Source organism: Bacillus rossius, chromosome 2 (genome assembly GCF_032445375.1).
Source record: "Bacillus rossius redtenbacheri isolate Brsri chromosome 2, Brsri_v3, whole genome shotgun sequence".
NCBI classification, from domain to species: Eukaryota; Metazoa; Arthropoda; class Insecta; order Phasmatodea; family Bacillidae; genus Bacillus; species Bacillus rossius.
Genome location: NC_086331.1, coordinates 114,781,778 through 114,901,071, shown reverse-complemented (window position 1 = coordinate 114,901,071; position 119,294 = coordinate 114,781,778). Strand labels below are relative to the sequence as shown.

Sequence of the window (119,294 nt, the reverse complement as noted above, 5' to 3'; positions counted from 1 at the left end):
GAGCTCAGCTTAGGCTAGCAGCTCCAGACATGACCCATTTTAATGTTCTAGTGCTGTAGGGCACGTATCGGCGCCAGCCCAAACACATTTCTCACGAGCTAGCAGATCCCCCATCCCCTTCATCTTTTCCGAACTTCACCGAGAGCACTGACTGGGCCTTAACCTTGGTGAGCCGAAATGAAAGACATCTCATTGGCAGGCGAAAGGTCTGCCTTCACCATCTCGTGGCAAAGATGCCAACTACAGTGAAACCCCGTATTTACGTTAACGGTATTTACGTTTTCCCGTTATTTACCTCCTTTGTTTTTGGCCCAATTTATTTTCCATAAGGCGGTATATGTCGTTTTCACGCTTGTTACATTGGAAAAGTTTCTTCATTCCCGTTATTAACGTCTCGTTCAGTGTTTACAAACATCGAAACATGGCCGCCATAGAAGAAAGATACATCAAAAGCTGCGTATGTGAATTCGTTCGCATCGTGAACAGTGCAAGTAACCTTGCACTATTAAAAAATACTTCTATTTCCACAGCTTTCCGCTACGAGCGCTGGTAGTATCATTGGCTTTAGCGGTAAATGTATTTGACACATCTTTAACTCTTTGTCGTTATTAATATCTGTGAGAAAATGGAGAAAGTGAAACAACGAAAAACTATTACAGTTGCCGATAAAATTTAAATAATTGCCAAATTCGATGAATATGTTGGATCACGTGTGGACCTTGCGAAAGAACTTTCAATCCCTGTGAGTACACTTAACACCATCATCAAAAGCCGAGAAACCATCACTGCAAATGCCGCGCAATGTGGGCCAAGTGCTAAAAAACGTAAATATGTGAAGGACTCGAAATTCAAACAGCTGGAAGATATTCTTCTTGAGTGGTTTTCTGGTGCACGTGCCACAAATTTACCAATAAATGGTACAATACTGAGAGAAAAAGCACGTGTTATTGCCTCTAGGCTGGGAATTCAAGATTTCTCAGCTTCCAATGGATGGATTGATCGGTTTAAGCAGCGTCACAATATTGTTTACAAGGTGGTTTGTGGCGAAAGCAAAGTGTGGATGTAGAGTCTGTGGAACATTGGAAGGAAAAGCTACAGGAAAAAATTGCTGGGTTCGACCCGAAAAATGTTTTCAATGCTGACAAAACAGGGTTGTTTTTCAATGTTCTACCAGACAAAACCTTTAGTTTTAAAGGGGAAACGTGTCACGGAGGTAAGCTCAGCAAGCAACGGATTACTGTGTTATTGCTTACCAATGCAGATGGAAGTGAAAAATTCCCCCTTTATGTCATTGGCAAAGTGAGGATACCTCGGTGTTTTAAAAACATCAAGTCACTCCTAACAAAGTACGAAGCAAACGCCAAAGCCTGGATGACCAATGCTTTGTTTCAGAGCCAGTTGCATGCATTTGATTCAAAAATGGCTTTGCAAAATAGGAAAGTTCTTCTTTTCATAGATCAGTGCTCTGCTCACAAAGCAACCATCCAGCTTCGCAACACTGATATTGTCTTCTTCCCAGCAAACTGCACGAGTGAGCTACAGCTCCTTGACTTGGGTATCATTCAGGCATTCAAGTTTTTGTACCGCAGATACCTATATTCAAGGGCAGTAACAATGCTTGATGTTGGAAAAGACCCTTCTTTGATGAAGATAAATCTGCTGACTGCATTGCATTTTAGTGCAAGAGCCTGGAAAGAAGTGAAAACATCAACAATTCAAAACTGCTTTGCAAAAGCTGGATTTGTGTTCCCAGAAAAGGCTTACAATTTCAGTGAAGATGATTACAGTGACATTGAAGATGTTGAAGGACATGAGAGGGTGTTGCAGGAGAAATTATTTCAAAATTATGTGGATGTGGACAGTCAGGTGATCACTTCGGAAGTGCAATGTATAGAAGATATTGTAGAAAGCCATGTCAGTACTTCTTAACAGGATACTGAAGAAGATGATGATGATGATGATGAAGAAGTGACAACAGCCACGAGTAAAGATGATCTTGCTGCTCTTCAAACTCTGCGAGACTACATTGGAGTATCTGCTGGTGAAAACTGTGATGGTGTTTTTGATAATTTTTATACTTTAGAGAAGCAGATCATGTGCATGAACACTCAAAGATGCAAGCAAACCAAGATTTCTGATTATTTTACAAAGAAATAGACCTAAGTTAGGCTTGAAAGTTTTTGCACATAAGCCTACAAAACTTTTTTTATGCTAACATTTTATCATGGCACACATTGCTTCAATGTTGTATTCACACAATTTTATAAGTTATATGTTGTAAATTTATTTTTGTTCACATAGGCCTAATGAAGGATTTTTTTAAAGATATTTCGTTTACTGTGTCTTTTTTTGATGTCTCTGACTACTGAAGTAAAAGGAGTGCATTAAACCAGGTATGTTACATTTTAAAAATATGTTTCCCTCAATTTACACTTTCCTGGTATTTACACTTTTTGTCTCTGTTCCCCTGAAAAGTGTAAATAAGGGGTTTCACTGTACTTTACTTTAGTTCGGCGAGTAACTAGGCCTCTAGTGGCTGCCACCACATCTCTCTCTATTTTCCTTTTAGCCCGACAGAGCGCAAAACAGTTGGTCCCATAAGGGCCAGGCTTACGCTAGTCCCTCTTGCGGCACTTTTTTGAACTAACCCCAAGTATGTTTCGCCTAGGTCCCGACTGAGCGCGCTGCTTTCGGAGCGCAACAAGTGAGCTCCGATGCCCCTGAAGTTAGGCTACCAGCCACCTTTGTTATTTTTTCTTTTGGTCGGCAGAGTGAGCTTTCGACCGCAACCTCCAGACAATCAGAGGCCAGTTACCCCACTTCCTAGGCCTCCGGGCCCCTAGTGCGAGTTTTAACTACATGCAGCCCAAAGGGATGATTGATTCGTCCTTCTGTCATCACTGTGATCATTTATTTCTGGTGCTTCTCACCCTTGACCCTTTCACGCAGCAGTCTCACAGTGACTAGCTAAAGGGATGTGATCCCAGGGTGTCTGGGAGTGATCCCTACTTTATTTATTTTCTTGATTCATATTCACATTAGTTCTGATTACTATGTAATCTTGAAGTACGACTCACGTGTGGCTCCCATGAGCAATAGTGCATCTCCAGAGAGAGTGATTTTCATCATTCTACCCCCAGAATGGTACGTAGGAAATTCTACTCCTTTTCACCTATAGGTGACTTTCTACTTAACTTTTGCCCTGATTTCATGATCCCTGTTTCTTGTCACCTTTATTTCTATACTTGACCATTGGATCTCCTTTTTCGTTTGATTCCAGTGGGGTCCAAGAGATGGTCCCAAAAATGGTCCAAGAGTTCTGGTTTTTTCTCTGGCTCAAGTCCATCGCTAAATTAAAACTAAATTTACATCCTCTTCCTTTTTGAATGAACATGAATTCCACACGTCTCTCCAGCCGGCCAACCTTTGAGCTGTCACATCTTCTCCTCTCTTCTAGTCACTGCCAGTGAGCAGTCAAGACACCAGATATGTTAAATCAGAAATAGTTACCTAAATCATTCATAGTCCCACACTGGTTGGGCTAACAACTTAAACTTTCCTGGTTAAATTATTTATGTTAGTTTTTTTGTGAAAGCTTGATTATGACATCTTAGTTTGTCAAAGGAAAATGTTAAATTTGTATTTCAGGTACAATTATTAATCTTTGTAATCAATAAGTTTTGACGGCCGGGGCCCAAGTAACTTTGCTCTGTTTAATTTTGTAATTCTTTAAACTATCAAAAGCAATTTAATGAAAACTATAATTAACAATAAAAAGGGTAAGTTTTTTTTTTAATCATTTTTCCCTTGTGTACCTCTGAGTATACTGTAGTGTAATTCACCCACTCAAAGCAGCTTCCAGGGCTTTTATAACCAAATAAAAATTAAGCTCTCTTTAACTACACAAGGGCAGTAAAAAGTGGTAGGTTTTTTATTTCAAGTATTTTTTAACAATGGGAACAAATGCATCAAAAAAACCATTCTTTAACCAATTACCATTCATCAAAAAATGTTTTTGAGCTCTGTAATAAACAGGAAGTGCTGACATGTTTATGTTTTTACAGGCTCTTGTTCCATAGAAATGCTGATTACAAACAACTGCAATTTATGGTCACCACTTACGTTGTTGCACGTTGCAATGATCAGCCTGTCCTTCGTTAGCTTTGTGCCTGTGAGTGTTTCATTCTTTGAGGTAAGGTATTTTTGAGGGAGCATTTAATAGTTTAGCCCCATCTTGTCAATGTTGTATAATTGATCAGCTACCAGTTTATTTTCTCAGACTATTTTTTTCAAATTTTTCGACAAACTACCTCCCTGCATCATCATCAGAAGAAAGTTTTTCACTTGAAAAACCAACTTGCCTAATGCTGTGACGATTTTTCCACTGGTGAAGCCAACCTTCACTTGCATGGAATTGGTTTTCTTCACTGCCCAGTCTTGGGTGCAACTGCAAGCCTTTTCTTTTAAGATAGGGCCTGAAAGTGGGGTCTTATGTCTTTCCTGGCAAAACCAAACACACACAGAGTCATCTAAGAGCTCAAGTTTTGGTTTTTTCAATATCAACTGAGCATGCGTAAGGAGTGTGACTCAGAAAACCAATGGTCAGACCCATGTTCGGATAATCTGAGGAGTCGGTTAATTGAAGGTCGGATAATCGAGGTTCTAATGTACTGTTTTTTTTCCTAACGAAATCCATGTCATTAGAGAATTTTAAAGATAAATTCTGGAAAAAAGCACAAATCTATTTAACAGTAAAAATCAATGGAAACTAAAAATAACTCAAATCACTTTATTCTTTCATATTTCTAATTTTTATGTTTTATTTGCTCTGTATCTTTAATGCTTAACAGCAGAATGTATCAATTGTCTTGACCCTCAGTCCTGTTGTTTGATATGTTTATATATTGGTGTCTATTTGTACAATTGTCAGCTGGCACTCAAATTATATAGGTAACTAAGTAAATAAATAAATATCAACTTTTTTGTAGGCACACTTAACTAATGAGATATTTTATTAATAGTTATGTATTAAATGGAAATATTTTCAGGAATATATGCTGGTGTAAATAAGAATTTACACTTAAAATATTTTCATAATTTAAGCAAAAAAACTTTGGCAAATTATGTTATGATTGCAAAATAATCCTAATTGTGTGAAAGTAGTGTGAGGTAGTTAAAGACATGTGACACATTAAAGGTTTTAAATTAACAGAGATGAACAAGAATAAATTACAAAAATATTTTGTATAAGTAATTTTTATTCTCTAAATAAAAAAAATATTTTGGTAGAAATACTACTATAACAGATAAAAATGGTAGTGAATAGTACGGTCAGTATTACTGAAATATATAGTAACATCTTATTGTCAACACTATGGTCAAACAAAGCTAAAACAGACATTATTATTGCAAGCATAACCTAGCATATTTAGTTATTTGCAACAGTAGTGTACAATATCTACAGTGTTTTATCGCATAAATGTCGCACATTTTATACTAAAATAAAGTTTGTAAGGAAGAGGTGAAATATGCAAAAAAAGTAATTTTTGTTAGGTAAAGTTATTCATAAAAACAAAACCTATTCATGGAAAGTACGTTTATTGAAAAAGTAGAGTATACAAAAAGCACGCCAAACAATTTAAATTAATAAGTCATGCAACAAAAACATTTTGTTCAACTTTAAACAGAAAAACGAAAACTGTGACCCGAACATATCTATCACGTAGTGCACACACTATGAAAAAGTGCGGCCTATCAAATGTAGTTAACTTGGAACTAGACAGAGCGCGTGCATTGCATGCAATCGGCGAGCTATCGATATTCAACTACGTGTGTGAGTACTATAAGGGAATCAACATAACCAAACATGAATGATGTCAACCAGCGGAGGCTACATTTTTAAAAGTGGTACACAGTGGCGACGACGATGAACAGATAAATGTTATAACGTTTGAAATATCTTTAAAAGAAAATTTACACATCAGAAATCTTTGTATTTCTTATAATTAAATAAGTCAGCGGTAATATCCAAATGAATATTAGACTTAAACTTTAAAATACACAATTTTATACGGGAAAACTACCTACACAAAACACTTGGAATCTACCAGCGAGACCAAAAACATCACGCTATGTTTATGCGTGTGCGACGATCATGTGATAAAACACGGTATTTTGACAAAAATACAGTTTGCATAAAGTTACAATGAACATGCTCAAACTTGGGAAATTATTTAAGTCATTTGCAAATATAGCATTGTGTTCTTGTAAGTTTATCTCAAAATATTTTTTTACACAGAAAGTAGCTTTTCAAATGAAAACATTTTTCACTCAAACTCTCATCTGTTTGTTGGGAAACTATCATTAAATTGCAAAAAAATTGATATAAACTTTGAACTTATATGACTTTACTTCTTCTATCATCTTTAAAACACGTTCTTATTGCATATAAAATTATTCTTGAGAAACTTCTTGGAAATGTAAAAAAAATGTATGCGTGGAGTCCATGTGCAACAGAAGTGAAACTTCTTGCTTATTAGGTATGGATAGAGATAGATTAATAGTAATTTTTTATCAAACAAGAGATAAGAATCAAGAAAAGTAAGGATGTGGGTATGATCTCACATGAAAAAATGCCTTTTTATGCACCCTGAACTCTCACATTCATTCACTGGCTCTTTTTGGCGCCTCTTTTGGCGATATATTCCCACATTGCCTTTGATAAATACCCCTTATCTGATTCTGCCGTTTTTATTATTTTTAAGAATGATGTTAAAAATGATCTCCAGCTGAATTAAATGAAAGAACAAAAAAATCCAATAGAACATAAATTAAACCTATAAAGTCTATCTCACAAGTCTATAAGTTCTTTTGACATTTCAAATCACAGCGTTCCCATATAAAAAATAAATTACACTTATAAACCGAACCTTTTAAGTCTAAATACCTTTTTTACATTTTCAACCACAATATTCACATAAAAATGAATGATACTAATAAAGTTAATTGCACAAATCAATAACTCTTTTCCACATAAATAAATAAATAGTAGATACTGTAAATACATTAAAAGAAATATGATAGCGTCAATCGTAAGCCATTACAAAAACTGAGGAGTAGACAAACACAAGCAACGTTATGAGAATTCTGTAGCATCACTGCTGCGTCATTTCTACCTCTCCCCTGCCGTCCCCTCATTCAACAGCTTCAACTAGCATACAGCATGCTATGCTACGTACCTATCCCCCCCCCCCCCCCTTGCAGACTTCCCATTCGACCACTAGTGGATGCATTGGAGTGGCATCGCAGCTGATGCACTCTCCTCCTCTACCGGTTCCCCCACCACATACATAACTATTCCCCTCGCGCGATCAGAATTTTTGTAACGCTCGAAAATTGTAGCTCCCTCAGCAAAGAAGTTTGAAGTAAAAAATTCATCAGGTAAACCACTACAGTACGATAAAAAAAAACTAAATAGTTTCAACATATGCAGTGAGACTATCCTATTAATAAGAATGTAATGCTACTATTTGCAAATGACTACTGAATGCTAGTAATTTATACAGGAAACAAATGGATATCTTAGAGCTAATATTTATATCTCTTATATGTACAGAAATATCATACGCGATGCAGCATTTTAAAAAAAATTGAGTTTTGTAAAATATCAAAATACTTTTGAATGTACAACATATAAATATAAATTAAACAATAAATAATTATTTTATTATTTTATATACAGGAAAAAAATTGCACAATCAAACTGAATGCACCATCTTCCTGAAATATCTTAATAACTAAATTTAGAGAGCAAGTTATTTAAAAAAAAAAAAAAATTCAGCATATAAATATTAAAAAAACCATAAATTATTTAATTTAAAACACATAGAGAGCACTTTAATATCCTTAAAGAAGTCACTTCATAAATATACTTAAGGGTCATTCCATATCAAATCAACACAGGGTATAAACCTGACCACTTCAGAATTTGATGAAATTTGGTATGAAGGTTGTCCTCATAGAGATTAAGAAAAATTACAATGTTTTTTCCTTCTTCTAAATATCTCAAAACAGTTTCAAAATCACGGCTATGTAAAGTTTCCCAAAATCTGCCCAAAAAAAAAAGTAACCGACATAATTTGAGATTACCATAGTTTTTCTCCTAATTGAGCTAGAGAGATGGGAGTGGTGTCATTTTACTCAGTTTTAAACGCTCTTTCGTTTGATGTACAGCACAACATACTTTGTTATAAAAAGTGTTTTTGAGAAATCAAGTTCAAAAAATTGATTTTGATTTCCTCAAAAAAACCATTTTTGAAAATTTAAAAAAAAAATTCCCATAAATAGTTTATACTTTTGGTAAGTGATTCTCAAAATTTTAAAGTGGGAGTTATATAATAATTAAAAAAAAAGGGTGTTTTAAAATAAGTTTCTGTTGCAGTTTAATACTATGTACCCTAACTTTACTTCATTTATTTACGATGGTGATTATTACCATAGTAAATTATGTACTTAAGACTAAGACAACAATTTAGTTATTTACAAAATGATACTTTTTTTAGTTAAGTTGGAAATGGTTTTTATAACTTACTTTATAATGCATTTTATTTGAAAATGTAAGGAGATACTCATAGATAACAATCAGCAGAGTTTGTTCTAGATGATTCTTCAATTTGTGACATGAAAGGTGACTAATAGTGGGTAGGTCTGTTGATTGTTTCAAGAGCTGACAAGAGCCTCACAGTAAAGTTGAGACAGACTCACTCTCAGTTCTCTCTTCTGTCTATGTTATATTGTTTAGTCTGCATCTGCAGTTGGTATCAGTAGGATGTCAGTACATAATGTAGGTGCTTAAAAGTGAACAATCTTGACGTCGTCCGGGCCTGCGGCCCCTTTGAGCCCGATATGACACCGCCCAACCACCGTTTCAGTTCAAACCTCCCGCTCGTGCGTGCGTGTGTGCGTGTGTGTCTAGCCCGGCAAGAGGGCGCTTAGCTGCAGTGCGCCGCACCCCTAATTTGCTACGTTTTAATATTATTTGTAAACCCTTTTTGTTTTCATTCGTCTTTGCCCCAGTGTTGTGCAATTTACTTGTGTTTTCTGTAATTTAAATAGGTTACCTTAAATAACTATAGACGTTGCCCGGGCGGACCCGAACAGGCACGGACTTGGACGAGGATAGGAATGCTTTTATATGAATTATCATTAAATAAGTAAATAGTAACAAACTTTCCATTGTCAGTAATTTTTATATATTTTTAATGTTTATCTGTAATTTACTCAACTTTCGCCGGGGCACGGAGTCGTAGAATATAGTAACGGTAATTGCGTTGGCGCGAAGGGCGCCATGTTGCCACCTGCGAGCGATGAGCTCAGCCCAGTCCATCTTCATCACTGACCGAGAGCAGACGCGCCAGCACCCCGGGGACTTCAACCTTTGTTCTGCACTGACCAAGTAATTCTGTCTCGTTAAGTATTTCTGAATCTCTTTCGCTCGTCATCCTCGGGGCAGCTCTCGGCCAGCGGGCTGTTTAATTAATTAATTGTCTCAGTCGTTTTTTTTCATCACCGTGTAATAAGTATACTTTGCAGCATGGCCACGTGCGTGGACCATGCCCTCACCTAAACCGATTCGTGCCTCAGGCTTTTTAACCGTGTAATGTGTAACGTGTAACGGGCGTGTAGAGAGACGTGTTAGTGAAATTAAATCTGGAGAATAAATATAAAGTGAGTACTTATTTAATCACGTGGTGAGTGAGTCTAGGAGTGTGGCGTGCCCGACGCCTAGAGCGGGCCAGGTCTGGGTAGCTAGGATAGAAAGGGCTGGTAACTCGTCCCCACTTGGGCTACGTCACGCCCTGAGTGAGAGACTCCGCCGGGTCCACGTGCCCTTCCACGTGGTGGCGCCCATAGTTAACATCTCGAAATCACCGGCAATGCGCGATCAGCCCTCAAATGGCGCCCAAGAGCGTGGGGCGAGTTACATCTTCCGCGAAAACCAGACCTGTACGAGCGTGTGAGATAGGCGGTTGTTACGCGGAGCGCGCGGAACTAAAGTTCGCGCCGGAACTATTGTTCGCGCGGAGCGCATAGCGGGACTCTGGCGCGCCGGCCACGTGATCAGCCAAGCGCACGCTTCCAGGAATCCGCGCACAAACAACGGACTCCGAGCGCAGTAAGTAACACAGTGCTGATGTGTTCGTGAGGACTGTTCGTGTGCAGAGTACCACGTGCGTAGACATGTATCCGTATCCGGACGAGTGTATCGGGTGTTACTTTCCCCGCCCGAGTTGGGACTTGCATGGCAGGACCGCCGCCGGATACGAGTGTGGCTACTGTACGGAGTACCGCATACACGGCGTGACGAAATGTGGAGCTAGGTCGTGTCCCGGAGGTAGTAGCGAGGGATACCGCTGCCAGGAATGTGCCGGCCTGTGGCATCGTGGCTGTATCGGCGAACGTGAATGGACCGTACTGCGCAAGTTTTTTACCTTCACGTGCGCACGGTGCACTGCCTACCTAGCCACCCAGGCGCAGTACGAGGCAGAGACGCTGGAAAATCCTCCACGACACGCCTCGACGCTTCCCGAAACGCCGACGCCGCTCACGCCGACACCGACTCCGATCACGCCGACACCACTCACGCCGAAAAAGACGCCGCTCACGCCGACGCCAACCACGCCGAAAACGACTCCGCTCACGCCGACGCCAACCACGCCGGAAAAGACGCTGCTCGACTCGCCGACGCAGCCCGTGCCAAGGACGCCGCCCGTTGCCGGAACGTCACCGCCGCACCAAGCCGACTCCTCACGCACGACGCCGACCCCAGCACCACGAAGGTACGTCCTGACGTCACCCGCACCGCCACGTGTTACGTTACCGACGCCTACCGCTCTGACAAAGACGCCCGTCGTCCTGACGCCCACGCCCGTCGTCCCGACGCCGACGGCCGCCGTCCCGACGCCCGCCGTGCCGACGCTCATCGACTTGACGTCTCCCGACACAAGTCCGATCCCGCCGCCGCCTGCCACACTGCGTTTCGTCGACCCGACGCCACTTATCCCGACGCCGACGCTCGCCGTCCCGACGCCGACAATTCCGCTTCCGCCACCTCCTGTCCTGGAGCCGCCAACCTCGGCACCTCTCGTCGACCTGACGTCTCCCGACGCTGGTCCAAACGCATCATCGCCAGCAAGACCTCGTTTCGCCGACCTGACGCCACTCATCCCGACTATGATGACGCTTGACTCGCCGAAGCCAACCGAGCGACGCCCGACAACGACCGTCCCACCGCAGTCTGCCACGCCGTCCAGCACCCGCCTCGTGTCGGAGACACCTCCCGACGCCGGAATGACCTCGCCACCGCACCGAACCGCCGTCCCGACGCCACCAAGGTCATTTCCGGCGAAACCCGCATCGTCTCCGCCACACGACTCGCCACGGACGCCACCAGATTCGACGCCGACGCTTCGTGTCACCTTGTCGCCACCACCTGGCTTCGACGTCATCCGGCCGTCGTCACCGCTACCAGAGTGCGCAGTCGCAAACAGGACGCTTTGCGACACGATGTCCAGGGCCATGACGCCGAGACGCCTGAGCGCCGCCCCGCCGCCTGGATTTGCTCCTCTGTGCCCGCCTGGTTTCGAGGCACAGACGGATGAACCGGACCGAAAGAGAAGGACGCGCGCGACGCCGACGCGGACGCCGCCTACAGGCCCACCTGACGCGACGCCAGGAACGACCGAGACGCCACGACGCCCGATTCCGACGCCGAATGCCGCAGTACCGGAACACCGGTCAAGTGCCCTGCCGCCCGAGACGCCACAAAAATGTCGCAAGTTGGCAACATTGGGACGCCGCACCGTGAAGAGTCGCCTGAGCTCCCTACATCCGCCTGTCGCGATGCAGGTCGACGCCACGACGCCGGGACGCCCGACCGTCCCACCACCGAACGTGACCACCACCCGGACTTCGACACCTGTCACCCGTCTGTCACGACGGGCCGCGAAGCGCCCGCCTGTCGGCGAGGCTGAGCCGGGCCGTGCCGAGCGCCGCCCGCGCTTGCTGCCCGCCTGCCACGAGCCGCCTGACCTTGGCCGCCGCCGTCCCTGCCGGCCGGCGCCCTGGCCACCGCCACGCTATCACACGCAGCAGCCGCCGCAGCCGCAGCTGACGCAGATTTGGGGCTCGGGACAACTGGTGGGTCACCACCCACAAGGTTAGTCAGCCAGCGCCCATTCTGTCCGTGTGTATCGTCCTCCATAGTGTAAATATTGCTCAACTGTCATTTTGTAAACATTGCTCGCCGCCATCATGTAAACATTGCTCGCCCTTCCATCGTGTAAACATTGCTTGTCCGTCCGTCATGTCAACATTGCCACCTGCCCGCACAAACATAAACATCAACATTGCCACGTGGGAGTGCGCGACGTAAACACCACAGGCAACGCCCCCCAACCATCTGTCAAACGGCGCTGTCATATCGGCCTACTTTCGGAGGGGGCAATTGACGTCGTCCGGGCCTGCGGCCCCTTTGAGCCCGATATGACACCGCCCAACCACCGTTTCAGTTCAAACCTCCCGCTCGTGCGTGCGTGTGTGCGTGTGTGTCTAGCCCGGCAAGAGGGCGCTTAGCTGCAGTGCGCCGCACCCCTAATTTGCTACGTTTTAATATTATTTGTAAACCCTTTTTGTTTTCATTCGTCTTTGCCCCAGTGTTGTGCAATTTACTTGTGTTTTCTGTAATTTAAATAGGTTACCTTAAATAACTATAGACGTTGCCCGGGCGGACCCGAACAGGCACGGACTTGGACGAGGATAGGAATGCTTTTATATGAATTATCATTAAATAAGTAAATAGTAACAAACTTTCCATTGTCAGTAATTTTTATATATTTTTAATGTTTATCTGTAATTTACTCAACTTTCGCCGGGGCACGGAGTCGTAGAATATAGTAACGGTAATTGCGTTGGCGCGAAGGGCGCCATGTTGCCACCTGCGAGCGATGAGCTCAGCCCAGTCCATCTTCATCACTGACCGAGAGCAGACGCGCCAGCACCCCGGGGACTTCAACCTTTGTTCTGCACTGACCAAGTAATTCTGTCTCGTTAAGTATTTCTGAATCTCTTTCGCTCGTCATCCTCGGGGCAGCTCTCGGCCAGCGGGCTGTTTAATTAATTAATTGTCTCAGTCGTTTTTTTTCATCACCGTGTAATAAGTATACTTTGCAGCATGGCCACGTGCGTGGACCATGCCCTCACCTAAACCGATTCGTGCCTCAGGCTTTTTAACCGTGTAATGTGTAACGTGTAACGGGCGTGTAGAGAGACGTGTTAGTGAAATTAAATCTGGAGAATAAATATAAAGTGAGTACTTATTTAATCACGTGGTGAGTGAGTCTAGGAGTGTGGCGTGCCCGACGCCTAGAGCGGGCCAGGTCTGGGTAGCTAGGATAGAAAGGGCTGGTAACTCGTCCCCACTTGGGCTACGTCACGCCCTGAGTGAGAGACTCCGCCGGGTCCACGTGCCCTTCCACGTGGTGGCGCCCATAGTTAACATCTCGAAATCACCGGCAATGCGCGATCAGCCCTCAATCTTTTGTGCTCAAATAAGTTAAACTATAAGTTCTTTTAATTCCTTAGAAGTATTTTTATATTTAGTGAGTGTTTACAAGAATATTATTTTGTATGTACTACATGATAAACATTTATTGAAGCTCTTTGAAAAACACAATGAAAATACAATAAGCTACGCTGATATGATGTTAGTGAGATGGTCTTTTTCTAAAGTTTAAAAAATTGTTTAAAACAGTAAATGGAAAGCAAAACCAAATTCATTAAATTACAATGTTTTAACCCGCTGAGCAAAACTAATCACACAATTAGGGATAAAAAGAGACTGAGAAATGTAACATCTTAGATGTTAAGTTTATATCCTGAAATACCTAAAGAAGCCAAAATTTGTGATTTTTGTAGGAAAGAAATTGGAAATTTAAAGGTAGACAATACTAATCAACCTGGCTCCTCTAGCCTGTCTTGTTCTCCAATCAAACCTAGTGACGAATACAGTTCTCAGCCACATGACCCATCCTTTTCTTTAAATGCAAAAATTGTAATTGAACAATTGAATACTTCAATAGTTGAACTAAAAGAGTCTTCTATTAACATTAAGAAAATTCACTCTAGGAATTATTCTACAGAGAAAATAATAAAAAAAACTGTGAATTGAAGCATAAACTCTTTTTAGCAACTGAAGATTCATCTAGTGATGATGAGAATCTAGATGAGTCAGTTTTACAAAACCTCAAAGAAAAAATTTCTACATCAACAAACAGAGTTAAGAAGTTAATGATACTTACGTGTCTCCCAGAGTAATGGGGCATTAGAAAAATAATGCGGGAATTTAATGCACCAAATTATATGGTGAGTCAGGCAAAAAAAAAATATTAAAAGAAAAGGGTATTTTAGAAAGCCCTAACCCAAAGCCTGGAAAGGCTCTTTCAAAAGCTATTGTCGATACCATTAAGTTATGTTATGAAAGTGATGATATAAGCAGAATAATGCCCGGTATTAAGGACTGTTTCACTGTAGTCGATTTGAATGAAGTTAAAACAAAAATGTCAAAATGACTAATATTATGGAAACTTACTTATTGTTTAAGGAAAGATTCTCAGATATTACAATAGGTTTTGCAAAATTTGCCGAGCTGAGACCAAAACATTGCATACTGGCAGGCCAAAGTGGTACACACTCAGTCTGTGTATGCACAATCCACCAGAACTTGAAGTTAATGATAGAAAATACAAAATTAGGAGCTTTGACAAATGGACAACTAAATACTTATAAACACTTTGGCAAAAATTCTGTGTAATCCACCAAACATTAATTGCTATACAAGTGAATGTAAAGAATGCCCAAGTGTTTCCCCAATTCGCAAAATCATTGAAGAGGCTTTTGAAGAAAATCTTATAGAAAATGTCACTTATCGTCAATGGGTGTCTGTTGATTGTTGCAGTCTCAAAACTTTACAGAAAACTAATGAGGATTTTATAAATATTTTCTGTGACAAACTGACCATTTTAAAAAAGCATGATTTTAATGCAAAGCAGCAGTCATCATTCATTAATGACAAAAAAGAAAATATTAAAGAGTCCGAGTTTGTAGTAAATCTAGATTTCTCTGAAAACTATAATATTGTCGTTCAGGACGAAGCTCAAAGTTTCCACTGGGCAAGTGATCATGTGACAATACACCCGTTTGTGATTTATTACAGAGAGAATAATAAACTTAAGCATTTAAGTTTTGTTGTAATTTCACTAGTTTGGAGCATAACACTGTTTCAGTGTACACATTCCAGAAAAAACTTGTCAAATTCATGACAACAAAGTTTCAATCAGTGCCAAAAAAGATTTTTTATTACTCAGATGGATGTGCTGCACAATATAAAAATAAGAAAAACTTTATCAACTTATTATAAGCAAGACTTTGGTGTAGAGGCAGAATGGCATTTTTCCGTTACTGCCGATGGAAAAGGACATGTGATGGAGTTGGGGGCTCAGTGAAGAGACTTGCTGCAAGAGCTAGCCTACAACGTCCATATGATGACCAAATTTTAACACCTATCCAACTTTATGAAGAGGGCAGTTGAAAATTTATCTGGAATTAATTTCACCTTCTCCACACAAAATCAGTATGTTGAGTATGAGAAATTTCTGAATAATCATTTCAGCCAAGCAGTAACTATTCAGGGAACACAGTAATATCATTCTTATATGCCTGTAAATTCAAGTGTATCAAAGATATGTGTAAAAATATTCTCTGAAGATACAAACAGAGAAAACAGTGACCATCCAAAAATGTCCTTAAAAACTACAAATGACAGAAGTTAGTAGATATATAACTGCTGTATATGACCAAAAGTGGTGGCTGGCATATGTGTTGGAGAAGAATGAAGGAAAAAAAAAAGATGAACTAAAAGTGATCCTATTGGTCCTTCATCACTTTCATATCCAAGAACACCGGACATATTGTGGATACCACTTGACAGATGTACTTTGTAAAGTTGATCCCACCACTCCTACAGGAAGGATTTATGTAATAACATCTGAAGAAGCTATAAAAACTTCATAAATCATGAAGTTCTGAATAACATTTGCCAAGATGTGTTAAAAATTTAATTTTAAGTTCATGATTAATGTAATATAGTAAAAAATGTTTAGTAGGTAGGCTGACTAACAGTTTCATAAAACACCCTTTTTCTAAAATTATTATTTAACTATGAACCCATTAGCTTTCCAATTTGAAATTTTGAGAATCACTTACCAAGAGTATAAACTATTTATAGGAATTTTTAAATTTTTTTCAAAAAAGCACTTCTTGAGAAAATCAAAATCAAAATTTTGAATTTGATATCTCAAAAACACTTTTTATAACAAAGTATGTTGTGTTGTACATCAAAAGAAACATAATTTAAAACTGAGTAAAATGACACCACTTCCATCTCTAGATCACTTAGGAGAAAATCTATAGTGATCTAAAAATATGTTGGTTACTTTTTTTGCAGATTTTGGAAAACTTTACATAGTCGTAATTTTGAAACCGTTCCAGATAGTTTTTTTTGAGGGGGGGGGGGGGGGGGGGGAAGGAATTTTTCTTAATCTCTATGATGACGACCTTCATACCAAATTTCATCAAATTTTGAGGTGTTCAAGTAATTTTTTTTTATTTTACTGTGTTTATTTCGTACGGAATGACCCTTAAGTTCTTTGCAATATTTTAGCATATTAGATCTGTACAGAAAAATTTCTATATCACACATTTCAGCATATCTGAACTGATTAACAGCCACAAATTCACATCAGCAGGTAATCAACATGCTTCAGTAAGTGATGATATTTGTCATAGCAAATAAAGTGCAATGGATAACAAATACTTACACAAATTGAATTCCAGAATGGTTAATAAGTTACTGCCAATGGTATTAGTAAATGCACTAATAAGTTTACTATTACTAAAGCAAAATAAACTACTTCATTGAAATGCTTTCTTAATATTGCTTTAGACTAATTGCACTGTCAGTTAAAGAAAATATATAAAAAAATTGTTCTTAATAGTAAATTTTTTTAAAACATGCAGATGTAGAATGAGGAAATTGTATATAACGAATAGTATTCATAATCTTTGAAATGCTTTATTGCTGGTGTCATGTCATGTTTTAGCCAAGTTAAACAGTACAAGCTAGCAGCATATAGTTTAGTTTGATAAAACTTTTACAGTTGTCATTCAAAAGAAAGAACTTGACATCCATGTCATGAGTTTTTATAGCTGTTAGTGATGTAATTATCACATTAATTAACACAAGTCACTCTGAGACATTCCACTGTGGCTGATTAAGTTTAAATTAGATAACTTGCCAATGGAAATGTATCAAAAATGATTTCTCTAATAAACAAAAAAGAATAAATTTTCATGTTGGGATATTGACAAAGCTAGATATTTTTAGAAGCCTAAAAAGTAAAACTTACAAAGCCAAAAGTTTCCAAACACATGAAGTTGGAAAATAAATATATATTATGGAAATTGTACAGCAATAAGTATCTAATGCGATTAAAAGAAAAAAAAAATCCTACTGTAAGTCATTTAATACCAACGTTAAAATTTGTGATCATGTTTCCAGCCCAGATAATTTGAACTTTTTGTCATTGAGATTCTGATACAATTTCTGATCTTTGAAGTTCCAGAAACTTAGAAAAGTATGGCCAAATTTTATTTTGTAGGCATTAAAAGGTAATGTGTAATTGGTGTTGTTGCTAATTAGAAAAAAAAAAAAACTCATTTCCAGTAACTTTCTAAATTAATAAAATTAAAAAAAAAAAATAGTTACAAATGTTTGAAGAGGCATGCCAATAACAGATTGAGACAATTCTAAATGTGCATGTCTACTTCTGTCGGCTATTGCGCGCAACTGTCCGTTTGTTATTCCCTCACGCTGCCGTACACTTAAATCAAGGACCCTGTATTGTTTCTTATTCATTTACTGAAACATGCTTACTACTTAAAATATTCATTTAATTATTAAACTTATTTCATAAACAGTAAAACATTTGTGTTGGGCACAGCACACTAGACAAAATAGTAATTATGTTACAGCTCATTTGTATATGAATCTGCAATTAGAGGTGCCCTTTGTATTAAAGTTTCATTGCTCAAACAACAAATTTTTTCCATTTAAGGTAAAAAAAAAAGAGAGCTGTATAACACACAAAGTGTTTAAAGTTAATATTTACTTATCTTTGTAAATCTTGTGCAAAATTATAACCGGGGCACACCTAACTGTACAAAATTAACAATTTGCTTTCTTGCCAAATTGCAATCTTGTTTAAGTTTCTCTTAAAAGTTAAAACAGGCTTATAACTACAAATCTCACTTATCATACTAGCAGTGACTATGCTGTTAAAAAATTACAGTTTAGCTACGAACCAATGCCTTATTTCCTCGAAAACTGTAAAAACACCAGGACATAACGTGCACATGTACATATAGGCTTACAGAGAGGCATTGCAAAGGCCCAGTCTTTAGCTAACTGTGAGGTATTTGTTTACTCACATCTGCTCACAATGTATATCATTTTTAGCAGAAACAAGCCTGTTTGGAAAAATACTGATACTTCACAAGAAAACATCTTACTTTCTTGTAAACAGTATACTTCCTTGTCAGGTATGACACATTTAGCTGAACAGTAAACATGCTTTTGAGCGAACCTCAACAATTTCACTATGAATCAGCAGAATACTCTAAAAACAGTATAAAAACAGCTACCTTAGGCACCGATATTTGACCAAGTTTGGTAAATTTGACTTACTCAAAGGCTGCACCTGCATAGTTAGTTATATTTTACTGAGAACATGTCAATACATTAATTAAAATAGTATTTCATCTATAGAACTTTTTTTTTTGCACAGAAGGCTTGTAAAACATTATGTTTGCACAAACTGTAAGATAAAATGAGAAACCTCAATTCAATTTTCGTATTTGGTTTCAATTCTGGACCTAGTTCAAATTCATAATTTTGGTTGAAATTTTTGAATGAAAACAACTATTAGTTTATTTCAATTGACGACTATTAGCCTCCTGAATGTGTACAGTATTGACTGGATACATATACACACAACAGCGCATGTCTCTCTCTGCAACATACTTCATAGAAATGAAGTCTCATGCTTCCAGCTTCTCATAAATAAATCTTTTTTTCCTTCTAAATTGCAGAGTTTGAAAAGTCATATCTGTAAGGCACTAGCATGTCTTCATGCATGTAAGTGGGTAATACACTAAATTACTTCTGGTACTCTATATGCAACTTAAATTTAATTTAGACTATCTCCTAGATAATAAATTAGGCCACTGAATATACAAATTATTCTAAGGACACACCTAACAAAGTCTGTCGCCTGTATGACCACATCTTGGTGATACCATCAGCTCACTAGTTTCTTAACATCTCAACTTAACAAAAGCAGAGGCCATAACGCTGTGTAACTTGAGGAGTGTGTGTCGACGCCACAGCTAACAGCAATGGCACATCGTTTGCTTCAAGGTCAAGGGTTACTGTAAGCTTCTCCATATCACAGAAATCTGTTTTCAGCAGTAATTCTGCCAGTGCTTGACTTCTCAGGCACACTTCACGTAGTTTGGACTCCAAGTAAAGAAGGCACTGAAAAACAATTTATAATTAGTAATTTCCATCATTCACATGGAGATATTTAACAAAACAGTATAAACGTGTTACTATCCATCTCCCAGAAAATAGAAACAGTAGTACATAATAAATTTGGCACAGTAATTGCTTGAAAACATAATTTTGTAACATTCTCAACTTTTACCTACATTTTAGTTTAAATAAATCATTATATTAATCCTGCAAACTTAATGTATTAATTTTTGCAGTTTGATGACAATGGTAATTTATTACATTACTGGCCATTTAAATAACAGTACCACGAAAGATGAACCTGTATTATTCCAATGTGGAGGAATGCATAGAGCAGTACGACAATGATGTGATTACTCGTTCAACAGAGTGGGTGCAGCACACATGCCACTGGCGACACTGATAAGTGGTGTATAGCAGAGTTCACTGAGTGTTAGTAGCATCGGGTTTCCCCACCGTTCAGATGCACAGATGGAGTGAGCATGCCGCGTTGAAGAACAAGACAACCACTCAAACAGGTTACAGCATTTGACAGATGGAGAATGTTGGCCTATCGGGTTAGTGGATTATCGTAATCCAAATTTTTCTAGCGTTAGAAGAAATGCAAACACAGTGAAGCACATATACGATCAGAAAATCGAGGAGAAACCGTGAAGGACGTGCAGAAGCCAAAAGACCCGGCACACCAACAATGCCGAGGATAGACATATGGTGTGCATGGCGATTACGGATCTAAACAGGGTGATTAGCAAACTTGAGATGAAGAATTCCCTGACTCTTCCAGGGTTGAAAAAAATGTTTTCCCTGACTACTGATATTAGTTAGGCATACCACACCACTATTGCAACAGGCAACTATTGATTACTTTATCATACTACAGTCGATAGTATTGACGTCAATGCGTGTGGTCAAAGTGCTGATATACGTAGGTACTACCAAAAATTAAAAGAAAAACTTTTTGTAACACTTAGATATGAGTTGGAAAAGGGGAAGACAGGATCTGTGTATATAACCAGTATATATCAAAATTAATCTGTGCTAAAATATTAAGTTTTTCAGTAATCTTACAATTAAAAAATTCTCTAGTTACCTAAGAAATTCCCTGACTTGTCCCCATTGATAAAAATTCCCTGACTTTTCCAGGTTTTCCATTTATGATACAGCCACATCAAAAACCTCTATTCATGAGTTACGGCATGTGGCACAACAATCTGTAGTACAGTAAAACCTGTGTATAACAAAACTGAGGGGACTTGATTTTGTTATGTTTGTAATAGAGAGGTTTCTTTATAAAGAGGTAAAACCCAAAATTATAAAAAAGCATGTCATAAAATAACAAATGCATATTTAACGTTGCACCGAATCAAAAGTCATGATTTAACACTATTCGCATTACATTGCAAATTAAGACATGTTTTACGTGTATTTAAGGAAATAAATAGTATATAATGCACATACTACATACCTAGATGAAAATAACTGGGCAGGAAATCATACTGTATGTACAGGCAGTCGTTGCAGCCAATTGCACATTAACTTAAAAATACCTAAACTACAGCATGGACAGAATAAAAACACGTAAACAATTAATATTACTGCTTTGAAAAATAGTCTTTAATAGATATTTGCTTGCTATTGTTGCTTAACTAATTAGTCACACCACACTCAAGTTCTCGCAACATTTTAAGATTTGATGCAGAGCTACTTGTATCAGACGTCAGAAATAATCTCTCCAAAACATCCAAGGCCGAATTCACGTCTTTATCTCTTTTTCTTTTCCATAGTTTCTAAAAAAATTCTGTGTATGTACTGATGATTGGACTTAACCCTCGTATGTGGTTAGAACCGAACGCAATCGAATGTCCAATTGTTTCTTACAAACAATTGTGTACAATTGTATACAGTAAAAAATTGATTAGGATGCCTAATACAATAAAATCCAACATACATATACTTATTGCTTGAGAACACGACGGAAATACACTCGGAACACAAAGCCAAAAATTTCACGAAAGAAGATTATTCATACAAGCACGGACTAAACCCATAGACTAAACCAACTGCCGATATCGAATTCATACACAACTTTCGTACTTTCGAGAGATTGACACGCAGCACTGGCGACTAATTTATCGCGCGCAGTCGACCAACTGTACCATGTCATCTTTGTTTCGGCTGCTTCTTTGGTGACGTACTGCTCTCTTCTGTGTAGTGTGGATAGTTCTATGATGCAGAGCAAGATGGCAGTCCACAATTGTTTATGTTACGTTAATATTTGAGACGAACTCAAATATTTCACCGTAAATTTGTGTGTATTTTGTACAGTTCCATTTATTTTGTTAATTCGTAATAGAGGAGTTCTGTAAAATCACACGTTATAATTATTTCGTTACAAGAGGGTAAAAACACATGTATTTGTATAGGATTTTGGCGGGACCAAGACGTGATTTCGTTGTAAACAGGATTTTGATGTACAGGTGTTCGTAAGGAACAGGTTTTACTGTAGTAGTAATGGTAGTAGTTGTAATGGTGGTAGTAGTAGTAATAGTAGTTCCTCAAAAATGACTAAAAATTCCTAAAAATTTCCTTATTTTGAGGGGAACATTCCTGTTTTGAGGTAACATTTCCCATTTTATTCCCCAAAATTGCCAGATGTTTGAAATATTCCCATTGAGGCTTAAATTCCCCATGAGCAAGCGTCCAATGAACCTTTTGTGGGGAGCTTGGACCTTGACTGCCATAGTTTCACTTTTTGTTATGGCCTCCATATTGAAAATATGTAAACATCAGTAAATATCGCAGGCTTTCACGGCCATTGTCTGCATTTGTCCATCTGAAGATGGCAGCTGCAATAACTGCTGAAATGTCGCCTACACCCAGAAGCCAAGAATATGCATGTAAACATCAGATTTTAACGGATTTTTTAAATTTATTAAAATTTTTAATTAAAAACCTTTTAATAATAACTTCCGCCATTTTGACAACCGTCCGTCACATCAAAATTTAGTCGTTTTTAAGCTAGAAATTCGGGAAAAGTTTTTAATTAAAAAAAAAAACTTAATCAAATTTTAATTAAAAAATACACTTACATCGTAGAGTCCTCGGTTCTGTAGCAGCAAACCACGGTCTGATTACCATTTTTGTTTTGCTGGGTGGATCTATAGATTTCACAATGTTATTAGTAATGAACAGAAACAAGGTATGATTCCGTCTGAATATAATCACGTCAAATTTATGAAAGGAAAATTTATAACAGATAGAAGAAAATATTAACGTACAATATTAATTACATTCTTAAACAGCTCTCAGGTATATTCAGAAAAAAAATTATGGGCCGGCCGTTCATGAAATTATCAAAAGATTCATTTACTAAAAATACATAAACCAATAAAAAAAACACATATATTTAAACTATCCCAGTTGAAGTATGTACTTAAAGTCCAGAAATTATGTTTGTATGATTAACTTTGTTTGACGGCATAATTTAGGAAAGTTCAAAAAAAGGTTGAACAATACAGTAGCGCCGGAGGTCGGGGCTTCGTTTCCCGGAGATCACGCGGGAAAATGATGCCAGGGCGCTTGTGTCCTGTTGAGGAAGGGAGATGAAAATGCCAATTCGGCGTCCGGCTCTCGGACCCTGTCTGGAACAGTACGAATCAAAACTGATCAGAACTTGTACACAGACAGTATACGGGGCAGAAAATGCCCGGAAAAGTTAGGGGGGGGGGGGGGGGGGGGGGTTTGGGGAAAGTCGCGGATCGTACTCACCAGACAGGGGAGTTGGCTTCTATTAACAGATGCGTCGCCCACCAGGAACTGGATCCAGCGAATGCGCCGATGGACGCGGATGTTTTCTTCATTTCAAAAGAAATAATTTAAAAGAAAAATAACTATTACACTTTGTACTACGCAGACGGACTAAACTACTTGAAAAAGATTATAGGGATAGCATCCCTTATTTAGGCGACTACATAGTCTGTTGCGGCCGGATGGAAGTCTTGCAGTGTCTCGTCGACTCGCCGATAATCGCAAAATGGTCCGTCTGCAGTCGCGACGCAAAGTGTCACTCGAAGAACCGCGTCTCGTAATTAAAAGTAACTGTTCTATCAAAAGTGGAGGGGAAGGGGGGGGGGGGGACTGGGAGTCCGGACCGAAAGGTTCCGGAGTTCCCCAAGTGGGCGTCATAAAAAAACTCTGACTGATGTCTCAAAGTTGGTAGCACTGGCCGACTTTAGTGCTACCTGTTGAGGGGTGTCTGAAATAAAAAAAGAATCGACTCGCCCAAGGCGTCTGCTTAAACCAAGGGTTAAAGGGAAAGTCAGGTACTACACTCTGGCGGCCTACAGGGTAAGTTGGCTGGGCGGTTAGCGAGTTTGCCGCTAGATATCGTGTGCGGTCCATCTTGGCACACACATTTTTTATGCAAGGCGTCCTTGGAGACGGTCGCTGTCTGCTGGGGTTTCTGACCGGTCATTGGTCTTAGGCGAATTCTTAGAACCGAGAGGAGGGAAGGGGGGTGGACAAAAAGTGCAACGACGCTGAGAACGAGCGTCCATGACGTGCTTTTCGAGGAGAGAACCTAATACGTATTTGTGACGGTAAAGGCTATGGTCTGCTCGTCTCTGAGAAATGGTAACAGATCGTCCAGAGCTGCTGTATGCAGTTTTAGTCATGAAGTGAAGTAACGTTACAGGCCCTTGGACGTGCCTGTAAGCAAGGGAAATGTCAAACTGGCTGCCAGCAAAGTACTAGATCTGCAAAAGATCCTATAGGTCTCTGGGAAAGGTGCTTCAGACTACTGGCACAAAGTTTAACTTAGGGGAGTACACCAGCCTAACAAAGTGTAAATCGCCCTTTAGTAACCAAATTATAGAGCAAATAAAATTTCCAAAAATAATTTAAAATTATAGTAAAATTTAAAAAAAAACGTGTCGAAATACCAAATTTCCGGCACAGTTCAAACCAGGCAAGGTCAATCAATTAAAAATGGCGACAGATCCTTCCTCCACGGAAGCCACTGGCAGACTGACCTCCGACCACTAATGCCAAGGTGCATATTATGTCAGTCAGAATGACGCCATGGTGGCCATCTTGTTTCAATCTGCTGGAGGCCACTGCCGACATTTTAGTTTAATTTTTGCTCACTAGAGTGCAGTATTAATTTATTAATGTAGCTTCCACCATCTTGGCATTTGGCCGTCATCTTAAATATCTGTAATTTTTAGCTAGGAATTAAAAAAAATTCTAAAATTCATAAAAAAAAGCTTGTTAGAATAATGATTGATTCAATCACCTAGGTTCGAACCCTAACTGATGCAAAAAGTTAATTTTAGTTAAAATTACCAAAAAAAGACAGGTTTGAGAAATAAAACAACACAATTTTTACAAATTTAAAATTTATTACATAATTTCTACTCTACTACAGAAAAACTTGTAAAAGATAGCAGTATAATAAACATTTAGTTCTGCATTAGCTTGAACTGACTCATTCTAAGCTCCAATCAGTTTACTAGAGACAGAGACCAGCCAGATCCTTTACTGACATCGTCTTCCTCTTCCTGACAGAGTTTCTCGGAACCGTGTTTAACTGACTGCTTTACATTGTCAGAAGTGTCAATTGTAGCAGCTGATGTCTTGAAAGCACACTTCTTACTCTTGGTCCTCGAAGAGATAAGGTTTGCCATATAAACAGTCCAGCCACAAGTTATATTATAAAGGTCTGTATGTTGCTACTTCATCAGTAAGCTGATTCATAACGTTCTGCTTGATATTGTCAGGAAAAGTACAAATAAATGTCTTTCGACTTACTAAGTGTATTTAGATAATAATAGTCTTTCAACATCCCCTCAAATTCATATTTCACCAAGTGGAATCCATTAACATTTACCTGTAATACACCAAGTACAGTGTTGGGTTGGCTGGTCTCTGACTTCAGTAAACTGACAATGAGTCAGTTCAAACTAATGCAGAATTAAATGTTTATTATACTGCTATATTTACAAGTTTTCCTGTAGTAGAGTAGAAATTATGTAATAAGTTTTTTATTTGTAAAAATTGTGTTGTTCAATTTCTCAAAACCTGTAATTTTTTTATGGTAGTTTTACATAAAATTAACTTTCTGCATCAGTCGGGGATGGAACCAAGGTGATTGAATCAATCATTATTCTAAGAAGCTATTTTTTTTTGATAAATTTAGGAATTTTTTTTACAAATTCCTAGTAAAGAATTTACAGATTTTTAAGATGGCGGCCAAATGCCAAGATAGTGAATGAATACTGCACTCCAGTGGGCGAAAATGAAACTAATATGGCGGCAGCATCCTCTAGCAGATGAAAACAATATGTCGCACCGGCCTCCAGCAGATGCAAACAAGATGACCGCCATGATGTCATACTGACTGACATAATATTTACCTTGGCATTAGTGGTTGGAGGTCAGTCTGATGGTGGCTTCTGTGGAGGTAGTATTAGTCACCATTTTTAATCGATTGACCACACCGGGTTCAAACCGAGGATGCCATGATGTAAGTGCATTTACAATTAAAATTTTCTGAATAATTTTTTTTGTGAATTTTGAAATTTTTCCCGAATTTTTAGCTTGAAATTTCAATATGGCGGACGATTTTCAAAATGGCGTAAGTTCTTTTTATTCAAATTTTATTAATTTAACTTTTTAATAAATTTTAAAATTTTTCCATTAAAATCGGATAATGTTTACGTATTTACAATATGGCAACCGAAACGAAAAGTGTCACGATGGCAGTCGAGGTCAAGGTCAACGCTCCCCACCAGTGGTTTATTGGAGGCTTGCCCATGGGTAATTTAAGCCTCAATGGGGTCATTTCACACATCTGGCATTTTTGGGGAATAAAAATGGAAAATTTAACCTCAAAACAGGAATGTTTCCCTCAAAATAGGGAAATTTCTAGGAATTTTGAGTCATTTTTGAGGAATTTTGAGGAAATTTGACACCAAAAGTGGGGCCAACATGACGTCATAATCCAAAATGGTGGACACAATCCTCAATCCTCGACCCAAAGCCAGGAGCCCCATTCCTATATTACTCCCACTGATGAAAATTCTGTCTTTTCCAGGTTATCCCTGTGAACTGGAGCAGTCTGTTGATGTGTCACCATTAGAAGGGGATAGTGATTTGAATATCTCTGTTCCTGATACAGCCACATCAAACACCCTTGTTCATGAGTTGAGGCATGTGGCACATCAATCTGTGTCTGCATGCAGGGTTCATTGCCCTCTGCCACTTTAGGATATTTTTCTAAGAGCCTATTACTGTAGATGCCACTGACTGCTCACCATAGTTTTCTCAGTCTGTAACGGTACATGGAACATTGTGCCCGGAGGGACGAATATTGTACAATCATAATTCTCAGATGAATCTCTATGTCGGATCGGCTTAGGACCCAACTGATTTGACTTAAAAGAGGTACTACTGTACTTCTATGAAAATCAAGCAAATGACTCTCACGTGCTCAGGCGGTGTGTGCATCTTCCACAGGTTCAGCAGTGACTCCAGCATGTTGGCCACAATCTGGGACATGCCGACCCTCACGCCCAACGTCTCTGGCTTGTCGACAACGTACGTGTGACTAGACACCAGCTGCACTTCCCTGGAACCAAATTTATGTTTTACATATGAAAATTATCATCAGTGTTTTCATACCATAATATTTGATTAGAAAATGAGCAGGTAACTAACAATAAACACTGATTAATCCAGGGCTCTTTTAACCTTTTCCCAGGTTTTCTACACAGATCGGGGAATACTAAGCTGCTTTGGGGAACATTATGCCTCTTTGAGTAATTTTGAATTTTAAGATTTTTTTGTTGGGAGTGTGAGATCTTTCAAAATCAGAATTTTTCCCTTAACTCGTCATTGGTCGCGCTATGAGCATTTTGCTCACCCTCAGAAATATTGTTTTACTGTTATTGTTTTTATTGCTGCGTGGAGGTGTCCTTTTTTCTAGCTGTTTTGAACCTTCCTCATCTAGTCACTAGGTGGCTGATAGGATGTAACTGATACTTGGCCTTGAGATAAGATATCGCTTACAGACATGCATGCCGCATGAGCAGTTTGCTCACAATGCGACCAGTCGCGTTGCTACACTTGTGACGACTGTTCGGTTTGCAAAGTGCTGTGTTTAGTCGTGGAATATATTCTCGTGAGACTTATTTTGTTTAATATAAATCTAATGATTCGTGGTATTACTTATTGAAATGAATCGGGGGAAGAAAATTGTGGCTTTGGCTCTTCAACAAATCGCTGAATGCTCTAGAACAGGTAAGTTGTTATAATTATCAATATTTTAATTGAAAATACAAAAAAAAAAATAAAAACATATATTACATAAAACATCAATTATAGTAAACATTAACATTTTGTCACAAAATTGTTGATTTTCGTATAAAATAAGAAATTACTTTTGAATACGGAAGCTGAAAAGCTGAATTTGGATAGAAGTGAGACAAGATTTTATAATTATTTTATTTTATAATTATTTATAATTATTATGGAAAATCACTAAGGAATTCCAGAGGAAGATATGTAATTGTAGTCTTTCCATAGTTTTATGTTCCTTATTTTATTTTTGACTAGAATTTTCAGTAATGTAATATATATTCTGTGCTTTGTATTTACAGAAGTTCCACCATGGTTTCTGGAGAGTTTACCACCTGAAAACCAAGCAGCTGCCAATGATCAAAATTTTGACCAAGATAATGTTGAAAAATCCTAATAAACTTAGGTATTATAAAATGTAAATTTCCATGAAAGCAGTTAATTTTGATTTAGAAATTCTCTATTGCATAGTGTGTGTTCTATTAGTCATAGTCTCTAACTTATAACATAAATTAATGTGCCCTCAAAAGACTCATTAGATTTAATAATTTTTGTGCTAGAAAATGATGAAGTTGTGAATAATGTGTGATTTTCTGTTGCTTCCAACAATACTGCATTTATTGTTGATGTATTCGTAGGCCGGACATAGGAAACTCAGTATACAGCCAAATAGTTTATTGTGATGTTTTATGTAAAAAAAAAATTAAAAATTATGTGATAATAATATTAAATATTATTTAAACAAGCATAGTTGTTTCATTTGCAATAAGTAAAAATATTTGGCCTTTTAAAGGTGGTTAAGCATGACTCTAATCGTAAAATTAAGTCTGTGAGCAAAATGCTCATGCGCGACCACTGGTGTAACATTTTACAATGCAACCAATGACAAGTTAACAATAAGAAATTTTTTATTATTTTGGGGAGCTCTGAGTAATTTTGGGGATTTTTAGTCACTTTTGAGGAGTTTGAGGTAAAGTTCACAAAAATTCAAGCTAGCGCCGGTCGTTGACCTGCTCCACACCCTGAATCCTGTGCCAGAACTGCCACAGGCACACTAGTATTGAACTCTGCATCCAGTGGCATAGCAAGGGGCGCCGAAATAGGGGGGGGGGGGGTGCCGCGATGGTTTCGCGTTACTGAACCCTCTCCCCTCCTCTCTTTTAATCCAAGAGGGGGTGCCATTTTCAATTCTGGCCAGGGGCACCAGTCACCTTAGCTATGCCACTGTCTGCATCTTGTTAACAACTAGGACATTAGCGATGAATACCGGCATTCAAAAGATTATGGGACAAAGTGGTTAAGCCTTGTGATAAGGAATCATTCAAGTATTTGCCTAGTGTTTTTTTAAGAATACCTGAAATATTTAAATTAAAAGGCAGTATTGGTGTTCTACAATTTTTTTAATTGTGACAGCTGGCTCGGTTTGGTGGTGTGATACATCTACGAAAACATTTCAAAATTAAAATAATTTTATTTCTGTAGTTAATTGTTGTTTAGCTTATGTTGTACAATCTTGGTCGAGATTTCTCATATATGGGTGTGTGGGTGTGTGGGTGTGTGTGTGTGTGTGTGTGTGTGTGTGTGTGTGTGTGTGTGTGTGTGTGTGTGTGTGTGTGTGTGTGTGTGGTGTGTGATGGGATTGGCTGGGAAGGGGAGGAATGGGAAGGGGTGGGCATGACCTTGAAAATGGCTCAGAACACTTGCGTACTCCTACTCTTGTAATGTTTCAAAATTGAACAAAGTAAAAACGGCATTAAAACTAGCTTTATAGTATGGAACAGTAAAATGTTTTCTGGATTTAAAAAAAAACAAAAACATAAAATAATAACAATTTATTATACAGATAGCGGTGTAGGCCGGTTTCATTACTTTTTTTAGTGTTTTTACATGAATCTGGTCAAGGGTGTTCATGTGTCTTGTACAAATAAAGAAACCATGCTTATTTCATATTTACTAGAAATTTTCGGCCAAGCCTTGCTACTTCAGCTTTACAAAACTAACCAAAAATCCAGTCTAATGAGAACCGACAATAACGCCACTAATATTTGGCCAAAAATAGCAGTTATGTTTCTGTAAATCATTATTAAGCCGAAAACTGGATGGGACAGTTTTACTTTAATGAAAATTTAGAGATAACACCATTCAATATTCAAAATGTTCATGTATTAAATCTACGAGTATATAGGCCTAGGTTTATTACCAAGGAGATATATTCACCGATGATAATACTAAAACATTATAAAAACTGTACCGAATCAACAACATAAATAAACCATGAGAAGAGAGATATTTTGAAATGTTTCATGTATAAAAGGTATTGTATTAAACAAATGTAAATCTACTTTAGTTGGTATTAATTTGAACATTAAAATGCACTAAAATTTGACTAGCTTAGAACAACAATGCCAAGTATCCAAGGTGTTCTTAAGATTGTGGAAAAATTTTAGTGACTTTTACTCAACCTTTTTGGTGACATTCAATAGTAAAAATACTATGCTAAACTGTTAATGGTGGTGGTAGGTTACAGCTTAACATATTTTTGACATAAAAAAAAAGTAGTGACGAGCTAATTAAATACAATTTTTATACTATACAAAAACAAACATTATAAATTTAAAACATAATATTAAATCCACTAAAAAACATACAAAATAAAATTAAATGAATTTGTCAGCAAGACATAGCATCAGAATATTAGTTTTATTTTCTAAACTACACAAAAGAACTTAAAAATTGGTAATTTTGTGATTTGGTAGTTTATTAGGCCCATCTTCGAAATGCCTCAAACTGTATTATAAAATTAAAAAATATACATGATACATTCCAGTATTACAGAAAATGAAATCATAAATTTGTTTTTATAAAAAAAATTTAAGTGTTGAAGATTAAAACCAATATGGTGATTAAAAAATTTATTATTATAATATTATAATTTTTTTCCAATACAAAATTGAAAATCATGAAATACAACCAATTTTTAATACCAATATAGTCTTCTGACATTTCTGTCTTCGAATCTTTCAATTCACTCACACATTTTCTCAAACCACAAATAGGGTGCATAACGGTGTTAGGTTATGTTCATTTTCATGAAAATATGTGACAAAAGTTCCCTAAATTCAATATAGTTTTAAAACCTTTGAAGGACTCAGTTATTAAAAAACTTTATACCACAATCAAAGGGGAATATCAATAATTGTTTACAATTGCGAGGTCTATGGTACAGAAAAATTGGTTAAAATTATTTTTAAGCTATGGTCACATGAGATATAAATTATGATGGAGAGAACTATCAGCCTTTCAAAACTTACCTTAAATAATACTTGTTAAAAAAAATTATCTGATTTTGCTATCTATAATATGTATATTAAAGTTTTTAAAGACAGATATAAAAATTAATCTATTACTTGTATAAAAATAATAGTGAAAGTTACAAAAATACTGTAATTAAAAAAACTTCAAATTAAAATGAAATCTTTGCTAGTAGCAGACTTTTAAAACCCAAGCACCCTAAAATCTTGCAGTATTTCTGCCTCAGCTCAAAACTGAAATGACTGACCTACCTTAAAAGAGTTAAGTACGCCTATCTCTCACTTAGCACGTCTTCAGATTGCACAGATTCATTTAGAGCTATGTTAATTTTACTGCTCCAGTCTTGAATAGCACGTCTGTAAATTTCAGTTAGCACGAAATCTCGACAGGCAAAAAAAAAGTCGAGCACGATGCCACGAAGTCTGTTTCAACTTCGGTAAACAACAGACGTGCCGTGGGATACAGTTACCCAAACAAGGGGGGAAGAGATGCGTGCGCAGGTCTGTCTACGCTATCGGCTGTTGTACAAACATCAGCTATGGCAAGTTAAATTGCGGCTATGGAGTGTAAAGTACCAAATTTTTTTACGTCAGCGCGTATGCCGCCGTGCTGTATCATTGTCGCCTGGCCACAGACCGGGCCATGAACTCAGTCTAGCCAGTGGCAAGGAATTCACATAAACAAAAGTAACGTCTGCCTATTCAGCTGCCGGTAACTGTACATGCTTGATCACTCATAATGCATTGTGTTCAAGTATTTGAGACAAAACTAGAAGTATTATGGCGCGCAGATTGACATGAATGCCACGCTTATGTTGGTCGCACTTTAGTTTTTAGCAAGTCAACTGTGCGCACAATTTTCTTTTAAAGACGTTTTTAAACGTTATAACCTTTATCTGTTAGTCTGTGTCGCAGCGGTGTACCGTTTATAAAAATGTAGCCAGCGCTAGTTGGCATCATTCATGTTTGGCTATGTTGCTTCCTGTATAGAGCGCGCACACGTAGTCGAATATCGATATTGATATCTCTCCGATTGCATGCAACGCGAGCTCTCTGTCTTGTGACGAGTTAACTACATTTGATAGCCCGCACTATATCGTGGTGTATACTACGACGAGTTATGCGTTAGTTCAGGCTCGCATTTGTGTCACAGATTTTGTTTTTCTATTTAAAGTTGAAGAAAGGTTTTTTTTGCATGACCTATTAATTTAAATGGATTGGCGTGCCTTTTTATACTCTACTTTTTAAAAAAAGTACTTTCCACGAATGGGTTATGTTTTTATGAATAACTTTACCCAACAATTTTTTTTTCGCATAAAAATTGCACCCATACTTTTGAAACTTGATCTTATTATAAATTGTGCGACGATTATGCAATAAGACACGGTAAGCACTTTAATTTTTGAAAAATTAAAATGTAATTATCCGGACAGTAATATCGGTTTCACTGTCAGTAAAGGATGGTTTGGAAACATACGCGACGTGAGTTGAAGGTCACGCCCGGGCGGTTAGTCAGCCAGCCGACTGACAAAGTACATAACCACGTATCTCCCGTTATGCGGTGTCGTAATTGTCATACAAAGTGCGATAGGAGGCATATAAAAATGGTGTGACATATTTATCATTGAATGTTATTCTATGCATTTATTTTACGTAATGTATATTTTCCTAGACAATTTTGGAACACATTAATTGAATTAGCCTTGCTATTTATGGAAACTAATGCTTCAGAATACGCAATTTTGAATAACACAAGCATTTTTAGGAACGAATTAGTCGTGCTAAGTGAGGAATAGGTGTAAAAGATTCAATTTAAGTGGGTAATTTACTTATGTTACGATCAGTGCAGTGGTGCAAGATAACACCAAGAATCTAGTACAAACAACCTTAGCTGTTAAAAATTTCAAAAAAATTTAATTAAAAAAACCATTGTGCACTTGCATGTTGCAAAATATGTTGCAATCTGACCTCCAGGAGAGGAAATTATGGTCTGAAACATAACATGCAGAAAATGTTGGACGTAGCCGACTTACTTCAGCTCATGCATCACATTTAGGTAAGCTCTAGGTTAAGTGGCTCATTATTCCACTGCAAACCTTTGAAACTCTAAAATAAATTTTTTAACTGATTTACTTGTAACATAAATTATATTTTATTTTTTACCTCTTGAGTATTCCCTTAAATTATCCCCCAGTCTGACAATTGCCATCCCAAAATGTAAGGCTTGCCTCATAAAAAGGTAGAGACAGAACACTAAATTTACACACATCACTAACTGCCAGTACTTTTATATGGCACTATAGAAACTACAGGTACAGTAAGATACAATAAGATCATAAGTAGTGTATTATTATTTTAAGGATAGTATTAACAATGCTTGTAGAATATTATTCACAAACTTTGGTTTGATAGACACTAAATAAAGTTCAATTATATTTTACTCCAAAAACACCTTTTTTTTTTAGTAACATTTATATCTTTGTTTCTTAAATATATTTTGGAACACTCAAATTTCCAACGTACAATATTGGCTCTTACCATGTGTCTGTATTTCCAACAATGCACAATGCTTCCGACACTTCTTGATCTAAGAACATGTGATGAGCAACAAATGAAAGGTCCTTGCGAAGTGTCATTTGCCATTCTTCAGTACTCTGTGTGCAGCCTTGCAGAATCAAGTCTGACACATAATGGTCACAAGTAGCACCCAAAAGAGAGAATGCCAGACCCAAAGGAAACTTGTGGTTACTGCTTTCAGCGACACTTCTGAAACATTTGGTGCAAAACATTCTGCTGTGACTCTAAAAATGAGGTTAACATGGAAATTCCCTCATTGTACACTTCTCCACCAGGTGTTTAAAATGTTCTGGTGGGATTTGTCCAGATAGCTAGTGTTCCAAACACCTGAAGAAAAATAGCTGGTCAGAAAATAAGATGTATTAGAAATAAAAAAAAATAGGTTGAAACACTGAAAATTGTTCTAACAATTAACTAGCTGTCAAATATTATTTTAATCAAGGAAAAATACTGTTGAAAAAAGTAGTTACATACAAAAAACTGAAAAGAGATTAAGTAACAGTACCATTATCAAATGTGTGGCCTGCATTATGTTAGTTGACACAGTTTGCCTGCTTGGAAGCAGGATGAAAAGAAATTTGGATTTTTTTTTGCAGTGAAACACTTATTTACACTTAAGATCTTCATATTAAAAGTATTTAAGGGCCATTTTATGTTTAGGTAGGCAAGCACAGCAGATAACAGCAGATGTAACAATGACTTATCATTCCACACTATTTAAAGTGTCTTTCTGTAGGACGTTTATCTCTCTCTACTCCTGTGAAACAAACATTTGTCATTACAGCAATTTATCACTAAATCCGAATTTCACGAGTACCAGAAATTTATGCAGTGTTGTCATACTTTCACTGTGAAGGAAAAATAGGGCAGGGTGTGGGCAGATGGCGCAGTGAGATATTTGTCATCAGCACTTCACACACGTGATAAGTGACGTGATGCTGCCTAACGTCATTGCATTTAAATTTACACAGAAAATTATACATAAATTCATTACATGTTTGGAAGCCAGTAAGTTGACTACATAGTGTCATTTCTCTATGATAATAACGGGACTGCTCAAAATTAGCCCAAAATAGATGCTCAAAATGTTTTCTCAGACATTCACTAGTAAATTTTTAACTGTTTGGTTTAAGAGTTACCCAGCTCTAATCAACCACTACTAATAGCTGGGTTATTCTCTGGAAAAGGTTCAATTTGGTGTCACTCTCTGGAATACCAAACAATTTGCATAAAACAATATTTTTTTTAATTGTAGGTATGATTAAGTTTTTAGTTAAACATATTGATGTAAAATTTTTGGTTACATTTTTATAATACTACTTAAATATTTAGCCTGCAATAGCTATACAGTCTCCTCCGTGGACGTCCCCAATCACATTTTATAAGACACTGGCCATTGTTACTCTTTAAACTCTTTTTTAATTTTTACTCTTGTTACAAAAAGTAATTGTTAGAAGCATCACAAACTCATGGCTATGCGATTTAACTTTCAATGGGCAAATGTAATTGAATAACAATATTTTAAACATTGTCCATAATCTAAAGAATCTACCTCTATGGCCAAATAATAATGCACTAAAAATTATTTAAAAAGTACAGCAACTGTTATTTCTCCATTGAATTGGAGGGAAAGGAAGCCATTTTTATTGAGCTGTTTGTGTTGATGTTCTTATTTATATGTGGTGCTCTGATATTTATAACTGAGATATAAATTTGTGCTTCGCAAAGTTCTATTCGTATCCTCCGTGGTCATCATAAACAAGGTAGGGAACTCTTGTGTATTTGTGTTAAACTCAGTGTATAAATGTATATTGGTGTAGGTTAAGCAACTGAGTTATAGAATTCCCTAACCTCAAAATTAAAATTATAAAAAATAAAAAACCTTACTTTTATCCCCTCCGTGGAAATCCCCTCCGTGGACTATGTTGGTCCACGGAGGGGATACTTATTGTCCATGGAGGAGAATTTATGTTCTGCAAAGAATACATATATAAAAATATTAGCTTGATGTGCAGTCAACCTAACTGCTGAGATATTTTCTTGTTTTCAAGATGGCACCCACAAAAAAGAAGAAAAAGAACCAGTCAGATGCGCAGATTCAGAAAAGAAGAGCGCAGAAAAAACTTAGCATGAGACGATCGAGACAGAAGTTACTTGAAAAGTTTGTTTTGTATGAAGAGTCTAAGAGAAAAGAAAGAGAACGTTATCACCAGAGAACAGCATCTGTAAAAATAAAGACTATTGAAACAATGAGTGACCGTGAAAAAAGAGCAGCAAGAAAAAATTGGAAGGATAAAGCAAAAAGATATCGTAAACAAAAAAAAACAGCAGCAAAATATGGAACAAAAAACAGAAGAATGCACATCCACAAATAATCCTACCACACATATTAATAGCAAATGTGATAAAAGGGAAAAACTTAAGTGTGGAACTGAAAGAGGAAGGAAAATGATTAGAAGAAATAGATACAAGCTACAACAAAATATCAAGGTACTGGAAAATGAAAACAAAAAAACCAAGACAAGGTTAGAAAAGTACAAAAAAAGACTAAGTAGGTTAAAAAAAAGCAGCAAATAGAAGACGATAGCCCAAGAAAGAGGTCTCGAAAACTCCTAAAAAGTCGAGACAAAAACAATGAAAATGTAGCATACAAAAAACTGCTGTTTGGAGAAGTTATTAGCAAACAAATACAGCACAACTTTCAGAAACTTAAGTCATCCAAAGTTAAAAGAGTCATGGTAAAAGTTTTAAGTAGAAAAATAGTTCGAAAATATAGGTACTTGAACTATTTGAGTACACTTACTTCAAAAAAAATGTTTCAGAGTGGTCAAGCCCATAAGAAAGTTTTGAAAGGAAGATTTATCTTGGAGAAGGTAAGATCTGACGTAACTACATTTTTAGAGACAGATAAAGCGAGTCGCTTGTGCTCAGGAAAGAAGGAAACTATAACCAGAAACAACATGAAGAAGCAAAAGCGTTTCTTAAATGACACACTTCAGAACCTGCACAAGATCTTCAAAGAAGAAAGTCCCAAGTATCAGAATTTGAGCTATCAGATGTTTTGCAGACTTAGACCTTTTTGGGTTGTGTTTCCAAAGGTATCTGAAAGAGAAACATGTTTATGCAAAACACACGAAAATATGGTTCTCTTAGTAAGAAAGCTGAATTCTTTGAACCTTGTTGATGAAAAAACACCATTTGAAGTTCTTAGAACACTGTGCTGTGACCCAAGAAATGAAGCATGCCTAGAACGACAGTGCAATGATTGTAAATCAAAATGTATACAGACTAAAGAAGATTCTGACGAAAGTCCCGTGTTTTTCCAGAAGTGGACTACAAAGAAAGTCCCTGTACAGTTTAAAGATAAAATTAAATTGTGTTCTAAAACTGTGAAAGTTTTAGAAGAATGTTCTAAAACGCAGCTCATATGCATTTTCTCAAGAGAAATTGTACCTTTCATGGCACATGTGTCAAACATAAGCCACCAATATGAGGAAATTTCAAAACTCAAGAAAAATATTTTACAGAATGAAGTGTTGGTACATGTTGACTTTTCTGAAAACTATACCTGCAAATATTAAAAATAAATCCAAGCAGCACATTTTGGGGTATCAAAACCCCAAGTGACTATCCATACATGTGTTCTGTACTGTCATACGGATGTTGCACCATCACCTCTCTGTTATGGAACAGTCAGCTCGTGCAACAGACATGATCCTGCAGCAATAGTTGCCCATTTACTGCCTATTATTCAGGATATAAAGTCACGTATACCTAAGTTGGAAAAGGCTCACTTCCTTAGGGATGGACCCTGTACCCAGTACAAAAACCGGAAAATGTTTCAGCTAATGGGTGGCTTTTTATCAAGAGAATTGAATGTGGAAGAAATTCACTGGCATTTCAGCGAAAGTGCTCATGGAAAGGGTGCTCCAGATGGAGTTGGGGCAGCTCTAAAAAGAACAGCTGATGGCTTGGTAGCACATCAAATTGATATTCCAGACTGTGACACGTTAGTTCCTTATCTACAAGACCATTGCAAGGGTATATCAGTGAAACAAATTCAGGAATCAGTCATAACCAGTATTGACAAGCACATACCAAATAATATTCAAGTGTTCAAAGGCACAATGAAGATACATGAAGTTGTATTCAAAAAGGGATCTCAAAGTCTGCATGTTAGACGACTATCATGCAATAGCTGTGAAGCTGGCCCATGTCATCATTATGGAATGGGACTGATAATTAATTATGCAATAGCAACAGGGAGCCAACTTCCGTTTTTGTTAAAATAAGTAATTTTTTTTGTGTTGAAAATGAGAGTAAATCTATGATCTCATTACACCAATTTGCCAAAATTATTTTTTACTTAACTAACATTATGTACTTTCCTGACTTTAAATATACAAATTCATATTCTAAACATTAGGTAATGTGGCATTTGTATCCCTAATACATAATTACATACTTTAATCTGTGACCTGGAAGTATTATCTCCCCTCCGTGGACAAACATGTCCACTCCGTGGACATAGCATAAATAATAACATTTAATATTGTAGTAAATAACTGTTGAAAAACTTGACCAGTTGCTAAGCAGAGTTTAGTTACTTCAATAAAAAATATGAGAGAATTTATTTGCTTCAGTTTATAATTTTCTAGAAAAAAAATTTCTTCTTGATTTTCTACCTTTTTCAGAGAATGACCCAGCTACTTTTTACTACACTCTATTCTTTGTTTGAGACTTACAAAGCTCTAGTGCAAACCCAGAATGATCAATCACCTGTTATTGCAGCTGTTTATTTGAGTATTGACATATAAAATGCTTAATGCTAACATTTGGTGAGTAAAAGGATTACATGTAATTTTCATTTTTGGAGTATTTTATCATAATGGCATGATGCCATTAAATAGTACTCATTTAAAAAAATACATACCTTTAGTTTGTAATCATATGGCAAATGATGATGCATTAAAGAACTAATGCCATGGTTAATTATCATCATGCAATTATAATTTTACAGTATTAAAATTTTTATTTTGTTTCTGGTCCTAGCAATTTCTTTTTAAAATTTAATAGACTGGAAAATTTCTGCTTCTTACAGTGTGTCATCAAATATCTGGTTGACCAATTTTAGAATTTTTTAGAATCTTTTAGTCAAATTTTCTTACAACTTTTTGATATCATAGGGTGATAGTTACCAAAATAAACATGTATAAATGTAAAAAAATAGATAAACCTTTTTAAAACAAACAGACCTACTAAATAAGCTGAAAGCTTAAAACACATTACAAAACTACTGATATAATAATGTTAAAAATTCTGGTGGAAATAACACAACATAGTGAAAAAGTTATAACTTACCTACTCTTATAGAATAGCCCAATATATTTTCAGAGGCAAAGAAATTTCCTACTTCTTTTTTTTTTATTTTTTTTTATGTTTAACTACAAACACTATGTTCTACTTCTTTTGGTAACTAAAGTATTGCATCATCGCATATTCACACAGGATGAGTATTTGCTTAGCAATTATCTTATATATTATTTTTCTAGCCTGTTTTTCTGTCGGTCCGCGAGATCTTCCTTATTCCTTCATTAAATTCCATGATTTACCCCTCATTTTAAAGCTTATCGTGCTGGCTAATGACGAAAAATTGACCCATGGTCTAAAAATTTACCACTTCTCTTAAATTTGAGATTTAAAACCATTTAATAAGAGGTCATTTAATGGATGCATCGATTTTTCGATAGATATTGAATCTGATTCGATAAATATTGAATCGGATATCCACTTGAAACATCAGCGTTTACATATTTCTTTTTTAAATTGCACATCCATCATAATAAAAAAAACATGATAAAGAAATATTAAATCTTAGAGGATCCTTCAACTTAACCAAAACTTCTGTCACGTCAGACTTTTCTTATAGTAAGTAGTTTTGAAATTACTGTTGATATTTTGTATCACAAACATAACCTACAAACATAACCTCTTACATTTACTTCTCATAGCATCAGTTAGTATTGAAGATACGTACAACCAAAAAGTGAACGATGATCACATCATCAATTCCAACATTGTATTTAAAGAGGTTTTGTAAACGTGTATGTTAATGGTATGTTTGAATAAAATACTTTGCAAAAAAAAATTTGTAACAGCTATTTGTACTGATGTGTTCAATTACATGTCTTCTTTTGTACCAACACCTGTTTACTTTTTTCTATTCTTCTTCAAAATGTCATTTCTCCCAATTTTTAAGAATGAAATGCTACACAAAACGATTTGGTGCGCACTGTGGAATTTCGCACAGGTCGACTAGTCTTACTTATTTTCCTTAATTGACATGTTTTACCTTGAAAGTTATTTGTAACATTTTTTTTTGTCACATATAAATGGAAATATCACCTTAGCAATGATGTGGCTTGGTTACCACACCAAAAAATATGGGATACACTTTTGGTGTTTCTCCCACTTTACCCTTTCTTGGAATTTGGTTTTACCACTTTAAAAAATTCCCCTATCAGAATTATGTTTTGTTTTATTGCAGTTTGTAAATATAAACAAGTGGTGTGTATTATCTTTAATATGGCCCACTGATGCCCTAATTCCACCTTTCGAAAAAGTAAGGTACCTTCTTTGTCTAGTGTGGAATCTGGGATCTACTGCTTCAACTTTGCACTCCTGTTCCACACAATGGTTTAGACCATTTCTTTCATCCTCTAAACCTCAGAGGAAGCACAACTTGGCCAAATGTGATATCAAGACTTGTGCTCCTGCCGTATTTTTTTTTTGCAACATGCACAAAGCCACTCTATAAATGCAGCTGCCTAGCTATCTACACTTTTTCGCCTCATCTTGCATGAAACTTTTTACATGCATAATTATCTAATTATCTGCAGATGGAATAACATTTCTTCAGAAATTCAAAAATATTTGTTCATATAGTTTACAGTGGTATGTGCTAAAACTTTGGTCTTTGTACTTTAATTTTTTTTCTTTTTACACATTTAAGCAGTTTATCCGAATGGCTATGGTAAAACAACCTGAAACCTACAGTGTATATTATGTAGAGATTTCTTAATACAGCCTCCCCAACTACATACCTTGCAACCAGACCACACACCAGCCGAGGGTGGTGTTTGGCAGGCATAAGCTTAGTGAGGAATAGCAAAGATAAAAGTGTGAAGAAATGATAAGCTGCCTGCATGCCTAAGCTGTACGCTGAAACTGTACATCTAAGTGAGACCATGATTCCTGAAAGTTTGTAACATCATTCTGTAAACACCTTATATATATAAGAACGTCAAGCTCAAATTACAGTGTGGAAATAATATTTTTGGTAAAATTTTTGTTTAATGTTTTTAATGCTCACATTGTTCCCAAATCTTGCCAGAAGGTTAGTAGTTTAAGGATGGCTTTTACACTAAACCAACCTTACTGTCTTTCAAACAGCACAGTTATTCTCAACTTTCTATGAATGATAACCCATAACATTTTTGTCCATACATTTAAACAAATCTATATTAGTTGTGCATTCCAAGTATCTTAAAATAATACCAACAGAAATTTTCATAAAAATGTTTTCTTACTCCACATTTAAATTGTCTTGCCATTTTTATGTTAAGCTTAACTTACAGATTAAATTAAAATTAAAAATTAAATTATAATCTGAGCATGGTTTGTTATTTTTCAAAGAGTGGCTCGACTTTAAAAAAAAAAAAAATATGGACTGACTAGTCCATCTGGAGCAATGAGGTAGCCAGAGGGTCCAAACCCCTCCCTTCCAGGATTAAAAAAAAAAAAGTCAAATATAGAAAGAATATTATAGCAACTTAGCTACATAAGTTAACAGAGAGATTATTTAAAAATATTTTTGTAATCTTTAGTGGGCTACAATAATGAATTCCTCCCCATTATAGCTCGACATGCCTTGGACACAGAAGCAGCAGGAATTGTGTTTCCAATTAGTCTATATTTAATGCTGGTTTGCACAGGAGTCACTGTAAGAATTTATTTTATACAAACTTGACGTGTGTTTCATGTACTTAATAACATTAATGAATATGTATTTATGAATTGTTTTGATGAAATCATTAAAAAAATTGACTAAGGACAAAGTACTGAAAACAATCAAATAAAAACCAAAATATAAAATGTTAATTTTTCTTTTCTCAAGCAAAATCGTTACTGGAGTTCTAAAAGTTTACTATTCCCTGAGTTTTTAGTGAGACAGTCAATATTCCCTTAAAATTCAATTGATTATACATAAAACTTACTCATAAAAAATTATATCAGAACTTTGTCTCTCATTATTACAATGTTAAAAAATATATAATATGTAATAACTAATATTTCTATAAAGTAATACTTACTTCAGCATAGGAAGCTCAACAAATGATAGCTGGCTATCATCTTTATGGATTGATGGTATACAGCTTCCTTCATTTCCTTCATCAGTAGAGTTATTTTCAATTTGATGAAAACTTGAGCATTCAAATCCACACACACTTTGAGAAGTGACACACTTACAGCATGTCATTCCTGATACTGAGGTATCTCTCATTGTTTTTCCTACAGGTAACTGAAAATCATTGTATGACTGTCTCTCTGTAGCACGTAATTCTTCGCTACTAGTGGAGTCCAAATGTTTTGAGGTTTCTTGTAAAGTTCTACTGTTTTGATTACCACTACAAGGAACACAGTTTAATAAAGTTTTATGACTGTTTGTAAAAGAATTATGTTTACAGTTATCACATTGTTTTATTGAACAACTTTTACTTCGACACAATTCCACACCTTTTTCTTCTGTGAGCCTGTTAAGGGACCTAGATGAAGCACACTTTAATAAATGTGGTAGTTCCACACTTGGCTTCTCCTTAGATGTGCAATTTTTTCGTTCTAATTCTACACAGGACGAACAAACTGACACAAAATTATGTCTGTCAGTCTTTGAAGAAAATTGTTTACTGAAATCTTTACAGGAACACAAATGAGCATTATTTTCTTTTAAAATTACATTAGACACCTCGGTTGTTACAAAAGAATGATCACAGTTGCAAACATTACGTATTTCATTAGTCCTGCACCTTTCACAAACTGACAAACTATTATTCACAGTGTTCACATTAACAATATCTGTGCCAAAACCAGAATCATTGTCAGAACTTGTACTATGTGAATTGTGAACTGCGTTTCCTAACCCTACTAATTGTTCGTCACCTAGAAGAAACACGATCCTACTTGAATCTTTACTAGTATCAACTGCAGATTCAGAAAGCCTGTTGCCACTTTTCTGAACTGTTCCTTCACTACTGAATTTGTCCAAGAATGTCACTGCAGATGCTATTTGGCGTTCGCTTTCTACTTTTTTGGGAAGATACGTATTAAACTGAGTAAGGGCAGCAACAGCTGGCTTCTTCTGTGCATAATTCATGCTGCTTTTTGCACAGCTATATGAGGATGTGCTATTCCTGGAAACATGTGCATTGGTGTCCTGTAAATACTCTGGATTTATATTTTGATCCACACTCTCCAGTTCTTCAATTACCAAGCCACTTCCACGTTCCAATATTAGTAATTCTGCAAGACTAGGATAGATTTTACAATATTCTTTATGACTGCCAACATTTGAAGCATTTGGTTCATCACTCATGTTTGTTGTATAAGATGTGTTACTTAAATTTGACATCAAACTAGACGTACGTTTCATTCCACCACCTGCATATGCTTTAGAGTTGTCAATAAAGCATGTTGCTTCCCCATCTAGAACTATTTTACCGACAGTATCTTTTAAATTTTTTTCATAATTACTAAGTTCTAACGATTCATTCAAAAAAAGTTCAGGATATTTTACGTCGCCACACTTAAATGATGTACTATCTAGATTGCTTGTGCTGGCAAATGTTGATGCAGAAGAATTTAATCCATTATATGGTATAAAATGTTCAGTATTTTCTGAATCTATTCCAATTTTACTGTTGGAACTGCATGTAAATGTATCTCCTTTGAGGATCAATGATGAATTATTATAGTCAGTTAGTGGTAATTCTACGCTTGGCTCAAGTCTTTCACTCAAAACATTACCATAAATATTTTGATTCAAATCAAGCTGTTTTATTTCAGACTCTTCAATTTCATCTAGCAGCAATGAACAATTAGTCAAAATACTTGAGACGTGGTTCTTCCTACTTAATTTACAGTCCACTTCTTGATTAGGAATCTCTTCAGAACTTATATTCAAATCACTTTCCCCTTCTAATGGTGACACATCAACAGACTGTTCGAGTTCACTGGGGTCATAAATTAAAATTTGATTTAATTTCTGTGAATTTCTTTCATCAGACACATTTGATGAAACATCCACTTCCAATGTCGACAAAGATCTAGTCTTGAAGCTTACAGCTGATGGTAATGACTGATCCAAAGATGTTTTAAGTAAACTATCTTCTAGTTCTTTACTACAGCGGCTACTTGTTTTCTTGGAAATTTCCCCACATCTAATGAAGTAGGATAGCGAAGTGAGTATCTTGTCCAATACATCAACTTTCTTACCACCCATGCCAGTCACGATGGTGCGAGCAATTTTTGTTGGATGACCCAGTGCACCACATAGATCGCCAAGCTGTGCCCACAGTGGATTGTAGGGATGGGAGAGAGCCAGTACTTTCATCTGAGGAAAAATAAACAAAACAAACATTATTAATACATTGAAGTGTTTTATGAAAAACTAGTAAACTATCTCATTCCAAATGTCAGGTCGACTGATTAAATATGACTAATTGAAAAACACACTTATGTGAAGCAAAACAAGGCACATTGCACAATACAGTGAAACCTCTCTGAAACGACCCCTCACGGTTCCCAGGAATAGGGTCGTAATAGAGGGGGGGTCGTAATAGATTTTTCCCGAAATTTTCAGTTGATTTCGACCCCCCCCCCCCTTCCCCCACCATCAATTACTCGTCAAGAAACCAGCCGTACAATGGCAGGATGCTGTCACTCACAATGCCAGTCGGCTTGCTTTAAACCCACTTCAACCTTCATGACAAGTCCGTCGCCCTACAGGCCACCTCTAAAGAAAAGACAGTTTATTTTTAGTGATTAGTTTACATGTACGTTTTCTTGCTTTCCGTAGTTAAATAGCTATGCAGCAAGCTTTAAGGTCAAAATTATTAAATTAATAAGTTTCAAAAAGATGGTATTTTCAATGCGCTGGATTTAAGAGATGATATTCTAATGTAGAACACAGCTTGTCTCTGGAATGAACAGCGCTTTTATACGGCTGCAGTGACTCATCGGCAGCATACGTCTTAGCTTGGTTTGAGGGAGGGAAGGGGGTGGCTTGCTGCAGTCTGCTGTTCCTCTGCCAACTATTAATACTATTAATACCCAATTTTATGAACCCCGGATTTTACGAAGCATCAAGATTACGAATATATTCTCAAGAACCGTAAAAAAAAATCGGAAATTTTGACACTAGGTACAACCAAAATCTGTAAAAAAAAAAACTCATAACAAAAGCTTTTAAAAAGATATTATTTACCGCACAGCGTATATTTTGTAAGGGCTTTTCATATTCTAATGTTCGTATAAGAAGAACAAAAAAAATCGGACATTCCTTTTAAAACACGACGGCCGTAGCTTGTACGACGTAAGTGGGAGCGCGGGAAATTCGTCAAACAGGCTGGCTGCAGCTCTCCTTCCTTTGTTCATTCAAGGTTCATCCCTCCCAGATTCCACAAACCATCCTGTCTCGCTCTCTATCTCTCTCTCTCTCTCTCATCCCCCACCCTCCTATTTTAACTTCTCCCACCTTCTGCGTGAGAAACTGTGTACAACCTTATCCCCTCGACCCTTCCCACCCCCTCCTCCCCCCTCGTCACCTCTTCCTCACTCCGTTGCTTTGTGCGATGAAAGCCAGGTTGTATACTCCATTCCCGGTAAAATAAAAACATTTTGAAGACCCCTCGGCACCTACTCACCGTTAAGACTGTATGTAGTTATGGTACAATTTGTTTATAAGTCACAGAACAGTATTTCTGCTGGAAAATCACCGAAACTTAAAAAACTTCTTGTATGGAAACATTTAGTAGGACCATAAAAGTATTTATTTACCGCAAAAGAACTATACTCACCATTCCCTCCGTTCAACAATACGGGTGGGTGACGCATGGCTACGAAGCGTTTCCCTGTCAACATGTTTCACACTTCAAAAAAAAAAACTTTTTTACCTTAAAAAGTGTCACTTAGGGTGGCTGGATGGATTCAATATTCACCATAACATCAATGACCATAAAGCGAAAGTAATTCTGTTCGTAGGGTTAACTAGCCACGATGTTTTTTTTTTATTTAAATAGTTTTTAGGCTTAGTAAATATGTTTATACCAATTTTTTTCATAATGTTAAATGTATGCTGCAGTGAATGGTGGAAAGTGTTTTAAATTTGGCTTCTAAGAGCACAATGTACGGTAACAGCCTATAATCCCCTCAGTAGTAAACTGGCACGGTAAAAATAAAAATAAAGATAGCGCCCCTCAGTAGCAAGCTGGCATGGTAAAAATAAAAATAAAGGGTCGTATTATCTGCTCTCCACAATCTACACCAGCCACGGCAGCAGAGTAAAAAATAAATTCTGCCTGGACAGCGGATAAAAGAGGCATAAGTGACACAGACTGGACTTGTCAAACTTGTACTTTTTGCTCTACAATGCTGTTTCAAGACCTAGAACCACAAGGACCGCAGTTTAAAACATAATACCCCACAAAAGCAATCTAAAACATTCTTGGCCACCTACCATCTCCCCTCTAATTTATCAAAATAAAAAGTGGGTGGATGTATTACGTGGTTGTATACGGTAAACAAAGATGTGATAATAAGTTAAATTTGTTTAACTTCAAAAATAATTTACGATTTTGAGAAGCGGGATAGTTTATTTTACCGTGCTGTTTAGATAAAACAGCATTTATCTTTTAAATATTCAGTGCAACCGCCCCATCATTGTTTTAAATAATTTAATTTATTTTAAAATTTACACAAGTAAATTCAGAATTTTTTTTAGCAGTAGACTAATGCAATGCAAACTTAAAGAGTTCTGCTTAACGTTTAACATAAAAGTAGGCCTTTTTACAAAACCATCACCCATACAATGGCAACATCCAGCACTGAATATAACTCACCCGTTAAGTCATAATATCCAACAACGTAATTGACGTGACAGCTGGTCATTATGTTGTAAACACTAATACGTGCTCTACATACGTAACACACCAACGTATGTTTTAATGAACATGTAAGTTAAGTTACATATTCCACACTGTTAACTTTCACTTCAACAAAGAAATGTTTTAATGTACGAGGGGGAAAAAATATACACGTAAACTCATTTAATGAAAAAAAATCAAGTTATATTAAAACTGCCCTACTTTTTAAAAAAGTCCTTAATTGAGGTCTGTTTCTGCTTAATGGCAGCTTTCTCGACAAATTCTTTCAATTTTGTAAAGTGAGACCACATCTCCTCACTTGCACCATGATGTCGTAGCATTGATGCATAGACGTCTCCAGCTTTGAGGACGTCTCTCGTTGTGGGAACGTCTTCGAGTTCTTCCATTTCTCCTTCCCCCTCTTCGTCACTGGAGTCTTGCTGTAATTTTCCGGCATCATCAAGGGCACCGCAAACTGCGACGTCATCGTCCACTCTCACAAATTCCTCAAATGTACAGTCTGGGGCCAAATGCTGCCACATTTGATCGTCGCAAGGCCTAGTAACAGTGCAAGGGGAAGGTGTCAACACTGTCACAGGGCCCAGCTCCGGTTCCGTTGAAGGGCCTGGCTGGGGTTCGGCATCCATTGTCGGCGGGTCGTCCGGGTCTTCAGAGTTGGCAGCAGCAAGAGGCACATGGACGGTAGCCTCTTTGTCGACTGGTGTGACAAAGTGGGCATGTCGGAAGCAGTTGGCGATAATTGTAGGCTGCACGGCCCTCCAACTAGCAACAATTGCTTCTATCCCTCTAAATACATCCCACTTCTTGACATCTTTGCCAATTTCCATTTTTAAAACCATGCTCCGCACGAGCATTTCGCGGAACTTCAGTTTCACTTGCTGTATTATGCCTTGATCCAGAGGCTGAAGCACACTGGTGGTGTTCTTTGGCAGGAACACCAGTTCAATGTTCCTGAGGTTGTCGACAGCAGGATGTGCTGGGCAATTGTCGACAAAGAGAACAACTTTTCGGTTGGCTGCGCCCATCTTTGCATCAAAGCCGCGAAGCCATCTCATGAACACCGTTGAAGTCATCCATGCCTTTTTATTAAAATCGTAATCACATGGAATTACATTGCCCTTGAATCCTCTGGGTTTCTGGAATTTTCCTATCACGAGAGGCTTCATTTTGTCACTGCCGTCCATGTTGCAGCACAGAAGGACGGTGAGGCGCTCTTTGCTTCGCTTTGCACCCTTGCACATGTCACCTTTCATAGCTAGAGTACGATCTGGCATCAGATTATAGAACATCCCCAGCTCGTCCGCGTTGTAAACATCGCGAGGCGGGTATCGGCAAAGGATGTTTCCAAGCAAGGGCAACCATTCGTTCACAGATTGTGGGTCGACTGACGCACTTTCACCAACGATTTTACGACTCGATATGCCATGACGAACTTTAAAACGATCCAGCCAACCGTTTGAACATTTGAAGTTCTCAATGCCTAACTTCAAGCTTAATTCGTCTGCCTTTTTCAGCATCATGGGTCCGCTTACAGGCAGGTTTTGCGCCCTAAGCTGGCCAAACCACTCCAGCATTGCTTCCTCCAGATTCGCATGTGTCACGCCCCTCAAATTCTTCAGCTGGACGTTGCGGCCGTCCTTCAAAACGGCATTTACTATTTCTTCCCTTTTTTTTATTATTGTGAAAAGAGTTGATTTCGGAATGCCATGTCGTCGCGCGATATCCGTCTTCGACAGCTTCTTCTCATCCACTTCCTGTATTATCTCGTACTTCTTAATGAGTGACAAGCTGGCTCGTTTAACACTCATTTCGTCAAAACCGCAAATCCGTATGAAATAAAACAAATGTGTAAATCGCCAACAGTCGTCACAAAACCCAACCTTTCAGGTAACCAAATCGGGGGGAAAAAATTTGCATAAGTCGTCAACAATAGTTCACAAATTCAAGCCAGAAAATATACCAAGTCGCGACTTCAAAAACTAAACATTGTTAACCAATAGTAATTAAAATCAAGAGAAAGCCAGCAGGTAGCTTTGCCTAATTGGGTATGACATTAGACACTCGCAAAAAGCTAAACGTAAAAACGTCGCCACAAAAATCTTTAACTGCGCACCCTGCCAGCAAAAGGACGTGGAATGGGGGTTGTCAAGTGCTGACAGCGGTCGACAGGAAGTGGTATCTATTTTTAGATACGCGCTGCCTGCAGCAGTACAGCACTCGGCAAGAGAAACGCAGTAACACGCTACTAACTACAAAAAATTTATTTTCCATCCGATTTTCTTCGGATTTTCGGCAATTTTTTCACGGTTCCTCGAAATCGGGTTGTAATAGAGAGGTGGTCGCAATAAATGGGGTCGCAACAAAAAGGTTTTACTGTACCTTCACCTAACATAAATAGCAAATAAAGCACGGCAATATGTGGGCTTATCTCTACTATGGGGAAATCTTCCACCATTCTATACCTAAAAAGAACCAGCAAATTTCTTTGCATCTTGAATTAACAGGTGATCAACTGCAAAATTAATTTATATTAGTTGTTAAACCCAGTACATTGCAAATCAGGCACACATTTTGAATTGCAACCTTCGTCAGCTGAATTTCATGTGCCCCAGATTATATCAGGTGGGTGCCCTGGCCTCATTTTCTGTAGTTGTTTATAAGCTCACCGAACAAAAAATTAGTCACCCTAGTGCACATTACAGAAGGATCACTAGGCCTGTACAGATGGCACAACGAAACAGTCCTGTGTTCAACCGCACGCACACTGCCTCTATGTGAGCATAAGGCAGTAGCGATCAGTGAGACATTGATGTTTCAAGCTGACAATGTACGTTAACATGAGTAGATGTGACAGCGTGGCAAAAAGGGGCAATTGTGTTTAGCCATGCCCATGGCCATACGGTAGACAAAGTTGCTGGATTTGTTGGTGTTTCGCAGCAGACTGTACAACGTGTCTACTAGCAGTGGTGTACTACACGTGGCCAGGAAACATGACGTCAGAATTGTGGTTGGAAAAATATTCTTACTGAGAGGAACCAGAGATGTGTTTCTCGGCTTGTGAATCAAAATCGCTTCCAAACCCGACATGAAATTGTTGTAGTCAGTGAATGATGGTGCATCATAACCTGTTAGCGAGAGAACATTATGATGGGAACTGCATGTTATGAAGATTTGGAGTCGGTCACCTCGCAAGAGGCCATTGCTCACAATGGCACATCAGGTTCTGCGCGTTTTCAATGGGCTAGAAATCAACGAACGTGGACAGTAGCTGACTGGCGGAACGTAATGTGGCCTGACAAATCACGTTTTTGCCTGTATTCCAATGACGCACATCCTCGGGTGCACCGAAAGCCAAATTAAATATTTCATCCTGGATGTGTGCAAGGTCAGGTTCAAGCCTGAGGTGGGTCTGTGATATTTTGGGGATGTTTTTCGTATCATGGATTGGGCCCACTTACTGTGTTGCCTTTAAATCAACATCTGCATGATGAGTATACCCCAATTTTTCAAGATAACAACTGCAAAGTTCACAAGCTGGACGCATATATGACTGGTTTTATCAACACTCCCCCACCCCATTACATCTCAATTGACCTGCAAAATCATCTGACTTGAACCCCATTGAAAATCTGTGGGACATGTTAGAACAGCACGTTAAATCCCAACATCGCATCCCCGCAGTTTGGTGCAATTGCACAATCAAATCCTCAGCGAGGGGCTTAACTTGGATGCGACGTACCTGCACAACCTTGTGGACTTACTTTCTAACTGAATCCAGGTGGTTCTTAAGTCCAGAGGCTGAGTTACACAGTATTAAATGATGCTTTGTAATGATTTCTCTAGGGTTGACTAATTTTTTGTCTGGTGAGCTTACTATCTGAGAGAGGGAACAATAAGTCCATGGAAAAGGTGTGCTAAGTTAATACATAGCCTCTTAACACCCATGGCAACCCTCTGCCTCCTCGTGGAACGGGCAGTTTTTACAGAAGAGGGCTTTGATGGGATATCCTTATCTAAGTTCCCAGTACGTTTGAATGGGGACAGGTGGGTATCCCCAGAATGCATATAAGGGTATTCCTTAGTACACAGAGGAGAAGCATGAGTGCTACCATGGACGGATCTAACCGGGCCTCAACAGACTGTAAATCCCCCGTCTGGATCGATCAATTACCTTAAATTAAATACATACCCTGGAAATCCCGCATGGCAGCAATACCTGGCCTTAATCAGCTGTAAGCTTTTGCCATTAGAAATTTCTAACGAATGGGGAATTTTGGTTTAAGAAAATTTTAGACAGGAAAAATATTTCCTGCAGGAAACAAGACGGGATCAGGAATCACTTAAGGTTACAAATTTAAAAAATGTCTATACTCACAAATAAAAAATTGAGTTATTTTACTGTGTAGGCCCAAATCTTGTGATTATAAATTGATATATGCAAGTATTACTACGAACCACTAAAAACCACGAAATAAGGGTAAATTAATTTTATTTTATAACCACAAAATTAAAAAAAAAAAAAATTTGCCCAATTGTTATTAAATATTTCATATTTACACTTTTAACAAGAGTTATTCACTCGTTTTAGTGATTTGCGATGGCCACGTACCAATTCGGCAATATTACAAACACATTTACAGCACTTTTATTTACACTAATGTTTTTTATTTTTTGCTTTCGAGTCGCAAGTCGTGATATCCATAGTGTCAGTGAAAAATGCAGCAAGTAAGCTACTACTGTGTAAACACTGTGGTAGATCAATTGTAACTATTATTTTAAACATTGTTTCAACTAACATGTTTATATTTTCACATAGCACAACAGTTCCCATGCTATTTGTTCATGTTATCCAAGGTCGTAGACCATTTTGTTTATTTACTTTTCCCCATTCTGGTGCATGTTACAAAACAAATAAATAATTGTTTCTTACACGTTTAACACTTTGTACTTTCAATCGTGGAAGAGACTCATTCTGCTATCGTTTCACTACAGTAGTGAAATAACTTTATTTGTTGTATGTATCAAAGGTGAATAAAATGCTCATTTATGACTGTGCCTGTGAATGTTGAAAATAATTTGTTAGAACAATTGCAGCATACCGACATGTAGTATACAACTACAGTAAGTTCGTTAAACCGGAAAAAGTTGTTTCCCGCCCCACGTTTTGAAAAAAATATGTTCCTATTTTTCCCCAAAATATTGGGGTCCCCCCCAGCTCTAATAAAAATTGTTTACATGTGAAGCCATATTAGCTGGAGCAAGTCCAAGTACTCTGCTGGCAGCACAGATGAAGCAGAACGACGGGGGTTAATGACATGATGTGCTAAGTACTGCTTCATCACTTTGCCGCTGAATCTGCTTAGCGTTTGGTTGGAGTGAAAGGCCGAAGGAAGCGGAAGATGAGATGCAGATATGTAAGACATACTACTGAAATGGTGTTTGTGCCATTATGAAGGTTTATATGATATAATAAAATCATCGTTCGTAGAGCTATGAAGTTCATATCATTTATGGTAACTAACAAATTGCTCTGTAAAGAGTTGTGAAATTAATTGAGTGAGCTCATTTTGTTAGCGCTACAACAAATGAATGTATTAAAAGATTCGCTTAGCTCCATGTCTGACTCCAAAACAAGAAGTTCACTACAAAGAATGCCCTATGACCACACTCTTACCAGAAACTGAGCAGACCTCAATAAAAATAATGACATTGCAATCCTGGACAAGAAAAAAAAAATCATTTTAATATACTTTCATCATTATTATTTCTTTCCATTGGTAATTTTATATGCTTTAGCAGTTTTTTTGAGGGTGCCAAATAATTAGAGCTGGGCCGATCACCTATTTTGCCGATCATGCCGATGCTGATCATCTGCTGCCGATCTTGCCGATCTTCTGAGCCGATTAGAGCCTTTCAGGTACCTCTGAATTGATTAATTTTGTAATAAACAAAATTTTAAACAACCTGAAAAAAACTGGAAATGTGTGGCCTATCCAAGCAACATCACAGGATTTAAAATTGACAGTTTTTTAATGTAAGTGTGAATTACTTAAGGAGAGAATTTCCAATTTAAATTTTCAATACTAATTACAATTACAACCAATGCTGTTGCTGTAAGATCAGATACTTGTGATTTGTGGGTCAGATCTTCATGCACCTGTATTTCCATTGCTTTGCTATGAAACGTCAGTAAATGTCTAAATAAATTTGTTGTCCTGAATCCTCGTACACTGGTACCGCCACGTGAAATTATAGCGTTACAGAAATTACACGTTGCTTTTGACAGATCACTATAAACGGTGAAATATTCCCCAGACAGAACTGCTTTTCTTTGACATGATTACTTATAAATCACCACACACACTTAACTGCGTTAACATGTAATAAGGTCAAACCAAAACTTTACCTAATCACAACTCCGTCATTCTGTGATCCGTGTGTGCCGGTAGACGTAGCGATAATTTTATTGCCCTTCCTTCCCCCCAGTGCCGCCAAAAAACTTTCAATAATTCCCGATTGTAAGTTAATTTGTGAATACGAAATACCACTAAATGGGGAACAAAACTCTTCATCAACCAGGTTTTTATACAAAAGAAAAATAAGCTCTATTTCCCGCTAAACAGGATAAGAATATTAATTTCGCTAAACAAAACTTTCAATACGCCATATTTAGCGAGAAAAAACTAAATAGATGAATTCCCGAAGAGGTAGTTGTTTACTAACCACGAGACTACTTGCGCCATTAATCCGTACGAATTCCGTCGCGCGACGCACGTCACTCTAATATCTGGTGTCACATAACCAACCTAAACAACAGTCGCCATTCGCCATTGCGGTAATATTAACCGTAAATGGTAAACAAATACATAGTTTTCGGTTCGTAAATGATAAGAAATAACTTTGCAAATAGTATAATGGAAAATTATTTTACCGAAAGTACCGTAAATATACGTGGAAATTGATACTTTGGTATGTAACTGTTCAATGTTTATAAAACTTACGCTATTTGTTTACTTTATTGGTATTTTTTTTTTGTGTGTGGTTAGTTTTAAATTATTAAATCCTATTATTTTTCTATGAACAATTGAATTTTCTTCCCGAAAAGTACCGTAAACAAACATGGAAAGTTGTTAGGTATAGATAATTATTCAATGTTATAAGTTTGCAGTAGGAGACCAATGATCGGCTCAAATAATCGGCTACGTTTAACAAAATCGGCCAATTATTACGATTGGGGATCGGCATTGGCCCAGCTCTACAAATAATGTACTCCTAAATTTATTGCAGATTTTCAACATGCAGCTTATTTGTTAAGGGTTCAACTGATTCTAAATTTCAAAGAAAAATTCAAACAAGTTTTCATACATGAAAATATATTCCATGCTTTCTACTTTGAACTTTGATTTATAATTTATGGTGGACTAAAATTCTGACCCTGAGTTGTCTTAAGATATGTTTACTCTTTGCACATGCCTAGTTCATGTACATAGTAGTGATGTGCGAGTCTCGGCATCATCGAGAACGAGTCGAAACAGAAATTTTGTCGATCTCGTCTCGAGATAATTTTTTTGGCTCGGAATTTTCGAGAATTTTTTAAACAAGAAATAGGTTAGGTAATATAATATATTGAGGCAGCATTTTGCGTTGCGTGTTGAAATAATTAACATATCTTCAACGTAACGTAGATCGAATAAAATAAAATATACTTGTTACGATAGTATACACGATAAATTATTAAAAAGTTAAAAACTAACAACTTCAGTTCACAAGTCACTACATGAAACGGTAAACGTAAACAATGAATTGTGCTGTGGTTATCACATTAAATTACAGAAGAAAATGATTATTTTCCGTTAATAAAACCAACATTAAAGTTAAAAATAAATCATTTTCGTTATCAATATCAAGTATCAACGTAAATCGTTACGGTAAAAAATAAAAATATAAACATGACTGCAGAATTCTTCCGCGATTGCATTTTGTTTTATGGCCTTATGTTATACACACGGCCAGCAGTATATAACAAGCAACATGATGTTTAAATTGCGGTCCGTATCGATAGTGACATATCGATAGTGGTGAATGTTCAGACTTTCATGATCAAGTACCGTCCATGGCTCAAGGAAACTGTATAGACTATGGAATCAATAACGTATGTTTACAATTACATACGACAGTAGGCAAATAAACTGTTGAGTGTAAAGGTAAAGTTGTAATTGCAATTGCAGTTGTGGATACTTGATAAAATTATTGAATAATTATGTATGTTTGTCAGATTATTGAGTTTTACTTTTTTGGATCATATTATCCTGTTAACTAAAGTACAGATTTCTCGATCTCGACTCGATTCTCGAGAATTTTTAAATTGCTTTCTCGATCTCGTCTCGAATTCAAAAAAGTCTTTCTCGCACATGCCTAGTACATAGTGCATTATTTCAATCTTACCAGTTTTGATGCACATGGTGTTTTACAGTTGTTCAAATGCATCATTTTTTCTGGCAACACAGTGCTAACCCAGCCCAAATGGTGTGTTAAAACTGCAGTCAAAAGAGTGCTCACAAAGCTGAAACAAAATAAACACCATGATTTCAACATTTAACCTACATGTGAGTACAAAATTTAAAGTCAATGGATCAGTTTACAGCAGTAAAATATTTTTTTTATATTCAATACAAACATCGATCAATATATGAACAATATGAGTCAAGATTCCCATTTATAGGGTTGAAATAATTATTTCCTTAATCACTTCAATATATCCCCAAGTTAATTTTTCCCATTCAAAACGTTTGCGTTTACAGATGCTTCCTGTATATAACGTTCATCATTTAAGGAATAAAATAATGTAACAAAGTTTATCTTTACACTCTTAAACAATTTTTATCATTAAACTTTTAAACAATTGTTCCAGAACAGTAACAAACATGACCGTCAAAATCTTTGCGCATGCCGCATGCTGTTACGATATATTTTTCGACCAATCATATGCTTGCATTCGTATCCTTTGTGAGGCTGTTCCATCTGTACACCACTGTTTACCGTGCGTTTTCGTTCACGGAAATGGCCTGAACTGTCTTTTGTTTTCTGCACACTTTGCGCGCGAAAGCGACACCGCGTGGCGCCAGCTCAATCGTCGCTCAACCGGCGCAAAGACTGGACGCGCTCACGCACCCTGGAGTCATCATCTCTTTGTCGTCACCGTATTTAGCTGCCATAGAAAGTTCTTCTGTAAACCTTTTCTTTCGCTCCGCAGTCGGCCTCCATTCGGCTCAAATTAAATCTCCGCCGCTTAACGTAATTCTTTCATCGTTTCATTAACGCAGACCTGCCAACATTCAAATTTAAAAAATCATGAGGTCCTCGATAAAAATTTTCAGGCCCATAAATACAGGTTAGATATAAAAAACAACAAAAGAGAATCTTTAAATTTAAGTGACATACCTGTACATATGTTACATGGTCTCTGCTTCAAAATTTATTTCAACAAATTATAGGTTGCAGATTTAATTTAGTTGAACATAATTTAGCGCTGTCGTGTAGTAATCATGCAGGGCCGCAACTAAAAAAGATGTAAAATAACATTCTGCTCGTGTAACACTATTATCAATGTTCACAGCAAAATCAATTTTTTTATTGAAAGCAATACACTTCACATGTTAGTTGTGTTTTTTGTAGCGACATGTTTCACAATGTCTCCACTTCCAGTATGCGAGATAGAAAAATCAGCACGGAACACGCTACAAAACGCAAAATTACTTCCTTTACATGACTCGAGTATTGATGGAAACTCGTTACTGTAAGCTTTCGTAAAACTTGTTTTGTAACTTTTACAAACAAAATCTTGGGGCCCCGAAAAATCGTGAGGAAACACTATTTTGGCGTGAGGGCGTGAGATGGACCTTAAAATCGTGAGTCTCACACCAAAATCGTGAGAGTTGGCAGGTCTGTTAACGTGTTCGTGGTTGAGACTTCACGGGACTGTAGTTGAAGGGCCATGCCACGTGGACCCCTCCTCGGTTGGTGGGTATTAGCTACCGGACTTTCGGACATCACCCGCACTGGGCTCAACGTGAGCCTTGCTTAATCTACAGTAATTTCAACTTGGGCATGCTGGGACGGGTCATGCAGTGACCACGCTGGACGCGTACCTACAGGGACCCTCCGTCCAAGCCTAATACGGTATGTAGTTTCTCCTTTCAATGCAAATAGTGTAGTTGCTGCCACAGGACCATAAGTAATTTTAGTATCCAGCGTGAACTGCTTCATCACCCGCGTAGTAATTGTCAAGCATAATATTTGTGTGTTTGTTAAGGGCCTAATTTTTCTGTGTTTTCATCCATGTCATTCTGCGTCTGAAACTCTCATCACGCATCTAGCCACCATCACTTTCACCATCTTCAACATGCGGTTCGTAACTAACATTGTCAGACAGTGTGCTGGGACAGCACCGTGTACACCAGAGTCGCCTTTGTGCATTAAAACAGACGTCTTGCGAACTGAACTGGTAGTCATTCCGCACGGAACCGTATCACCACGTCCCCTCTGCACACCTACCCCTGAGAGCGACAAACTAGCTGCCAGCGACCGGGGTTCAAACCTGGGACACCAACATTCACAGGTTGAATATGTTGAAATAATTTGTGGCATAACAACATACACAAGGAGGTACTGTGATGAAATTTCAGTTTTGGCCCTTAATAATAGTAATGATGAAAATATCAAAAAATTCAACATGGTGTGTGAGACAGCCGTAACCAGCTCCATTTCTAGAAAATATATTTATTATTTAATCACTTTACGACATAACCTGCATTTATCATTTAACAGATCAAATCTGGCAGTACTCTTAATAAAAATTAACACCTATCTTTCAATTCAAGCATATGTTTACCATGCAAATGGTTTACCTGAGTAAGTTTCAACATGACTACATATTTTGTTAGTTTTCATATGCAGATTAAACATTTGTAGGGAAAAATTATTTACAAATGAGTTTTTTATAAATTACAGGCAAGGGAGTCCATAACGACCCAGGCCACTTACTGCCTTCCCCACCTGTTAAACGGCTTTATTAGGTATGACTTATTATTCTCGTATCATGTTCGGCACTATGGTTGGTTTTTGATATCAGTTAAATACCAGTTTCTTTACTTTTAAGATGTATCCTGTGTGCCATATGTTTTATGATCATGATTTAAATTGTTTAAGAGTTTCTGATGATTTCCTTGTTTATGGTGAGTAAGCCACTTAAAGTTGTTTTTACATGTTTGTGTATTCATGTAGTTGCATTTTTATGTATTTTCCAATAATTTTTAAGTATTGTTTTTTTATTCATAAATGCATGTTAACATAATTTGCTTTTGTATTTTTTTTTGTAAAGGTTCTTTGTTTGAACAAGCTAATGTAATAGTCTGCCAGTTGCATAAGAATTAGAGAACAACAGAGAGTTCTGTAACCGTGCGAAAAACTGGATCTTAGTCAAAGTGCTGTTGCCAAGTGCCACAATGGCTGATATTTTTCGGTGTAATTTTGTGATTGGGTGTAAATTATGTCACATGAGCGCCCTTTGTCCTTTCTCAGGAAGAAGTGCGACCATGTAGGCAGTCAGCGTCTATACGCGGTACCGGCAGGTCGCATGTTGGGCGGTGGCTCACAAACAACATATAAACGTGAGTTGAACAGAGAATTTTGTGGCTGTGATACGGGGTTCGCCGATCTTTAAACTTTATTTTCTCAACTTTTGGAACTTTTAATTATAATTCATTGACCAAAAAAGTCGGCATTTAGCCAATACCAATGAGTGGATAATTTCGCCATTGTTCAAAGGACTGAGTCCTTCGGTCTGTAGCGTAAGTTGCAAGCAACCACAGGATTTACTTTTGAACAGCTTTTAATTTAATACTAATTAATCAGTACATGTGAACAGTAAATTTGTGTTTTTGGAAATCAGTGAAGATGTTTTGTGTGACTTGGTTGCATATTCAACATGAATTGGTTCTCGTAGTCGGAAGATGGTGGCCATGATGACTATGAATTTTCTTCAAGTATTAATAAAAAACTGCTAATATCAGTTTGTGTCCAAGAGATGTTATTTCAGTAACAAATTGTTAACAGTAACATTTCCTCTGGAACTTACATATTTTTTCAGTGCCCAACTAATTTCTGAGAGAGTTCATGAATGTGCACTCTAGACCAACATTGAGCTAGCCGGAGGTCTGGGGTGTGACAAATCAATCCCCATAAAAAAAGTTCTACACACTTAGATATATTTTTCTTTTAAAATTAATAAAATTTGGTTTGATATATGCTTAGAAAAATTATAAATATTTTTTTTTTTTTTTTACTTCATTTCACATGTGCCAGCAAACAAAATTCATGCAGTGCACTTTGACTCATCTTGTAATTTTAATCCTTGCAGAAATGCCTTACTTATATCACTCCAACAGCATTCTGCTGTGAACTAATACATACTGTTAGAATACCATTGTAAGAATGGTGCAAAAAAATCTATTAAACTCCACACCAAACCAAAATAATTAACATTGTTTTAATTAAAGCCCACACGAAGGAGAAAAAAAATCTTTCAAAGTTGTTTGTTTCTAACAACAAAGAACTAATTATAAATCAGCAGCTATATAATATTTTTACATTATTTTTAGACAAATTATTTTTTATTTTTGTGGATTACATGAAAATTGTAAACATGAGCAAAAAGTGACATAAAAAAGAATAGCTGAGTGGGCTAAGGTTTGTAAGTGCACCAGAACTAAACATTTTAATACCAATATCTAAATAAAATAAACAAAGTTTTTACATTCAATATAAATTTGTAGATTTCTAAAAATACTTCTAGTTGTAATATGTATTGTATAACTTTCTACACGAAACATCTGACTCGTTTATTTCACTCACAAGTTTGTGTCTTTGGTGTCGATGTTTGCTACCAAATAGCACAAATCTTCAACGAAGGATAGAATCAGAGCTGAGGTTTCGGCTTTGGGCGATGATGTCAACCTCAACCACAAAGGATTCACCAATCGTGGAGCAGAGAACAAATCTTCCAGCCACTACAGAAAAACATTTGACAAAAATTAATGAATCAAATTTGCACAGGCATATTACATAAAGAAATCACCAGTTAAAAACAATAATAATCTCACATTATGTATTTCAACAAAGACAAAACAAATCATGAATAACTTTTTATAAAATTTGAAAAAGTAATGTGGAGAGTATTTTTATTTACACCAAAATCATGAATACCCGAACATCAAATAACAAAATGCTTTCTTTAAAAAAAGGTTTACAAATCATTTCCTTTATGTGTGTATGTGAACATGTGTGCATGCATCTATACTTCATGCTACATGCTCTGTGTGAAGCTGTAATCAACAGATGTCCAGGAAGGTCACATGAAGCATATCTTATAGCCTCTTAACTGGCAAGCTGACATTCTGGCTCTCTACGGTATCCCTAGCCCTCACCAAACAGTACTACACCAAGTGTTCCTCTGCTTCTGTTATCCTCCGATACTGAGAAAATATGCTGCAATAAAAACCTTATTTTACACTTTCCAATGAAACTACGCGACTAGAAAAGATAATTGTAAAATAAAAAAAAGTGTAAAAAAGAGGGAGTTTCATTCTGGACTAGTGTTACACAGAACTACACAGAAAAATAAAGAAAAAGGGTCATTTCACACCCAAAAACACAGATAGTTTTAAAACGTTTTTTCTATAATGCTACCCATAAAATAACAACGGGTTAATTTGTTGGAAATGTTTTTAATTGAAAATAACTAGAGGAGAAATAAGTTACCTTTTAATTTTTGAAACAAATTCTGCTCATTGAAGACCTGTATCAGTTAGCTGAAATTGATACAATTATCTCAAGTTTTAAACTATGAAGCTCATTTAGGTGTTAATGAAAGATAATTTTCCACTATCTTCATGAAGGTCAAACAAGCATGAAAACCATTAATTGGCAAAAAATTATTTGACATGAAATAAAAGCTTTGAGTTTTTCCCCTTCAAAATATGCAATTGCTCATAGGTAGGGACAAGATTAGATATATGGTGAATCGCAATAAAACCGAAATAACTCCGCAAAGCATGTCAATACAACCGAAATGTAACTAAAAATATGACAGGGTGGCCACTCTTCTGGGATAATAAAATTCCTGGTTTTTTCCAGGTTTTTTCAAGGGTGGGTTTTATCAATATTTGCATACAATTTGCATTTATGTTACACAAAGCACACACAATATGATGTTTTATTGGCATTAAACAATAGACAACTTAACTATAGGCTTAAAAATTAAATCAATGAACTTGCTTAAAACAAAACCTACCACAAACAAAAAAAATTATAATCTCACGTCACCAAAATTACTTGACACCAAACGCACGTGTTTTGCCCCTCTTGCGTGGCTGGCTAATGCTGTTCTTACCATGCTACAAAAATTGCAAATGGCGTTTGTCCTGCACTTTGGATCTTTCTCCACTCATTCAAACTCTTCCGTATATTTGTCATTGTATGTGGTGACCGAACTCTTTGACATTTTGATAGTCTGCGCAAATTACATGTTAGATTAAAAAATTCAAAACAATGTCCCGCACAACTAAACTTTTAAAAAACTCGAAAAAAGTATCCGTGATACTGTGACGCAACAACATGAGCGCAAAGTAAAAAAAATATGTATATAAAACTAGTGCTACCAACATGCCGTGCGAGAAATTACTACCTCCCCACAACAACATTTTCAGCCAAAATGCTGTTGCTTTTGAATACAGAAACATAATATGGAAGTCTGAATTGTTATCGGTTTCTTACGTACTACAAAAGTTTTTAATTGCAATATGAACAAATTAACTTTCTCAAAATATAGCTCACGAGCATACTGTCGTGCTTCGACGGGTGGTGAACGTGCTCACGTTCAAGTTTCTTCATCATAGGCTTTTAACAGCCGTATGTTATTGCGATCGTTACTTCATAAAAAAAATTCCCGGTTCTAATAAAAATTCCTGGTTGATTCCAGGTATTCCTGGTTTTTTTTGTTAAGAAATCCTGGCTATTTCCCGCATTTTCCGATTTCCCGGTTGGCTGGCCACCATGTATGAAATCAATTTGCAAGCTGACAAAAATTAACTAAAATTAAAAAAAAAATATATCTACTATTATGGTGAATTCATTGAAAGTAAATTATTTAGCATGAATTTTGCACCAATATGTATGAACTAGGTAAATGGATTGGAAAAAAAATAATATTACATTGTTGATCTTGCATAGCTTAGTAACACATTTTGACATTAATGATGTTGGCACATTTATCAAACATACAAAAATTTGCCAATCAATTTTTACTTTTCTAAGTAAAGCCGTTCAAGACTTATTACAAATGATTTTATTGTATAAATGATCATGTGTCAGTCAAAATGAGACTATTTTGGTGAAATAAGTACTAACAAATTGTTTAGTTTCTACCACCTGCGATGCACCAAGCCAGAGTGTCTTTTTCATCCTTGTCAGTTATACTTGCCCGTATCTTTGGCGAGCATAGCTTGGAAAAGTCTCAGTCGTTTTGACCGCCATGTGACCGGAAGCCGAGCAACGTGGAAGCAGTGTTCCCCTCCCACGATGCCTGGAGAGAGAGGCCTCTACCAAGCGCCTCGCTGGCTGCCATCACCGCCTAGCCACGGTGCTGTCACCTCTACGCACTTGCACTTTACTACCGTCGGTGAGCCTTGCTTAATCTCTCATCAGTATTGGAAGATGAGTGAAATAAAATAGAAGTAGCACAAGTACAAGTCACTTGGCGAGTAGTTGAGGGAACTAACTTTACGAGTAGAAGAATTTGGCTTTTAAGTGCAGGCTATTTAGAGGTTGACATACGGTGACAGTGTGGATAAGAAGGCGGACGTGAAATAGTGGAGTTAGTTTTTTCATGACAATTACGAAATGTCATAACAGTTAATCAGAACTGGGGCTTACAAATTACATCACAAGTGTTAAGGACAACTGTACCACTATCCTAACTGCCCCACTAATATCTCATGCAGATAAAATATTTTCACAATAGAAGTAACATTACATCCATATTTTCAAATGTGAAAAATAAAGGAGCTTCACTGCTGCAGTAGGAAGTACTCATATTAAATACACCAATCCCTCACTTAGCACGACTAATTCGTTCCTAAAAATGTTCGTGTTAATCGAAATCGCGTATTCTGAAGCATTAGTCCCCATAAATATAAGGCTAAATTATTTAATGTGTTCCAAGATGTGTAGGGAAGTAATCTTTACATAATATAAATGGGTAGAATAATACTTGAAAATGCATATGTCATATCATTTATCTTTTTAAGCCTACCACCGAATACGTTAGATAAAGAAAACATGGCACAGTGTAACGGGAGATAAGTGGTAACATATTTACCGTCAGTCAGCAGGTTGGCTTGCCCGCCCAGGCGTGACCTTCAACACACGCGTGCGTCTGTCTGCCTGCTGTTGCAAGCAGCTGGATCCTTTGTTATTACGTTAAAAACTTAACAAAATTAAAACACTTTTATGAAATTAAGAACCGGTTTTATATAACTTTAAAACACACAGCCATATGTAAACATTTAATTTGTTATGCACACCTCTTATAAAAGCGGCTATGTAAACAAATCAGTTAACAGATAAACAGATTTAGATTTTCCCTAGAGCACAAACATAACATTAAAATAAAGTAAACTCCCGGTATATCGCGCCCCGATTGATCGCGGAATCGGGTATATCGCGGGTCAAACCATGTCCCTCAGTCAGAAATGAATAATAATAATGGAATAAATGGTTGACAGCCGATTAGGATAATTTTGCGTTGTAACTAACAAACTAAGCATCTGGCAGAAAAAAGCCTAGGCGTAGAAAATGTCCGCAGTAAAATTCTAAACAAGATATCTCCGTACATTATTCCTCTATCTTGTAGGGTTTTCAAATTATGGTCCAATCCAGCCCAGTGATATTTTCTGTAACACTAGTTCTTAACGTCGCTTTATCTCACAAATGAAGCATCGGACAGGGGACCTGATAAAGCCCACCGTCCAGCGACATTATCCAGCCTGACTCGGCTAACGGCACACACTGCACTTACTTTGTTACGGACACTGACGAAGCAGATACTGTGGCTAACACCACGAGACTGGCAGCAGCAGCTTGTGTGCCGCACGTGTGTATGGCGGCGTGTGGCGCGCTCGTAGGCCGTGCGACTAACTGTGCGCGGCACGCGGAAAAATAAAAACAATTCAACATTTAATATTTATCTTTAAAATTTATTATTTTTATTTTTTCACCCGTGTTTAGTGGAAACTGCGGATGCAAAGTCCGCACAAAGGCGGGCCGTCTATACTGTGCGTGCTTGCCGACCTATTAGAACACAGGCGGTGTTTTATGCCTTTTGACCTTGGTCACATCGAAACATCGCGGTTATGCAACAACGCGGGTAAAAGTTATGACCCCCGACAACCGCGTTAAATAGGGAGTGTACGTATGTACAATATGTACATATACAAAACATAAAAGTTAGTTAAATATTTTCTGGGGTGAAATTAACACTATCATCTTGCTTTTTTTTTTTAAAAAAACGTGTCCAATTTAATCTGCTTTGGTTTCTGTACGGTACGGCCTGGTCTGCAGCCGGGCATCAACGGTACGGCCTGGTCTGCAGCCGGGCATCAACAGTACGGCCCGGTGTTTGTTTATCTGCGTGCGCATCTCTTTCCCCTCGCATTCCAAACCACTCTTCCCCCCTCGAATTCCATACCTGACGTCGCGTCGTTTCCGAGATTTTTTTTAGCCTGTGGCGATTTCGTGCTAACTGAAATTTACAGACGTGCTATTCGAGACTAGGGCAGTAAAATTTACATCGTGCTAACTGAATTCGCATTAATTGAAGACGTGCTATGCGAGGGATTGGTGTACGTTGTTTACATCCTGGAATAGAAATTACAGACCTATGAACTTATGTTATCACGAAGATGATTACAAACATCTTTGTTTACAAGCCACGGAAAAAGTGCATGCAAGGTAATGGTGGGGGTGGTACTATGAAAAGGTTTTTAATACAACTACATTCCCAGTGCCTACGATTAATTCTAGTTTCTTCAGGAAAACTTTAATGGTATTAAGGTACATTTTTCATAACAATACCATCATCAGAAGAATCTACTAACTTATAGTAAATTAATTGCTTAAAGAAGTAAAATTAATACCTGTTGCATTCTCTCGGATCCTTCCATCATCAGGTGCACAAACTTATCTTTGTGAATATATGCTTGTTCCACAGAAAAACGGAGGCGTTCAATCATGTTTTCAACCAATATCATATGTTCAAAAAAGAACATTTCCATGTCTCTGAAAAAATAAATATCAAGAAACACTGTTGTAGATATGATTGAAGGTTCCTTACACTTTTAGACTATGCATGAAACTATATATGTAATGTAATGATTAGTTTGAAATTGTTCTACACACTGATGGACTCTTAGATACTGTATATATTTAGGCTCCTCAGGGTGACTAGCAAATCTGTAATGAAAAATTCCCTGAATTTACCAGGTTTGGGAAAAAATATCCCCTGACCATTGATATAAGTTAGTTGCCAATAATCATCAAAAATTCAAAATCACAACTCAAAGGCATACCACAATTCAATATTGCAACAGGCAACTACCAATTATTTTATTGCTCTACTGTTGATTACACTAAAGTCAATATGCACAGTTGAAGTGCTGATATACCTAGGTAGTTATGAGCAAAAAAGGGATGGGAGGAAAATTCTTTGTAACAATTGGATGCAGGTTGGAAAGGGGAAGTAAGGATGTGTACATGGAAACAGTACAAATTAAAATAAGCCTATGCTCTAACTTTAATTTTTCTTTAACCACATTTTTAAAAATATTCCCTGACTACCTGAGAAATTCTCTGACTTATCCTTGACTTTACCCTGTAGCTGAAAATACCTTGACTTTTCCATGATGTAATAAGCAAGCATTATTTATCTTTCAAAATACTGCTAAAATACATAATTACGAAACAAGTTAGCTGTTTCAGAAATCTTATTTTAAAAACAATGATGGGGATCAATTCAGAGTTCCCGCATTATTTTAGCTGCCAATTTTCCTGTCTCACATCATATTTTTTACCTGTCTCATCTGTGTTTCTGGAAACATAATTATAAAAACATTTCTTGTCCAAGCCACTATTCTGATCAAAAACTAAACATCAAGTTAAAAATAATTAAATTTTTCTACTAGTTGTAAGAAATTATGTAATAGTGATACACAAGGGACATCTCAGTTTACATTTATTGTTCTACATTTGAGGCATCTTTTATTTGTGCTTTTGCAATGCAATTTTATTTCTAAGATGTATATTTACTGAAACAAATGTTTATCTCCACACAAAATTCTTCAAATTTATTGTAAGAAGCCATGAAACATAAACTTAATGTAACCATCACTAAAACTTATGCTTTTCTCTATGACAAAAATTAGATTTTTTAGCAATAAAATATTTTTGAATTGGTACAAGTTTGTTTGGAAGAAAATTTGCTACACTAGCAAAGTTATTTTATGGTTTTATATTACAAATTCTTATTTTCTACCAACGAGCAACTGAAAATGGATTTCATGCTGGCTACTTGCTAAAAGTTAGTCACAAGTCCTAGTTCATGGTTTTTCTATTGGTCACAATGATAGGTCTTATTTCCCTTATATGATGTAGTTTATTCAGGAGATGTCTGCCTTATTAAATAAATTTATATTTAAAAAAAATTAAACCGAAGTTTACCTTAAAAGCATATGAAAATGGATGTCATATACACATTTTGTTAAAACGTAATGGTCACTTGGTGCATAAGATTAATTTTTTACGAAAAAAATGTGTTGACAATGCCCTCCTAAGGTATCTTTTTGTTTAGAAGTCATGTCACTACTGAGAAATGACTTCGCACTCCCTGCTTGTTAAAGGTTCAGCATGACTCTGTGTTATGCATTTTTTGGCAATAGCATACAATGTATTTCCTCTTCTGAAGTATCAATTTATTTGTAAGAGGTAATGCATTTGAATAAATTAATGTTTCAATACAAAATGTCTAATTTTCCATATGAAATCACTTAACTATCACAATAAATACTTTAATGGTGTGAGTTTATATATGTTTGGCCTATACGTATATCCACAGCACATTAATGTTGTGAATTATTTATTGATTTTTCTATGATATTGTAGTAAAAACTGTATTGACGTTCAAAAATCTGGTAGATTCTCTAATCTGGCATGGCTGTTGTACCAAACATGCTAGATTTAAGAACCTGTTTAGTATTGTGTCATATTTGATATAAGATATTGTAAAGTTTTAGTGTGAAAAGAGTTCTAACATGAGAAAACTTAGATACTCTGGTTCCACTGTGGCCATGTGGAGCACACAGTAACATGCAAGCCATGAATCACTCTGCTCTTTCACTTATGTGCACGCCACCTAGAACTTGGAACAGGTTTTAATTACTGTACTCTACCAGCACAGTCAACTAGAACAATGCTACGTAAAAGTAGCAAATGCAACCGTAACTGATTAAGGGATGTCAAGAGAAAAAAAGAAATATGTAGAAAGGATAATATAATTAAATACTTACGATTCACATTCACCAGTGAAAGTGACGAGAACAGCCAAACCTAATTTTGTGTTATGTTTATATGAGCTGCTTGTATTTTCTGAACAAGATGAACTGTTTGTGCAGTTTTCTAATGACATGTTTATCGTGTGCGACCATCTACGCCGTAGACCTCCAAAGCTGCCATCTGAGCAGCCACTAGTATGGCTCAGAAATGAGCCAGAATCTGCAAGAGGAAATTATGTTAGCAAGAGGGCTTTTATTTCTTACACAAATGTAATTCTTTGTCTAATGTTTAAGTACATGTGCACATAAGCACATGCAAACCGATACAAAACACACACAAAAGCACATGATTAAATAGAATATTTAATACTTGATTTGAACAGCTTTTGCTGATTTTGTTTTGGTGTAACAGCACTCTGTCTTGTACACACCCAACATCACAAACGTCAGTCCTTGAGAACCACTGTAATTTTGAAGCCAAATGAGTAAAATAATTTTTATGTAAGTAGCCAAAGTGATTATCTCAAATTTATTTATATACATGCTTATTATTTTAAACTGTAATTAGTTTGAAACAACGGCAACTGTTCCATATCAGGTATCCAAGTTTATCCCTTGATCCTTATGGCAAGATCATGTATATATTGATCCTGAGGTACATGTTTTAATTTTGTGCGTCAAAAATGCTGGTCAAACCAAAACTTTAATATCACAATACAAACTAATTATGTCAGGTCTTGAAATATTTCTTTCGTTTTCAACTTACAATCATATCTCAAGTTTTTGTCATGTCCAGCATCTTTCGTCATACCAAAATAAAACAGCAAGCATCATTTACTAATGCACACACGATCATGCCATCAGGATAAAGGGATAAACTTGGATACGTGAAATGGAACTTTTACCGAAACAACACTTCCAAACTTTCTTTAAACTAATTAAACTATAAGTGGTGTAATTTGTGAGTAAATGAAGACCCAGTCTAGTTATTTATGAAAAATTTACACCTTATAATACCCTCCACAAAATGATAGGTGCTACAGTGAATGAATTGTCAAGATTTCTCACCTTTTACAGTGACAATCTAGGTTTGATTCCTGGCTGGGTCAAACTTTGACATTCCGGAAGTGGGAAAAGTGGATATTGCTATGATCAGCTGGTGGACCTTTTCATTAGTGCATTTCGTAAATGCTCCATTCTCATCTCATCACCCCTCACTGTCTCTAATGTACCAATGTTTACAAGATGTTAAGCCCCAATGTACTCATTATTCATCAAACTAATTATTGTATGGGTTGAACTGAATTTTAAGACTCATTAAGAATGTAATGACAACTGGTAACCAAGTACAGAATAACGGTGTTTTGATCAATTGAATGCAAAATAATAGAAAACAGAAATAAAAACAAAAGAAATGTATCATAAATCAGAATACTACATTATTTGGGTTAGTTTTTCAAACAAACAACTAGAAAACAACAAGAAAATTTTATATATGTAATATAGGACAGCTGGAGGATAAGATTATTATGGGTGACTTCATTAAGAACCTCAAATATAAATAATTCTCTCTGTAGTAAGAGAGTTAGGCAGGTAAAAGTCACATGGCAAATTTGATATTTACTTAATTGTGAAAGAACCCACATTAACAGAAACTAAGCAGAACTTCAAGAACTAAACTATGAACCAACCAAATGTAACATATACAATTAGATGTGTCTATGACATTGAGAACTACTGCCACACACTTACCATAACCATTTTTTTTTTTTAAATATGAACAATATCTTTAAAACGTTTTAAGTTGTTCTATTCTAATAAGCATTTTTATTTTTCAGTTTTTTGACATGATCTACTACATTCAAATTCCAATCCTGGCATGCCCTAAGGAACTTACTTCGCCTTGAGTTAACATAAGTAGGATACATTATTGAACTTCCACAGTTGAAATTGTTGTCTGATCCTATACTGCTGCTGGACTGTATTGAAGCATTTCCGTAAACACCACTGTCTATTTCCAAGCTGCCTCCGGTACTCTTCCCCGGCAAGTTACACAGTGGTACATCTACAGGTCCACTACCTTTGTACGACCAAGTCCCTGAAAAAAAAATGGAATATGATATTGAAACCAATTAAAAATTACAATTAAAAACTGCTAGGAGTTAAATAACAGACAAAATCATAGCCACTAGTCAGATATGATATAGAAGGAAAATTAAATACATTAAAACACCGTAAGTTATTTTAGAAAAATATTTGTAAAATCTTTTAAACTTCATGGTTTTTCCTGAACGAAAAATAGTTAAATAATACTCAACTGATCAATAATTTGGATGATTTTTTTGCAATACTAGACCAAGTGCTAAAAAGCCATTCTGAGATAATTGAACTTGAAGTTTCCAATAAAATAAAAAATCAGTTTATTGTTCAATTATTCCAATTTTTTTTCACTATAGAAGAATCATCATTGTTTAATTTAGTTTTGAAACATCAACCTGATTACTAGGAACATGTGTTTATCCAAATTGCAGTAAAACAAAATTTTATGTGACTTTCTGCCTTTTTTGGTTAAAAATGTGAATTTTCCTTTCTCACTCAAACTTTTCTTGTTATAAGCAAAACTCTGCACAGAGAATTCAGTATATTCACCAAAATATAGATGTGTACCTTTGGCATCTTGCTGCTGGCATTCACGTATGGAAGCATACAATCTTTGGTAATGGTGCAGTGTTTTTTCAAAAACCAAGATAATGCAAATGGATGAAACCCAAAAAATAGTCAAGACAGTCATTAAACTGACATTTTTCATCGTTTGATTGCATTTTTTTGGTCCGAAATGACTATGAAAAGTGATATAAGTTCATATTTTTATATGTCAATTTCGCATTATTTTCAAGTTTTGGAATTGGATTCTCGGTATTTAAATATTGCAAGCAAATATTTAAATATTGTAATAATACACTGTAAATCTTGTCAAATTCTTTTCTGGAATTTTCCTCACCTACTTTTTCCAAACATATGATCTTTTGTGAACCAGTGCTCTCTAGACCAACAACCAGTCAAAGGTGCTTGGTCTACTATTACAGAATCAAATATTGGGTTATGGCTTTTGATTATGAGATGCAAAATAGAAAATTACACATAGGCAAAGTGGCACTTAGTTTTTCAAATTTTTCAAGACAACCGTCACTAGAGCACGAATGGTGATTTTTTTCTCAACTACGTTATATTGTTTCTCAACAAAATGTTCACAAATACTGTTTTAAAGGAATGCCGCTTGGTTTAATGATGTATTATATTGTCCATTTGGGTCATAAAACAGTACAGGGTCTTAAGGTTTTTAAAATATTATAATTTTTGTTTCTTTTCACACCTTCCCACTCCCAACATCTAATGTCTCTTCCTCTATCTTTTCACCAATTCTCCACCACTTTTATTACCATATGTTTATTTAATTATTGAAATTAAGTTTTATCAAATGTTCACAAAATATTACATGGTTTGAAATTAAATTTAAGAATAATACCATGAAGGTTCTATCAGTTGCACAAAAATAAATAATTATTGTTATAAATTACTCACCAAGCTTTGAGTTTGAGCTGCTAATATTTGAGGAGGAATATTCATTCATAGAATGAATAGAGCTGCCAAAGGAGTCTTCCAAACTTCTTTCACTGCAGAATGAACAAAGGAATTTAATTTAATTTAATTTACAATACATAATAAAACCACTCTCAAAATTACAAGTGCCACAAGAAAATAAAAAAAATTATTGATTATCTGAACTTTGAATATTTGAAAAACAAGAATAATAAGTACCATAAACATTCTTTAATCCAACACATTTGGGTCCACAGATGTGCCGGATTAGCAATTTAGCCAGATTATCGAACGTTAATGTAGTTTTAATGTATAATTACCAAAGAAAAAATGATTAAATAACCAAAAAATTTAATACACATCAAATACATAAGCCTAATTACACATATAAACTCGCAATGTTGAAATATTTATTATGATTGTTAAGTTGTTTATAACATAAGTGTTGAATGATCTGTTATTTAATCATTCATTTATTCAAATAAAGTACTTCTATTGAATAAAAAGGTATTTAATAAGGGCATACACATAATCTCAAAATGCCATAGGGAGCATAAACATAGCATGATGCCAAACGTTTAGCGAGCGACCAGCACAAATTCCATTTTCAAAAGCCTGTTGCAAGAAATAAGTAATTTTATTGTTTAAGTTAATATTTATTTTATCAGCCACTTGTCTTCTGAAGAGAAAGATACCAAAAAAGGGCATATTCACCATATTGTTGTAGAAAAAAAAACTAAGCTAATCACAGAATGGCGATTAAGTTCCAACAAAATTTGTGCACTAAATCCATTTTCATAGGCTTCTATTAGTAATTTTAATAAAAAAAAATTTTTAAATATAAATTTATTTAAGAAGGTAGAAGTATTCAAAACAAAACAATACCATATAAGGGTAAATATAACCTTCTATATAACGACATGTATCATCTGAATACAATCCGGCGGACTGTGCCTCCCGTGGCCTTCTACCTACTCAGTTGCTAAACCACCACTTGTGGTGGACAGGGTCATTATGGTTACAAGAGCCAACTCAGTATTGGCCTCCAAAATCCCAACACGCTGTTGAAGCGGACCCAGTCCTTCTGGAACACAAGGCTGTGACATTGGAAACTATGACCCACAATCGTGATTTAGAACATCTGGTAACCAGATTCAGCCATCTTACCAAGTTGTTGAGGGTCACAGCATTTATGTTGCGTTTTATTCACAACTTGCGTACTTCCCACTCAGCACGTGTATATGGGAGCCTCACACCCTTGGAATTGAATCATGCATTAAGGCTTTGGCTGCTTCGCACTCAATCTAGTTCATTCCAGGGGGACATTGATGCTCTTAGGAGAGCTCGTTGCACTTCTTCCCAGATTCGAAAACTAGTACCCTTTCTGGATGAGCATGGATTGGTTAGGGTGGGTGGCAGACTGCCTAAAACTACAGTCCATTTGAACACCAACACCCATTGCTTCTGCCGAAATCCGATCCTCTGACTGATCTCATCATACGCCATTATCACGACAAAAATAATTATCCAGAAGTTCAGACACTCAAGAGGTATTCTGAGGGAACAGTTTTGGATCTTGGGTGACAAGGATGCCATTACTCGCTTACTGCGTACATGCTTGCGCTGCTTCAGGCAAAGACCATCCTTTGCTCAACCTAGGATGGGAGATCTTCCAGCCATGAGGGTTCAGCAGATCAAGCCCTTTGCTAAGTCAGGAGTCGACTATGCTGGACCATTTCCCATCAAACTTGCTAGAGTGCGCAGGGCACCCATCTTGAAGGCTTACCTTTGTATCTTTGCATGCTGTGCCACCAAAGCCGTCCACATTGAACTGGCCTCTGATCTATCCACTGAGGCATTTCTTGCTGCTTACAAGCACTTCATTGGTAGGCAAGGAAGATCTTCAGACATTTACACAGATTGTGGCACAAACTTTGTGGGAGCACACAATCACCTCAAGGAGCTTCAACAGCTAGTGTCGTCACCTGTTCATCAAAAAGCCATCACGGATGCCGTGTCTCAGCTTGGTATTACATGGCACTTCAACCCACTTGCCACTCCTCACTTCGGAGGCCTCTGGGAGGCTGGAGTCAAATCTTTCAAAACCCATCTTCAGAAAGTGATTGGTGAGCAGGTGTTGACGTATGAAGAGTTGCATAGTGTACTGGTCCAGGAGGAAGCCACCTTGAATTCCCGACTGTTGTGTCCATTGAGCAGCGACCCCGACGACGTCAATGCGTTGACTCCTGGTCATTTCTTGACATTGAAACCATTGGTAACATTGTCAGAGCCTGATCTTCAGAATGTTCCGCTAAATCATCTAAATCGTTGGCAGCTTGTGGAGCGGCTACAGCAGGATTTCTGGCATCGCTGGCACAGAGACTATCTGCACACTTTGCAACAGCGACATAAGTGGCACAAACCAGCAACGCCTCTTGTACCCCATCAGCTCGTGCTGCTGAAAGAAGAGAGATCACCACCTCTTCAGTGGCGCCTGGGGCGTATCCAGAACCTTCACCCTGGAAAGGATGGTGTGGCAAGAGTGGCTACTGTGCGCACCATAACTGGATCTCTCAACGCCCAGTGGTCAAGCTCTGTCCCCTACCATTGTGTTGAAATGATGTTTCAAGGTGGGCGGAATGTTCAGACTGTGTATTAGTGTGTGTAATTTTGTGTTAGTAACATTGATTAGACCTCAACGTAATCAGTGCTTATGAGAAGTCTCTAAATACTTCAAGTTGTATTTCCTGCGCTGCTGTGTAGTGGCAACCATTATCCAGCATCCTCTGCCAATAGTTGGCAGCCCTGAACTTCCAGCCGGAAGTCAGTCATATTTTTCATCATGGCGGTGAGTAGTACTATGGTGTAGCCTCACGGTTAAATTGTTGTATTATAATGGCATCTATAATCATTATCGTATACAGTCCACTCAGTCATCGTGCTATAACATGTACTTTAAAAAAAAAGTAAAATTTTTCATACACTTAGGCTTGCATTCCTCAATAGAATTGGTTATAGAGTTCCAAAACAAACCTGATGCATATGATATAGTTGCCTTATGAATAGTTTGCTATTTATAATGATGTATATTCATGACCAAATTATTGAGACCCTCACTGAAACATCTGTTTTATGAGACAGATAATATTTTGAGTCCCCTATGAGAGGTTATGACACATGAATCTAGCTCTGACTAGTGGCTAATAAGAACAGTACAAAACCATTGAATACAAACAAAAACAACAACTGTTATTTTATATGTAGTTATAATATAGTACATACTTAGTAGAAAAAAGTTGTAGATGATAAAAATATGTATACAGAGAAAATTCTCGTTACTGCTTTGCGATTAGTTTGTGTTTGATAGCAAGAGTACGTTGAGTTATTTGCTTGGCAGCATTATTTACACTAGTGTTGACTGATGATGTGGAGGTAAATAAAGCAATAGGTGCTTGGGGACAGTTTATTTCCTCAGAAATAGATAGTGCACCTAATGTGGCTGAGTACAATATATTTTTTGTAATTTGTAATGCCTTTGATAAAAAAAATTTTCAGATAGTTTTATTTTTAATATGCCCACACAATATAAGACTTGGTTGTTGCTTGTACATAAAATATTGTTTGCTTAATGCATGCTTAATAAATGATTTTGAAAAAGATTTTGGAAATGTATCCACCATTTGTGCCAGATATGAGATAGTAGTTGAGGTAGTAGGGGAGGTCATGGCAGCTCCAAACTTTGAGAGCACTTGCAACAAAACTAAAACTGCAAAGTACTTCGCAAATCTTGTTTCCTACTAAAACAGGGTGCATGGAGAAAGCTACATGCATCTGTCTTACAATTTGTGTTCAAGAATGTCTGCCTCAGTGATTGCTACCCACCAAAATGAAGTTCTACTCAAAGCCTTCCAAATTCTTATCAGTGAAATAGAGGATGATTTTGAGAAACCTGAAGTTGTTTTGGTAAACTGTGAAAATGAATTAAGATATAAGCAGGGTGTCTACAAACACCTGGTGAACGAATTTCAGAACTTTTTCAGAACCTTCATGTATTTTTTTAACATTTTTTTATACTACAGGGAAATTTTTATACGTAAGTAAAATTTAAAATAACACGAAATTGATTTGTTTATCGAAATTTGCTAGTTTTTTATGTTGTAAAGCTAAAACCTTTTAAAGATGATTTCCACATTATTTAAGTGAAACAGTGTCCAAATAATTATATGTACCTAATTTGCGACTTTTAATTAAAGACAGGCATTAAAAAAACAAAATGCCAGTTATCAAAATGCTGCTGGAAATAGAAATTTTGTGATGTCCAGCACCGTTACTTTTTTTTGAGGGGATTTTTTTCATGACTTTTGTGACAAGTACTACTTCAGTTTCTTTTTTACTTTTTCATGATTTTCATGACTTTTGTGACACTCTGATAGGCCAACTAAGGTGTCAGTGGGGATAACTGGGCCAGGATTTTACTGAACTACAAAAATTACTTCAGTTTGATTTACTTAAAAACTCTACCTTTGTCGGTTCTGAATTGGTTTAGTTTATTCAACATATAGAGGCAATAACAAAATAATAAAACAATATTTTTTACCCTACAAAATATTGTAGCTGGATTCATCTTTTTTGATTAATTGATCTGGCATGTCATGTGAAGCATAAAATGAACAGAAAAACGGTTGAGGTGTAAAATCATTTTGAAAGCTAGCCTGCATTTCTTGCTTGTGATTATTTATCTGAGGAAGGGAGTGAAGGAGGCAGGATATTGCATACAGTTTCCTTTGATTTACTTGATGTCAAATGTCATAAGTCCTGATATCATCAATTCACTGGCAGGTTTCAATATAGTTTAATAAACATGCTAGCTCTGCACTGTTGCTATGCATGTATGAAATAATTTTAAAAAACATAACTAAAACTCATAAAGTACGTATATTTCAGAGACATACAGGACCTAATTTTATATTTGGAAGCTTAAAACTGACTTAAAAGTTTTATTTCTTGAAATACAGATGATAATCTGTAAATTGTAAATTTGAAATTTTGCTCTGCAGTTACATTATATTGTGTATTTACTGTAACTAAAAACCCATGGAAATGTGTATGAGTTAGTGGGGCATAGCAACATTAATGATTACATGTTACTTTTGAAGGTTGGTGCAGACTTGCAAACTATTTAAAACCTTCAAACAAGTTAAAAATGTCATGTACTGTATTTTTAAAAAAAACTTCATGTGATAACCCATAAGTTAAAAAAAATACTAAATTAAGACTAAAAACTCAAATTATATTTAAATGTTTTGTAATAAGCTGGATTACAAAACCGCGATTGATCATACACTTTTTACATTGTATCATTGTGACACTACAACAAGTAAATACAACATGCCAATAAAAGAATTGCCACATTTGTTCAGCACAATGTTTCTCTTACATAAAAGTTAGCAGCAGATAAGTGATGCAAGAACGATGGGGGGAAATCAAACAACCAGACCTCCAATATTTATACTTTGTTTTCTGGTGTGTACTTTTGTAACAAATTTGTTTAATTTTGTAAAGTAACCCTGAAAAGAATTTCAAGAATATATTTGTTAGTCATTTTTGGGTATATAAATATGGTTTGGTTATAAGATATTAATTTAATAAAATTTTAGTGTACCTGCCATAAAATCTTAGTGGCTGTATTTTGCCATCCACCAGCACATATTTATATCCCTACTTTCATGGCTCATACAAATAGATACAATACTAAAAAAAGATTCATTAAAATTTTATTTCATTTTGGTTTTCAGTCTCATTGACAAGGTAGACACACATCTTGCAAGTCAGGAAAATAGAAAAAGAACTTGCAATGACCCTGTAGTAAGGAACCATTTTAGCATTCGCCTAAGAGTGGTTTTGGGATAACTTAGAAAACTGAAAACCGGCTATCAGAACTGGAATTCGAACCTGGGTCTTCTCAAATGTGAGTCTAACGTTCAGCCATTGTGCCACCTCGCTCAGTAATATGATCTGTTTGTTGTTTACTATGAGAAAGCAATTTTAAAGTAGGTGGTGGGTTTTTGCTTTGAAGTTCCATGAGGGAAAGTTTCTTTATTGGAATTATATCAATTATACTGCTAAGTTTTTTCCAATAAAAATTACAAACTATAAACCACTGATAAATCTTCTACAAAGTATACTTCTTAGCACTCATAAAGGGTGAAGTGTAGAAGCATAAAAAAACCAATGAACAGGCCAAATTCTCTACCTAGCTCTATGCATTCTATGCCATTCGCTTCACCAAAAAGATGAGATAAACAGAGCAAACAAATATAAAGCAGTATATTTTGGGGCTGGTTTGCCTATAGCTATGTATCAATTTTCACAGCATTATTGACTAAAGAGATAAAATAAGACAATCAACACACAAAAACACAAAATTCTGAAAAGTCAATAAAAAACGCATTAGTGTTGGTACCACTTACTTGAGATTTCCGTTGTATGGGAATCTGCTAACAATTGAGAACACTTTGGTGCACATGACACGTGTTGGAGACTTGAGTTGATGAACTTTCAGAGTAGACCCTTGGAAAGTCATGGCTACAGATCCAAAAACCATTTCACCCAGTTGTATTGTATCTGAGCTAGGTTTTGAGTACTAGAGAACACATAAAGCATTAACATAAATATCTGAATTATTTTGCATCACAGAAATATAATAGGTACGCTTAAGAAATAGACCTTAAAAACATCTAAATTACTGAAATGCCATTTACCTAAAAAATGGAATGTTTCTTACTGAAGATACCACTGGACCACTAAGGCTAGTTATGAAAAAGGCTGGTTTTTTATACATATCGCTTATTGTTTTTGAGTTGTCCACAACATTTTTGTGTGAGGATCATGCAATCACACTACGTGGCATTATTGATTATATTATAAGGTAGAGCTAAAATAACACATAAAACCCATTCCATCCCATGTACACAAATGTCCAAAAAAACTTTTAAACGGAAACGAAGATTTACAACAGACTATAGTTACTGTTTAGTGTTTTATATTTTTTGTTCCTAAGTAATCAATGTATGCAAAGTTGTTTCCTGCCAATGTTCTGATGGTTTGAAAGGTAAAAAGGAGTTTAGCAGTCTGCAATGCACATGGGAAAATATTTTTTGATCCAGAAGCAGCAACATTGTACTATGGTAATGAGAATGAATCTCTATTAGAGCAAGTAATTTGTTAAGATGTCATGTGCCAAGAATGTATAAAACTCCTAACAACACTTTACAAAGCATGCTTTCTTTTAATTGAAAAGACAAAAGTAAGTTACTGCCTGTAGGATGAGAAATTTTTATGTACTGTCACATTTTTCCCATAATCAGTTAATGACTTGCATAAGTCAACCCCTTTTTAGAGAAGGGATAGTACTACAATCCTGCATTCTATGGTGCAGACTTCAGATTAAAGTGTATCCAAAATTCTGGAATCTTAAAGTTGAGGCTGTAACTGGGTAGCCTTACCCTCTGGAGTTATAAAACATTTATGTAAAGATTTATTACGCTTTTAATGGGACAATACTTGGTTATGTTTTTTTGGTATAATGTACAAAACAGCTGATTGTATGCTAAAGAAAAATTCACGGTTTAGGGATTTGTTTATGTAATCATGATTTGCAATAAATTATATTTTAAAATATGTATTTTTTTAATTTTATGGAGGAAAGTACTTAAATGTTATTTTGCATACTTTTTGCCTGTTTAACTGAGTGTTCAAGTATTTCTTCAGACATTTTTTCCATTGTTCTCGGGCTGAGAGCCAAGGTGATCGAAACGGAAAACACAAAGTATTGTGTTGGATGGAAAATGCAAAGAACGTTAGGAGGTTTTCATGTTGTAAAGTGTAAAATTATTGGTACGAATTTGAAAGGTGCTCTGTAATTGGCCCACGATATAATAATAATCACAATGTTGTAGCGGGTAAGCACCAATATTGTAGGAAATTTAGTCACAAAACAATTAATTTTATAATAAATAAAATTGTAGAAGATAATGTATTAATGTAATACATTAGTCTGGGACCAGTAGAACAACTATACAATAATTCAAATTTTTGGCATAGTATATTGTTTTATCGTCAGGGTGAAAAACTTAGATATACTTATCCCTCACTTACCATGACTAATTCGTTCCTAAAAATGCTCATGTTATTTGAAATCGCGTATTCTGAAGCATTAGTTTCCATAAATAGCAAGGCTAATTTATTTAATGTGTTCCAAAATTGTGTAGGAAAATATATTTTACGTAATATAAATGCGTTGAATAACACTCAACTATAAATATGTCACACCATTAATCTTTATATGCCTCCCAACGCACTTTGTATGACAAATACGACTCCGCGTAACGGGAGATACGTGGTTATGTACTTTATCGTCAGTCAGCCGGCTGACATGCCCACCCGGGCGTGACCTTAAACCCACGTCACGTACCTTTCCAAACCATCCTTTACTGACAGTGAAACCGATATTACTGTCCGGATAGTTACATTTTAATTTTTCAAAAATTAAAGTGCTTATTCACGTATCACCGCCTGGTTCACACCAATCCTGTCAGGCCAATGATTATTTTTTACATTGCAACATTCATTTAACAACCTTTTCCACGTGAATCCATCTGTTCATTTCTGTTCTGGTATCTAATGTCAAATATATACCCGCTAGTCAGTGGCGAGGCGTGAGGTTTACATGAGGGGAAGCAACAACTCCGTTCACCCCAAAACATGTCTCGGGGGGGGGGGGGGGGGTCCGAGGGCCTCCCCCAGGAAAATATGAATTTCAAGGTACAAAAGGGTGCTATTTAAGTAGTTTTCTTAACTGAAAATTGACTATTCCACAGGTAGAAAAATTGACATTTTTTAAAAATTATAAATTATTTTTGAAAAATAATAATGTTTGACTTACATTATTCTGATAATAAAATACCTACTCTACATTATTTATATACTAAGTGGGAGTCTAGTATCACCAATATCTGGTACAAAATATATAAACAGACAACACATGGCAAAGTAAGTACTTAAAATAAAGAGAAGAACCTCATAAAAATGTACTAGAATAGTAAAAATTAAATCTTGGTATTTTTCATACCAACACAAAAGAAATTATCTTCATACGTGATCAGAAACTTTGTTAACTGGTACGTGTACCAAGAAACTGGCACGTCAATCATTCCTGAAACGCCACCTCGCCACCTGCCGTGCCGAACTGTAGCGGACATAGCTGAAGCAGTCGGCGGAAGAATTCCACAGTCTGCTTCGGCCATGTTCGCTTCAGTTCGGCAAGAAAGTGTTACCTTCGTAGCTTCTACCACGTATGTTTACAGCCAATCCCCTCCTCGAACCTTTGTACTATACCACCCCCCTTCCGAAAGGAAACTACTGCGGCAGTCTTCCTGTTCAAAGTGGTCCTACCAGCGCTTCTAAACCTAGCAATGCTTCTAAAACAGCATGTTTTGTGTGTCAACGAGTTCTTTTCTTATAGCGCACAGCGCACAGTATTGGGTCCCAAGAAGATAGTGTAAAAAATACATACACCTAACTGCACGAGCCAAAGTAAAATACTATTTTGAATAAAATATTTATTTAAAAAATAGAATGTCTGGAAACTGCCTGGGCAAGCACTGCTTGCCTTGCTTGCCCTGACGAGACGCCACTGCCGCTAGTACAACCAACAGCATCAAACTTATATAAACTTTTGGTAAGAGTCCTTATTTCATACGATTGTGCGCACAGTTGACTTTCTTAAAACTAAAGTGCGACCAACATTAGCGTGGCATTCATGACAATTTGCGCGCCGTAATACTTCTAGTTTTGTCTCAAATACTTGAAGGCGATGCATTATGAGTGATCAAGCACGTACAGTTACCAGCATCTGAATGAGCAGACGTTGCTTTTGTTTCAGTGAATTCCCTGCCACTGGCTAGACTAGATTGAGTTCACGGCCTGGTTTGTGGCCAGGCGACAACGGTACGGCACGGTGGCATACGCGCGGACGTAAAAACAATTGGTACTTTACACTCCGTAGCCACAATTTAACTTGCTATAGCTGATGTTTGTACAACAGCCGATAGCGTAGACAGACCTGTGCACGCATCTCTTCCCCCCCCCCCCCCCCCCCCCCCGTTTGGCTATCTGTAACCCACGGCACATCTGTTGTTTACAGAAGTTGAAACAGACTTTGTGGTGTCGTGTTCGACTTTTTTTCTGCCTGTCGAGATTTCGTGCTAGTCAAGACTGGGGCAATAAAATTAACATCGCGCTAAATGAATCCGCGCAATCCGAAGACGTGCTAAGTGAGGGATAGGTGTACTCATTTTCAAAACAACAGAATGTTATCATGAACTGAAGAGAGATACTGATTCTATAGCAGAAACTAGTCTGCAATAATTAAAACCCAGACGTTGTCAGTCACTGTCAACAGACCCTGAAAATTCAATGTACATTGTTGTTCCAGTCACCAGTCCCCAAAGTAGTTTGACAAAAAATTACATGTCCTTCCTTACTGCGCTAATCATTTAATCTCCTTATAACTAGCGAATTGCATGTCACACATTTTTAACCCTCAACATTTCTTTCATTTACTCAGTTGAGCTATCATAAAGGCTTTAAAATAAGTCCAACTGGACTATCTCTTTGTTTTGTCAACCATCATTAACAACTTCTACCCTCACCAATACAGTCTAGTATACTTTCATTATTAACCCTTTACACTCACACAATTTTCAGCATTCATTTTTAATTTCTAATTTAAAAAGCTGTAGCACTTTTGTTTTCTATAATATCAATGGTCCATTCAATATAAAGCCCCCCACTCAAATATTCTGTACAATGCATATATTATATTTATAAATACTGTGGTTATAAATGAGAGAGAAGAAATAAATTTTTTCCAAACATACCTGATACCCATAGCCATCGGTGATTTCAACGTAGTTTTCAAGTCTTGAATTCGTCTCACTCTTCATTTTACAGCCAGGCTTTTGTTTACAACTATGACCATCCAAAGTAATTCTGTTTACAACTTTAGTGTCAAAAAGTAACTTGCGACCACGCCACTCACACTCTCTGAACAGAAGAACTCTGATCTGATCTTTGTTGAAATTAAAAGGTTTCCAGCTATAAAAAAAAAGATCACTTCTTATTTGATATTCTGTATACGTTTGTTCAATTTTCATAACATTTACAGTGTGTAAATGCACACCTGAAACTAATTTTATTGCATGCATTATATACTTTTTGTGCGTATAAGTTCACTCAAAGATATTGACCATGTCATACTTTACAACAGTCATACAACACAGTCTGCTTACAAAACTACAACTACATGGAGTAATTGATCTATAATGCATTTTTGGTAACGTAAGTTTTAAAATCACCTCTGCAAGTAACCACACACATTTCAACTGGAACATTGTCTAACTCAAATTACAAAAAATTAATTATTAAAGTTTTAGTCCCTAAGATGAGCTTTTGTTTTTACCATGTGTCTTAATAAAGTAATAATTGCTCCAACCATGCTCATTGTGCTACATGGCAAAATACTACAAAGCATTATGAAACAAGAAAACATAATGGCTCCCAGGAGTTTATATTCAACCATGAGACAACTATGCATGAGTTGATAACAGAATGACCAACAAAAACGGTATAAACCTGATAAGGCACAAATAACAAAAATGTGTTGGTTCCCCCAACAAAGTTAAATAAATTTAATATTGATTATTCAGCATATCTTCTTGATATGTTTTGTGTTCCTCTATGCACTTATCCAAACTCAATTTTCTTAGATAAATTAAACTTTTTGAAAAATGATGGAACACAACTCCAATTTAAGCACACATTTAACTCTTCAGCAAGTTTTGTTGAACACATTTGGTGGCCAGTTCAAAAAAAAAAAAAACCCTGAGTCTGGGTAGCTGAGTAATTAAAAAGCTTTTTAGAAAGGTGAATGAACTGACACAATATTTTTTTTCTTTCAGCATTTACAATAAATAATTTGTTATATCCTTGTAAGATGTTTTGATATTAAAATCCATTTTTTACAACTGCATATGGTCTGTGAATGTGCAATTTATAATGGTTTGTTTTATTATGGTTTTTAGAAGTTGTTATAGTGTGAATTTTTGTAATGTTACACAATTATTTTAATATTTCACTGAAATCATAGTACGTCACATAACTTCACACCAAAGCTAAACTGTGCATGCTCAGTGATAATAATTTATACAGTATCCATAAAATGGAGCTCTTATGTGCATTTATTGTTCTTGAGTTCCAGTTATTTTATTCTTATTTTACTTTGTTGTCAATAGTGTGATTTTTTCACGACACCTTGGCCTAAATAATCATAATGTTTTCCATTTTCCTATTTAACTGAGGATAATTTTTACTTAAGGTTAAAATCTGTAAAAAGCATTATAAAACTAATAAAAGTCTCAGAAATTTTTTTTTATAGGTCCAAAAGCATTTTGAAAAAGGTTGCTAGTTATAAATGGCTCTCAAATCAATGAGAACAATTTGTTTCAAAGTATAAAAACTGAGTTAACAATGCTGGAAACTCATTATAAAGAGTGGGCCAAAGGTGTGTATAGGTTTTGAAAGGCTATTAAAAAAAAAGGGAGCAACTTACAGAAATGAGGTTTATTTTATTGGAATCAGTATATAGGTATCCCAGGTTTTAACAAGTTCTGAATATAAAACAGGTAGATGGTGGCCATCAATAGTGATACATCGATGAAGGTGATTTTGTAACTCTTCAACCACATTTTCGCACATAGGGGTGGGTATAGTTGTGATTTCCTCCCAAATTTGCATCTTCACTTCTTCCAAGGTGTGAGGACAATGTTAGAAAACCTTTTCCTTGAGGTTACCCTACAGGAAGAAGTCACAAACGCTTAAATTTGAGCTCCGCACTGACCAGATTTAAGCGTTTGTGCCTTCTTCCTGGAGGGTAACCTCCAGGAAATGGTTTTCAAACATCATCTTCACACCTGGGAAGAACTGAAGATGCAAATTTTACTATTTACAATCATACATTGTTATGAGTATCAGTTACAAGTATTGTTTACTCCAAATTAAAACTTTTGCTCACTACTAAGTAGGTAATGTTTTTGGCCAATCAGAAGTCCTGAATTTCACACTAGGTTGTCATTTGAGAAATTAATTTAATTTAATAAATAAGAAAATATGTGTATTGATTAGAATAAGCAGAAAATATTTTATGTAACACCATGTAGTTAAACTATACAATTTATAGCATCAAATTTTAAAAAAATTATTTCTAAATTTTATTTTGAATTTCCTGCCCTATTATGAAATTCATTATGTACATACTTACATTTTTCCCTACGATTGAACACTATCAACTATGGTACCTAGCATAAATTTCTCACACCTAAAACAACAAAATTACCAAAAGAATGGGGTTACATTTAAGTCCATTGTAGCCAGGCTGCTGTTCTTGTTTAGTTCATCGCTACTACACTATGCATGTGTTAGTATTTGTGTCGATTATGAATATTCAAAAAAACACTCAAAAGTTCTATTAGAACAACCTTCCTACTCTCAGAAGGAATTCTTTAATCTCAAAGAAGGTATAGAAAAAATATTGAGGTTTCACTGACCTGATTTTTAACCCACAGTAAGTATTACAATTATTTTATAATTTATTTAAATTTTTAAATGAAACAATGTGACCAAAACTTAATTCATACCTTTCTTTAAACACGAACATCAGTTCGCCTTGCAGTTTACAACAATATGCAAATCCATCATAATATTTTTCCATTTCAACCCAGCCAACTAATGAGAAGACTAAAATTTTGTATAAGATCAATAATAATCATAATATTTTTTCCATTTCAATCCAGCCAACTAGTAAGTCTAAAATTTTGGAGATTAATTTTATTTAGGTAATTAGATTAGTTTGACAATCATGTAAGCTATGCACATAACTCATTAAACCAAATTTTTTTTCACTATGGTATTTATTTAAACATTTTCAGATATACCGTGAGTAGCTAATTAATCCCACTTCTGTAACAATGATTTTTATTTCAAACACCAGCATTTAAAATGTTAAAATGTAAGTTAAAAAAAGAACTATGGCTGTAGCTAAACAATAAAAAAATAACTTCAAAACATTCTAATATACAAATATGAGAAAAATAACTTTCAGACATGGAGGTTATAATTTCATTCGTTCTGTCCATCAGGAGTTGAGTTTGCCAAGCTTTTGATGGAACGATGGAATTTTTCGGGCCATCTGATCAGCTGCTGCAGGGCCGGCGCGTCCATATAGGCGAACTAGGGAACCGCCTAAGGCGCCAAGTAGCTGGGGGCGGCGCAGCACGACACACAACAGCTGATATAATATGTTTGATGATTATTGAAACCAGATGAAAATGGATTTTTGTAACAGTTTGGAATGTTTACATTGATATAAGTAATTATTTAAAGTCCACGGTGACCTGTTTATGATTTGTAATATGAAAAAAGTAAAAAAAAACACAAGCCTGCTTACATTTGATTGTTGACAAAATCTTAGGCTTACGTGATGTATTTTGAGGTAAGGAAAATTTTTTTGTAGTGCCCGGTGTGTGGGGGGGGGGGGGGGGGGCATTAAGGTTTTTCGCCTAGGGCACCAATTTACCTTGCACCGGCCCTGAGCTGCTGGTCACGTAATTGACCGATGGATGACAGACAAATGAGCTATTACAAAAATGTAACTTACAGAAACAGTAATGATAAGGTCAATATGTATACCTACTGTGTGATTATTTAAGTGTTTTATATCTGGGAGTGTTTGACTTCAACTTAGGATCCAAAGATCATTAGGTACTAAAATAATCTAATTACTCCAATAATTATAAGAAAAAAATATTCAGAGATGCCTTATGACTTCAAGGTGGTACCTAAATAGATATTTAAAAGAGTAATGAATTTTTCATTAGTTAAATAAAACAATAGGGCGCTCACCTTAGACTTCTGTTTTTATCAAGATTGATGATTTCCTTTTTATTTTTCTTTGAGGAAAAAAGTTTGTGTAATAAAGCCATTTCCTTGAACTAGACTGGAGTAATATTATTGTATACACATTCCTTTACTTCAAATCCATTTTTGCAACATTGGTTTCAGCAGCTGTGGAAAATAGAACATTTTCACTGGCAACAATCACTGCAAATATTCGCCCTTAGCAATACGTTGGGCATACTCGTCTGCACATCACAAATAAACAGCCACATAAGAATTATGGAAAATAAATCATGCATTTTCGCCGTTACTTCATTCAACATAACGTACACAACACTTCTGTTTCGCAGAACTTGTAAATACAATCACGTGCCTTTATTTTTTATACCTTAATTTGAGATCATGTGCTTTGGTCGGTCTCAAATTTAATAATTCTAAAAGACATATAATACAACATTAAATAAAAATGAATGAAAGCTACATATTAAGCGTTAACGAGACAAACAATAAGGGCCGGTATTATGACCGTAGGATAAATCTAAAGCTAAAACTTAACTATATAAGAGCTCGGATCTTTGTTAAAGTTCAACGTTAATAGATCAATAGTTAGCTGGTTAACTTGAACGCTAAAATATGAAGAAAAAAAAAATGGCGAGATATTAGGGGAGAATAGTTGTTGACACAGATAGTGCTGATAACTATTTAGGAAATTTTGATGGATTTAAATGCATGATTCGCTGCACTAATTTAATATTGCCTATCGCCTATCGCTGAGTCGTATATTATTTAAGATTATGTGTAATTAACTGCATTAAAATTTATAAAATAAATGTCATTGCAACAAATAAATTTCGTGTGTAGGTGAGAAATAAATTGTAAATTAACTACCAGAACTTGTGATACGAATCGACATAAATATATATATATATATATATATATATATATATATATATATATATATATATATATTCGTAAAAATAAATAACCCTATCCCGGGATTGAAATGTATTTCAAACGAATTGTCTTATCCCTGGTTGCGGGACAAGGCAGTGGTGAGTCTCAGGTGGGGGTAAAAATTCCGACAATTATACAATTATATTAAATACTATTACTTATTATGTCTATTATGACTCTGAATGTCCCATGACATTTGGATGATTTCACTTAATAACCATTCTTTCTGACCTGCCATCTATGAACAGCGGTAGCACTACCGTCCTACTTGCTATGCAATGTTTGCATAGAGTATCAGACGGGAATGACGTTAAAGGTTGCTCCTGGATGCGGCCATGTTGGGGTAGCCAACGTTGCTGAGTGGATGAAGACGGGTGGGGGGGGGGGGGGGAGGTGGTCGTTGGCTTGGAGTGTCGGCCGAGGCCATAATGGTGGATGTGACAGACTCAAGATGTAGGCCACTTTCCCCCAGATTACCATTAAATGTGAAAATAAAGGTTATTCTTCTTTCCCCTCCCTATTTCACAAAACATATATTATCTTACTGCCATGCAAAAAAAAAGTGTGCATAATATCACTGAAATAACAACAGCAAAACAATAAAAACCACAATGGTGAAACGATAATCGCTATGTCGTTTCCCAAGGCAGGGTCAACATGAATGGATTATTAAATAAACAATATGACAGAAAAGATTAGTAGTTCTTTGGAGACTGCCGAACATGGCCGCCTCGCGAGGGAGGGAAACTTTCACCTCATTTGTGAGTCGGCACCAAAAACTTATATCAACTTGACGCCGCCGTCGGTGCTCCCTCTGAGAGCACAGGCCGTTATGTGTCCTCAACACACGAATTAGGGCATGTATAACGAACACGCCCGCGCGTGCCGAGCAGCGTAGGAAGTGCAGTGCATCGAACGGTGTGATGCTAGTCACGGCCGGCTGTATTGTGCAAAGCTCCCGGCCGGGTGTGGCAATGCGCAACTGAGACATAGGGCACATGCATTTCTAATTAAAAGAATTAACTAAAACTTTTGATGTATCTAGTTTTCCTAAATAATTACGTAATTAATGTTAATGTAAATGTTTTGATATCATAAAACAAGCCATCAACATCTTCCCGCGCTCCGTAGCTTTCTGCGGGTAATCGCCCCCTCCCTGGCCGGGTTGCCAAGGAGATTCGTCAGTCGCCTTCCAGCACTCGCTAGGGCCGGCAGCTCCGCGCACGTGGAACCTTCACTTCTCGCGCCAAAATCAGTATGTAGCTTCAATAGGTAATATCTTCAAATCCGTTTTCGTCCGCTCCACGGCCGGCCCTAAATCGACCGTACGACGTGTCGTACAGTTTTTTACTAAATGTGTGTGACTCGTCCACAAGTTGTTTAGTGTAATACATATTTCTATTGTTTTGGGCAGCCCGCCGAGGTGCCAGCGCTTCACGCCTTAATAACTCCGACAGGAGAATTGAACTTTGCCCACGCGGGGTGGCATTGCACCTAAAGCGAACATTGACTCTCTAACGCATCAGTTCCTGGGACGTGCTGCGGTCGCGAGTGAGCTCCACGTCAGGTATCACTGCGCCTGCACCCAGTTTAACATGGCACCACGCCACCACGAGGACGAACTCTCAATAATCATTATAATTTCCCTGAGCGGTAACGCCGTATCAGTATCATCCCGATCTCCGGGACACTTCCATGGTAAACTCTATTTCCGGGTTTAAGTGTTAGTATTAGTTTCCGTCATCAGCCTTGTGTAGTGTATAATTTCAGTGTTTTGTCTAAGCCATTTAATAAATGACTAGTAAGCTATCATTGTATCTCACCGTCCGGACTACCACTCTCCTTAACAGCTAAATTAGCCGCGTGCGTTCATCGTCATCACTATCAATCTCAGGGTAGCCTGCGACCCTCGGTGGGGTAGTCCTCAGGAATTCCTCTAGACGTGAATAAGTACCGCCAATCGAGCGCCGTGTTTGCAGAGATGAGAAGGTAGATGATGATACGGCCAGTTACGTGAAGATGTACTGTACCAGGTGAAGTACTGTATTGTGTGACGTATCAATAAAACCAGTTACGTTTATGTGTGCTTTTAATAATTAGGACTTCCTGGGTGGCCTAAACAGCCCGGGGAGTCCTTTGTTGACGCGTCCCTGCCTGCAGCCATGAGGCAAAGAACCCCGCCCTCGAGTCAAAATCCTTGTTCATTTAATTTAAATATAGTAATTTTAAAACAGGCAGCGGGGACGGCGTCAAACTTAATTTGCTCTATTATAAGCTAAAAACACGTTCCAGGTGCTCAATTAAAGGGTAACACCTGGTAATTGGGTGCTTAAGGTTAAACAACTGTTTTATAGTATTTAATTATTTGAATTGTGGCATCAAGTTGGCGACTGTAAATTTATTGACATTATTATCTCACTGTGAACTATTCTAGTTGGATTTCTCCTAATCTGACTCAATCCTTGTCACGGGCACTTTAATTAAGACCAGTGGCCGCGGTGACTGGTAATGAGGTTCGTAGTCTACTCCGTGCGTGCGGTGCTCGCACGGAGTAGCTACGACGCACTTGTTTAATGCCTGTGAATTAATAATTGTGTCCTAACGTCTTGTTCCTTAATTGTTTTATGGGGTCGAGCCCCTGGGGTTTCGTGCCCTGAAGTTTATTTGAGTCTGTGTAATACCCCAAGTGTCTTAAAGAATAATTAAGTAATTAGATAAAAGATTTGGAAACTCTGAATACTGGGGCCCTCAATTGATAGCGATAAAAGTCAACAACAGAGGCGACACTAGGAGTAAACAAAGAAAATTTAGAGACTCCCTACAAACACTTGGGAGAAAAAGGATCGTTATTATATATTAAATAAATAAAAACAACTGTTACGTCTATAGACTTCCTTATTTTATTAATCATTGTTTTTTCTTTTTTATAGATTAAATTTTCCTTAGTAACATCTGTTTTTTATTGATAAGTGATCTTACTTAAATTCCTCACAATTACTCTTATTATATTAATTGAACTTATTTACTATCGGGCCGGCCCTGAATGCTTAACAAAAATTAAAATATTTAAAAACAGGAATGAAATCAACATTGGTAACTTTAAAGGTTGTACATATAGTCCTTGCAAAACATAATATAAATTTCTTCTCCTCGAACTGCTTTTACTGTCCGCTGTCTTGTTACACTATTTTTTTTTTTGAGTTCGTGAATAGAATAATAGAATTATGCGGGTATCACCCGGGGCTGTAGGTAGACGGTGATCGAGGTAGTAGGTCTAAAGATGGTGAATTCTGCTCAGGAACCGACTCCAGATATTCTGGCAAAGGATTTTGGTTGCCCCAAACTTGGAACCCTGTCTGAAACAGAGGTCCAAATTCCAAAGAATTAGACCTGTTTCCAGACAGTATACTTAAATGGCGCAAAAGGGCAATAGAAGGAAAATTAAAGGGGGGGGGGATGACGTCAAGACTTACCAAAACAGGGTGTTGGTCCTGGCGCTCAGGAGAGGGCGTCTCGTCTCCGAAAACCCGAACCACGATTCGTGGTAGACACGGAAGTCATCATGATTAAAAAAAATAAGTATATATAATTTAAAAAAACTAAGGTTCTCTACTTTCAACTAAACTACTGACTGGTTAATATTAATTTTGGATAGGGACTTCATCCCTCTAGTCTGAGCAGACTACATAATATACGATGCGATGTCGATGATTCGCCGAAGATCGCAGTTATTAACGGTACCAGTCAGTCAGGAGGCGCGCACCGAAGTAAGTTCAGAGCGGGATATCACCAGAATATCATAAGCGCGGGGTCTCTAGAGAATGGGAGGGGGGGGGGGTAGGCTCTGAGCCGAAAATTACCGAGTCCACCCGAAGGTGTCCGGTATAAAAAAACTAGATCTTACTGGAGTGACTGCGCGACTGAGGCGCTATCTTTTGGTGGCGAGAAGAAGTACTAATAAATCGACTAGTGACCGACGAGAGTGTCAAGCTAGGGGGTAATGGAGTAACCAGAGGTGCCACCTAGCGGCCTGAGATATAAGGGGGAGAGAGGTTGTCGTTACCTCCGACGAGCGCTGGTGTCGGCGCTGCCGACGCCCACAAGTGGCGTTAGTGACCACAGCCGTCGCTAGATGTCGTTAAAGTCCAGAATCGTAACTACGGCTGTCAAGCCTGAGATGGCCTTGACTTCGGTTAACGTACCCGTGCGGTCGTCGCTCCTGGCTTCTCTTCTGAGAAGAAAGGGTGGGTGAGCAGGAGGGGGATGGCTTCAAAAAATGCATGGTCTGTGGGACGCAAGGCCCACGGGATCCTCCTGTCGTGTCTTGCTGCTAGTGAACCTTATACCGATTCGTGACAGAGTTATCAGGGCTCAGCACTGCTTCACAAGCTGCTCTAGGCAAAAGTAGTCCCGCGAAGAAATAAAGTTACCGGTCCCCGACGTGCCTGGAGGTGGGAGAAATATTAGCTAGAATGCTAGCCTAGCATGAGGCTGGGAAAGAAAATCAGCTCGTCTCTGAGAACAGACTGAGGGCCTGGCCGTAAAGAAAATAAGATGAGAGAAAAAAAAATATTTCCAAAAATATTTAAGATTACAAAATTTTAAATAAAACGTGCCTAAATCCCTAATTTACGGCACAAGTCTAGTGGGATCACGCCCAAGGTGCTCGCCTGACTCATTCCCGCTGGGCTAGGGGTGCGCTACGAAAACGGGATCTGGTACTAGCGGTGTGGAGCACGGGCTTAGATGCCATAGTCGGGACGACGTCAGTATTAAAGTTTGTGAGTGAAAAACAAATGGTAGAAGGCTTAAAAATTTGTTTTTTAAATATTAATGCACATAATTAGTTATAAAAACATGAGTCAAAATGGATACTGTCTGTCGCTTGCTGTGACTACTTCATAGACACTTTCTACCTTAGGAAACAATTGGCAGTAAGGATTAACTTAAGAAATTAAAAGAAGAATTAAGGGGAACCACTTACAAGGCACTTATAAGACATTTGTGTGTTGACACTGACGCCGACCGCCAATGCTCCTCTATGTTGCATAGACCGCTATGCCTCATCAACATCTCGCAAAGGTGTGTGCACCGAACGCGCTCGTGCGCGCAACAAAGTGTAGTTCGTGCAACGAGGCGAGCGCCAGGCAACGAGTGCTACGTCGGCGGAAGGATCCGGCCGGGTGTGGCATATCCCTCCGCCAAACTACAACAAATGAAATTATGTATATTTTTCCACAGGTTATTATTAGACATTATTTTCATCAATTAATATTTCAGTCCTTTCAAAATCATGTTTCACTGTGCGCCTTGCCCCGAACCTGGCCGGTTCAGTTTCCCGCGAAATTCACACGTTTCCGCGGGAGGGCTGGCGGGGAGAAGGGGGGTCGCGCGCGGCGAGAGAGTCAGTGTCCTTAGGGAGCTCGGATAGGCCGGCAGCCTTCGTGCAACGCGGAACCATCAACTCTTGCTTTCACCGACATGTAGTTTCAATAGTCATAATGTTTTCTTAATCTTTTACGTACAGTTCCGTGGTCGGCCTAAATTTACCATGAGGTATTTCACTTAAATAAATCAGTGCTCCAAGATGAGTGTTCAGCATATTACGTAAGTACTGTGGGAAGTCTACGAGATGTTACGTCGGCGCTTCACGCAACAACTTAGCTTACCGGCTAATTAGTTTCAGCCCGCAGGGGGCAGCCAGTAGGCGACACATGCCACCAAACTTTTTAACGAGTCAGTCTCTGGGACATGTCTAAGAACCACGTAGAGTCACCGGAGTTTCGGGCCTACGTGTCATTAGCCCAGTGTAATACGTAATATGTAGTAGTGAAGTGTTTTTGTCGTCAACGTATAATCTGACATGTTAGAGTTTATTCTGTAACCGCCGCACGGTATCGTGCCACCCAACTTACTAACGAGTCAGTTTCTGGGACACATCTAAGAGTCACGTAAAGTCGCCGGAGATACGGGCCTACATGTCATTAGCCCAGCGTAATACGTTTTATGTAATAGTAAAGTGTTTTATTCGTCAAGGTATAATTTGTCATGTTAGAGTTTATTTTGTAACCGCCGCATCGTGTGCAAGAGTACGTCCTTCACGCGCAGTAAAATTGTGAGCCGCCACTGAGGAAGTGGGCTGCGCGTGTGACTATTCGATTCGGGACAACCATTACGGCCAGAATGGGCAGCACTATGTATAGGGCTGTGGCGTAATAAATTCTTCCAGTATCTACCAGTAACTTTGTGTTCTTCTTCAGGCATCCCGAGTGGCCATAAAAGCTCGGGGGGCCCTACTGCATTAACCCCTACCTCTAGCCACAAGGCCGAACCCTCCCTGAGATCTCGAACCCAAACAAAAATCACGTAAAAATCATAGGAGGTAGCGGAGACAGCGTCAAAATGGCGCTCAACTAGTGTGGCTTTCTTTTTTTAATTAACTTTCAAATTTTTCAAATTCATAGTGCTTCAAAATTAGTGTACCAGTAAGGGCTCGTGTAGGAACAAAGGAATTGCGCAGGAACGGACGCGCAGACGGCCAAAGGAGCGGGCACCTGGAGATAGGCGCACGTCGAGTTACGCTCCAGGCACGATAAAGGCGCGCATCAGGTTACGCTCCAGGCACGATAACGGCGGTGAGAGCGGAAGTACGCGCGCCTCACACAGGGATCGGGTGGCGCAGCTGCGTCGCTGCTGTGCGCATCGACGTGAGCAGTGACGGAGCCGTGAGCATAGACATGGAAGGGGTATGCCATGCATGCCTTCTGCCAGGCTTGCCAGTAAATCATGCCATGGCGGGGACATTCGCCATCTGTACCTGCGACACGGTGAAGAGGCCCAAAACATACATTGACGACGGAAAACCAGGGCCGACGTCTACACTTAAGTGCGGCGTGAGGGGGTATCATCGGCGGCCTGATGAGGTGGCGTTCTGCCATCAGTGTGGCACCGTGAGGCACTGCTCGTGTACCGAGGCCTGTGAGTTCCTCAACTTTTAGGAATGGGCTGTTCATGTGCCGCGCGTGCAAGCATGCGCTGGACAGACCGCCAGTAATGCCAGCGCCCCCTATCGCACCGCGCCCCGGCGGCACTCTCAAACTTCCGGAGTTCGCAAGGCAGGAGCACGGCACCCTGTAAAGTTCCTACGGACATGCCGGGACAGGCTGGCCCGATACTTAGTTCCTACGGACGAGTGGACGGAGAAGGTTTGCGATTAGCTGAGGGGGTGTGCCATGGACTGGTGGGCCACAGCCAGAGAATACGGCATGGAGTGGGGCAACTACGCCGATAGACTGGAGGAACGTTTCAACGACGCCCGTGCCCGGGCCCGGTGCAAACAATCACTGTTCTGCCGGCCTCAGGAGGCTGGGGAGAGCGCAGAAGCCTTCATCGGGTCCAAGGCGCGGCTCCACCGACTGTTGGCGGAAGGAGAGGACAACAGCAGCATGCTAGGGGTGGTCGTCCAGCTGATGCTGCCCGAACTGCGGCCATTCCTCAGGGCCGCTACTGACAGGGGCCTGAAGACGTTCGTGCGGTTGGCGAACGAGGTGAAGCGCAATGAGCAAATCGTTCGCTGCGGCCGCGAGTCATCTACCCAACGGCCAGGAGCGTCACCACCTGCATTAGCGGCACCCAAAGACTCCAGGGCTCTGGTACCGTATGTGGTGCCAGCGCCGAGGCAACAGGGGGAGCAGCCGTACCGACGTGCCACAACCAGGGAAACCACCAAGGCACCAAACAAGGGGGCCCCGCTCTGCAGGTACTGCCGCGAGGAGACGTACCACTGGCATGACGTCTGCCCCACGCGGGCAGCTGTCTGGCAAGCCCGCGGGGTGGGCGGGCCCATGTCGGGAAACACTCGCTAGGGGGTAGTGCCATGGCTGGCCACTGTCCCTGGAACCCTAGCCCGGCCTCCACTGTCACACCGGCGCGCCCCGTCAGGATGGACGGGTGCCGCTTACCCGATCCGTCAGCCGCCCGCACCGGGTCGTCGGCGAGCCGCACCGGACACCAGGTGGCCCCGGCGACACAGGCAGCACATGCGGACTGCCTGACGGCAGCGACAGCGCCCCTGGAGCAGTGCGGTGAGTCGTTCCAATTAGGGCAGTTGGGACCTGGGGCGGGCCAGGTACTCAGGATTCCCATCAGGATGAATGGACAGCCAGTGCATGCCCTTGTCGACACGGCCACCAGCTATACGTATGTGTCAGCTCAATGCTCGAGCTTATGGGACATTGACTCATGTGTAGAGGAGGTACATTTAGCGACGAAGGGGGCAACAGCTCGTATTGTCGGTCGCACGCACATCACCATCTCCATCAGGGATCATGTCAGCCATACAGCAGCACTAGACGTAGAGGGGCTACGGGAGACGCTAATCCTGGGACTGCCTTGGCTAGCGTAGGAGGACGCCACTGTGGTGGTCAGGGAGGGGAGACTACATGTTGGCCATCACGAGCGGCGAACAGTTTACAGCCTGGGCCGAGCAGGGGACACCTATCACACTCGCGGACCTGAGAAATGGTGTACCCGCTGCCCATGTAGAACTCATAGTGTCCTGTCCCAACATCCACAGGTGTTTGTGGCCACGGACATGCTCCGCCGTACCACAACCACAGAGCACACCATCCCCACCTGACCACTCCAGCCCCAGTTCGTGAAGCCGTACGGGTTCGGACCAACCGAAAGGCACGTCATCCAACCCAAATCACAGAAATGCTACGCGATGGAGTCATCGAACCCAGTGAATCGCCATACAACTGCCAGATTGTCATGGCGAACAAAAAAGATGGCTCCATGCGTTTCTGTGTTAATTTTAAACCAGTCAATTCTGTAACCATACCCGCCCCACCACCGCTTATCAACATAATGGACGCTTTGGCAGGGCTGGGCGACGCCCGCATCTTCACATCCCTGGACCTCAAGTCCGGGTACTGGCAGGTGCCCGTACGTCCAGAGGACCGTCCGAAGACTGCATTTATTGCAACTGACGGCCGACGTTTTCAATTCTGTGCCATGCCGTTCGGGCTGATGGACGCCCCCGCGACCTTCCAGGCCATGATGGTACATGTGTTAGATGGGTACACATGCGAGTTAGCTGCCACGTACTTGGATGACGTCATCATTTTTTCACCGTCGTGGGAGGACCACGCCCGGCACCTTGGCCTGGTCCTTGAGCGGCTGGCCAGACACAGCCTCTAGTGCGCCCCACAGAAATGCCCCGTGGGCGCGGCTGAGCAGGAGTTCTTGGGGCACATAGTGGATGATGAGGGTTTACGGCCCCTGTCAAAGCTCCTGAACCTTATTGAGTCAAAACCCGCCCCACGAACCCCGCACCATCGTGGTAAAACGGCAGTTCCGCGAGTGCCACCAGCTCGCCCGTCTGCAGCCTGACCTCCCCCTGTACCTTCAGACATACACCAGTCAAGAGGGGATGGGGGCCATCCTGTACCAGGTGGGGGACAAGGGTGTGCGGGGTTGTGGAGTACGCCAGCGCCAAGTTCGGCCAGCCAGAACGGCGGTACCATGTGAACGAGCAGGAATGCATGGCCATCGTTTGGGCTATGCGCCGCTACCGCCACCACCTGGAGAGCCGCCGGTTCACGCTGCGGACGGACAGCCAGTGCCTCCGCTGGCTGGACTCCGCTCAGGGCCGCAAGTCGAAGTTCACGAGGTGGGAGCTGATGCTCCAGAACTATGACTTCGCGGTCGAGCATGTCTCTGGACGGGACAACCAGTTCGCCGACGAACTGTCGCGCCATCCCGACCCACACATCACCTTTCAGGATGACCAGGACTGGGAGGGGCTGTTGCCGCCAAAGGGAGTCGCACCGCCAGTCACTTTCGGGGAGGCTCCCGCAACCTTGTTTCACATCCCAGGGGCCCCCGACCATCCCGGCGTCTTGCCTGTGGGGACCCTGAGCGACTTAGTCGAACTCGTGAAACAGGCCAGCGGACAGACGACCCCACACAGGCCGAAGTGCGGTCATGTGGGGAGCAGGCTCACCCCTACCCCAGGTGCATAGACGGGGTGTTGGAGACCCGGGTACCGGGGGACATGGACTACTGGCGCCTTCATGTGCCGCTCGGTGCCCGTGAGCAGGTCATGGGCTTCCACCACACACACGAGCTGGCGGGCCACCCGGGTGCACACCAGACCCAACTAGACATCCGTAAGACCTTCCATTGGCCGGGGGTGATGCGGGACGTACGGGACCTGGTGCGGCGCTGCCAGCAGTGCCAGCAGAGGAAGACGAGGCGGTCTGACGGAGTGGAACAGCAGTGTCCCTGCCGGCCCCGCGACCCGTTTCACACCCTGGCCCTGGACATAATGGGGCCCTACCCGCGGACCACCCGGGGGAAGAGGTTCTTGGTTGTCATCACTGACATTTTCACCCGGTGGGTCGAGGCCTTTCCGGTGTCCAACGTGTGCGCCGGAACCATAGCCGCCCTGCTGGAGCGTGAGATGTTCCCGCGGTATGGTTTCGCGTGCGTGCTGTTGACGGACAACGGCTATCAGTTCAGCGGGAGGCGCTGGCGAGTTGACTGTCGCCGATGGCGTCTCAACCACCACACCACCCCCATCTACCCTCCCCAGGCAAACCCCACTGAAAGGAGAAACCAGGAGGTCAAGGCCCAGCTGCGGCTAAGGTTGGGGGACGACCACTCCAAGTGGGACGTCCACCTGCCAAAGCTGCTCTATTGTCTCCGGTGCCGCACCAACGCTGTCACCGGTCATTCCCCTGCCGAGCTCCTGTACGGGAAAACTTGGCATTACCCGGGGAGAGCAGGGTGACCGACGTCGCCATGGGCACGGTGGTGCGCCCCAATCGTGAGGAGGGGAGGGAGCATGCCAGACAACAACAGGCCCAATTCCTGGCAGCCCACACGCCCCTGAGTAGTCACCCCCACTCCTGATCCAGCCAGGTCAGCTGGTGTACATCAGGCAGCACCACTTGTCATCCGGGGCACGGAACTTTTGTGCGGGGCTAGCGCCCCGATGGTCGGAGCCGCGGGAGGTCCTGTGGAGGACGGGCCCCTAATCCTATGCAGTCCGGACGCCAAGGGGGCGACCCGCTAAAGTACATCGGGACGACCTGCGCTTAGTCGCGCACGGGGTCAGAGTTGGCCCAATGACCCCCTCTTCCCCATCCCCCACACTCCAGGAGGCCACAGAGACACCACGGGAAGGAGCAGGACCCGAACTTGTAAAATCATAGGAGGTAGCGGGGACGGCGTCAACACTATTGTTTCTTTGAATCGTGCGATCTGGTTAGAGTGTGCCTTCCGCCAGTGTGAAATGGTACTGGTGGGATGAGAACCGAGCTTAACTGCAGCAGGTGGTCCGACATCAACCTAACAGAGATTGTGCTCTGAAATACTAGAGTATAGTTGAAAACAAGAAAACGCACACTGTTACGCGGAATGCAAAGAATGTTAGGTGAAAGTAATTTTTATTATTATTTTTTGATTTTCTGTAATTATGATGTCAGATAAAGTTTACGACATATTTTTTCAGCCATCATTATTACGATTCAGAATTCACAATATCATACTAAAAAAAAAAAAAATTCAAACTAACACCTGAGCTGAATATCAAACTACAGAAGAGAGATATACTGTAACACTTAAAGAACAAGTGTAACCAAATGCTAGTTCAATTTATTAACAATACATCCAATATTGCACCACAAGCTTCGTCAGGTTTCGGTTAGCAAACCTACGGCTAAATACAAGTCGTAAAACAACATATGTTGTACAACCAGAGGTTAGCTTCATTAATGGTTGGCTATTGGTAGATTTAAGAGGAGGTTGTTAAACCAGTTTTAAAGCTACGGCCACACAGGGCGCTATGCTCGCTATGTTCGTGATGTTCTCTATGCGAGAAAATTATAGCCAGCTGCATCTCAGTTGTCACTGACCACACAGAGTTGTATTCACTATAATCATTATGTTGGCAATCCTGGTGATGTCACTGGGTGTTTGGTTCTTGACTATTTTTTTAAATGTCGCTGACCTTGCGCATGTGCAGATAAGCAAAACATTTGTTTTTGCATGAAATTGAAACTTACTTTTGTGTTTGCTTTTGTGAAGCTTAATTTTTCTCAGTATTGTGCTTTAAGGGCCGGTTTTATGACCCCATGATAAACCTCGGTTAAAATTTAACCGCAAGCTAGCTCTTATGACTCCCTCTTAACGTCTACCTTCCAGTTAAATTCCCGGCTAAACTAACGGGTGGATGAACCGGCTTCTAGCTGCTTAACCGGAGGCTAAGCGACAGTAAATAAAATGGCGATGTATCAGGCGAGGTTAGTTGTTGATAGTGATGATGACTATTTGAGGAATTCTATTGAATATTTGCAGGATGCGATGGAATAATTTATTACTAAATATAAAATGCTTCGCCGTATTCGTCAAAGTTTTATTAAAAATTACATGAAAGTGTAGTCACGCTTTTAGATTCTCGTCGAGTCGTATATTATTTGACGTGTCCCGGGCAGAGGCCGATGGTGATGGACTGTTTAAGGTGGGGGTGAAAACCCCCGAGAGGTGGTGAGCTCAAGTGTCGCCGAAGAGCGGCGAGTCGGGCCGAGGATCTTGGGGTGGACCTCCCTCGATGTAAGGCTCCGGGGGCCGGCGGTCGGGGAGGGGAGGAATGTCGAGTGGGATGAGGGAATGGGGGTTTGACTTGATAGTGGAGATTAGCACTGGAGAATGGGGGAAGAGGAGTTCCGTAGATGGTAGCTGATCTGGGGAGTAGGGGACAGGGGGAAAGTTGTAGGAGTGGAGGGGGCTGTAGGCTGGACTAGGCTCCACTGGGCCAGATGAGAAGTACCCCAGTTGATAGTCCAGGAGGGGCTTTTCTTCCTTGACCTGCCGATGCTTGCAGTGTCTCCGACCTGACCTCTTGCTCGGCATGAACGAAGGAAGGGCAAAAAAAAAGGGGGGGGGAGGTGAGTTAGAAGGAGCCTAGAGCGTAATCCCCGAGGAGCCACTCCAGGGAGAGGAGGGTGTCTAGAGCGTAATCCCCGAGGGGCCGCTCCAGGGAGAGGAGGGAGTCTAGAGCGTAATCCTCGAAAAGCCGCTCCAGCGATGAGGGAAGGAGAGAGAGAGAGAGAGAGACAGAGAAAAGGAACAGTAAAATAAATAAAAGTAAATGTAGAGCTCAGTAACCACTTGAAGTATCTACTACTCAGATTGCTCAAGAGTAAGAACTCTCTGTCTGGTCAAACATTGCTGGATGGTTATGTCCTCCAGCTTTACAGATTGTACAGTGAGAAACCATTATAATACACTGTTATACATATCACAGCACACTGCATATTATTAACTAAATATTTACAACCCTTATATAATACATATGACGGATAATTAGTGCCAGAGATCCATTGTGGCAAAGGTACAATAATTATTTAAACTGTTTGTTCAGAAATCGGTTGTCGCCATCTATGGGCGCTTGCTGCACTTGACGTCGACCCAAGTGTCTCCCCTGCTCATAAAGTCCGTCAAGCTGCGCCAACCCCTGATCCTCCCCTGCTCCGTGCAGTGATTATGTGTTATGAGGAACATACTTTTATATTTAAAAATGTGTTATGTATATTATTTTATGTATTATTTTTTTTCGTAAACTTTTGTAATTATTATTATACGTGTTTCTAAAATATTATGTGATATATTTTACGTTGCTGTCACCGGGCGTCGAAGCCGAGGCCAACACCCGGAATCACTCCGTATGCTGCACGTGTCGCGGAGTGGGGGAAGGACGGGCGGAGAGGCAGATGCGGTAGGAGAAGGGGCAGTTTGCATCTGGCGGCTGGACGAGGCGGTCGCATGGTGAGACGCAGAGCCAAGAGCACCGACGGGTGAGATTGTGTCAAGGGGAATTGAGACTTCACGACCACGCGGGTTACGCGGCTTATCGTTTTTATAAATAGTTAAATTGTATATAAGGGTTTTTCTTGTTTCCGTGAAATCAGACATTGCGTGTATCGGCGGACACGGGCGTACCGCAACGAGACTGTCTCTACGTCTCCGGCGCTGGCATTAAGACTGACTTTGTTTGTTTTCGCTATCATTCAGGAGGGGCATAATAAGTTCCTCATACGTACGTATCGTGAGACCACGGGGGCAGCCCGCACTTGGCGCCTGCCCACCGAAACACGTGTAGCCGAGCTTCACTCCGCGGAGAGAACGGGTGTTGAGCCGCGCGCAGCCCATGTAAAGGGACTGTGTGAAAGACTAAGTAAAACCTTGTATCACAAACTGACGAACTTTCATTGTAGTACGGGTAGTGATAATTTCCCCCCGCCACGAGGCCTGAACCCCGACCCGAGAATAGGACAACCAGCTAAATCAGGGGGGTTGATATCCGTGACTACGACACACTAACGTCCCATAGAGGTGCCAGGTAGGAGATATGTATAATGTCTTTCAGATGGGGGTCTGTTCCTAAAGGGGGTGGGTTTACTGGCCGAGGTCAGAATAAGGGATAAGACATATTATTTGACTTTAATTGATCACGAAGTACATAAACGTATGCAATGTATATAAACTAAATGTTCCTGCTTAAGAATATGTGTAAATTAGTGCATTTTAAAATTGCAAAACGGGGGTTATTATTACCTATAAAATGCGTGTTTTCGTGGAAGTTGTATCTGTGAATTTTTATTCGTAATACAGTGGACATATGCCGGGAATGAAATGCACTTCATACGACTTCAGACATGGTTCTAATTCAATGAATACAATTAATTGAATATGAAAATAAATGTTACCCAATTATCCCTTCCCTATCTGACAAGCCTTTAGATACTTATTATCTACCTACCACGCAAGTGCAAAACGAAAACAGCACTTGAATTATTCTGTTTCCCGTATCCAAGTTTATCCCTTGATCCTATCGGCATGACCCTTTATATGGTGGTCTTGTTTTACATTAGACTTGCTGTTTTAATTTAGAATGTTGAAAAATCCTGTACATAACACAAAATACCTAACATATCACGATACAAACAAATTATGTCAGGTCTTGTAAAAATGTATTTCTTTCGTATACATTTTACAATCATAATTATTTCACCAGTGAATATGTCTAGGATCTCTCGACCTACTAAATTAAAACAGCAAGCATCCTTTACCACAAACTAATTCCATCAGGTTCGGATTAATTTGGATAAGTGATACGAAACTATTAGTACAAAAATGAAACCTACACCAGTGAAATGAAAATCGACAAGTATTTTCCCGAAACAGGGTCTATATTATTTGATTATGAAATAAATTTATGAAAGAAATTGGTGTTCTCTAGCAAGAATGTCTTATACCTAACAAAATCATGAGTTTAAATACAAGAGTAAAGATGAAAACACACGGTTTTGAATCTTAAATTGTAATTTTATGGTTTAATTCAAAGCAATATTAACGTCGAAGTAGTTTTTGTTTAATTTAATTATATATCTGTTACAAGATACAGTTCGCGGCATATTTCTTTTCTGCAGCTGTAAACATTACGATTCACAATACAAACAAACAGCTGCCTAACATTCTACCAGAAAAAAAAAACTGTCTTGCAACAAAAGTTACCAAATTCTGGTTTATTTCATTACCAACACACCCAATATTACACCACACGCTTCATCAGGTTCCGGTTAGCCAACCGCAGGCTAAGTATGGGTCATAATACACCCCTCGTTCGTTAACCGGAGGCTAGCCTAACGTGAAGGCTAGCTAACCTTAAGATTTAGCCGGGGGTCATAAAACCGGCCCTAAATGGTATGTCGATGGCAAAGTCCATTGAAGGATTACGAAAATATAAATGTTTATGGAATAAATCGGCGGAAAGATATATTTAGACCAGATTTGATTTCAAAGGAATGCTATCAAACTGTATTGTATATATTCTGAAATGATCCATTAATTTGGTTTCGCCCATTAAAAAATGCTGCACAAATGACGAATTTGTTCCAATTCTTTTGTTTCTAGAATGACTTCATAAAACCATTTCTTTCTAGTGTTACATACTGTGAGAGCCAGCAGAATATCATCGGCGTCGGATTCATCACTTGGATCCCATAGGATTAATTTCTCTAAAATCGCGAACTAGACTGATATGCCTTGTCACCTGGCACAGCGAACATAGCGAACATCGCGAACATGGCGAACATCGAGAACACAGCATAGCTTTCTGTGTGGCCTCGGCTTAAGGGAATAAACTCATGGCATAAGGAATTGTCAGAAGACAGCATGCTGTGACGTATTTGAAGCCCCCTTTTTACCTCACCATTTGGCATTTTGTCCCACACAAAACATTGCAGAAATTTTGCTCAACCACATTTGATGATGGTTAGTAAGGATGAATTAGAATCTCCTTCATTAAACCACAGTCACTCCCAGTAAAATACAGTAATTTAAAACTGTTTACACAATGCAAACACTACAGTTAAGTTAAAAGTTTTGGCTTCTAACCAAATGATGTAGACTATGAGCTGAAAAAAAAACTTCAGCCAATTAGCATATAATCATGCGGACGTGACCACCCTCTGAATAAACTGGCATGGCATCATTATGAATTCGTTTATTTTACTCTTGTTGGCCACATTTCTGAAATATATGAAATTATAGTAATTTATAAATTTGTAAAAATTAAACCCTAAGTGTGACCATGGGACCATCACTAATTGTAGGTACATACAACTAATAATTTGACTTGTCCAAGACATCGATCAGAAGCGATTGAGAGATTTAGTTGGACATTTGGCCCCAGTCCCTGAGGGGTCGCTACCAGGAGAGGAAGTTGGCCTCAGTCCCCGAAGTTTCGCTACCGGGTAAGGGGGGTTGGCCACGGCCCCCGAAAGGTCGCTACCAGAAGGGACTGTGATCGCTGTTCCCTAATGGTCGCTACCAGAAAGGAACAAAATAGGAAGGAAAGGACGAGGCAAGCAGAAGTATTACAAACCAATATATCTATATGGGCTTTATTTCCACATATTTCTCTGGGGTAAGGATCTCTGACATGACCACCGCCGATGCCGATCCCTTATTTGACATCCACATCATTTAGTGTAAACGAGGCCAGTACCCAGGTTTCTATAACATACGATGTGCATTTTATTTTAGATGTACCCCACACATTTGTTCAAAACATTAGGATCAACAGGCGGGGTGCATGTTTTGTGAGATAAATTGACTCATGGGCCTGTGTGTGCACTGGAATATTGTGTAATGCTAGAACAAAAATAGGATTTTTTTTGTATCGTCGATGGATCGTTAGATTGGCTAACTGGCGTGATGTATTGTCATGTTGGTGAGCACTAGAGGTATATTATTGTGATGAAACTTCAAGTGTCCTGAATAATCTCGGGTGAGGAGTGTAGTATAAAGCTGTGCGAGCCACTCCAACGAAACCCTTGTGCCGCAACTTTGGAATTATTGGCACCGATTTATGTTTGACCTTAAATTTAATTTTACCCTTTCATTTTGACAGAGAATCTATATCTTAACTTAAACTTAGTTATCTTATTGTTCTTTCAAATTAAATGTTTTTCCACCAGGTTCCTCGATAGGTACCCAGCGCCTAAGTTGAGAGAATGGAAACCCTTCGCAGTGCAAGCAGCTAGACTCATTTTCTTCTCATCTCGGGGCACCTATTTCTTGTAACTTTGTATAACTTCATGCTCCTTAGTGCCTCACTCAGAGTGCTTCAGGGCAGCTCCATTCCGAGAGCTGGCCTGAGGTGAGCAACTCTTGGCACAGTCCTGTTTTGGGTTTCCGACCTGCGAGGCGTGATCTGGGCACTGGTCAAGTTCACTTCCCACCAGGACAGTAGATTCCTCCCCCTTCCCCGACCCTCCTTCCTTTCCATGAACTTTACTGAGAGCACTTTACCGAGCCTTAACCTCGGCTCCCAGCGGGCCGAAATCAAGGACATCTCGCTGGTCGGCGAAAGGTCTGCATTCGGCATCTTGTGGCACAGACGCCAACTACTAAACTTTAGTTCGGCGAGTAGCGATGCCCCTAGCGGCCGTCGCCAAACCTCTATCTCTCTCTCCCTTTTAGCCCGACAGAGCACAGCCCTGTTGGGCCCATAAACACCAGGCTTACAAGAGTCAACTACACCCTGCCCCCTTTTGTGGGACTTTTGAGAACCAGCCTCGAGTCTGTTTTGCCTATATCCCGACAGATCATGCTGCTTTCGAAATGCAACAAGTTACCTCCGATGCCCCTTAAGTTAGACTACAGCCACTTTTTTTATTTTTTGGTCGTCAGAGCTATTCCTCGACCACAACCTTCAGTCAATCAGAGGCCAGTTCCCACACTTCCTAGGCCTCCGGGCTCCTAGCGGGAGTTTTAATTACATGCAGCCCAAGGGACATTGGATTGGTCCTTCTGCCATAATTGTGGTCGATTCCTTCTGGTATTTTTCGCCCGCGAACACTTTCGCGAATCTGTCTCGCAGCAAATGGCCGATTCACTTAAGGGGTGTGATCCCATGCAGTCTTGAAGTGATCCCTATCTTATTTATTTCTGGATTCATTATAGTGTTATATTTTTTACTAGGTAATCATTAAGTATGACTCACACATGGCTCCCGCAAGTATTTGTGCATCTCCAGATGGAGTGATTGTCATCATTCTACCCTCAGAATGTGGGGTCCCAGAGATGGTCCAAGAGGTCGGGTCTTTCTCCGGCTCTCCAGTCCATAGCTAAATTTAGCCACTAGTTTACATCATCTTTCTTGAATTGATATTAATTCCGTACGTCTCTCCGGCTGGCTAACATTTGAGCCACCACCTCCTCACTTCTAGTCAGTGCCAGCAAACAGTGACTGATATCTGATAATGTTAAATCAGAAATTGTTACTTAAATTGTACATAGTCCCACACTGGTTGGACTAACAAATACTTGAATGCAGTATTTAAACCATGTACTATCTAAGTATAATTTAAACATTATTATTTGTGGAAGCTTGATTATGAGATGTCTTAGTTGGTCAAAGAAAAATGTTAAATTTGTATTCGATGTTCAATTAATAACCTATTTGTAATCGATAGTTTTGATGGCGAGGGCCCCAGTAGCTTTGCTCTGTGTAATTTTGTAATTTTTTAAACTAACAAGGGCCAATTTATTATTTAATCAGTTATTGGTTCTCTAAAACTGTTACAATATATAGTTTCATCTGCGATCTTATGTAACTAACACATTTAAGCAAAAAAAAAATGAACATGTACCAAACAGTGGTGGATTGCTTGCACACACAAGATCTGCTCCCATTGTTGGACAGCTCGCACAGGTTCCTTATGCTCTTGTCCTCTGAAGGGCTGGGGTGCACTTTTAGATCCGGTACCTAAGGATGTAGAGCGGTGTTATCTACATTGGGTGCAGATTAATGACATCCTGGTGAGGTTCAGTGGGGTGTCCTTCAGCCTAGACAGGAGAGGTGGTAGTACATATGGCATGTCTTGCAAATGCCAAAGACTAGGGCAGTCGAATGGTAGTTCGTGGCAAAGCAATGCCAGGACACTGAGGATTTGGCTTCTTCTCCAAAAGCTTCTCTTGGCATGGGTTGCTGATGTTGATAAATACCTGTTGTTTGATGACTTATTCTACAAGTCTGAGGCATAGTAGGTGAAAATTAGCATGGTAAAATTTATAGGCAATGTTAGGCTTTGCATGCTTATGCAGAAGGGGTTTGCGCAGGTCTCTGACGACATCATAAAGGATTGGGTGCCACCAGGTATTTTTTGCATTCCTGAAAGTGGGTGGGTGCTCTGGCAATGATGATGTGATTTCCGCAATTATATCTAGACTAAGATCGCCCCATGTTGGGCACCAAACTGACTTGTCTCAGGCAGCTACCAGGAATGATGGAGAAATTTAGGTGAGGGTTCGACCACTGTCCCCGATGGATCACTACCAGGTGAGTTATTTAGCCACAGTTCCCATAGGGTCGCTACTGGGGAAGGGAGATTGGCCACAGTCCCTGAAGGGTTACTACTGGGGAAGAGAGGTTGGCCGCAGTTCCCGAAAACTCGCTACCAGGAGGGACTGTGTTTGATATCCCCTAAGGGTCACAACCAGGAAGGAAAGTATAGGTAGAAAAGGATGAGGCAAGCAGAAGTAACACAACCCAACATATATAAATTTGTTATTTTTGAGTTGGCCATCTTTAGTCTGTGGTGTGTAATGTGAGTTGTATCTACTCTAAAGGTAGGGATAGGTCATGCCCACATGTAGGTGTTTTTGGATTAATTTCTTTGTCATATTTTCATTATAATTTGGGGTCAGAGTTCATTGATTTGGTGATCTAGTCATAGGCCATTGACTGACCATTCATCATTGGATTATACTCACGGATGTAGAAAAAATAGGAGAGCTCCGTAGAAATACCCCAGGTTGTCTTCTCTTCAAATCTTCAAGGCTATAGCATCCTGAAAAAGCTGTAGGAAGCAGGTAGGAGAAATGAAATTTCCTATTTACAATATTTCAGGTTGGAAGATGGCAGTATGGTGAAATTGAAATTGTTGGAGAGAATAATTTAAAATTGATTCATGTAATAGCCAAATCAACAGGTTGCTGTGCCATTCCAACCTTCATACAAATTTCATCCTTTGTCTTCAGAGGTACCTACTCCAAGAGGGTCCATGATCCTGTCTCCTGAAGAATGATGTGTCAGGGAGTCAGTTGTGGCAGGCCGAGAATTAATCGGAGTGCCTGGTGACCTGAAAGTGAATTTCCTCGCTATTATACAGATTTGAGCAGCATAAGTAAGGAGTGGCAAAAAATAGGTTTTGCATATCCATATACATGTCTCCAGAGGGAGGGGAGTTTGTGACTTAAGGATGGGAGCCAGTTGCCTGAGTGCCGCATTGTCCTTGTCGATAGAAGTCTGTACATGATCTTGAAAAAGGATTTAGGAATCTAGTAACAATCCAAGATACTTCCCCCTGGATTGCCATACAACCTTGGTGGCTGTGGTCTTCTGGTTATTATTACTGATGCTCATGGAGTTGAACAATCGTTGAAGAATACCATGCACAATTCGTTATGTGTGACATAGATCGTCATTAGTAGCACTATGGGTGCTGATCGCAGTGTCATCGGTGTAAATTGAGAGTTTTACACTTCGAGGTACCAGTATGTGATGAAGGAACAAGGGGAACAGTAGAAGGCACAGTATGGAGACTTATGGGACTCCTGCCTGAATTGGCAAACACTCGGATAGGGTAACATCCACATGAGCCGTAAATGTACATTGTGTGAGAAAGGACTGTATCAGTCACAGAAAGGTGCATGGTATTCCCACTGACATGAGTACTGCCAACAATTTTACATGGTGGATACACTTAAAGGCATGTTTCAGATCCAAAATGAGAAGCCCTTTTCTCTGTCCTCTGGAGATTACTTCATGAACTACCATGGTGGTTCTTGCCAGTGTGTGCATGGTATAGTGAAATGGGCTAAAGCCAAATTGGAAATGTGGAAGCAATTGCCTGTCATTTACGACCTGTAGTAGGTGTCGGAAGATGATAAGTTAGGCAAGTTTGCCTATGTAAGAAAGCAGGGAAATTGGACATATAACATGAGTATATCTAGCCGTTGTTTGGGCTTCAGAGTTGGCACCACTATGGCTTTTTTCCAGATGGTAGGAAAATACCCAAACTGAAGCATGGAATTGAATAAACTGTGTGCAGTACATTATGTTATTCTGGGCATTTTTTCTAAGTTGGGACAAGTAGTACCACAGCTCACCTGGCATAACTAGCCACACATCCAGTGTGTTGGGCAAAGGCGAGAGCTATCTCGGTGACAGTCGTGGGAGCATCCACAGAATCTTCTGCATCTGACAAATCACTAAGAATATCCGGTGGGAGAAAGGTAGCTTCAAGTTTCCTAGCAAGGATGTCTGCCTTCTCTTCTGCCATCTCGTATACCCGTCCTCCATCGCGAATGGGTGGAATCGTTGTGAATTTAGACTTTATGCGATGAAATAGCACCCAGATGGTGTCCTTATGATGAGCAAGGGTTGGCTAGTTATTGCTTAGCTTCTAGAGCCTGCCAGAGTAGAAAAAATTTGTGGTACCTTCCTCGTAGCAGCGTGTAGCCCTGGAGATGTAGAGGGTCGTGTGTTCGTTACCAAAGGCGCGGATGCTATCCTTCAAGGCCATAGCCATTTGCAGGTAGTTGGGAAGAGTATGCGTGGCATTCTTGTCTTGGATGTACAGAATCGAGGAATCGGCTGCCTCTTTGATCACCATCGTAATCTCGGTGGTGTGATGTTTTAGTTAAGCGATAGAGTGTAGAGGAAATTCGAGGTGGAGGTGAGTAGAGATATTTTGTTCGAGCAGTGTCCAGTTTTCCTTCGGGAAGTCGAATTCCGGAAGTGAGCTGGTGGAGCTGAGAAGCTTAGCTGTCCAGTAACAGGGTAGTGGTGTGAAGAACAGACAGTGATGATGTCGACATTGTAGATTGCCACTGTGAGCGAAGTTAGGAAAACATAACTTATTAGAGGCTCCCTATTGGCAGCAGCAGTAAAGTAAGTGTGGTAGTCGGGAACATAAATCACGAATTGCATTTGTTGGAGGAAACGGAAGAGATTTACTCAACGGCGGGAGTTGGAAACGCAGCCCCATTAATGGTGAACACAATTGAAATCACCAGTAAAGATGAGGTGGGTATCCAAGACACTCATCGCTTGAAAATTTGCAGTTGAGAACATATACCCAGGAGGTATGTAGATTGCTTCAACGGTTACTGGCTGTCTGTCGTCATATATGGTTATCGCCATTGCTTCCACAACAGTGATGATATTGAAGACATTTTCAGATAAGGAGTACAATGCCCAATCCTAATCTATCACGATTATTTATGATGCAGGCATAGCCAGGAACACAAAATGTTTCCATCGGCACGAGCCAGGTTTCGGTGAGGCTCAGAACATCTTAAACTGTGAGATGAATTTGAGTATATCCTCAGTTTCTATGAACCGAGTGCATGTTCTATTTGGCAAGTTTACTCTTGCTGCCTATCGAACATTACTCATTGTATGGTGAATAGAACTTCAAATTTCTTGTACATTGATTGGGAATGGCGAAGTCATGTGACAGCATGCTTGATTACTGTTGTGGAAGCTTGAAATGTGGCATAGATTATATTCATCTCCTTCATGAAGTTTAGAATGTCACCAAATGTTGATGGGACAATATCAGCATGGGCCTGACGATATTGCTGCCAGAGAGTGTTTGCATAAGCAGTATGGCTGATTGTAGGACTTTCGATTAATTGGTGGAGGTTCCTGTGGTTTCTGTATAATGTCTCTGGTGTGTGTTTTAAAAACACAGTATTAATTAGAGCTAAACACATGAAAACACTCGCAGTAGATATAGCTTGCCTATTATAATTTTAATACTGTGAAAACACATTTGCATAATATTTCTCTATTGGTTAGCAATTATTTTTTTCGTAAATAACTAATGTTACATAGGTGCAGAATTGGATCCGATTGGGCCAGAAATTAACCGAATGGGCAGGAAACTTTTCCATTTAATAAAAATACTATTACGAGACGACCAGAGATGGCTAAAGTGGCATGCTGGTGGCGCTTATTTCATGGGAAACTCCACCACAACACAGATAACGTATATCCCTCCTCCTTTCACTAACAGCATATGGAAACACATTAGTGGACCTCTTTCTGTTCCACGGAGTCCAGGTGCATCTCTGTCTCTCTTGACAGTTCGCCAGGTTCACCACGTAAAGTGGCGTAACTAGAACGATATTGTTCTCGCAGCTTCGACAAGACACTTCTGAGGACTATAAGACCTTTTCATGGGCAATGTTGGCAGGTATATAAGGCGACCTCAACCTGTGGCATGGATGAAGAATATGGTGGCGACACCGACGATCGAGAGTGAGACTGGTGGCATACCAGGAAATCCTCAGAGCGATACAAGAGTGAAGTAACGAAGGCGAGTGATAGCAGACGATGAGCGACGGACTTCGTGTGCGAATACCGGAGAATCGGAGACTGAAGCATCTGGGACGGTGTTGTGTGCGCGGTGAACGAGTGAGTATTGCGAATCAGTGTGTTAGGACTGAGGTGCGTGGTGAGGACTGAACAATAGAGCGAGCCACTTTCTAGCTGAGTTCCAGAGGGAGAGTTAATAGTTGACTTTTTAAATTGTGTTTAGTTTGTGGACAGTCATTCAGATTGTTGTAATTTAATTAATAGTGTAATTATTGGTTAATAAATAAAAATATTATTAATTATTTTGGGCTATTATCCCAGACGTGTGTAATTATATACCTGTAACATTTGGTGTCCGAAGTAGGGATTGACCCTATTTAAAAATTTAGGATTAGGTCATTTTGAATTTAAAAAAAACATTAATAAAATAAATTAAAGCAATTAAAATATAATTTTGTTATTTAGGTATAAAAATTAGTGTTATAAACTATAGTTAGCATTGAGTGATAAGCCTATGTCATATATGAATACAGATTTGGTTTACAAGTGAAAATAGGTAAAGGTGATAGGTGATATTTCAGTACCAGTTTAGGTATAGGTCATAGGTTAAAGTTGAGTGTGGGTAATATGAACAAGTAATAATTAAGGTTTATTTGATTAGTGAAAGTAGTCAAGATATATGGCTGCTGAAGAGATAAATGCTGAGGATCACAAGAATATAAAGGCTAACAAAGGAAATATTGAATGGTATGAGGGCAATGAAGTCTTAGCGAACGAAATGAAGTGTGACACGAATATTGAGAGAAAGAACTGACATGAAGAAACAAAGAGTAAGATGAATAACGGCCTAAAAAAATGAAGAATGAAATAAAGTTACACCAGAAGGAAGAGAAGAATATCCAGGAACAAATGAAAAATGAAATAAAGGAAATGAAGTGTAGCCAGCAGAATATAGAGAAAGAGATGAAGCGAATAGCTAGGAAGACACGTAAATTGAAACTAAGAGTGAAAACATTTAAGAATATGGGAATAATAAATTTAAGAACAAACCAAATAACAGACACGAGGCGGTGAAGAATGTCATAGAGGCCAGAAATTACAACATGAAGCTAGGCCAAGAGGAGATGAAAATAAATTAAGAAGAGGCGAGTAGTAACTAAAAAGAAATAAAAAGACACAAAGAAGAGATGGAGATAGACCAAAAAATAAATTTGAGCCAAGAAGAGATAAAGGACAAATAAGAGATGAAGGTGGGTTAAGAAGAGATGAAGGTGTGTCAAGAAATAAAAAATGGGCCAAGAAGAAACGATGAAAGACCCGTAAGAGATGCAGAAAAGTCAAGAAGAGCTGGAGATGTACAAGGAATAGTTGGAGTAAATTCCCAGAAACTAAGATGGTTCAAGAAGAGATGAAGATGGGTCAAGGAAAGGATACAGAAATGTAAAGCAGATATGTAAGTATAACAAAGCGAGATAAAGATAGACCTAGAAGAGATGAAGATAGACTAAGAAGAGATAAAGATAGACCAAAAAGAGTTAAAGATGAACCAAGTAGTGACTAACAAGAGCCCAGAGAGATAAGGAAGAGCCAACAAAGAGATGAATTAAACAAAAATGAGAACAAGCCAGGCTTTGCAAGAAGTAGGAGAGAACTAAAGGTAAGAAGCAACAAAAAGTTAGAAGATAAAATGCAGTGTTCATAACAGTATCAGGCCCAACTGGAGCAACAGCTGGCTGAACAACATTGGGTGGCTGCGACATGGAAGTGTCGCCAGGTGATGAGAGAGGCTACAGCTGCAGCGAGAGAGGAATATCTGGTGTGGCTGCACAAACAGCGATTGAGGAAAGTCAAGCGACCCAAGTTTCGAACGGCATAGGAAGGCTCTTATGAAGTGATGAAGTGCTGAAACCAATGACCAGAAAAAAAAGTAAAAGAGTGCAAAAAAGGTTCATTTTATTCGATTGAAGGAACATACAAGAAGAGTCATGATACATGGGCACTACGATAAGTGGGCAGTGTTATGAGGCGGGCAGCGGTGAACTAGCAATGCTTATCCCTGAGGAAACTCCATCGCGACGCAGGTAATGCCCATTCCTCCCCCTCCCACTTCCAGCTCATGGACCAGCAGTTGGAGCAATTGGGGCCACTGTAGCCTATTGGATCAATTGGAGCCATATGATGCCAGTTGAAGCAATTGGAGTAATGTTAGAATAAGATTAGCATATGATCAATATTTTTTTCTGTAGTCTTGTCCCTGTAGTTCGGAAATCTTTCATCCATATGCTTGCAATACATATAGTATTGGTAAAAGATATATTATGTTTGCACTGTAGACTTGGCAGTTCGAAGACTCTCGTCTCATGTATGCTTGAAAATTGTCATGGTTTGATTGAAAGGAATGCCAAATATTGGAAAAGAAGAACCCAAATACTTAGACTATATGCTTGTTGTTGGCACTGTAGCAGTCCTAAGGCGCACCGAATACCGTCTCCATGGCAGGGCGTAATGGCATAGAATAACATATTTATTGGGTCAAGCATCTGTTTTGTACTAAGTCCTTGCATGCAATGAGGATGATTAATTGTTACCCAAAAAATAATAAAAACAATTACATTTTTGAAAACATATTTAATAATTTTTTATAAATATATTTTTTGAATGGCACTCGGTGAGTTTAAAACAGAGACTATGAGTTCGATAGCGTGAGTTCTTTTTTATTTATATTTATTATTATTTTAAAGAATTTTCTTATTTTTTGTGATTCTTTAGGTACAAAGGAGATCAAGGTGTCAAATTTCATTCATAGTGTCATATTTCAGTCAAAGTAAGGATAAAATTCAATTACGTGAACTTAGATGTTTGAATTAAATTTTTTTTAGTATTTTTCAGGCCAATACAATGCAAGTGCTGAAACCAATGACCAGACAAAAGAACAGTAAAAGAGTGCAAAACTCCTTCATTTTGTTCGATCGAAGGAATATACAAGAAGAGGCTTGATACCTGGGCGGTAAGACAGGTGGGCAGTGTAATGAGGCGGGGCGGGCAGAGATAGCCGGAGCGGTGCACTGGCCATGGGGAAACTGCATCGCGACGCAGGTATTGCATCTGGATTCAGGTCTCGGCGAACGAGGCGAGGTCCATCGCGGCCTTGAACACCGCCTCGAAGGAGTGGTCCGGGCGGAAGCAGGGCTCCTTGGACGCGGCGAACGGCTCGCGGAGCTCCAGCAGGTTCACCTGCCACGAGATGGACACCAGTGCGGACACAGCCCAAAGAAAACCAAGCTGACGCTTCAACTAAAAATTCAACTATATCCATGCCTTATTTTTTTATGAACTTACAAGCCACTCACATTTTTAGGTTTTTTTGTGGGTATTTATTTCTCAAATGGGGATTTTTAAATAGTTAAATAATGTTTGTAAAAAAAAGGTTTTTGTGTTGTATAATTTCTTTTTAATGGCCCTTATGACTGATACCTGCACTTCAGATTTTTTTTGTAAGAATAAATTTACATAAAGTAAAGTTATTTTTATTTAAAAATATTATTACATATTTTTAAGCTAAAACAACATATTTTTACATTGAAAAAAGGATAGAATAAAATACGGGAATAGTCAAGCAATCACTATGTAAAAAATTTAAAAATATAATTTTTTCTTCATATTTCTGGTTGAAGTTAGATTTATATATCCCTTGGTATTAGTAGTGGGGACCAGTGTGCTGGTAGTCAATGTGGAGGAAAGATATATATATTTTTAATTGCACTCGTCGGGTTTGAACCAATGACTCTAGACACGATGATGTTAAGTAGGTAACATTTTGACTAATATTTGAGTAGAATTTAAAAAATATATTTATATAGTGAAAACAAAGTTTTCAAACAATTGGAATAATTATAAAGATATTAAAATTTGTTGGCCAAAATGTGGACCATGGTTTCATCTAGATGGCAAAAGTTATAGAATCCAATATGGCGGAAAGTTCGCAAATCCAAGATGGAGGAATTACATATTGCTGCAAGGTAATCCAGATAATGGTCAAAGGTCAAGGGTCATTGTAATGGTCATCCAAGATGGCAGCCATGACATCACAATCCAAGATGGCGGACCCCTCGGCTCCGGCTCTTAACCCTGATCCCTGGCCCAGGAAATACATATGTATACTACTTTCAGCTACTGATATTACAATAAGATTTTTGAAAAAAAATTGCATCGTTATTTGAAATATATAATACAGTTAACAAAATTGTTATCTTACGCGTTACTAGTAGATTTGTAGAAATGCTTAATATCAATGAAACAAAATTCACAAAATTGTCACCCCTCGCCTCTTTTCTACAGGTATGCATGTGTAAAGATTCAGAACCAAATATTTATTATTTAATCATGGGAATATCCTTTAACCAAATAAAACCCATCTCATCGTGATTTTACTCCTGATGTGAGAAAACCCAATTATTTGTTATAAATTTACATTTATAATAAATAAAAATATTTTTTTACCATATGTACATGTATGTGTACATAAAAATGCAAAATGATTCTAAAGAATCAGTTAACGATATATAGGTTCTAAACAAAATACTAAATCCTTTTATAATTTTAGCAGTGAAATGGTTAGAAAATGGTATCTTAAACTCACATTTATTAGATATAACTTTCGTAAAAAACATATTTACACCCCTTCTAAGGAGAAAAATTCGTTAGGTGGTAACCAAAAGATGGTAGATTTCGTATATTTATAATTCATACAAAATAATTTAACTCCCGCTTAGTTAGTTTCATTGATATGATTTTCATAATAAAACAAAAACTCCTTTAAAATAGAATATCGAGAAATGGTAAAAACACGCATGAAACTCATTTTGTAGGTTATTCTTGCGAAGGTTCTTATCTGCTGTGTAATTTTCCTTGGAGGTATGATTTGTTACTGTAAATTAAACATACCCGTTTTGCACCCCCTTCGCATACAAAATCTGATAAAAAAAAGGAGGTGGTATGTAAAGTAGGTTTACGGACGATAATTTTACGTGATAACGTCATAAGAAAACATTGATGAAAAATTGCATACGATTTAATTTTCAAATATTATTTACAGTTTTTGCAAATTTAATTTAAATAATTTGTTTAAATATAATTACGAACAATTAGTTAAAAAGCCCGCTTTAACCTGTTTGATATTATAGAAGATTTTCTCGCACGGTGGTTGGCCGGTTCTTGCACGCTCGGCTCAGGCGGAACGTGACAATTTTTCGTGCGTGCAGCCGGCGTTCATCGATTTATAAGACGTTATCACGTCAAAATGCGCTACGCGACACATTATGTACATGATACGTTCCATTTTCTTACCTCCTGCTTGATTTGCTACAGAGTTATTATTTTTATTTTATAACCAAACATACACGCCTTTTACCCCATTTGTGGTTGAATTAAGGTACAGGAGCCAAATAAGGCCACGTTAAGGTTTGGCTGTGGTTATAAAATTTATGATAGTATATACAAGTTTGGAATTTTACTATGTAATAAGAACATAAGTGGAGATTTAAAAAAAAAATACAGAACACGATTATCATAATTATTATTTTTCCAGGGTAAAAAAATATAAGGGCATAGCAAATGGCCTTATTAAGACGTCCGGTGCCAAATAAGGCCACTAGGTGTTGCCTAACAAGGCCATCATGCATTAAACATAATAATACAATGAAAAAATACATTCATTATTAGAAAAGCAGTTTAAGAATGAAAATTAAGGAAAACTAAATGTTACACATAAGTTATAATGTTATCAATTTACCAAAAATAAGAAAAACAAATACATGGCACAATATTAAACTTGAATTTGCATCGGTCATACACAATAGCTACAAGAAAAGTTCCTTTACACTAACAATACCCAAAATAAATAGTCTTGTCACAAATATACCATTAAGAATGACTTTACACATGACAAAGTATCACATAATAGGAGTAAAAAAAAGTGACCTGACCCTTATTGCATGAAAAATGTAGAAACATTTGTGTGTTTAAACAAAGGACGTAGGCATACTTGTTTCCTAACTGTCAACTGTGTTATTTCAATAATAATATTTTTATGAGGCATTATTAATGAAAGCCTAGAAATTTCAGTCAATGACTTCATTAAAATCTACTCTAATCATCACAAGTAGGGCAAACAAATGGCCTGTCATCACATTTGCCAAGTCCAACACACTGTTCATGATAATAAACTCTGCATTCTGAACACAATCTCATGTCTATTATTTGATGTTCTTTGCAGATAGGACATGACCAATCCTCTTTTACATGATGATGTTTTGTCATCCCACTAGATCCAGCCTGAGGAGCCGTGCGATTCTTATATCTTGGTGTCCGAGAAGCTGCTCGTTTTATTTCCTTTCTTGGTTCAGTTATCTTCTTTGGACATTTTCCGGGAACTGTTTGTCGTTTGGTCTGAAACAATGATTTTACAATACGTTGAGCTCGTGAATTTATTGCTTGGCGTCTTGGTGTTGTAGATTTTTTCAATTTAGGTGTTGCCAGTATATCGTGGAATGTTAAACGTCCATCATTGTTTGGAAAAGTGTTCAATACTCCGCGATCAGATGGCTCGTTGCTAGAACTAACAATGCTTGCACTTACATTGTCAACTTTGTCTTCGCTAGCCACAGTTGCATCGGGTTCGGTGTATGTCAGTTCAGATGGGGCGAAAGCTGCTTCAGGAAGAATGTTGCAATCGTAAGGATAGATCCCAGTTCCTCTAAACCCAGCAATTAGATTGGCAGGGGTCATTGACTTTACCCATACCTTTGAAAAAATCAGTCCAAAGCTTACACGGTTTAAAGTTCTGTCGCCTTGCGTGGTCCAAAAATTAAGAAGCTCTTTATCCCAATAGTCTTCGAAAGGGCCGAATACAGATTTATCGAGTGGTTGTAGCTCGTGCGTGCAGTTGGATGGAAGGCAAAACAAGATGATGTCGTTCTGTTCGGCTACATCCACTATATTCGCATCTAAATGGGACTTCGCTCCATCAAATATTAAAAGTATTTTCCCAGGGGCCTTGAATTTTGAGAGATGGGTTACCCACTTAGCAAATACCTCGCATGTCATAGAGCCTTTGTCAGTCATTTCAATAACTGTTCCTGCAGGCATGTTTTCTTCCCACTCTGGCTTGCAGCGTTTTCCTTTAAAAAGAATCATAGGAGGGATAGCCAAGCCGATTGCATTACCACAAGCAACAATTGTAACATTTTGTGCATGCTCCGGTGCAACGAGATGAACTCTCTTATTCCCCTTTCTGCCATATACCTGTTGCTGCTTGTGTAATGTCAAACGACAGCCCTTTTCGTCAATGTTGTAGATTTTTTCCGGATGACCTACAAGATTATGTGCCTCTAATATTTCACGTAATTTAACAAAGTAATCACCAACAATGACTTTGTTAAGTTTGGCTGCTCTACCTGCATTCATTGCTTGGGCCTTCCTTTTTGAAATGTCTGGGTGTCGTTGAAGAAATAACTTTAACCACTTTTTACCAGCCATTTGGGAATTCTTATTGAATGGATGGTTGATAGAATTCAACTCGCAAAACGAATATACGCTCCTTCTTAAAAGTTGTGCATTTAACGGTACCCCTACCTCTCCTAACCTGAAAATACGATTGCATAATAGGCTTTCTTCTTGATCTGTAAGTAACGCACGTCTTCCAAGTTTTTTCTCGCTACTTCCGGACAAAATATGGTTTCGCAATGTCCGTCGTGGTATATTGTACTCACGCGCAACTGCTGCAACTGGCATGCCATTTCTGAATGCTGCTAAAGCTGCCACAAGCTGGTCAGCAGTCCACTTTGCTCGTTTACATTTAGTGTCCATTTTCATCTGAAACAAAACAAGATGTTTCAAGAAATTAATTCACATGAGAAGTACTGTAATTTATTTAGTAGA

General features: G+C 38.5%; 1 protein-coding gene across 5 annotated transcripts; it reads right to left on the bottom strand.

Moving 5' to 3' along the window:
- Positions 1–16,712: 16,712 nt before the first annotated feature.
- Positions 16,713–87,036, bottom strand: LOC134529646 (tigger transposable element-derived protein 4-like). Of its 5 annotated transcripts, none has more exons than XM_063363956.1 (14): positions 86,997–87,036; positions 86,447–86,608; positions 82,369–82,585; positions 77,899–78,071; positions 71,411–71,502; positions 69,726–69,926; positions 67,844–68,048; positions 65,420–65,561; positions 60,081–60,235; positions 55,614–55,731; positions 42,321–44,617; positions 33,910–34,137; positions 27,191–27,332; positions 16,713–19,708 (listed from the first exon to the last, which is right to left on the bottom strand). In XM_063363956.1, the coding sequence occupies exons 2-14, from the start codon at positions 86,524–86,526 to the stop codon at positions 19,502–19,504; spliced, it is 4,257 nt and encodes a 1,418-aa protein (XP_063220026.1). In that variant the 5' UTR covers positions 86,527–86,608; positions 86,997–87,036; the 3' UTR covers positions 16,713–19,501. The 5 variants fall into 5 exon arrangements, with proteins under 5 accessions (XP_063220026.1, XP_063220028.1, XP_063220027.1 ...); XM_063363958.1 differs by lacking the exon at positions 86,997–87,036 and adding an exon at positions 86,829–86,932; XM_063363957.1 differs by lacking the exon at positions 86,997–87,036 and adding an exon at positions 86,771–86,817.
- Positions 87,037–119,294: the final 32,258 nt, after the last annotated feature.

What these genes read in the sequence shown, in the direction of transcription:
- LOC134529646 (XM_063363956.1), bottom strand. Translation starts at nt 86,526, where the DNA reads ATGGCTTTATTACACAAACTTTTTTCCTCAAAGAAAAATAAAAAGGAA. An exon ending in CAGCTCAAACTCAAAGCTTG is followed by an intron (nt 69,927 to 71,410) that starts GTGAGTAATTTA and finishes TTTTTTTTTCAG; the next exon opens with GGACTTGGTCGTACAAAGGT. An exon ending in TTCACTGGTGAATGTGAATC is followed by an intron (nt 65,562 to 67,843) that starts GTAAGTATTTAA and finishes TTATTTTTTCAG; the next exon opens with AGACATGGAAATGTTCTTTT.